We start from the raw sequence: 144,179 nt of genomic DNA, 5'->3' as shown, positions 1-144,179 counted from the left end.
GCGGGGGCATTAAGTTTTACCCTTGATTGTCAATTAGACCGTTGGTTTTCCCGTTTGAATGGTTTTACACTAGTAATTTTGGGGCCCTTTATAGCTTGTTGTTCGGTGTGAGCTAAGGCTCCGTGTTGAAGGCCGTACTTTAACCTATAATGGTTTACTTTTTAAATTGTTATTTGTATGGAGAGTTGTCTCATTGGCACTCACACCACATCTTCCTATATCTATATATGTCCCAAAGTTGGTTTCCATTCTCTAACTTTCCTTTGCCTCAAGTAAATGTTATGAAACATATACAGAATGCTTATGACCAGAAAATACAGATCAAGTTGGGTTTTTTTCGTGGCATCACTTTAACATGAGTTAGGCCCCTTTACAATGGATTTTTTGCTGACTTATTCATTTCCGTTCTCTTAAGTTTGCCTCAACCAAATGTTATGAAACTTATACACAATACTTATTACCACAATACTCAGATCAAGTACAAATTTGGATAGGTTCACTTTTACCGTCCTTCAGTTATGTCCCTTTATAACTATATGATTTATATGCAAGTGGGGTCATCATCTGTGTCCCATTGACACATTCCCCTTTATTTCATAATGTTGTAGTGTTTTCAGAGAATCTATATTGCTATTGACTTTCAGAATTACTAGATCCATATCAAACAAGATGACAAAAAACATTTTTATGTGATTTATTTTTATTAAGCATTATTTTTTTTTCTCATAAATGTGAAGATGTAAGAATAAAAAAACGAATTCTCCCAACCCTTATTTTGAAAATACTAGTTTTTCATATACAAAATGTACAAAGTTAACAAAGTGAAACAACAACAATAAAATAATAACAAAACAACATTATCTGTATTTTTACATATGAAAGACTTTTTATTATTCATTTTTGAATTGATGCAGGCTCTATTTCTTTAATGTTATCTGTGTTAAATATTCATAACTTTTTTAAGTAGAAAAAATGAAAATAATTGGTAGGACTTATTTTTTGGTCTGCAAGATGCATGGAAGACTCAATAAAGTGAATTCATGTGGCCTTATTGGTGATATTTAGTGTATCAATTTTGTGAACTTACTTAAATGACAAAGAAACAGAACACTATATTAGATATAGGAAGATGTGGTATGAGTGCCAATGAGACAACTCTCCATTATTTATATTAGTTGAGATTTATATTTTTGACTTGTAAACTTTATTTCATTAGAAAAAGTGAAAAACATGCAGATAGGAATGGACCACACTAAACAAGTTTAGAAATCAGAAATAAAGATGTTTACTATCACTACAGAAGAATAAATGAAAAAAACAAAGAAGAAATTAATATACAAACAAATAAAATGTTGGAACTTACTGATCATACATTTGTACATTAATAATATATTTCGTAACTATTGAAGAGTACAAAGTACACTCAATTTATGTCTTTTTTTTGTTCATTGAACCATGAAATCAATCGCACTTCTGTTTTCTTCTTATTGTGTCATGATTGCTAAATAAATCAGTGAACAGGTAATAAATAGATATATATATATATATATATATATATACAACTCGTCTAAACATCAACCCAACAATGTTAGATCTGTAAATTTGCTTTCGCAAATTTTTGGTTCTTCCCTCGCCGGGATTCGAACCCATGCTACTGTGATATCGTGACACCAAATCGCCTGCACTGCAGCCGTCCCGCTAGACCACACGACCACCTGGGCTCTCAATAAGTCCTATATATATATATATATACACGAGTCTAAATTGAAAACTACGTTCAAACCTATGATTGCGTTGGATAAAAACCGCAATTTTTATGTGTGTGCACGTAAAACAAATTTTGTTGTAGAAAGGTCTAAATACAGCACAAACAACATTTTCCAAAAGACCAAAAAAGTGAAAAAGTATATTTAAACAAAGCGCATTTGACTAACAGGTCGAACAACTGATGTTCTTAAACCCTGCTGACTGCCATTGGCGATTGACAAATAAAATTGATCACGAGATGTAACAAAATGGATCTTAATATAAAATTAATACTAAACAGAAAACGATAATTTTGTGACCAAGATGTCATGCCACAAACACAAGGTGTCAATATATATATATATATATATATATAGCCAATTTTACTCAGTATATCTTTCTATATTTACTGCTACTTATAAGAGATGACATGGTTCAGTGAACAGATAAGCAAACTATTATAATAAATACACTCAAAAATTAGCTGTAAAATAAATACACAAAGTCATATAAACATATTACAATGAGAGCAAAAACAAATGACCGATTAAGCAAACATATGATAACACATTTATTTATTATCATTTCTCAAATTCATAAAAAAAAATAAAAAACAACAAAATATCGTTAATATATTAACTTTGGTTAATGCTGTGGTTTTTAACGTGAGCAATTACACATATACTGATTACAACACATTTAATTGTTAAACAAGGTTTTATAATCTCATGACCTACGTTTGACCTTAATATCTTTAACACTGACCTTGAATTACAAGGTCATAACCTTTCTGATCTACTTCATAGGTATTCATAGCTATAGGTATCACATTATTAATTAACCGTTATTTTACATCATAAACCTTTATTCGTTAAACCAATTGACCTGAAAGTGGTCAAATATATTTAAAAAAGAATTCTATCAAATTAAATTGTCCCACAAATGAAGAAAGGACTTGTCTAAATTCTGGTTTTACAATTTTGATTTAACTGACAAAATGGAAACAATCATGCTTGTATAACAAATCTTAATCAAACTGACCACTTGTAACATTGATTGGTGTTTAACACCACTTTCAATACTATTGTGCTTTTTCATGGGGTCAGTTTTATTGGTGGAGGAAGCCAGAGTGCCCAGAGAAAACCATGACCTTCAGTAGGAAAATCACTTGTAAGAAAATTGATCACAATTTTGAATGTTTTACACTGTATTATATTTTCAATTTTAATGTAAGTGTTAATCAAAATTAAGGCATAATGAGTTCAATTCAATTATTAAATACAGATATATATTATGTACATTTTATACATATTTTGTGATTTACATGTATTGCAAATGAGTCTGTTTACATGAAGCCATGTGAACTGTAAAAGTCATAGCTCTTCTACTGTGAATATTTTTGATGCAAAGTAAAAATTGTTTTCACCTCTTCACTTTTGTAATAAACCCTATTCTAAAGAATCTTATTCTAAACAATATTAGTATAAAAATGAAAGTTTAAAAGAATATTATGAAACCAAGTCAAAATGGCACATTTTATTAATTCTACAACCAAATCAAAAAGAAAACCTATTGTCAGCTTTGTTTTATGTACAAAAAGTTAATCTACTTATTGAAAAAATGCACAAAAATATAAAATCTATTTCTCTTCCAAAAAATATGAATTTCTTGGACGGTGGATGATGTTGTTAGTTAGATCACAGACTAAGGTTTTCTTATATAATATCATAAATAGCCTTATATTTATTTACATGCAGCATATATATAGAAATTTGTGTATGTCTATTCTTTGTCATATTTAAAATACATATAAATTTGCTTTTTTTCTTCACTATAAATTAACCTGTTTCGACTAGACTTTACCTGTATTCATAAATAAAAGTAAAAATGTAAAAAAAAAATAAACATTATTTCATTCTGTTGCCCATACAATACCCTGGTGAACTTACAATTAATCTTATTGGATCATCTAAGTCCTCTTCACAATTCTTTTATTTTGTAATTGGCTTTATTTATGGTCATGCACATTTAAATTTTGAAATATTTCAGAGAAAATGGCAAAGTCATGATATTTTTAAATGAAATGAAATTTCTATTGAGTAGGATAATATCATAGATTTGTTAAGGATTTTACAATAACTTTATTCTAAAGATTTCTATGTTAATTAGTTGCTATGGAGAGGCAGCACAATAATGAAAGACTGAGAGTGAAATCACAGGTGATGTCCCTATCCTAGTCCCTTTACAATGTGTCTAGCAAGACAAGGTAGGAAAATTTGTAAATTTAACCAATTAAAATACCCTATTAAACCAACAATAAATCATTTTAAACTGAGAAGCAATTATTTATCTTCATATAAAATGCAAATCACTTTGTACAATTTCACCAAGTTTTCATGTTATGATTCAAAATTTCTCCAGATTTTTTCCTACACATATATAATAAAGGTGAAGTTTAATCATTAAAAAGCTAACAACATCTATTTTTTGTGAGACAGCAAATATGTATATAGGACAACAATGGATAAAAAAAATAGTTCTGCTTAATCATAACAATTTTCATCTTCAAATTTACCATTCCACATAAATGTAACAAGAAACCTATCAAATTATCCTGAGAAGATCAAGGCATGAGTCACACAATTATGGTCTAGTTTAAGGTGGTTCCCAACACTTTCACTAAAATTAATTCGACTTGTTTAAAAATTGTAGATACACCAATTTTGGATCAATTCCCTCTAATGTGAGAAAGTAGTTCTACGGAAAAAAAATACATTGTCACTACAGAAAACATGTAATACTAAAGATGTTACTGGTTTGCAAATTTTATTTGGTAAATTGGCATAAAATCTAAATAAGTTATAGTAAATTCTTGGAATTTGGTAAATACACAAGTAAAGACAGCTAGACAACTAAACAACTATCAGTAAAACTATGTCAGCAGAATTATTGCTTTGTAAGAAATATAAATCTATTCATTTTTAAACAAAACAAAAAAAATTATCTTTTAGAACAAGTATACTTATATAACCCTCAATAACTTTATGGTGTTTGAAACACTAAAGTTCTTCAATCGATATATAGAAGAACTTGTAATAACAATAATAAAATCAATAAAAACAAAACAGCTATATAAATGAATCTCTTAAGACAATATGGAAGCCTTATATATTCTGCATAGATCTTGTTTACAATACTGTAACTGTATCTATTCCCATTCAGTTATTTCATTTGCATAATTTCTTACAAATAAACATATATATATTGTGTAGTTTTGGCTATTTGTTGTACAAAATGTTTCAACAATGTACATTTATTTCTTTCAATGATATGTTGATCACCTCATGGATACAAACTTAGTCAATGAGATATTAAAAAAGTATCTCAGCTTGGCACAATACATATAATGGATACCTATCACACTAAAAAAAGAAATCTATGCAGCATCTTCTAAGAGGTCAATTTATGCATGCTTATTTTTCTTGTAAATCAAAAAAATATTTCAATACTGTCTGAAGTTTTAATATTGCCCTATTCATTCTTGAATAAGTGATGTTCAAATTAAGACATTGAATTTACAGTATTCAAATTAAAATTTATCGGCACAGCACTTTAAAAATAATCTGGAAATATATTTTCATAATTTCAAAATACAATTTGTACTTTAAAATCAAAGATAAATTAAAGCTGAAAATGTTTGCTAACAGAGCACGGCATAATTATGACTTGATATGCATATATATATCTTTAAAAATAGACAATAAAACCATTATGAAAATAAGTACAGTTACTTTAAGACAATCAATGCTGACCCTTTAATAAATTTTTATTATACAATTCATGAACATTTTCCTCGTCGGAGCTTTCATCATGGTATTCAAATCTTCCGTGAAGCAATTTGTTTTTGACAGGCTGGTCGAAGTCGTCATCCTCATCGTCATCATCATCATCAAATCTGATTTTACTGAACCCTTTGTGTTGTGGTGTATAACGACTTTTGACACACATCGCCATGGTTACCAGTATTACTATTACTAAAACTACAACAGCTGTTTGAAAAAAGAAATGATACATTTAAAAAATTATTAAAAGTGCTGCTTTACAAACGTTATTGTGTTTTATTTTTGACATTTGGTCTAGATTGGCAAATTGGGGAAGTTTGCGCACAAAGTTAAAATCAGTTTGACAATATCATATTTTGTGCTTGTACCAAGCTAGACTATATCTTGACCATAAGCTATTTGTTGGATCTTTGTTTTTAATAAAAAAAAATAGTTTTCCTGTATGGCCTAAAATCAACATAAAAATAATGTTTTTTTGTTTTTTCAGCTTGGTTTATGGTGTCTTCATATGTTTTCTGATGATAAGCTCTATATTTTTATGTATGTTGTTTTATTTTGTTCTTTTTTGTATAAATTGTAAAAGTATAGATCTCACACATATGTTTTTTTAAATTTTAAATGAAATGGAAAAACAATATTGAATACATTACCTCCTGTCTCAGACACTTTTGTTTTAATTAGCACTAAAACATAAACTGTTTGCTATTCCAGTAGTTAAATATGTACTCAGGTCATGTTTATGAATTTTGGCAGCTGTTTGGTTTTTTTTTAGTGTAAAATATTTTACCCCAATCACCCACTTTGCTTTTCATTGAAGATAAGAAGATAACTACCAAATTTTAAGGAGATTCTAGATTATCATTTGTAACAATATCAGACCTAAAACATAAAGTCTGAGTCAGTCTTTTCTCACCATTTATCAAATATGAAATTTAGCAGTAAAATCTTATGCAAGCATAGCTAGAATTATAATCACACAAACATACCCTAGTTTATAGTATATCTCTGAATTTCTCACTTAATTAAAGAACCTTAGTGAGCACGCTCACATACCCCACGTCTCCACATTGTCATTGGAGAAATTAAATAAGTATAAGAAAAAAAATTGTATAAGAAAAAATACTGAATAATAATTTCCTGTCAATATACACATCTACATAGTATGTCCTTATTATCTTCAAAATTTCATGAAATTCTGTTGTGTGTTTTCAGAGGAGTTGAGATGACAAACTGTTGCAGAAGTACATTGAAGCAAATAAGTTCAAAGGGGCATAACTCCTAGAAAAAAAATTGAATCATAATTTGCTGTTGATATGCACATCTACGTAGTATGTCCTTATTATCTGAAAAGGTTTCATGAAATTCTGTTGTGTGGTTTAAGAGGAGTTGCGATGACAAACTGTTGCAGTAGTACATTAAAGTAAATAAGTTCAAAGGGGCGTAACTCCTAGAAAAAAAATTTCCCGTCAATATGCACAACTACATAGTATGTCCTTATTATCTGAAAAGGTTTCGTGAAATTCTGTTGTGTGGTTTGAGAGGAGTTGCGATGACAAGAAACAGGACTGACGGACGGACTGAAGGACGGACGGACGGACGGACGGACGGACGGACGGACGAACGGACGGACGGACAGGTCAAAAACATTATACCCTCCGCAACTTCGTTGCGTGGGGTATAATAAATGACCCTGTAATAAAACACTTACCAATAACCATCATAACTTTTGCACGAGATAGTCCTAAAATATTTTCTTCTTTCTCTAAAAACACTATCTTGCTGGATGTTTTCTCTTCTCCAAAATTCTTTGATACTACGATTTTCTGAAAAAGTTAAATAAACATATGTTTTTAAATCCAATTTCCAAAACGATTTATAAATGATACTTTTTTTAAGAGAACAACTATAATCTTTCCACTTATTCTGATATAAATTATAAATATCACAGCATATTTTGATTGGCTACAGTGTTCTCCACAGGATTTTAGGATAGCACTGTGGTAAGAGCGTAACTTTCGACAATTCTCAGTAACTTTCTCGCGGCGCGCGGTTTGTTTGTAATTAATTTGTTATGTATTTTTCTTATAGTATGAAATTGATGTTTTCTATTGTATTAAATGATGTCCTCATCATGCTCATGGCAGTTACCACTTAAATATCACAAGTTAGTGATGACATTTAAGTGCATTAAAAATGATGCCCCATCATATCTTACTAACAAGTTCCATTATGTTTCAGACAGAAATCCATACCCCTTGAGAAATGCTGTTCAAGGAAACCTCATACTCCCTAAACCAAAAACAGAATTGTTCAAAAAATCTTTTATGTATTCTGGACCATTCTTGTGGAATAATTTGCCAATACCGTTAAGAAATATTACAAATGTTAATTCTTTCAAATACAAAATAACAGATCATTTATTGAAATCAACCTAGCTATATCAATAATATTAAAAACTGATCATGTCATCATGTTTACTTTTTTTCATCACATTTTATCAAGTTGTATTAAACATTATTATCATACTTGACTTTTTATACTAATGTATGCAATGTATATGTTTGCATTTTGTTTGATTTCTCATGATGAGGGCCTCAGGGAAGATTAGTTATATAGCTAACTGTGTAACCCTCTTAAAATAAAGTATTGTTGTTGTTGTTGTTGTTGTTTGTTAATGTTATTGTCTGAATATAGAAAAAGAGTCTTTTTTTCTCCATTGTAAATTTATATATAATCCTCATATTATCTGTGTAAAAAACCCCAAGGAGAAGACTTTTTCCATGATGGGTCTTTACCTGACTGCCTATGTGAAGATTTCTTAGCACTAACAGGTGACGTTGCAGAACATGTAGGACCAACAATAAAGTCATTATCAGCTTCTGTGTTTGGTTTTGTAACCCACTGTAGCAGGGTACTATTAACCTTACAACATTTGACAGGAATTGACATTTTTTTGCAAACTGATTTCTCATTTTTCTGACATTAACGTTTTATAATATTCAAATGGCTTCATCCAATCTGGACATCGAGAAAGTGAATTTCTCAAATCGTATCAGCTTGGTGTTTGTTTTTCTAATGTTTTCAAATGGTAAAATTCATTACTGCAGAATTGCCGACTAAACAATTATTAGTTCGAATAGGTGATAATTAAGACTTGCTCATTTTTTCGGGGTTCATATGGATAGTAAACTCGGCAATTTGTAACAAACCCCTGTGTTTGATCGTTTCGAAAACCATCGTTTGTTCAAAGTTCATAAAACAAGTTTGTGAGTGTCGTCGGGAAATGCGGTCAATTTATTTCATCTCATTTTATTCATAAATGCCTCTATTTATTCTTTTAATTAAAAAAATAGATGTCAATGTTGAATGTTAGTTTATTTTGATCTTCCTAAGTCGGCATTTAGTAAAATTTATTAGGCTGGTCCCGCAGATTTACTTAAAACAACGGAAATAATTCATTCAGAAATAGTAAACCAGTCGATCATGTGATCCGAAGTGAAAAATAAGCAGGAAATTTGAAAAAATTACGAAAAATTACGCTGCGGTCAGTGCAATAGATCAGCCGGAAATTGTGATAGCGCAGAAAAGCAGAGCGCTAAAACGGCCTTATCATGAGCTCACATCTTACAACAAATTTAGACAGCCCGGAGAGTTGATTTAAAATGGTATTATACCCAAGAAAGGTAGATTCATCTATTTCATACTAACTTGTGTAAAATCTTGATAACCATGGCAATGGAATACAAGGTCATAATGACCTGGAGGTAGATAGACATGGAAACGACCTTTAGCATCTACAGAGAAATTTCTTGAAGATCCCTTTATTGTGACAGTAGCATTTTCCATGGGTCTTTGTTCTTCTTTGTTTTGTACCACTCCTGTGAACCCTCGTCCTGCTTCGTTCAGAAGATGAAGAAGAGGCTGCCGATGCTGATGCCAAGACTGAAGTAATTGATGTCCATCAGGATAGTCACAACATCCTGTGTATATCTCCATGGCAACTGATCCAATATAATCAAAGGCATAGTCCTGTAAAAATTTCATTGAGAATAAAAAATTTGATCAATGAATAACTACCAGATGAAAAGAACAGATATACAGATATATGGTATATATGATAGGCAATATGGATTGAATGAATATGTTGACCTTTGTTTTAAGGTGAAACTTTTCATTCTTTGTGTCCTTAGGTTCCTGTCTTATTGACCTTATTTGGAAATGATCAATATATTGAATAAACTGTGCCTACAGGGATTGAAGTTAAAATATTGGTATGGTGGCCCAAAGTTTAAAATTTAGGTAGCTAATATATATAGTTCTATAATAGAAAAACAGAAATTTTAGAAGCACACACCAAATTAAGGGGCCATTTTTGAGTGGGCCTCTGCTAATTTCAAACCCTGCCTATATTACTATTCTTCATCTTGAAATTACAATTCATCAACAAATTTTAAAGCTTACACCGTACACCAAGGTCAACCCCATCAAACATCACCTTAAGCAGCACATCTTGATAAAATTCTTTACATCCTCAGCTGTCTAGTTTATTTCAAACAACTTATAACAGGAGTCATAAACTGACAAACAGAAAATTAATTTCTAGTTAAAGCATCAAGTACTTGTGAATTGAAAAATTTCTGAGCGCATCTATAACTGCTATTGTTTTTTCCAAGATTCATAAGTCTACGCTGAAATATCCCAAAATCATTGTTTATTCTTTTATCTTTTCACTTATAATTGTCAAAGATTTCTCTATAAATTACTCACAAGTAAGCTGCCATCATGAGCATGTAAGGCACTAGCTGGTACTATAGCTGCAGGGAAATGTTCAGCTACAAAGATAATATAATCAGGTCAAACTCTATATATACAATATACTTATAACACTTTTAAGAAATGGCTAAAATACATAAGACTGCACAGAATCCGATATTTGCAAAAAAAGAATATATCTGTTATTGTAATATTCTTGAAAAACAAACAAAAAAAAACATTTGTATATGTTCATGGTAAATTTATTGTGTATATGAATATCGGGAATAAGATTATCAGCAAGTTGGATAGAAATATTCATGATCTATCAAAACCATGTAGAACCCTATACCTTATTTTTTTTTATTTACAGGATATGAACTTGGAAGTTCCACTCTAATTTCAAAAGTTATGGGACTAAGCTATCAGTCAAAAGAAAAGCCTTTTCTTCATAAAAAAAATACCTATTTGCAAATAAAATTCTGTCTTTATTCATTATCTTTAATTATATTGTGCATTGAATGCCCTTTAAAACAGTTTCAGGGGTTTAAATTATGAGTATACAAAATCTGAAATTAAAAATGTACCTTGATCCTGATGGTTTATTATTACAATATAAATATAAATCAATTCTATAAGAAGAATTCAAACTTCTATAATTTTAGTCCTACCTGTATTGTTACACCCAAACAGTCCAGCTTTCAGGGCCTCATGATGTTTGATAAAAGCAGATCCCAATTGAACAGTGGCTGCATTATCTACATTACCAAACCTTTTGTCTGAAATAGATCAATTCTAGCAAATGTAAATTTCATATTCTTTTTTGTTGGTTTACTGGGATGCTGTCTTTTTTTAAATCATGAAAAAAGCAACATACCTACTAACAAAACATGGCTTATTTTACATGAAATGGAGAAAGAAAACTTCAGTGTAAAAGTCATCTAAATACCAATAGAAAACAGATACCATCACTGCTTTTGGGCATATATGATATTTCTTCAATTTTGAGAGCTGAGATATGTGCATGCAGCATTGGAGTTTAAAATTGTGAAATTGAAATGTTAGTAGTATAAAAATATCATATCTCAATGGATGAGCAGAAAAACATTCTTATACAATGTTGAGGTGAGGCTCATCTAGTATTACACTGAATTCATTTATTACAGATTTTTTTATTATCGTGGGTACCATTTTTCATGGATTGAGGGACGAATGTATATTTGACAATATTTGATTTTGTAGTTTTGTCCAAGTTAGCATATAATGCAATAGAAAGCTAAAAATTATTGATCATTTTAATTTTTTGTAAAGCATTGCCTATGAAATCCAAAAAATTAGTTTCCACAAAAATTAATAAAAGCGTGAATTTTGATAATCATTTACAGCTTTTACATTAATGCTAGCAAGACAAATCTTTGTTTGGCTTGCTTGCTTTGTTTGTATCAGTGTTTGCTCAAGCATGGTAATTAAGATAGGCGGGGCTTCAGCTTGTATACATCATACTTAGATTGTATTGGACGTTATGTCTGAGGTTAAGGACACATAATTTTAAAACATCACATGACAAATATTCTCACATGTTTTCTCACCTGTAAAAATAAAATAATTTGTCAATGAAAGAAAAATATAAACTTTTTTCTTGTATGAGGCTGAGAAACTGGCCTTCAACATGAATTGACCTAATATTGTTTTTATAACATACCAATCTATTAGTTCAGTCAGTTATTTCCATGTCTGTCCTTCGATTATGCAACTCAAGAAAATATTCCAAAATGGGAAACAATTGTATCGAAAAGAGAAAATCGAGTGCACCTTTTTTATGTTAGGGTGTGTTTGAGATGAATATTTTGTCTTGAAAATGTACGAAACAAGAGTATTTGATGCATCATCTCGCTATCATTTTATATAGCAAAGCTACAGGTTGACTTTATAACATAAAAAAAATCACAGTACTAAAAGATGAAATATAGGGTCAAGTGAAATACCTATCCAATGGATCACAAAATCAGAGTATGTGTTCGCATAGCTATTTTACTAAAAGTGCTTGACGACAGTCTTTAAGTTGGATCTCTGAAAAAAAATTGTCTTCCGTTTCTACGATTGTGAAAATGAACTGGTGTAATAGGAAGATAATTTAGACGAAGTAGAATCCTGTCTGTATTGTATATTTACAGGTAAGGAAACATGTGAGAATATGTATCATGTGATGTTTTAAAATTTAGTGTCCTTAACCTCCAACATAACGTCCAATAAAATTTAAGTATGATGTATACAAGCTGAAGCCCCGCCTATCTTAATTACCATGCTTGAGCAAACATTGATACAAACAACGCAAGCAAGCCAAACAAAGATTTGTCTTGCTAGCATTAATGTAAAAGCTGTAAAAATCGTTAAAAAAACAGCTATACCCATGAAATCAACAAAAGTTTGGTATCCTACTAATTAATAATTAATCCACTGTATTTCAAACTTGAGTTTATATCAAACAAATTAAATATAAATTCTCATTTATTATGAAACCTATATATAATAGTGGCACGAAGGTCGATTTGTTTGTGGAAGAGTTAAAATACCTGTCTGTCCTTTAGAGAAGTATGGATGTGTTATAATTTGAGATCCTCCATTGAGTATAATGATCACACTAGGATGGTGTTTATATGTGAGAGAGATTACTTACCTGTTTGCCCTTTAGAGTAGTATGGGTGTGTTATAATTTGAGATCCTCTGTTGAGTATAATGGTCACACTAGGATGGTGTTTCTATTTGAGAGAGATTACTAACCAGTTTGCCCTTTTGAGTAGTATGGGTGAGTTATAATTTGAGATCCTCTGTTGAGTATAATGGTCACACTAGGATGGTGTTTCTATTTGAGAGAGATAACTAACCAGTTTGCCCTTTAGAGTAGTATGGGTGAGTTATAATTTGAGATCCTCTGTTGAGTATAATGGTCACACTAGGATGGTGTTTGTTTGTGGTAGAGATTACTCACCTGATTGCCCTTTAGAGTAGTATGGGTGTGTTATAATTTGAGATCCTCTGTTGAGTATAATGGTGACACTAGGATGGTGTTTGTATGTGGAAGAGATAACTAACAAGTTTGCCCTTTAGAGTAGTATGGGTGAGTTATAATTTGAGATCCTCTGTTGAGTATAATGGTCACACTAGGATGGTGTTTATATGTGAGAGAGATTACTGACCTGTCTGCCCTTTAGAGCAGTATGGGTGTGTTATAATTTGAGATCCTCCATTGAGTATAATGGTCACACTAGGATGGTGTTTCTATTTGAGAGAGATTACTCACCAGTTTGCCATTTAGAGTAGTATGGGTGAGTTATAATTTGAGATCCTCCATTGAGTATAATGGTCACACTAGGATGGTGTTTATATGTGAGAGAGATAACTAACCAGTTTGCCCTTTAGAGTAGTATGGGTGTGTTATAATTTGAGATCCTCTATTTAGTATAATGGTCACACTAGGATGGTGTTTCTATTTGAGAGAGATAACTAACCAGTTTGCCCTTTAGAGAAGTATGGATGTGTTATAATTTGAGATCCTCTATTTAGTATAATGGTCACACTAGGATGGTGTTTCTATTTGAGAGAGATAACTAACCAGTTTGCCCTTTAGAGTAGTATGGGTGTGTTATTATTTGAGATCCTCTGTTAAGTATAATGGTCACACTAGGATGGTGTTTCTATTTGAGAGAGATAACTAACCAGTTTGCCCTTTAGAGTAGTATGGGTGTGTTATTATTTGAGATCCTCCATTGAGTATAATGGTCACACTAGGATGGTGTTTCTATTTGAGAGAGATAACTAACCAGTTTGCCCTTTAGAGTAGTATGGGTGTGTTATAATTTGAGATCCTCCATTGAGTATAATGGTCACACTAGGATGGTGTTTCTCCATCCAGGACATTAAAAGTTTGGTCTCTACAGCCCTCTGGCTCCCACTTGTAATGTTACTGTACATACCTAAAATATAAATAGAATTGAAATATTACTTGTGAATAAACAAATATATATTGATTAATTGGGGTTTAATGCTACTTTCAGCACTAATTGTTATTTCGTGGCAATCAAATTTTATTGGTGATAGAAACCGAGTGCCAAAAGAGAATCACCAACCTTTGGCAGGAAAATGGACAACCAGGTGACCTTCTGCTGTTGTCTGTTCTATGGTTGGGTTGTTGTCTCTTTGACACATTCCCCATTTTAATTCTCAATTCTAATCCTATTCAATTAAGATTGGTGTTGAGTGCACCTGCCATGTGCAGGATTCAAACTTACAACTACAGTGTTGACAAACTAGCGATTCAGTAGTTAAACTACTGAGACCATTCAGCCATGGATTCTTGCTTTAATTACAAATATAGACATAATTGCAATGTTTTTGGTAAAAGGATTGTAAGAGTTCATTTAGAATACTTACACTATTATAGGGCTAACAGGGGAAAATACAACCATTTAATGTATCAAATGATTTTAATATTTTCATTTCTCCTGACTAGATGTCTTCATATAAAGGTCAAATATTCCAAACCTTTCGAAAAACTGTTTTATTGAGTGAAATTGTCTTTCTACCAATTTAAATGAGTATTTTAATGATTTTCTATCCTAACTTTTAGGAATTTATGAAAAAAGGCAACTGGACTTTTTTCATCTTTTAATATATTTAGCTTAATGTTACATGATGAAACTATTTCAACCTGTGAGGTGTGAAGTTCTAAAGATAAGTCTGCTAATAAAGGTCAATTAAAATGAAATGGGAAATTGAACTCAATCTTTATTACTAAAATTTATTCACTTAGGGGAGGCACGACATTTCTTTAATGTCAAAAGTTCCACTTTAATATTTGAGGATTTTTTTTATTGAATTTACAAATTTATTAAGTCAAAATTTTTAGCCATGGTGACATTTATCAATAACATATACCAACAGTCACTTACTTGGAAAGTTTGTGTTAAGATCAATATTTTTGCCATTAGTGACCCCATGTTGTCCAGCACACTGTCCAGCAGTGGCTATCCTTGTGCCATCTGGGTTTAACATGGGCACAATGTGTAGCTCCATAGTATCAAACATCTGAAATTATAACAAATAATGACATGTTCATAACAAGAGTGCACACGCTGAAATGTCTTACCTTCTTTACTAATCATTGATATTATGTTGATAGTCCTAAATATAAAGCTTTATTACAACTGTCACATAAACTCAACATTAACCAAGAAAACTAAACCTTGATCAATGAACCATGAAAATGAGGCCAAGATCAGAGGAACCATGCCAGGCAGACATGTACAGCTAACAATTCTTTCATACAACAAATAAAGTTGACCTATTGCTTATAAATTAAGAAAAACAAAACTAAAACACAAATACTGAACACTTAGTAATGAACTGTGAAAATGAGGTCACAGTCATTTAAAACCTGTGCGACTGACATATGGATCATAAAATATTTCAATACACCAAATGTAGTTGACCTATTGCATATAGTATTAGAAAAATAGACCATAACTCAAAAACTTAACTTTGACCACTGAACCATGAAAATGAGGTATAGGTCAGATGACACATGTCAGCTAGACATGTACACCTTACAATCATTCCATACACAAAATATAGTAGACCTATTGCATTTTAGGATAAGAAAAACAGACCAAAACACAAAATATGCATGAAAATGAAGTCAAGGTCAGATGACAAGATGACCTTGCAAGGTACGCACATACCAAATATAGTTATCCTATAACTTAAAATAACAGAGAATTTAACATTACAAAAAATCTTTAACTTTTTTTTCAAGTAGTCACTGAACCATGAGGTCAAGGACATTGGACATGTGACTGACGGAAAGTTCGTAACATGAGGCATCTATATACAAAGTATGAAGCATATAGGTCTTCCACCTTTTAAAATATAAAGCTTTTAAGAAGTTAGCTAACGCCACCGCCATCGTAGCCAGATTACTATCCCTATATTGAGCTTTCTGCAATTAAAGTTGCAGGCTCAACAAAAAACTAAAGCTGTTTCTACATTTAATGTGTCATTTTTACAGAAATTTAAAAAAAAAAATCAATTTTCCTCAGGAATTGTCGCATTTAAATGCTTGCCAATTTATTTTACCCATGGTGTTTTGCTGATTTTTGTTTTGATTTCTTTTTTTGTTGGAACAATGAATAAAGATTTTCAATAATCGAACTAGTCTTATTATGAATAGATAGTTACTCATGCAATTGTAAATTGCAAAGATGGTAAAGGTTTTAAGTTCTGTATTCCTAACAACTATCTATGTTAAAATATTTAAGCACAATAAAAAAATAGTATAGCTCTACAAATGTAATTCTTAATTCATAAAAATATTATTGTTTGGCTCTGTGGTCAAGGTATTCCATAAATACAAACCTTAGAAATCATAAAATCTTTTCCATTATTTTCACAGATATCAATTGCAATCTGCAGCAAAAGTTCAGGCCCAACTGCTTCATTTCCATGGATACCAGCTATCATCAAAACATGTGATACAAATTTGTCTTTGTTATCTTGGTGACCTATGTTCAACATCATCACATCTCTCTTTTCTTGTGTTTTACCAAGGCTGCAAATAGAATTCATAACTTAGTTATTACCTTATCAAGATCAACAGTTCTCATCGATTTTAATATTTCTTCTGTTTTCATTGAGAACAATGAGAAACTATTGTGTCTGTCTGTTTTGTTCAAGCATCCGTGACAATATAATGGAATGTGATACGACTGTCATACAAGTGAGAGGTTTAGCTAGCTATAAAATCAGGTTCAATCCACCATTTTCTACATTTGAAAATGCCTGTACCAAGTCAGGAATATGACAGTTCTTGTCCATTCGTTTTTGATGCTTTTTGTTATTTGATTTTGCCATGTGATTATGGACTTTCCGAATTGATTTTCCTCTTAGTTCAGTATTTTTGTGATTTTACTTTTTAAACGGAAAGTATCTAACAGTTTAAAAGGTCAAGCGACCAGATGGGAGAAATCATGTGACCATATCACTACTCCCTAGTTAGCCTTATGGGTTGTATCAGTTGAATACTTAATACTTAATCTGGAAGACTATTGGTTATTTCATTTATGATAAAAACTATTCCTATTATTTTTACAACTTTTTCATCTTAACACAAAATAAAAGCAATGTTTATTTGAAACACATTTATTTTTATTGACATTTTTTACATATAATATTGCCAAGAGCTGCCACCAATTGTGATGTTGTTCTCAGTATCAGGACTCTATTTCACAATAGGTAGGAGGACGCAAAAGGACTCACCTAGCAAACTTCTAAAATTATAACTGGTAATAAGTCACATGACCAGTTATGAACACCTGACCAGACTCTTACCTCTCTAATGTCATGATAGAAGAACAGTTTTTGGTGACATTCCTGAGGGCTGACATCATCTCTAATGGTCTGTGGTAATCTATTTTCTCTACTTCTTTATTCAAATCAATCCTGATCTTTGATGTGTTGTATGGTTTAATTATAATCTGTTGTGTTTGTGGTTCATATCCTGTAATATTCACAAGACACCCATGCAGAACTCAGATTGTCAATAGAATGTGAATTTGCTTAATACAACTTTCAGCATTTAACATTTAAAGCTCACCTGGCCCGAAAGGGCCAAGTGAGCTTTTCCCATCACTTTGGGTCCGTCGTCGTCATCCGTCGTCGTTAACTTTTACAAAAATCTTCTCCTCTGAAACTACAGGGCCAAATTAAACCAAACTTGGCCACAAACATCATTGGGGTATCTAGTTTATAAAATGTGTCCAGTGACCCGGCCAACCAACCAAGATGGCCACCACGGCTAAAAAATAGAACATAGGGGTAAAATGCAGTTTTTGGCTGATAACTCAAAAACCAAAGCATTTAGAGCAAATCTGACATGGGGGGAAAATTGTTTATCAGGTCAAGATCTATCTGCCCTGAAATTTTCAGATGAATCGGACAACCCGTTGTTGGGTTGCTGCCCCTGAATCGGTAATTGTAAGGAAATTTTGCTGTTTTTGGTTATTATCTTGAATATTATTATAGATAGAGATAAACTGTAAACAGCAATAATGTTCAGCAAAGTAAGCTTTACAAATAAGTCAACATGACCGAAATGGTCAATTGACCTCCTAAGGAGTTATTGTCCTTTATAGTCAATTTTTAACAATTTTCATAAAATTTGTAAATTTTTATTAACATTTTCCCCTGAAACTACTGGGCCAAGTTCATTATAGATAGAGATAATTGTAAGCAACAAGACTGTTAAGTAAATTAAAGTACGATGCACAAACACATCATCATCACCAAAACACAATTTTGTCATGAATCCATATGCTTCCACTGTTTAATATTCACATAGACCAAGGTGAGCGACACAGGCTCTTTGGAGCCTCTAGTTATTTTTATTTACTCCCTATAAAATTTAAAGTTTGAAGCAGAAACATAAATAGATAAAAAGATATAATAATAACAAGAGGCTCTCAAGAGCCTGAATCGCTCACCTGAATTTTTTTGGTTTAATCTCTTATCAATGATTATTTTGGCTTTCCAATTTATTTAAATGTTCTTTGAATCGTCCTATTTTCTTCAAAAGCAAAAAAAAATCATTTTCTCCTATGTTCTATTTTAGCCATAGGAGCTATGTTTCTTGACATACAAGGAAATGAAATATAAAATTTATACTAGATACTCTGAAACTCTGAAACTCATTTAGCCTAAGTTTGGCTGAAATTGATACAGCAGTTTCATAAGAGAAGATTTTTTAAAGTAAGTCAACATGATGAACAAATTGTGAAAAAAGTCTTTAAAGGGCAATAACTCCTAAAGAGGTCAATTGACAATTTTGGTCAAATTGACTTATTTGTAGATCTTACTTTGCTGATCATATTTGCTGTTTACAGTTTATCTTTATCTATAATAATATTCAAGATAATGACCAAAAACTGCAAAATTTCCTTAAAATTACCAATTAAGTGGCAGCAACCCAACAATTGGATGTTTGATTCATCTGAAAATTTCAGGGCTGATAGATATTGACCTAATGAACATTTTTACTCCAGTCAGATTTGCTCTTAATGCTTTCGTTTTTGAGATATAAGCCAAAAACTGCATTTGACCCCTATGTTCTATTTTAAGTAACGGTGGCCATGTTTTTTGACGGATCAAAAATCAAAGCACACACTTTGTGCAGGATAATCTAAGGAACAACCATGCTAAGTTTTAACCAAATCCATTCAGTAGTTTGAGAGGAGAAGATTTTTTAAAGTTAGCAAATATGATGAACAAATTGTTAAAAATTGTCATTAAAGGACAATAACCCCTTGAGGGGTCAATTGACAATTTTGGTCATATTATCTTATTTGTAGATCTTACTTTGCTGATCTTTTTTGCTGTTTACAGTTTATCTTTATCTATAATAATATTCAAGATAATGACCAAAAACTGCAAAATTTCCTTAAAATTACCAATTAAGTGGCAGCAACCCAACAATGGTTTGTTTGATTCATCTGAAAATTTCAGGGCTGATAGATCTTGACCTAATGAACATTTTTACTCCATGTCAGATTTGCTCTAAATGCTTTCGTTTTTGAGATATAAGCCAAAAACTGCATTTGACCCCTATGTTCTATTTTAAGTAACGGTGGCCATGTTTTTTGACGGATCAAAAATCAAAGCACACACTTTGTGCAGGATAATCTAAGGAACAATCATGCTAAGTTTTAACCAAATCCATTCAGTAGTTTCAGAGGAGAAGATTTTTTAAAGTTAGCAAATATGATGAACAAATTGTGAAAAATTGTCATTAAAGGACAATAACCCCTTAAGGGGTCAATTGACAATTTTGGTCATATTAACTTATTTGTAGATCTTACTTTGCTGATCTTTTTTGCTGTTTACAGTTTATCTTTATCTATAATAATATTCAAGATAATGACCAAAAACTGCAAAATTTCCTTAAAATTACCAATTAAGTGGCAGTAACCCAACAATGGTTTGTTTGATTCATCTGAAAATTTCAGGGCTGATAGATCTTGACCTAATGAACATTTTTACCCCATGTCAGATTTGCTCTAAATGCTTTCGTTTTTGAGATATAAGCCAAAAACTGCATTTGACCCCTATGTTCTATTTTAAGTAACGGCGGCCATGTTTTTTGACGGATCAAAAATCGAAGCGCACATTTTGTGCAGGATATACTAAGGAACAATCATGTTAAGTTTCATTCAAATCCATTCAGTAGTTTCAGAGGAGAAGATGTTTGAAAAATTGTTAACGACGACGACGACGACGTCGACGACGACGACGACGACGACGACGACGACGGACGCCAAGTGATGAGAAAAGCTCACATGGCCTTTTAGGCCAGGTGAGCTAAAAATAAAGTAAGCTATGGATTCAATTAATTTTCCTGGGTATCAATTTTCGTGGAGAGAAGAAAACTTGCATTTTTGTGGATATGATTTGTGGTTTTGTCAATCTCTGCATACAAAGCCTATAGAAAATTTATAATTTGTTAAACATTTGAAATTGTGGTTCACATGTACCCACCAAACCCACGAAAATTGGTACCCAACAAATAATAATGAATCTTCAGTATATATTCAGCGTAAACTGGAATACAGTTAAAATATATATTACAGGTTCATCTAAAATTAGATCTGTTTGTATGAAAAATCTATATTTACTTTTCAAATGTCAAAAGAAAGTAACAAGAAACAAATAAATAAAATACAATTTGAAATATAAACTGGCTCAACAACGAGAAAGCAAAATTTGAAATACAAACAAAATAATCAATGAAAGTATGCACAAATGAAGAGATGTTCACTAAACAAATTCCATTTAGCTGATCAACATTTCAACTTTGGAATAAGACAAACAAAAAACAAAATATTTTTTCATAAACTTTTGAGTCATTTAAAACCAGACTACCTGCTGTTCTGATGCTATCTGGAAGTAAAAATTGCAGATGAGTACTACTATTTACCTAAAAGTTAGTCCAATATAATTCATTATACTCTTGTGACCCAATAAAAAGGTTTATAGGTTTCATAACGAGTGAGAAGGGGATATTAACTTGGTTTGTCTAATTTCAATACAATAATAAATGAGCCTTTGAAGAATTTATTATTACTATTTAAATTAAATAACAAAGAGTTGTTATTTCAATCAACTAAATCCAAATTTTTCGTATCCATTTTTTGTTTCACACTCTGTGCAGTGTGATACGAGAAATATTTATTCATGCAAGAAATATATAACAAGCATCCATAAGAGAATTTAATCTAACCAATACAAACAAAGACATTACTTCAGAAATGTATTAACCGTTTTGTGAAGTGAAACCAATTTTCACCTTACTTTATCACTAATTGATATCAAATACTCATTTATTAATATTTTCAAAATAAAAAAATCAAACTGACTAAGATTTTAAACCCTTGATTCTCTAATATATGGTTAAATTACTATATTTAAAATGTATATGCACATATGTAAAATTATTCATACAAACCTGGGGCTGCTACTTCAAGGTTATGTTTTCCTTCTGTCAGAATGGAATAAAACTCTCCCATTTCATTGGTTGATAAAGCAGCCTCTTTTTCATTTATCTTAACAGTAGCTCCACTAATTGGTTTACTTTTGTCATCATAGACAATCCCATATACACCTGAAATTATTGCTCAATATATATATATAAAAAGATAAGTCATAGGACACAAATGTCTCCGCTCAAACTTTGCAATTTTCAAGTTTAAAGGGGCATAACTCTAGAACAGTTAATGACTCACAATCCAAATTCAATCTATGTCTACATGGTGTATGAGCTTTATAAATTTGGGTTAGACAAACAAGTTAGAATACAGAATACAAAATTTGGTAATTTTCCAAGTGGCATAACTAAAGAACTTAATCACTACCCATTTTTCAAAATTTTGTGGTTTCTTAGGGTTCCCAAAGATACCTCATCATATATGCCAACTTCAACATGAAAAATAAAATTATTGCTTTCTGTGATATTTTTTCAAATGACACTTATCATTTAGCTTAAAAATCAAATTTATCATACCTGTATAATGAATGCTGAAATTATTCATATAATTGAAGTATAAGAATTTCATTATTTAAGTAAGACTATTTTTTTAGCTGAAATTTACCACATTTTGAATGAAAGAAAATTTATTGCGTGTTACTTTCACGGATTCTTACTCTGATTACATCAATAAGACATGGTTCATATGTGTGCCAAATATCTTTCGTTTAATCTTAATTGGTGTAAATAAAATGGTCATTTTGTGATAACTTTAAAGATTACAAAAATCACATTACCAGCTGATAATTGCTCATACTTATGGCATCAACGATTTCGTTTTAACTGTTGCATCCCATTTACTTCACAAATTTTCTTACTATTTTTCCTAAAATCGTTCAAGAGCAGTTAAGGGAAGGCATAAGTATGAAAATGAAATGATTTTAATGACTCAAAATTATCAATTTCTCAGACATCGCTAACGTTTCTTTTGATTTTGAAGACAAACTAATAACCGGATGTTTTGAACAATACTAATACGAGTAATTCCGGACTAGATGGCTATCTAAATGTGACTGTGCATTTTTCTGGAACTTTTGCTTTGACCTTTGACCCTGATGTTTTTTTAAACGTGACTACGGCAGACACAGAAAACAACGGTATTTTGAAGAGGCTTGTTCTCCTCTTTCCAATGATATAAAATATAGCCATGTGTGATTTCGTTAAGGCAAACCAATCAAATTCATAGATTGGGCACCCTACTATATGAATTTCATAAAATTTGAATGAGGCAAAGATTCATTTTGATTTCCATCATTCATTGTTTTTAACTAATCGTAAAATAAAAATGAAAACATTGACTTACCTTGTTTTGACCTGTGTATAAAGTTCATCATTGACTGTAAATTAGACATCCAAATATGACCTAGCTGGTTCCCTGCTGGTACTCTGCAACAACTTATATGTGCAGATACCTATTTGAAAATAAAGCATGAAATGCAAGTTTTATATGTGAGTAAATGAACAGACTTTTGTTGTTAAAATTATAAATTTGTATGGTATGAAAAAACTATTTAATAACATCCTTTGATATCATTAAATCATTGGCCTTTATGAAATCAGTATTAAGACATATATATTTGATCAAGAGCAATAAAAAAAATTTTTTAATAATATCAAGGTGAGTAAAAACAATGTGATAAAACGTTTTTCTTTATGGCATCAAAATTTTGCAAGGACATTTGTGATAGCCAGTAATGGAGGACAAATTGCAATAATGTGTATATATAATGAGAGTAAATTTCATACATTTCTAGCCTAATGTACTTGAAGTGACAGATCTTCTTGCTATGATAACCTGTGATGTAAATATTACAACATACCATATAACTGTGGTAATCCATGTACATTTTATCAAGAACTCCTGTTGATCCAGTTCCAAAATCAGCACCATGGAATATTCCATGTGATCTAGATGTTTTACAGACATTTGTTTTGTACATGTCTGGATAAGCTTCTGTGTAACCACGACTAAGTAACTGAAATATTTCATCATCTGGAGTCACTGCTACTCCATCTCTACTTTGTTGCCATGGTAATCTGAAAGGGTATACAATGATTCCATGCATATGAATTTTCCATTGTTGGTGTTACATACTTTATTTAGGAACACTGAATTCTAATTAACAGTCTTTTCAAGAATATTGATGCATTTTGCAATTTATAACAGCATCTAAATATGACTGTATAGCTATGAATACAAGATTTGGTTACATGACAATGAATTAACAACTCATTTACAAAATGTAACCAGATAGGCACCTAAAGGTACCTCAGGGAAGATTAACTTATAGTAACTAACTGAGGTTACCCTCTTTAAGGGAGCTCGCTTCTCAGTTTCAAAGTAATTAATTTTTCAAAACACTAGTTTATATTGATAAGGAATTAATAAAGGAATCCAATAAGCAAAAAAAAATATATAGGTCACCGTGCTTGTTTTCGAGATATGAGCCATTGAAATTTTGGCAGGAAAATATTCTCTCTTGACTTTTCATAGCTTTATCATTGACAAGTTAAAGTTCTCAAAAACTGTTAAAAAGTAATTAAAATTTTATAAGACTTTTACAGATGGCTTATCATTATACATGTTAAAGAATTTCAAAAAGAAAAATGGGGGTCATGGGCAAATTTTTTCAAGTCATTTAAATGGATAAAACCAGAGGATTCCGAAAATCTGACAAAAAATCCAAAACATGACAAGAAAAGAATTTATTATTATTATAGGTACACAAAAAATTACAATCGTGGATCTTCAACAATTGACAGATTGTTAATTTAATAAATACTTAGCAGTACAACATGCACATGTAACAAGTACTTACACCATAAAAAGTCCTCCACTGTCTAAACTCAAAACTGTACTAAATTTATGTTCTTTCATCTGGCTCAACAAGATATCTACAACATGACTCTGAAAAGAAAAACATGACACTTTAAACTCATTTCTTTTTAAAAGTGTTAACAAATTTTAAGAAATGATCAAGTAACTTTCCAAAATCAAAATTGTTCCTACCTTTTTGTCACACTACAGACAAAAGTGCCAATAATGAGAAAATGTCTTGATACCTTGATTTTACCAAAAGTATAGTTTACTATATATTACTTTTTTATATATAAATCAGACTGTTAGTTTTCAAGTTAGAATTGTTTGAAATATGTCAGTCTGTGACCATTCATAGCGAACTATGCGGTATGAGTTTTGTTCATTGTGACATATAATTGTTAACTTAAATATGTCGTTTGGTCTCTGGTGCAGATTGTCTCATTGGCAATCATACCACTTCTTATTTCTGTATGTACTAACCTATTATAGTAATAATAAGGATGATTGCTTGTCATGTTTTGAAATCTTTGTCATATTTTCGAAATCCTCTGGTTTTATCCATTGGAATGCCTTAAAAAAATTTGCCTATTGACCCCCATTTTTCTTTTTACATTTCTTTTACATATATAATGATAAGCCATCTGTAAAAGTCTTATAAAATTTTAATTACTTTTTAACAGTTTTTGAGAACTTAAACTTGTCAATGATAAAGCTATGAAAAGTCCAGAGAGAAAATTTTCCCGCCAAAATTTCAATGGCTAATATCTCGAAAACAAGCACATTGACCTATATATTTTTTTTTGCTCTTTTGATTTCTTTATTAATCCCTTATCAATATAACCTAGTGTTTTGAAAAGCTTATTATTTGAAAACGATAAGCGAACTCCCTTAAGACAATTACACATCCACTGATACTTACTGTCATGTTAACATGTTCCATTGTATCCAGACTGACATCAGTTTTACAATCTGGGTTTGTATCTACATTATCTACGTTAAGGTGAGGTATTATATGGATATGGAACTCATTAAACATTGACAGGGTTTCATCGTTTTTCTTATTGTATCCTAAAAAGTATTAAAAAAAAATCCCATTAAAATGTCATTCTAATTATGCAACAACGTTTGTAACGTTCATTTTGATTGGATAACGTTACTTTCTTACATAGCATCAATTAACAATTGATGCTATGGGACGTATGCGCAAGCGCAGACGACATATCCGCATATGACAGATTTTAAATACATGTTTTAATAAAATGTCAATAGTTGTGACTGTTTATATGCATATTAATAGCTGGTGTCAAAGCTTATTATCAAAAATTGCACAAAATGTTTCTTTTTCTTCTAAATTTGAATGTAAGTCATATAATAGTTATGTTGTCTTTTCTTTGTAAATTTATTCATTTTTTTATATTTGCAACTTTTTACAAAAAATAGTCAATTTCAGTTGTTTCTGCAAATTCTGACATTTCATGTATTCTGTACAAACCTTACTATAATAATGTTTAAATTTTTTTTATAAAGATTTATGGCTATGTAAAACTATACACACCTAAAATTTGTTAATTCATATATTAGATAACAAGAATGTGTCCCAAGTACACGAATGCCCCATCCCCACTATCATTTTCTATGTTCAGTGGACCGTGAAAATGGGATAAAATCTGTAATTTGGCATTAAAATTATGAAGATCATATCATAGGAAACATGTGTACTAAGTTTCAAGTTGATTGGACTTCAACTTCATCAAAAACTACCTTGACCAACAACTTTAACTTGGACCAAAAACTTTAACCTGAAGCGGGACAGACGAACGGATAGACGATGGACGAACATACTGACAAACAGACGCACAGACCAGAAAACATAATGCCCATAAATCATGTAAATGGGACATAAAAATATGGAGAATTTTTCAGACAGGTCTCTCCTCCAAACAGTCATTGGAAATACTAGTGCTGCAGGCAATAGGTTCAGGACTACATGTAAGTTAGTTCCATTCGTTTATATCTTGGAGAAAAAAAAACAGAAGTTGTAACTATTTATATCATACTATCAAAAACAAAAATGTTTGATGTGGTCCCTTATCAGATATGTTGAAACTGTCTATGAGTAGCATAACATTTACTTGAATGACCTGATGGCTTTAATAATAACAAACCTGTTATCTGATGTCTAACAAATCTCATCAATAACTCTGCACCAACAGTCTCATTACCATGGAGACCACCAATCAGAAGGACATGTGGTTTTCCAGATTCATGATTGGTCAGATTTGAAGAAAGATGAACCAACGGTATAGAGTTTCCTTTGGGAGTCTTCTCAATAATTTTATATTCCATAATTGCTTTATTTTCATTGGCTAATTTTTCGAGTTCAGTATCCATTTCTGTATGACTCAGATATTTAGTAGTTTCTATGTTTTCTTTGATGTCAAAGTCTTTTTCTTTGGACCATGAGATGATGGAATCTTTCTCCAAAGTAAAGTTCACATAAATAGCAGCATCAAATGTGACAACAACCTGTTGTGATTGTGATGAATATCTGAAATGACAAATTTAAATAGCTGAATTGTTTGAGGGATCTAAGGGGTGTGATTGGAAGGGATTTTATAGGAACACCTTAACATGGATTGTTGGAAGTTGCTCAAAAGAATTTCAAAATCGAGTTAAGTTCTCAATTCACTGTTTCAGTACAAGAAAATGAAAACAATTGTTGCAATTGGTTTGGAATCACTACTGAAGTATGTTAGTAACCACTCACAGTAGTTTTCTATAATCTCTTGAAAATATTATTAGAAAGCACATTATGAACGATCTTTTGCACCTCCATTTTTTTATTTGATATTTTGGTAAACAAATTTCCAATCTTCAATTTTTTCACATAATCAACTTAAATCTTATCTTTATATCTAAAGACTTTTGCTCAATTTTTATCTTCCATAACCATGATAACTTAGTCCTAAGTTGATGTGCTTTTCTTACGTGTTCGTGTTCGTTGTGAGAGTAATCTTAGGTAGTTAGGTATTTATGTTAACCTGTTCCTTTCACATTATAACTTACCCTTGAGATGAAGCTGTGATTTCATATGTTCCTGGGGACAGTAACCGCCAGTAGTCGCCATCTTTTGCTGATGTTATAGCATGATTAATACCAGTCACCATAATGGTAGCATTGGCTATTGGCTCTCCTGAATCTTTAGATTTGATGAACCCTCTCACCCCTTTATGTATCTACAAGATAAATGTCAACTTCAGATCATTGCGGGTAACTTAATATAAGTTATATGGTTCGCTACTGACCTCCTAGGGATCCATAGAGGGTTAGTAAAATCCATAGGGGGTGAGGCCAGTAGTTAACCGTATAACGAATATATCGCACGCTAGACTATTTCTGTTGTGTTTTGTTGAAAAATAAACAATGAAACACAACAACATTAATAGATGACGTCACCAATAACGGGTCATGAACCCCCTATGAAATTTACTAACCCCCTACGGTCTCATAGGGGGTCACCATGTGACGGCTTTAAACCAATCACAAGGTGATAATTTACCCACAGGACGATAATACACATGGTGTAATGCTAAGCTGGGTCTTCCATTAAAGATCCTGTGACAATTTTCAATTTTTTTTTTACACAGGATAGATTACTGTTGATTGTTTATTATTCGTTGGATATCAATTTTCACACATTTTGTGATTAGGTAAGAACCATGAATTCAAATGTTCAACCAATTAATCTTCTTTAGGATTGTTCGCAGACTTTGGCAATACTATAAAAAATCAAATATTCACAAAAATGCAAGTTTACCTCAATCCACAAAAATTGGCATCATTTTTATTCTATACCTATAGTTTGGCATTGCACAAGGTCATAGTTTTCTCTGACTGTTAATGACGTCTTTACACTTAATCAATTGGATGTTGAATGTGTTCTGATTTATATTTAAATCTTAAATACATGATTGGTTTTGGTATTAGTTGTTTTTGGTATGGGTTTTTCTCATGGTTGAAAGCGGTAGGGTTGCTTTTAATTGCTTACATCCACTTAATTGAACTTTGGTGGATAGGTTTCTCATTAGGCTGGCAATCATATCACATCTCCCTATTTTCATATAAACTGTTAGCTACTGTTATATATCCACTTACCTGCCCCATATATACTAGTAAGGCATATTTATTTGCAGTCCAATAAGACTTCAGATCTTTAGCCCAGGGATATTTATAGCAGCCAAGTTCTATTGTGATCTCAAAACAGTTTGTGTTGAGGTAATTCCAATCCTGCATGCCACCTATCAAGCAAAGGTTTTATTAGTAAATTTTAAAAATCTGCTTACTTTTCCAGAACACCTGGCCTCACGGTCATAAAACTTTCGAGCATGATTTTTGTACTCAGACTCGAAAATCAACCAATCAAATTGCTGGATTTCATGTTTCGAGCATGATTTTTGTGCTCCGAGCACTGAGCAAAGTTTTATGCCTTCAAGGCCAGAGATCACCTTCCAGTCTTTTGTTTTTTGTATGTTGTGTTTTGTGTTAGCCTTTTGATTGTTTTTCGTTTAATTGACTAATGAGTTAAATATCTCTTAGGTATCTTTCCACTGTCCTTTAAAAAATTTTGCAACTTTTTCATTGGTATACCGGTATATATATATATGTCTGTTAAACAAGTCGAAAAACACTTAAAGATGGTGCCTATTTAGTCATGAGAGAATGTCATGTATAAGTGTTTTCCCAAAAAATGAGAAACAGCATGTTTTTCCTCAATCAGTAAAATTTGATACCCAATATTTATATCAAAATGAATGAATTCACAGTAGTAGCAATTCATGAAATAACAGTAATTAATGTCACATAATCTTCTTTTTCAAAAATCTCACAATGAACGCAGGCAACATTTCTAAATTTACAATCTTTGAAAAATAAATCCTATTTTTACAGTAATTGAAGAAAAATTTATTGTCAGTCTGACAGAAAAACTGGGTTACTTAAGATTTAGCCTGAGTTCTAACCACAGTTTTATGATTGAAAGATATAATTTTTCGAAGTGATAAAGTAAGTAGGTTTATTCTTACCTGCTACATTATACCACTTGGCTCCATTAGTTATTCCATCTTTGAAGTACTCATTACTACTGGAAGGGCATGGATGGCCTGAATGCATTGTGGAATGGGCCTAAAAAACATAAATTTAAACATGCAACTTATATTCCTTATTCCTTAATAAACTATCCATATGTATTGAATTTTCAATAAACTGTTATTCGGTAAGGCAACTGCAAAACAAATCTATGCTTAAATCATAATAAAAAAAAAAAAGAATATGTAGTATAATTTCCGATGAGACAAATGTTCATCAGAAACCAAAGGAAGTAGAAGTTTATCACTATAACTTACTGAACAGCTTTCATGATACACAAAACTCATTTCATTGGAATGGTTTAACAACCAATTTAAAAGTTCAACAAAGTACAATTTAATATATAAACTTTATCAAAACAGAATGAAATATTCACAAATATTGGTATTCTCAAAAAATAAATAAACCTCCAGTAAATACTGTTTCATTGATAACTTACCAGTGAGTATGCCTCTGAAATTTGAATAAACGTGGCATCATCTGCTGATTTGCTGTATGTTGTTGTTCCTTCCTTTGTATCGTCAAAAGGAAAGTTAGCCACAAGAGAGCCACCATGTAAATTGGCAGATAAAACAAATGGTAAAGACTGAACCCAACTCATCACTGCCACAGTTTCTGGTTCTTGATGATCGTTAATGAATGTTTTTTCAAACTGGTCAGGAAAGTTACGGTTTAGATCTATATTATGGGCATTAGGTCTTCCAAGTACATTTCTCATGTCACCTAAAAATAAAGTAATGATGTGTTACGTAAACACCAGAGTCTGCACTGTTAGCCACTTGTCCAATGGCACAGACCAGGGAAATTTTAAAGACTTTAAAGCATTTGTAAAAAGATTAGTTTGGATACAAAAGAAAAATGTCAGATAATTGGTCTTTGCACTAGTAGTTGGAAAATATTTTGGTGTAGCTGTAAAGCTACCTAAAATGTGGCTGATGCTCAAATTGTCATATGTTCTAAACTGTGGAAAATGTTTGTGTAACATTGTTCGAAGAATAAAAATGCAAGAAAAATTACTGTGATTTATTTAAACAGATATATGTATCAAAATTCAGAATGCAAATCATTCTTATTGGAATACTCTACTTATCACATTATTTTCATAAATAAAAACTGTACGATGATTTCTAAAATTCCGGTATAAAACTTAAAAAAAAAAACATAAAATACAGCATGAAAATATTACCTTCCCGAGCTTTTTCATATCCGTCTGGATTCATCGTTGGCATTATGTGTATCCTCGTAAAGTTCACCATCAGGGACAGGAAGTGGTTATGTTGGTAATTCTCACATAGCAATTGAACCAAGTTCAGTAAAATCTCACGACCTACAACCTCATTTCCATGCATATTACCAATGTACTTAAATTCAGGTTCACCTAAAAAGAAAATTATTATATTTCAAATTAAAATTATAAAAATGAATTAGGTGCTATTACCTATATGGGTATTATAAGAATTCAATACATGGGTTGAAAATATTGATCAAAACTAAATAAGAATTAACTTCTCCAGGCAATGTAAATGTATTAAGATGAATTTGGCTATTCTTTAAAGGTCTGAGCTTCTCACATTCTGTCAACAGGGTTGGCAAAAACCCGGGTTTTATGAGTATTGCCCAGCCCAGTGGGAAATACTGGGAAAACCCGGGTTTTACTGGGTTTTAGTGGGTAATACTGGGCAATACTGGGTAATATAAAATACTGGTCTGAAATTTACATCTAGGATTCAGTGATCAAACACAAATTTTATACATTTGATATATATATAACCTTTTTTGTTTGTCTGGATTGGTAAAACTGTAAATAATAAAGCAAAAAACTTTTTTTAAATAAATATAACTCCTATTAAGAATTAACAATTACATGTATGAAAAATTATATTTAAATAATGTATATACATGTATGTAGTTATGTACTGTCACTAATTAGTAAGTAATTATTCAGATTAAAATGCAGATTTGTTTATGTAACAATAATCAGCCCTTTCAATTCTATAAGTGTTAATGGCATAACCCCTTAGGGTGTTTATTTAGCAATATGACAAATGTATGAATGTATAACATTTGAAATTAACAATTCTCTTAAACATTGCAATAATTTTTTTTTCAAAGTATGGATTATTGAAACAATGCTTGGTAATTAACAAGGTTTCCTTAAATGTGCAAATCTTGTATTCCGGCTACATAGAAGGGAATGAAATTGAATTTTTCATTCTTTTAGAAATGACTGTCAATGGTTATCTGTATAAAAAGTATATATTTAGCTGTAATGCTACGAAACTACACCAAGACTTCACTATTTTGTGTTAAAATAAGCTTAAAAAATCATATTGCCCAGTAATGCCCAGTATTCCCCATTTCTGGGAGTATTGCCCAGCCCGGGAAAACCCGGGTTTTCCCACCCGGGAATTCCCGGGCGGGTAATACTTTGCCAACCCTGTCTGTCAACCAACTTATTTCGTAAGCAATTTATATTTGTGACTTCCGCGAGTAGAAAAATAATGTGAATATAAATTGATGCAAAGGGCTGCGCACTAAACAAAATATCCAGGAAAATCTTTTGGTTTGAGCATTCCTGTTGATGGTACATGTAAGTAAATCAAGGAAAATATTTAGGGAACCATCAAGTTTATAAAATATAAAAACTAAGATTATTTTATTCACACTAATTTCTTTATCAATAAAACAAACATTTACCTGGCTCATGTTTTCCAGGATTATCTGTAACTTCAATTGTCCAAAGTTCTCTCCCTTGTACAGATTTCCCAACAGAATACAATCTTGTAATTTCTGGATATTTTTGAGAGATATTTTTTAAGAATTGTTCAAGATCGTTATAGTTATGATGTTTGAATTCTGTTGGTTCTATAAATGTTAGTTTCTCCCTGTGTGATGCATCCCTGAGCTTGTTAACATGACTGACTAGAACCTGTAGAGTGTCAGCTTCTTTAGGCATATTTGCTTCAGCTGCCGATTTGATTTCAGCTGCTTTCTGTGGTTCTGTGTCCCGCTTAATTTTTTTCAGGTTGAAGTCAATATCTACAGCTGGTCCATCTTTTACTTCAACAGATTTACTTTCTTTCTCATATCTATGGAATATAAGAAAATAGTTTATACATTTTTTAATCATATACTTCAGCTTAAGGTAGATTTGGCGCCTTCAAAAATAGTAGAAAATAATCTGTCGATATCTTTAGAGAAATATGCAAATTTGACCTGAGGAATATAATTCATTTGTAAGATTTTTTATATAAATGAAGAAAATTATGTTTTATTGTTATCTTTATAACAGTTTTCACAAAACACTCTTTTTTTCTCATGTAAGGTTAAATAACTCAGATTATATGTAACTTTTATAAAAGAATGTTTTTTTTTCAACTTTGCCATCTAAGATGACATAACTCAGAGTATGTGTAACTTTCTTAATAGAAGGTGGAGTGTATTGGTCTTTTTTGATGTGTAGCCAGAAATGAGTCCTGTGACACCAGTTTTAATTTTATTTTCTTTAAGCACATTAAATTAGCTATTATATTTTATAAATCTATGGTTTAGTTTTCTTTCTATAGTACAGAATTGAATTTTTATTTACAATCAATTTGTAATCTGACAACCTGTAGTTTGAAGAAAAATGACCCATACCTTCTAATATATTTTTAAGAGAAAAATAATCATCATATAAACTGCATTTTAGCAAATTATAAAAAATGCTATTGAGTTTTAAAAAGAACCCCCCTCTCCCCATCTAAAATCTTCAGAAGATGTAGTGTATAGGTTAGTTAGGTTAAAATATGTGAACTACGGTCTACTACCCTGCCTAAAAAATCTTGTCACTTTGCCCGAATCTAGAAATATATTACATGTAACTGATCCTTTTTCTACATCAATCTTTTTTTCATCTTTTGTTTTATTTGGTCCTTTTAGATTTCATGCTAATACCAAACCATGCCATAATAAGACACCACTGGTCCCCTGTACTTACCCTGGTGCTACAGCTGAGATTTCATATTTTCCAGGCACCAGAAGTCTCCAGTAATCACCATATCCTGCAGTTGTTATGTTGTGTTTGATATTTCCCACTATAATCACAGCCTCTGGTATACCAGCTTTAGTGGTATCATCACGAACAAATCCCTTTACACCCTTGTGTACCTGTAAAATCAAAATTACTATAGAATGAACAAAAGAAAGTTTTCAAGAAGAAATATATGAAATCAACAATGCTATATGATATATATTAACTAGGTTTTTATATTTATATTTCAAAAGTCAAAACTGAAATTGGTAACAGGTAGAAGCAACTCATAGAGTTCCTCAGATCAATACATGTATGTTCTAGATGAGTTTTTGTGCTAATGAAAACTGGCTTTAATCATTAAAATAAAATGAAGTTTCTTTATTTTTGATTAATTTATAGCAGAAAATTAAATTATACTTTCCCATTCCAGGGAGACACAAGTATTTCTACTTTTATATTGATATAGGGCCATACAAAAATATGTGACTCGTGACAGTCCCTTTCTCAGACCCTCCTATTGTTATCATGTTTTTCATTAAAGTTGTTTAATACCGTCTGAGAACAAAGAACAAAGAGCATCTTGAACATTAGATTAAAAATTCAAGTAAATTTTGAATAAAATTTATCAACTTCATGGATAGTTCATAATAAACAGTATTATGTAACAGTTGCTATGGTAACAGTCTTCACCATTAGCCACTAGTCCAATGCCCCAGACTAGTGAAATTTTCTATGGACTAGTAAGTTATTGCAGTTCTTTGTTTGGATCAATAAGAAAAATGTTGGAATATTGGTCTTCGGGCTAGTAGTTGAAAAAGTTTTTGGTGCAGACTGTGGTAATACTAACCTCTTCCATATAAGTCATTAAAGATTGTTTGTTGTTGTCCCATTCTATGGCTAACCTGCTAACAGCTGGATATTTACAGCATGACAATTCTATTGTTATCTCAAAACAGTTACTATGGAGATAGTTGTAATCCTCCATTCCTCCTGAAATACATAGTTTACAAAATTAAAGCATGTTCAAAAATACACTATCATCATCATGATCATGATTATGCACATATATAATGTGTTGTTTATTTATTATGTCTACAAATATGACAAAGCTTGTGAACACTTCTTCAAAATCATAGCTAGGGAGAAGGGCTATAATGTTTGGATTTTATAATGATACATCTTGCCATATGTATCTTATTATTTAAATCTTCTTTTAGTATTGTACATGTACAAAGTATATATCAAACAAAAGCTTTTGCCAAAGATGCAAAATGTGATTGTCACTTGCCATCATTTCATGAAAATTTTCATCCACGTTCAATTCTATGAGAAGATTTCATTTACATTTTAATCATGTTAAAGGACAAAGGTTAACATTGATACTTATTAAAACATTTAAACCCGCTACATGAGTTTGCGCCTGACCTAAGTCAGGAATCAGCTGGTATTCAGTGGTTGTCGTTTGTTGATCATGTTGATGTGGTTCATAAGTGTTTTTTCGTTTATCCTTTTTTTTAAGATTAGACTCTTGGTTTTCCTGTTTGAATGGTTTTATACCAATCCTTTTTAAACGGCCCTTTAAAGCTTGCTGTACAGTGTGAGCCAAGGCTCTGTGTATGTGTGTTGAAGACTGTACTTTGACCTATAATCATGATAGTGGTTTACTTTAAGGTTTATGACCCCTTCTGTAGCCATTTTTGTACGAATTTTTTTCAAACTTCAATTGTATCAAAACTATAGATGTAATGAATAATAGAGATAGGCCATTTTGTACATATACCAAGGGGAAACTTGATGCAAAGCATTATTACTTATTGTTTCATTGCATTCAATAGAAAAAGAGTACTTACAAATAAACCAAGATTTTTATAGAAAATCCACAGCCTTTATTACAGATTTTTGTTATAAAATTTGAAACATAGATTACTCACTTGCTTTTCTATGATGTGCTAGTGTTTATTTTTTACAAAAAGTTCTAAGCAACCTGTAAATTCCAAAATACCTCGTGCTGAGTCACTATTAAAGTCGAGCGCACCCTAAAAGGTGTACTTGATTTAGTCCATATTTTAATTTGTTTTAACCAATAGCTACATTAATAAACTCGTTTTAAGGATATCAATGCTAGCACTGCATGCAATAATCTTACAATGTATATCTATCAGCCATGAAATTGCCAAATATGAGGGTACAAGGATAAATGCTGTGGATTTTCTATATAATTTCCATATGTTTAGCTTTGAATCAACACAAGGGTACATAAATAATCCTTAACAAGTTGTGACTTGAATGGAGAGTTGTCTCATTGGCACTCATACGACATCTTCTTATATCTTATCAAACATATGCATATGTCATGTATGTAGTATTGTACAATTGTCATTATAAAAATGAACCATACATGTACATTCATAAGTACATAAGCAGTATCATATTTAACATGTTTATACCTGGTACATCATACCAATCTGCCCCATTTGTAATTCCTTCCTTAAAATTATCACCACATTGTCCAGGATTATGCATTGTTTTATGGTTACTTGAGTAAACTCTTGCTAGATGTTTGAACATGGCATCATCTTGCGCTGGACTATAAACATCTCTGTGTGCAGCTGTATCATCAAAAGGATAACTAGCTACGACACTCCCTCCATGGAGATTAGAAGATAAAACAAATTTGTTGTTCTCAATCCAATCAATCATTGCCTTTGTTTCTGGTTCAACTACAGGATTGCGTTTACGAAACTGATCTGGAAAATTCCTATTTAGATCTACCTTGCGATGGTTTGGTCTTCCAAGGACACCCGTACAATCACCCAAATGTGCTTCTTCAAAACCATCAGGGTTCATTGTAGGCATTATATAGATGTTAGTATTTTTTATTAGTTTAGTAACCCTGTCATCTTTTTCATAATTTTCTAATAAATACTGAATAAGATAAATAAGAATTTCTCTGCCAACAGCCTCATTTCCATGCATATTTCCAACATATTTAAACATTGGCTCGCCAGGTTCTACATCTGTGATATTGTCAGTTATCTGAAGAGCTAACAGGTCTCTCTTCAAAACACTTTTTCCTATTGAATGAAGTTTGGCAATATGTGGATATTTTTTTTCCATATCCTGTAGAAACTTCGTCAGTTCGTCATAATGGTGATAACTAGAAGTGTCCGGTTTAAAAGAAGAAAGGTGATCTTCTGCAAAAGTAATTAAAATGCACACAAGAAGAACAAAAGTGTAAAGTAAAGTTTGGTGGGACATTTTCCATCAGCAATTTGTTTACGTCAAAACCGGATGTAGATCAATTCCAAGAAAGTTGTGACTGCAGGACGTTTTGTATATACAGTACCTTGACAGTATCCTATTTAGATATAACAAAGTACCTTGGCATTATCCTATATTGAGATATGTTACAACGCACCCCATTTTTTTTATTAACGCCGGATACGAACAACTAATATTTATTTAGCAGTTCCAATGCTAAATATCGATAATTAGGATGAAAATGAAAGAGTTGCAGTAAGCTAATTAGCACAATCATAAACTATAGCTATGTAACTTTTTTTCAAATGTAGTACTAAAGACAACAATGATAACCTAAGCGGGCAGCATTTTCTTATTTCTTGATCATAATGAAAGTACTTTTTGACAAAAACTTTAAAATGACCTATGCAAACTGATAGATGTCATACAAACAGTCTTTTCAATTTCTGCAGGGGAATATGAACGATCAGTGACCCTGATTTTTTATGGCACCTCAGCAATTATTATCAGCAGGTCAGATTAATCTCACGATTATGCAATTTTCAAATTTTAGAACGATATAGTTTTTAGTTATTAAACCTTTAATGTCAATTGTTTGCACTTTTAAATCTTTTGTTTAACATATTGAATACTATATATGATATATGCAGGGAATCATGTTCTCAATCAACTTACAAATAAACAAGATCTACAAATAAATAAAAACGTTAACATGGACCTGAGACATCTATATTAAAGTCTCAGCATGGACGAAATCATCAATTGGTCCTTTAAATAAGAAGAATTGAACCTTGAAGATGATATTACAATTTTTGCAGACACAATTACACAGAGAAGCTAAGAACCAAAGTTGTTCAGCAAAGGAGTAGGTCCGGTAAGGGCCCGGATTTTGGCCTCAAATTTCAGGTTCATCAAACGAAAGTTTTTGGACACTTTTTAAACACTTAAGTGTCTATTACAATTGATACGATTAGTTTATGTGAAAGATTTTAACTGATTTAGTCATTAAAAACTCTCTGATTCAAGCTTAAATATGAAAAATCTATCAAATATGCCAAAAAACGTCACTTTTCAGATGGTTTATGTCAAAAATAAATGTGGCCGCATCCGTGTTCATCCTCAACCTTTATATATGTTTTGTATTATCATCAAATACAACTTACATTTCAATATTATGGATGAACACGAATGCGGCCACTTTCATTTTAGACGGAAACTGTCTAAAAATTGACCAAAATGCCGAAATTTTGAAGATTTCAGTAATTTAGCATGACTTAATGATGCTAGAATGCGATATTTGTGCATTGTATCGTCAAAAACAGCTCATATTTATGTAGCAGAAGCATTTTACTTTCCAAAATATAGGTTAAAGATTACATTTTCACAATTTTCTAAAACTGCTATATTTTGGGGCCAAAAAAGGGTCTTAGTGAACCTACTCCTTTTAGATCTACATGAAATCAACCTGGCTGAAATAGCCAATTGATCCCGAATAGGAGTAATTGTTATTAAAACCACAAAAAAAAACATGTAGCCTCCAGTTCCTATAATATCTATACAGAAATAACATTGTTCCGACTTGTGTCCGCCTTTAGACCCCATTTCTTTATTTTTCATATATAGAAAATGCACAAGCATACCCAGTTTCTTAAATGTTAACAAAGAAAAAAAGTTATGTCAACTTTAAGTCCATGTTTCTTTCAAATTTTTTTTACAGAAATGACGTTGTGTAAAGCTGTGATACCTGTAGCTGTAACAGTATATTCGTTTTAGTAGGAAAAATTGTCTTCCGCGGACTTTTTTTTCAGGTAATCAAGTTCATGGCCATAATTTTTCTAGGAATGTAAATCCCAGGATGAATTTTCCTTCGAAAAAAAAATTGATATGAAAAAAAAGACGATATGGTATCATGAATGCCAATGAGACAACTATGGCTAGCCACTATTTTCATAGGAAGTTTTGTCCTAGGACTCAGTTGCTTTTCAAATAAAATTATGATCAAGAACTTGGTTACCTATGAAAAAGCTGGGACAAATTTACATTTAGTTAGCAAAAGACAAAGAACACTGTTTACCTGATATTAAAGGTAGTGGAATAGATTGACTATGAGTAAATACAACTTATTACAAAGTATAATTTGATTTTTAGCTGAATATTTATTTTATCTTTAAAAGTCTGTGAAATCATTTTCCAAAGAAAAAATGTCTGTTGAATTATTATAAAAACACTCGTATTTTTATTTGAAAATTAGATAGTGACAACAGAGAAATATTATGCAGTAGTAAAATAATGTCTCTGGTGACAACTCGGTTAAACAATTTTAAAATCTTTCGTTACAAATATTCTTATTAAAATAAAGGGCATGAATGTTTTTGTCTAGGTATGATTAATGTCATGCACATTATGATTTTCTTAGAAAATTAGTCTGGTGGATATCAATTGCATCAGAAGATTATTGTACAACATGTAAAACATAACAATTCAAAATTCCGTTATATCAAGAAATGTATTTATCTCTTACACATATACGTGTTTATGTATCACAGGAGAAGAAATGCATGCGAACTATATTTTGCACCGAAAATAGGTCCTATCTTATATGAACATCTAGGTAGGTATTTATAGTCCGTTGTGATCATTGCCTTCAAATTATAGTTATGTGTAATTAGTCATCTTGCATATTTTACTACTGGTAAATAATCTTGCGATAACTTGTTAATTCAAGTGCACATAAGACCAAGACAAAATTATGTAAACAATATTGGCACGTGAAAATTGAAAATGGGAACAGAGGTTTTATTTTACGTGCCTAATTTAATAGGTGAAATGACACGCATTTATTTGACACGTTTCATAAAGAAAAAATAGTATATTTTCTTTCTTACTCAGAGAAAATAATATTATTAATACAAATAATTCAAGCATGTGCAGTGTTTCAAATCATTTTGCAAATGTTTTTTGGCAAATTTTAAATTTCCATTTGTTTAATATTTTTGCAGGTTACTTGAGATTAGCTTTACTATGTGCCAGTTTATGGTTCTACAATAGTCCTGTCTGGTTCCTTTCACTATATGGACTGTCAGCATTTTTAGATGGTAAGCAATTAAAATTACTGGAGCCTTAGCATGCTTAGGCTCTATATTTTGTTCTACCACAAACCATCTTAATGAACTCAATCTTAATTATTGAGAGCTTATTCTGCTACCCATGTTGACAAGGAAATATTTAAACAAACATAAAAATCAAATAAAAGAAAAACAATTAAGGTGGCTCGGGACTATTCGACTGCGCATAACTTCACGCATAAATTACAAAAGTATTTGTCGTAAATTCGAAATATTTTTTTTAAATATTTTGATTGATTAGAAATGTTAAATCATTGTAGTTATGTGACTTATAGAATATTTTCGTTATTATCCGTATTTGTTAAAAGGTCAAAATGACATTTCAGCCATTTTCACCATTTTCCCGCCAAAATTTGGGTTTTAAGGCAAAATGGTTTTTTTTCCTTATCGGTGACCTATGTTTTTTATTGGCTCATTCTTTGAAGCTATATTCCAGCTTTTCATATTACAGTTTTGGACCAATTGTCATAGAACGTTTTTTTAATATTCCGATAAAAATATGTCAACACCTCTATTTTCCCTATCATTTCATTGAAAAATTGTCCCTTTTACATACCTGTTTAAAAGTAAAATTTTGAGCTTTAATGGTCCGTGACGCCCTATTTTTTTTCGACCAATTTGATTCATTTTCTTTAAAGAATAAAATAACTAAAAATACGGCACTTCTGATAGAAACTTCGAATAGGCCCGAGCCACCTTAACAATTAATGTTACTATTGCTTTCATTGACTTCATGTGATGTACAATAAAGGTTTTTTTTTTGCATACATTCTTTAAATACATGTATGCATTGTTGAACAATGGGCAGACATACATTGTACTTGATTATTCTCAGACTGTCCTTTTAAAATCAGGAAAAGCTTCATCATGTCCATACAAATAATGCTATCAAATATTCCAGTTTATGTTTTTGGGTAACCTATTACATGTTCATGTATTATACATGTTATATCGCAATTTTTGCAATCATAAAAAAATCACAATAATCGCTGATTTTACAGCATTTAAATTTTTTACATGAAATTGAGTAGTTAAGAAGTAGTTGAAATATAAAAGAAAAAATATCTTCTGTTAACACAACATGGTTAAAACTGTATGTTAACCTGTTTAAGTAATTTTGTTTTTGGTCTGTAATTGTTTTATAAGGTTGCAGTTTCATGTCTTTCCTTTTAAAAGGAACCATGGCAAAATTTCTTACAGATTCTAGTCTGGCAGCTATGTTTTAAAATTATGAAAGATGGATATGTATGTTAAATTCAAATATGAAATTCTGTTTTCTTGTACCAGAAGATATATATTTTACAGGCTTTGATGGATATTTTGCCAGGAAATTGAACCAGACATCTGTATTTGGTGCATGGGTAGGTAAGAATTGGAAAAATATTCAGGGTTAGATATACATGATAAACTTTGAATTAATTAGCAAATGGAGGAAATGAGTAAAATTAAAAAAAAAAAGGTCATGTAAAAACATCTGTCTTCAAAGTCATGATTGTTAACCTTATTGCACAAGAATTGCCAATATTCGAGGTATACATCTTACAAATTATGTCCACTACGAAAAAAAATTGTTGAGGACAGTTCAATCATTATTGCAAAGAAGATTTTCTAGAAGTAGAATATTGAGACATTGGATAAATGCCTATGAGAACATCAACTGCTCTTTCAGGGTTAACAGAAATTACTGGTTTACATCCTTTGCCTTTCCTAGTTTGTACACCTTCTTCAATGCTAAACATATGTCAAACAATATGCCAAAATCCCAATTATTCATTTGTGGAATTTGAAGTCGTAAATTATTACACAGTACAGTCATTGTGACAGTACTGGGAGTATGATATTTTGCTTGAAACACCAAATTACTCATTTTGATTGGTTTATTTCTGAGTCTGATTATGCTAATAATAGTCAAAAGTTATTATGATCACATGGTGAAAAAAAAACAGAGATCACACATCAACACATATTTCCTGCATACATGTCAAGTGACATGATATTCGCGTGTAATACACGCTTTTTCAACGGTTTACAAGCGAGGATTTTGTCACATGGCGTGTACACGCTTTTCAACACTTTACACGCAATTACATGCATTTTCGTTCTTTTCACTTTGTGGTTGTTAGTGATATCGCTATTCTCAGTTTTTTTCGGCGATAACTAAACTTGAAACTGGCAGTTGTTTTGAATATGTGCCTAGTGGTGGTGCTTTAAAAACAACATAACAGACCACTGTTTAATACAATAAAAGTTCACAGTAGAATATATATTGTTTTTGAATATTAACAAATTCGTATGTGAAATCATGAACATTACCACATTCATATTAAAAAGTCCCCATCTACGTCACGCGTTTTCACACGCTTTTTGACATGTCATGTCATGTCATGACATGATTTCCCATTGTCAGAGGTTGACATGTATGATTTCCTGAAAGACAAAATAACATTAAGATAAAGCCACTGATGTTGTTCCTAACTTTAATTAGGCACACGCCCATTTGATACCATCCATTTTTACACTCATCCTCAATGTCTTGTTGGATTGCTGTCTCATTAATATTTACACTTTCTTGAGGGGGGATAGGACCTTTATCGGGACTCCGGGTTTGGGTGTTTTTAAGGTCGGGATTTCGGGATTGACCCTTTCGGTATCCGGGAATCCTTTTTTTCGGATTTCGGGACGTCAGGATTTACTTTATTTAAATTTGGGACCTCGGGATTTTGTTTTTTAAAGTTCGGGATTTCGGGATCAGGACCCCTCCTATCCCCCCTCTTTCTTAAATCCTTTTATGTATATATGAATACTTTTACATACTTATTTTATATTTACTTTTTTCTAATTTTAGTTTGATGTGGTTATAGACAACATCAGCAGAGGATTTCTATGGTGCTTACTTTACAAGGTAATAATTGGAGCTAAGTTGAAAATTGGCATCATGAAGTAAGCCTAGAATTCAACATTTGTATGGAGAAAAATAGAAGTACAGTTTTGGGAATTGTGTTGTTGTTAAAGTTATGGTTTAATTGGTTTTTCAATAGTTTTCTCACATTGACAGTGTGTTTCATGATTATTTGAATTCTTTTGTTTGTTGTCCCCCATATCTCACATTGCACAGGGCTCAGTGCACTGGGGACGTCTGTTTGATCCTTTTAGCATTCTTTCATGTACAATTCTTGTCAGATTTTTATTTACTTATATCATAGGTTTATATATAAGCATTGTCTCAGATATGTTAAAAAATCAGTGCCTATCAACATTTTTAAATTATGTCCTTTGAAAATAATGATTTTTTTATGGAAAATTGCATTGTTATGGCTCTCATGTGTACAATTCTTGCTAGATTTTTTATGAAACTTATTTATTGGTTTATTTAACCAATGTTATCAATCATTTTAGACAAAAAAAACTTCTATAGAATTATATTTTTTTTATTTAGATAAATTTTGTTTAGTACATATATTACAGTTTACTTATTTGCTTACTTTTTTGTTGTAGTGGGGTTATGGTGTTATTCTGATTGAATGGCTGACATTTGTGTGTACACATAAAAGGGGAGCTAACTGGAGGATACCAGATGAAAGTTTTCCATTGCTCTGTAAACTTGTTATGCAGAATTGTAAGAAGATACTGCTAAGTTTTTGTTTGATTTAAAGAATATTTATATACATTTAACCTCAAACATGTTATTGCTATTTTATCATATTAGATTTTTGCATTATTTGTTTTCTCCAGATAAAATTTGCAGGGAAATGTACATTATACATGTAAATAAAAAATGAGTGTATGGTAAATAAACATCATTTCTACAGATGGTGACCTCCTGTGGTGAAGTATGGACAAATAAATAATTTTTACTAATAATTTCAATTTATAATAATGATAATTGATGCATGCCTTTTTTCAAAGTTGATTATTAAAATAAATAGAAAAAGAGGATATGGTGTATCCATCCATGACATGATTTCAGTACATGCACACAGAGAAAAAAATAAAACAAAAAGCTAAGGTACAGCTCTTTCATTACTGTTCTTCATCTTAAAGTCACATTGAGGCCTTTAACATTAAGCAAAAAAACTCTCACCTCACTGCTACATGTAGTAAGAGACAGCTCGAGCACCGGCTTAAGGAGGTAGACCTAGGTTAAGGGAAATAACTCCTAAAATCATCAGTACGTTTGTGTCAACCATTTTCAAAAATATATTCTAAGCTTCTAGGTTACATAGATTATTTTTAATCTGTTTCAGGTAAATGCTTAAAAAACATTGATGAACTTGACTTTTACAAACGCTTAACTGATTTAAAGAGTTATCTCCCTGAACCAAGGTCTACCCCCTTAAACAGATTTTTTTACAAAAATTATTGGATAGACTAAGTAAGATGTAATAAGATGGATATCTATTATTGGATAGAAAAAGTAAGATGTAACAAAGGTACATTGGTATATTTTATTTTCAGGTTTTAAATCACCCCTAGGTATAATAGCTTTGACAGGGGTCCATTGTTTACCTGTTTGGTTGTATGCCTGTGATTCTAATTTTTTGACTGACCTTGGCCTTCACTTGGGGTTACAATACACAGGTTCGGCAGTATTGGTTGTAGGCAGGTTATTGGCCTTCAGGGTAGAGGTAGGTTTGAACCAACTTTTATGTCAAATGATAAATATGGTCAAGTTTACTATATTTGATTCCGGTTTCAAATTTAAAAGTAAAAGTGACACACAATTAACGAGAAGAATGATAAAAACATACCAAAGAAATTGTGCTTGAAACAAAACATTTTATAAATCGTTTTTAGGGTTGACATGAAATCTTTTTCGGCTCTTTAAAAGAAACTGTATGAGTATGATGAAAAGGAAATGTGGTGTACTGTGGATTCATTTATTTTCGTGGGATCCAATTTTCGTGGATTAAGGAAAACCTGCATGTTCGGGGATGTTTAATTTCGTGGTTTTGTCAAGGTCAGCATACAAGCCTTTAGAATTTTGTTTGTTTGTTGAACATTTATTTTCGTGGTTCCCCTTTACCCACGAAATCCACGAAAATTGGTATCCAACGAATAATAATGAATCCACAGTATTATATATAAGTCAATGAGACAACAACAAAACAACAAAGACTTTGCAAAAATTCTAGATAAACAATTGATAAATTATAGTTATCTTAAATATTGGAGGAAATATCTGTTACTGAAAGTAAATTGCAAGCAACAATCACTCACTCAAACTAATCATGTCATGTTGTTTTTGTTACAGATATTTTACATAATGACACATATTAGAACTATGCTTGATGAAACAGCCTCAACTTCAGATTAAATGTTACTGTGATGAGAATTTGTATTTTAGTCACAACGAAGCTAAAACTGTAAAAAATATGTTGCTGCCATATTGTGAAAAAGTTGTTTTTTACCTGTTTCCTATGCATTTATACCAAATTTTTAATTATACCATAAGAAAGGAATGTACTGCCTCTTTTATGTATTGATATTTTTTCAAGGGTACTGAAAATGATATTTGAAATTATTTTTTTCTTGCTATGCTTTTTTGGTACTTAATATATTTTTTTCTTGCTATGCTTTTTTGGTACTTAATATAATTTTTTTCTTGCTATGCTTTTTTGGTACTTAATTTTTTCTTGATGTGCTTATTTGGTACTTAAAATATTTTTTTCTTGATGTGATCGACAATTTTTTTTTTAAACTCTACCTCATAACTGAAAACCAAATCAATATGTTTACTGACATGAAAAAGGAATGGCATCCATTTTAATATCTTTCTTAATCTGTGTGCATTTAAAAGTATTTTTAAAGGTTTTCTGTCTTTCAATGATTTTATTGTGTATAGAAAACATGAAATATTTAATTATTTTATTTCATTTTTTTTCTAAAAGTCTGAATACAAGCCTTTAGAAAATGTGTATGTTGTTAAACATTCTAATGCAATTTGTATGTTACAATTTCTTTCATTGGATAAACTATACCATCAAATCCAAAATTGATAGGTTTTAAAAGCATGAAGTAAAATAGTGATGAAAAGTTATTTTTAAAAATGGCAAAATCATGTTTATCAGTCTATTGTTTTTTAAGTCTTGGTGAATAAATATTTGAAAACATTCCACTGGTATTTAGGGAGCTACCATTTGATTTTTATGGGGGGGGGGGGGGGGGGGCTAGGATTAAAAATTTTGTCCTGCATTTTTTTTTAGCTGTAATCTCTGTCCTGCCTTTTTATTTTTCACTCTGTTCGGTCCTGCCTTCTTTTTTTTTAGTTTATCCTTACTTTTTTTTACCTAAATTGTCGTCCTGACTTTTTTTTTTGGCAAGTGTCTCATCCTGCCTTTTTTTTTACTCAAAACTCCTGTCCTGCCTATTTTTTTCAAATTTCATCCTAGGCCCCCCCCATAAAAATCAAATGGTAGCTCCCTTATAAATGTCAGAAAATCTTGTAATATGAATAATGTTCCTAAACAATTATTATTCATTTTTATATTTCGTATGTTATATTTGCCTATTTTGTAGTAGATATTTTTATCATAGCTTTTTATGTTTTGGATTTTTTATATTATATATATAAATGATATGGCTTACATATTATTCTAACAATTATCATCTTTTAACTGTATTTTAAATTCCACAATTGTGATGCTTAAAAATGAGAAAAAGACTAAGATGTAGAGTTGTCTCATTGGCACTCATATCATATCTTCTAATTATAGATATTTGTTGTAGAAGCATGATAAAGCAATCCTTCATTTGGTTGTCAACATCAACATTTAGGTTGTCTGTTTTTTATAAGTTTTAATTGGCATCAATAGCTTTGTAAAACCTTTATGAGATTTTATGAAACTTGTACATTTTTTGTACTGAAGTTTATCTTTTTATCAAAGTTTATTTTTTCTTTAATCATTGTTAAACAGCTAACATTTAAATACAGTATTGGGTTTTTTTTGGGTGTTTTTTTTTCAGACATTAATAACTTTGTCAAACCATCATGAAATGTTATGAAACTTTGACAAAAGCTTCTGAAAGATCAAGAAATAGCATCTTAAGAACAAAGATTATTTTCTTCAATTATACTGATAAATGAAATTTTCGAGCTATAAATGGTGACCTATTTCAGTGGCACATAACTTTTTTGGGGGATTTTTTCCCCGACCTTATCTGTGTAACTCTTGACAAGTTTTTTTTATTTAAATGGGCAATTATGCTAAGGGGATCCATTATCTATTTAAAAAAATGATTTTGGTGCCAGACACCAAAGTTTTTTTGGCAGTTTATGTGCACTTCTCATACAGCAGCAATAACGGACAAGAATTGTGAGGCACAGGGCCCTGTGTAACTCTTGGCAAGTTCTTTTATTTAAGGGGCAATTATGCTTGGAGGACCCACTATCTATATACAAGGACGTGCCGCTGGAATAGGTCACCTTTTCTAGCTTGTAAAATATATGATTAGGTAGGGAAAACTATCAGAAATATATGATCAGGTCAATAAAGTTCCCATTACTTCTTCGTCTGTCATCTTTCTTGGTGTTACTGGCTGTTTTTATCAACCATTTTTTCTCTTGGCACTTTGATATTCCACTCTTACATTAAAGTCCACATGAAACCCAAACAATATTTGGAAAAGGTTACATTTTTACCTACGCAATATATGAAAAGGTACACATTTTAAAAATCTGTATTATATGAAAAGGGTGGGGTAACAGAACCCCAGTGTCACCCCCTATCAATAAAGTATTGAAGTAGCCCCCAAGCAACTATGAACAGGAGGCATACTATATGTAATTTGTCTTTCATGATATTGTGATATTTACATAAACGAACTTAAACATTTTAAAAATCAAAAGAGCATTTTTTCTTATGATTTTGAAAAAAAAAAATAAATAAAGGCAAAAGTAATAAAAGTATAGGTAATGAAAACAATTTTTTTTTGGTTTGTAGTAAATATATTTGTGTAAAAATGTCGTAACATTTTTTAGATAATTTTTTTTACACTATTGACAACAAATTTTCCTTTACAATATTATTTTTCATATTTGAATTTTATAAAATATACATAGCAAACCATCTTGGTATGTATTTTGTGGTGGAAGGGTATTTTAATACATAAGACATATTATTGATTTCTATATCTGTTGATTTATGACAATTTATATATTTATACTCATATTCATATGTTAACTATTTTTAACATGTTTAAAAGATTCCATAAATTTGATGTGATTTTAATCAGTTATTTACCATTGTTGCTTTAAAATGAAGAATTTTATTGAATAAAATAGAAAATGAATATTTTTGATAATTTAGCTATTTGTTTGTTATATTGTTTGCCAGTTTTATTGTTTACTGCTTTACATAACTTGCAAACTTGACATTGTACAAAATTAAACAAAATTGACTTTAAATATGAACTGTCTCTCTCAAAATTGACCTGTATATGGTGATAAAGCTGTGGACAAACATAGTTAAAATAATATTTTTATAACCCCATTTACAGATTTGTCCGTCCTTCGCCAACATGTCTGTTAATAACAAAATAACATTCTAACCAATTTGTATGAAACTTTGGTGAATTGTTCATTTCTATTGGTTTAATGTTGTTTTCGATTTTCTATCAATTTCAAATTTTAAGTTACCTAGTAATGGGAATCATTTCATAGAAAAAGGGGGGATTTTCCAGTTTTTGGACAATAATTTGAATTGCTTTGAGCAGTTTTCATGAAACTTTTGTGAATTGTTTATATAGATTGATGAAGACCCCTTTCAATTTTTATAAAGGAGTATGTTCGATAAGGTCCTAAAATGGCCCCCTTTTTTACCGTAAATTTCAAATTCGGATTTATTGACCAATATCACGATAAATTATAGCTAATGCATTGACTAGACAGGATATAAGCCATTTTGTTGAAAATTTTACGTTTCTGCGTTTCATTATGACGTCACAAGTTGTACTCGTATTGATTTTTCACGAAAAAATCAATGAAAATGGGTAAATTTCCAAAGATTATTTGACAGGAAACATAGAGCGCATACGTCGACAACAAAGATCTTTTAAAATAATGTTTGTGAAGACATTTAACATGTCTTATTTGAATATTAAGCTTGTCGACGCCTGCGCTTTATGTTTCCTGGTCCTTTATTTGGTTGAAATCCAGCTGATTTTGTCAATTTCACCAAAATCCCTTATCTTGACCTTTTTGGGATGTAAAAATCAACGTGTTAGAATTAAACTTTGACAAAAAAAAGCTCTGTTTAACTTTCTCACATGTCTTTAAGGCAACTTAAAATAATTATTGTCTTGTTACCATGAACTTTATAATTGGGGCCAAATATGGCACTTACCGAACTTACCCTTTTGACATTTTTAACCGGATTTTTGTGACAAAAATGTGGGTTATTGATTTGGGGATGTACGGCGGGGGGGGGGGCGGGCTGGCGGCAATCAAATGTTGTCCGTGCATTAACTCATGAACCGTTCAACCAAAGCTTTTAAAATTTTAATATGTTGTTACTGACAACTAAATGAAGGTCAAGTTCAATAATGGCGATTTTGACTTTTACCGTTCAGGAGTTATGGTTCTTGAAAGATTGAAAAATGGAGTTTCCAGTCGTGTCTGTGTATTTACGCATGAACTGTTCTACCAAAGCTTCCCAAATTTTAATATGTTGTTACTGATGACAAAATGGAGATCAAGTTCAATAATGGCGATTTTGACTTTTACCGTTCAGTAGTTATGGTTCTTGAAAGATTGAAAAATGGTGTTTCCAGTCGTGTCCGTGCATTTTCTCATGAACCATTCAACCAAAGCTTTTGAAATTTTTATATGTTGTTACTGATGACAAAATAGAGGTCAAGTTCAATAATGACGATTTTGACTTTTACCGTTCAGGAGTTATGGTTCTTGAAAGATCGTAAAATGGCGTTTCCATTCACTTTATTGCATTTACTCATGAACCATTCAATCTAAACTTTTCAAAATTAATATGTTGATACTGATGACAAAATGGAGGTCAAATTTGATATTGACGATTTTCACTTTCACCATTCATCAGTAATGGTTCTTGTGATATTGCCAAGACACAAATGAATGTTAATAAATCCGGTTTGCTGTCGTTGTGACAGCCTCTTGTTAGTTGCCGAGTAATGGGATTTTATTCTTGAAAAAAGGGGGATTTTCCCTTTTTCCAGTTTTTGGACAATAACTCAAACCTGATATCAGCAGTTTTCCTGAAACTCTTGTAACTGTTTTATTTCTATAAAAATAACCTCCCTTTGTTTTTTTTTAAATTTCCTGATATGACAATGAGGGGAGGGGTTATGGAATTTTATTACTTGAAAAAGAGATAGTGTATCATGAAATCATGGTGCAGCTCTTTATTAGAATCATCTGAGGGGTTTGCAGTCTTTATTGCAGAAGATACATTGTCTGTATTCAAAGAGATATATTATACCTTACAGTAATATACAATGTAAGGGAGAATAAACTCATTATTTTTGTCACCTGTGTTGTAAGTGACATGGTAATATAGGGGGTACGTCTGTGTGTCCAACCGCCAGTCTTTCCAGTCATTGCTTTATTGCAGATAGAATTTAGAGTCATACAGTTAAGTTTATTTTTCTAATTCACTGTAGTTGTTATTTGCTTGAAGCAATACAATACAAGAATGTATAAGTTGTGCCTTTCTGTTCTATTATGTAAATCAAAACATGGTTAATTAAGATTGGCATCTTCAACAACATCAATCCAATAAAATCTTCACCCTGTTTTTATTGAACATCATGATACTTGTCAATCATTCTTGTATCAGTACCTGTCTGGCATGGTTCATCTGACAATGACTTCATTTTTATGGGTCATTGGTCAATGTTTAGTTTTTTGGTTATGTCTGTTAGCTATAAGCAACTAGGTCAATTATATTTGGTGTATTGATTGTAAGGTGAACATATATTTCTCGTTTGGTTCATTTAACGTTGACCTCATTTTCTTGGATCATGTTAAGGTTATGTGATACTATGAGTGAAGCTTTATATCAACACAAAATCTATGGCTAGTAAAGAAGGCCAAACATTTCGGCGTGTGTACTCTTGTTATGATAAGCTACTGTATTACAATACTATAAGCAATAGATCAACGACATTTGGTGTGTAGAATGATTGTAAGGTGTAAGGTATACTTGTCTTACTGGCAGGTTTTATGTATTGCAGGATCTGCTTACCCTTCCGGAGCACCTGAGATCACCCCTAGTTTTTGGTGGGGTTCGTGTTTTTTATTCTTTAGTTTTCTATGTTGTGTCATGTGTTCTATTGTTTTTCTGTTTGTCTTTTTTTCATTTTTAGCCATGGCGTTGTCAGTTTGTTTTAGATTTATGAGTTTGACTGTCCCTTTGGTATCTTTCGTCCCTCTTTTATCTGACATTGACCTCATTTTCATTATCAATTGGACATTGTTAAGTTTTTGTGGTTTGGTCTGTCTATCATGAGGTACTCTAAGCAACTTATTAGCTGTGTTTGGTGAAATGAATTATCGTAAGGCGTACAAGCCTGTCTGTCCTGTTTCATCTGACCCTGACCTTTTTTTAAAGTTGCATTTGACAAGGTTCGGTTTCATGTTGATGTCTTCAATCTGAATCTAAGCAGCACTTCAACTATCCTTTGGGTAAGGAATTGATATGTTTGTCTGTTAGGGATCTTTTGACCATTACCTAATTTTCAAGTGTCATGAGTCGATGTTAAGGTTTTAGCTCAACTGGCCTGAAGGACCAAGTGAGCTTTTCTCATCACTTTGCGTCCGGCGTTGTCCTGCGTCGTTGTCCGTCGTCGTTAACTTTTACAAAAATCTTCTACTCTGACACTACTGGGCCAAATTTAACCAAACTTGGCCACAATCATCAGTGGGGTATCTAGTTTAAAAATTTGTCCGTTGACCCGGCCACCCAACCAAGATGGCCGCCATGGCTAAAAATAGAACATAGGGGGTAAAATGTAGATTTGGGCTTATATCTCTGAAACCAAAGCATTTAGAGCAAATCTGACATGGGGTCAAATTGTTTATCAGGTCAAGATCTATCTGTCCTGAAATTTTCAAATGAATCTGACAACCCATTGTTAGGTTGCTGCCCCAGAATTGGCAATTTTAAGCAAATACCAGATACAGTTTTTATCATTCAAATAATTTAAAGACTGATTACGGACTTAAACGTCCTTGATATAGTGTTCAGTAAACTGATACTCATTGATATTAACTCAGAAATTGTTATCAATTGAAATATCAATTTAGTCACTTGCAGTGTCTTTAGTGTTAGGGTTGAAGACTACAGAACAATTTTTATGTTGTTAGTTTGCTGTAGCATATACGCCCCACATCTCGTTTTATTGATGTTAAATAGCACATCAAATGGCATTTTGATAATTGTCAGTATATATATATATACACTCTTTAATTTCAGTAGTAGCATTTGTCATTCCAAGGCCATTTATAGTGATTATGTGGTTTGGGTTTTTCTCATTTTTGTTGAGGTGCTGTCTTTTTGATAAATATCCAACACCTTTGATTTCATATATTTGACTTTGGTTAAAATCTTCTTTTAAATACTGATACACACACCAACAACCACATGACTGAATAATTATTATTGAGTGATTCTTGTCTCTTTTGTTCCATTGCCCAAAGTGGAATTTCTCCTGAAGCATATTACACTATAATTACATTACATGTATGTTTTATAAAAATCTGTAATGTTAATTGGCTAACAACAACTACAAGGCACTCCTATATCATATTTTATTTCTGTACAAAATCCAACAGCTCTAGCTGACTACAAGTGCTATCCGCGACGATGTTTAAAAAAAATCATTGAAAAAGAAATTAACAAATTGATACAACTCATAATTTCATGGTTTTAACATTAAAGTGTAATTATAAGAATAATGAATGCATCTTTTTATATTTATCATATTGTACGAATATTTTGCATATGATTTTTTTCAAAATGCTCTTTTATATCCCGATAAAATTTAAAAACAGAAGAATTCAATTCCTAAATAAAAATTCTCTGAATATCTGTGAACTTCAAGGATCATTTCCCCTTTGCTATTTTGTAAATTTTCAGGTTTAATACAAAGATTTCATTACTTTAGAGAATATGTCTGATGTATTTTGATAGAAGCCTCAAATTAAGGTTAGTTTGACACAATGTATCTTAAACTTTTTAATTTTGTCTGTAATCATTCTAGTACAATTGATCCATAAAACTTCATTGTGATCATACTCAAGACTCCAAGGGAATTCTATTCCTAAGCTTTTCACATCCTTACGTACAATAACTTTTCCATCAGGATTTAATATATGAATGTCATGATTCACAGAATCCGAAACTAAAATCAAACTAGAAGAGGTTATTGCTACATCTCGAGGATAGAATTTAACCTGACCAGAATTGATAGTTTGACAACCATTGTAAGTCCAATGGAGTTAACCTCCATAATCTATCATTGCTACTCTACCCTATAATTCATTGTTTATGATACATTTAATATCTACAAATACTATCTTTTTCATCGAAGGTTTTGATTCTAAGAGCGTATGTTAGCATTTTCTGTCCCTCCCTATCATATTCAATAGTATGTTGTATTTCGCCATCCTGTCTCATAATCACAAGTCTTCTTATACTTTCTGTTGATACTACATGAAAAGATTCCATTAACCCTACTATTATTCTATTATCTTTAGTTACATGGACACATGAAGTGTTTAATTGAGAAAAGGACTTGGACTATTTTTAATTTGTTGTCTTTGGTATATAGTTTTATATCACTTTCTTCCGATGACACAAGTATTTCGCCATCTTGTGTCCAAGACATATCATTCACTTTTATTTTAATTTCTTGGTCTACTTTAATTTCAAGATTTTCAAACTTTATTTTCTGTAACTTTTCACTCAAACTGCTTCCTATAAATGCAGTATTGTCACTACAAGATAGTATTTTTGTTACACTCCTAATATTACTTTGAAAAGTGTCTATGAGTTCCAAATCTGGTACCATATAAAGATCCCCTAGCACTGACTGACTTTCTATTTTCACTTGTATATTCCAAGGTATAAATTTTGTCTTATTTGATTTATTATATTTAACAAAACACTTTGGCACTGCCTTGTTTCAGTTTTCATTTGTAGAGAAAATGTTTGCAGCTTGATGAGACTGCAGCGCTTGATGGAGATTGTTCGTCATGGTTTCAAACTCATCTTCATTCTTTTTAAGTCTGAAAGTTCTGTTTTTATCTTATCTTCTGACGCTTTCCATTTTGCATCTAGTTCTTGTAATAGTTCTTTAGCATGTTTTGAAATAGCCTCTTTCATGTCTTTCTCAGTTTGTAGAATGATAGTCCTTGTTTCTTGAATTTTTTTTTATCACCATCGGACAGAGCTTTCTGCAGTTTGTCTTTTCCATTTCTATAGACTTGACGATTTTCTTCAAATTTTCTTATTTCTTCCTTCATTTCAGAGATAATATTATTATACATTTCATCGAGGGCTTTATAATCACGTAGTTTATGAGTCTGGTTTAAACATTTTAAACAAGCAGGCACCCTACATATGTTACAGTATGCAAAACATTTTTGTTTACTATGCTTTGTACATACCATGTTTTCAAGGTCTACTTTACGCACTGAAGTAGCAAAATCCTCCATTCCAAAGTCTTTGATATTGATAATTTCATAATCACTGGATCCTTTAATTTTTCTATGTATCTTTGAATTGCACAGTTGACATAGAAACAGTTCACAGTTAACACATTTCCATTTAATTTCTGGGGATTCATCGCAAAACTGACACACAGTTAGAGTCTGTGCTTCACCTATAGACTGTGAAAAGGACATGCTTTGTATTATAAAAAGTAACATCACAAAAATACTGAACTCCGAGGAAAATCAAATCAAAAAGTCCCTAATCAAATGGCAAAATGTCAATACAACATTTCAATTGTCCAGTTTAAATCAGTTGCTTTTAAGTTTATGTATATTGTGTTATTTTGTTTATTTTTTATCATTGTAGGATAATTTTCACAGATAAAATCAAGTTTAGATCATATGATACATTTACAAACAAATACCAGATAAAGTGTTTATCATTCATGCAAACGATTAAAGGACTTGTGACAGTAAATAGGACGCAAACTTTTCGAAATGCCTGTTAGACGTAAATTTTGTTTTTATCTCAGGAATTATGACATACCGTATTTGGCACAACTTTTTGGAATTTTAGGTCCTCAATGCTCTTTAACTTTGTACTTGTTTGGTTTTATAACTATTTTGATGTGAGCGTCACTGATGAGTCTTCTGTAGACGAAACGCGCGTCTGGCGTACTAAATTATAATCCTGGTACCTTTGATAACTATATACACATGATACCCAAACGTATCCTTTATTAGGTATGGAACAAATCCTCTATATGGGTTTTATACCTGTACAGAGGGATATCACTTCTATAAAAAGATAAAATTAACCCTCTATAGATGGGTATTTTTGTTTAGACTGGATTTAAAGCAGGGAAATGGCAAACTTGGGTATATTTTATAGCATTATATACATGTATCAACTATTGCAATTTACAAAAAAATGGGATGTCCAGTTTTGTGCTAAAGGGACAGAACTTGCAATCTATTGTATACATATTCGAACACCTGATCAACAACAACAGGGACAGTTGACCTTTAATTTTTATGTTAAATCTAACAATAGAAATTCAGTACATTGAGGCATAACTGAGGGGAATTTACTTGATCATCACAGCTTTCAACTATGATGAACAATACATTGTATATATATATACAGTCAGTTTAACAGTAAACTGGGCATGTTCATATTAAAATAAGTACATCAATCAGGCATGAGGTAATGTAAATTTTTAATTGTAATGCATGGTTTTCATTTTTCCATGTAATTGCATGTAGCGTGTAATGCAGAAATTTTTGCATTACATGTAATTGTAATTTAATGCATAACTTGGGAAAAAAGTTGTGTAACTTCATGCATTTCATTGCATTACCTAGCATTACTTTTTTTTTACAAGACAACTTTAACAGATTGATGGAGATTCAGCTAAAGCAGAATTTTAGAAAGAAGGACATTACTGTAAAAGTGTTTTATGGTTGTCAAAACACCAACGAAAACCTTATGATTAAATAACCAAAAAAAACCTTGTCAAAAATAAAGGCAACAATAGAATACCGCTGTTCGAAAGTCCTAAATCGATTGAGAGAAAACAAATCCGTGTTACAAACTAAAACCGAGGGAAACACATCAACTATAAGAGGCAAACAACGAAACAACAGAAACATTGAAATGTAACATAATAAAAAAAAACGACAATGCAACACAAAGAAACGAACTATAAGATAACAACTGTATAAAACAATAATTAATTTGTTTTTGCAATCAATATTTCCACCATTTTGACACTTGGTCATAAATTAAGCTCTTTGTTTATTATTCAATTAGGAAAGAAATTCTCAGTTAATATTTTTGATTGGTATCAACAAAACAAATGTATATTTATAAAAGTAAAGTTAACATTAGTTAAAATAATATTGAACTTCATTTCGGTAGTTATTATTTTAGAGAAAACACAGAGATATATACCTTAAAACCCTAAAAAAGATGTTAATAATTTCATGTAATAGTTGTATTGAATAGACTTTTTACTTGATACTTAAATTCAATAGGTATACGGAACAGTTAATGCATTTACTAGAATCTTTAGTGACTTCATGTTATTTTTCAAAAGGTTTATAATTTTAATTCAATGCATTACTTTGATGAAAACATGTAAGTGTTATTGTAATTTAGTGCATGTTTTTGTCAAAGTAATTGTAATTTAATGCATTACATTGCAATGTAATTCGCCCCATGCCTGAAGTATCAATTGGTGCATCAACTGTTGTAGGTTACTGTCATAATAAGTAGAACATGCCGTTTTGCCCGTTCCCAACATTTTTATTGTTGAAGAATACTGGTTGACCTGGATGTCTTTTGATATCTTATGTTTTAGATGGCTGTGTCATAGACACTCCGCATCTCTTGTTTTACGTATTAATTACCTCAAAACAAATAACATTTACATCAAAATGCCTTCAGTGTGTAGGTACAGGTAACATCTTTGGCTTGCTTGTTTGTTAGCTGAACCGTGAAACCATTACAAGGTCAACTATACTACCCTCCTATCGGAGTGGTATAGTCCTATAGTCAGATCGATTAAACTACTCTTAAAGGAAGGTAGTAAACCTAACCTGATAATGTCTTCACTGTTCAATTAGCAAGCAAGCTGGCAAAAAGATATTGTCTTAACCTACACACTCAATGCATTTATCTGTTAATTGATTGCGAGTTAAAACTCATGAATGCAAGTATAAAGAAAAACAAAAAACTATATACTAGTCAACAAAAGAAACGATACACGACTTTGAAATAAAATTCATCAAAAAGTATTAAATATAAAACAAAATGAGATACCCAATTTTGAAAAGCTTTCATTTGCAATGTATGCACATGTGTTAATGAAAATCAAAACTTGTCTGAAAGTATCTAAATTCCGTGTGAACGATTATAGGGTGCAAATTAGTTTTGCAGAAAGTTGAAGAAAAATCGACACGTAATTAAAGTACTAAATAAAATTTCAAACTTTATTTAAAACTATTCAATATGCTAATCAAGTTGTATTTCATGTTGTAACTAATGGGTTAAAATATTTTTTTTTTCAAATTTTTGGGGAAAAAAGTTTTTTTTTGAAATCTCAAAAAATGCAAAAAAGAATTTTTATTTTTGTCTCAAATCAATGCTTTAGATATGAAAACAACACACAGTAAATTTGGAACCTTTCGGATTAGTTTTAAGATTGTGACTGCTTTTTGAATATCACTTTACACATACTGTCTATGGTAAATCAGTTGATAATGTATACATTTTAACGATTTCTCGTGGGGCCGAATTTTGCTTAACAAATAAACGAAGAAACTGTATGATTTTTAAAAAAAATTTGATGGCAAACATTGTCTTTACCTTTAAATGAGAGGTTGGCATCATTAGTTGGAACTTCTGTTTTTCAAATTGTCGTTTTATGTAAATTTTGTAAAAAAAAAAAAATCGCCAAAATACGTCACGAAAGCAAATACATATTTTTTTTAAACGGATTTATATTTCCATAATGATTAACTATTACTACCTTCAATATTGGTCCTATAAACGGAAAACTTTATCTTTAATTTGAAAAAAGTCTTGTATCGTTTCTTTTGTTGACTAGTATATATTTAGAGTTCACTTTGCTTCCAATTCTTTTAAAATTTCATTTGCTTCTTTAAAAATTAATTTTTATGCCAAATTAGGTATTTCCACCCATTTTCACGTTCCACTGAAGATAGACAATGATAATGCGGATGTGGCATCCGTGTACTGGGGACACATTCTTGTTTTTTTTTTTATATTTCACAAATAAACCGTATTGGAGTTCATGAATTCCTTTCAATTTTTAATCAAATATCTGACTGCATGATGTAAATTTATCGTACGAACGTGCTTACAAATCCAATGAATCAATAACAAATGAATATCAGTCTGAAACATATATTTTATACGTTTTAATGCACCAGGCAAAATATTTCAAAGATGGTTAGATGAGATTTCTGATACTAAAAACGCAAGACAAACGCTAGTTAAAAACGATTTGTACCTAGGTCGAATATGTTTTTCAACGCAATTTTAGCAATTAGTAGTATCGCAATTGTTGATTGTGTTTTGTTGTTGGGTATGCATGAAGCGTATGAAAATAAACTGTTTGATATAGGCTTTTAGTATGAAAGGATGAGAAATGATTTCCATGGCGGGAGATTATTTCATAACAAGAGACGCTTATCTGGCGTATATATTTAATTTCAATCCTGGTATCTATGATGAGTTTATTTACCCTGTTTTACATTTAGAGTCCCTCAGGTTTTGTTTGCTACCTTGGTTTGTCTCTTCCTTAATTGGAATTTTGTGCGACCATAATACAAGTGAAAGGTTTAGCTAGAAAACCAGGCAAAATGCATCATTTGTTACAAAAAAGAATGCCTGTACCAAGTAAGCATCGTTGACAATGTAATGGAATTTGATACGACTGTCATACAAATGAGAGGTTTAGCTAGCTATAAAACCAGGCAAAATGCACCATTTGTTGCATAAGAAAATGTCTGTACCAAGTCAGGAATATGACAGCTGTTATTCGTTTGATGTGTTTACGCCTTTGATTTTTCCATTTGCTTATGAACTTTCCGTTTAGAATTTTCCTCGGAGATTGCCATTTCACTTTTTCCTACTCGATTAACGAGATTCTAACATCGGTATACTACTGTCATTCTAACTTCTAAAATAATCAACACAAAACAAATAGTTTGTATGTGTTTAAATAATGAATAAGTTAATAAATAAATACAACACATGTTATGTGTGATCATATTCAACATTATTCGTGACTGACCAGTTAAATCTGACCAAAGCTTTTTTTTAATAGATGTTTTTAAATGGACATCTTAAAGAAATGTATTGATTAGTCAATATTATAGTTCTACAATTTTCCATTTATGGTTTATTGTCTACTCGTCTGGGCAAGGTGCCAGCCAACATGGTCGTCTTTCTTCATGAGTAAGTTCATAACATTCGTCCTCTTTTATGCACTGCTGCCTCCTTTCCGACCTACCGACACCACATGTTGTACTGCATGCACTCCATGGACCCCATGCGAAATTTTCTTGAAAAAAATAAAATCATACAAACATGTACAGGTAGCTTACATTCGAAATAGAAAAAATGCAGAATTGTACTATATTATAAAGAAGGGAGCAACCATCTAATTTATTTCTTATCATTTTTGAATCTGTAATGTCGAGCCGGATTGTGGTATTATCGCGCCATCTTGTTTACATTGGTTAAACATAGAAGTTTGTTCATATATAGTTGTCTATCGAAAAAAATAAACAACGTCAAGAACATTTACCATGAGTCCCCTCAACCAATCATATCAACGTATTCTCTAATATACAAATCATATCAGAATTATGAACAAATAATTCGGCTTCATTGTATGTCAAGGCAAAGGGGCGACTAAATGATTTTCAGGGGAGAATAGTTTTTAAAATGAATATACCATGGCCTGGCCAAGGATAAAAATAAATATTATACCATGAGACAAGATGCAATTCAAAATGCAGGAAACACTTAACAGTGAAAATAAAATACACTTTGATTCTTGCCCCGAATATCAAATGGTCGTTCCCTACGTCTTATATATTTTATTGGTACGGTAAGCTTCATCGAGAACCAAAATGAAATCTGAAGTACCAGTAATATCAAAAGTATTGTTTGTCAATTTTTCTGCAGATTGTTACTGTAAAATATCAATTTCTGGTCAAAATATGAAGCTTTTTTTCGAGTGAGCGCAGCCAAATAATGTGTTCAAATAGGCTTTATACTTTGACGGGCAACTTGAATATTACATTATGAGAATTTATTTCATATCGATTAAGAATAAGCTTCTCTTATTTGATAACTAAGGACAACATGACATTCTTTATTCTTCATTAATAATTTTCATTGATATTTAACAAATTAACACCCACAAAATACGGACCTGAAAACCGGTCGTTAATGAACTTTTACATGTTAATGACCGGTGGGGTGTGGTTCATCTTTTAAATAAACTATTTTCCTGTTTTCAATTTTTTATTGAAGTTATTGAATTGTTTATCATTAAAATTATATGTTTTTGCAAATTATGAAATTATAAAAACAGACTTTATTTTGTATTCATATATATCACAGGTATTTACTGAAATGTTTAGTAATTACGTGTAATTCCTAATTTCACCTATTTACTGTAACATATATACTAAAAAAAAATGCACTTAAATGAATTGCAGTGACTTATAGCTATCACTTTGACTGGTCTTCACTCTTTCCTTACAATACAAGAAAAAATAATTGTTAAGTGTAAGTCTTGTACCAATTTGTTAGAAAAATGTTGACAAGTTGGTCTTAAAATGAATATTGTCTTTGAAAACGAACATAAAGAATCACGACTCATTTTTATCATGTTTTTGCCTATAAAATACCTGATTTATTTGAAGTAAGCTGACTTACATCTTCAGTATTTCTGTCTTTGCCAATGGCTGTTGGTGATACTTCTAATTCTGATTGTTCCAATTCTATAATGAGTAACTTGGCTTTAATGTATTCTTCCTTCATTATGTAGTTTAATATTGAGTCAACCTTCTTCCTTAAAACTTTCGATAGGGGTCTAAGTCTCCTTTTTACTTTTTTTATTAAAGCGTTTGCCTTTTTTGTTTGCAAATTCTCTTCCAAAGCTATAATAGATGCTAAACTAGATGCTATCCTTTCATGCGAGTTTAATCCTACCGGTCTTTTCTCTTTTCCATTCGTTTGTGTATTTTTCTCTTTCAAAATTCTTCTCATCTTTGGTTTTCTTTTCAAATGTTTGTTATTTTTGGGAGAATTTTCCTTCCTAGAAGCCAATGCAATTGATTTTGATATCTTTGGTGCCTTTTTATTTTGAATTTCTGTTTTCTTTTCTAATTTTGACTTTTTGATTTTTTCTTTGGGTACTTTTAATTTTGATTTCTTTGAATCCTTTGCATGTTGACCTCCCGTTTCTTTTTTTAGTTCTGAAACTTTATTCTTGTGTTTTGTTGCTTCAGTTGACTTTGATGACTTTTTATTTTGGCTGCCCGTTTCATTTTCAATTTTTGCTTTTTTATTTTTATTTTTGGCCATCTTAACTAATCTCTTTGATGCTTTTTTATTTTTATTTTTCGCTACATTTTTCAATTTTGATTGATTATTTTTCTCTTTGAGCACGTTATTTGATTTTAATCTCTTTGAAGCCTTTTTATGTTGACCTCTGGGTCTTTTTTCTCGTTCTAAAATTTTAGTTTTATGTTCTGTTGCTCCAGTTGATTTCAAACTCTTTGAAATCTTTTTATTTTGACTTCTCGTTTCATTTTTTAATGTTTTAGTTTTATTTTTATCTTTGGACGTCGTTGTTGATTTTAGTTTTCTTGGTGCCTTTTTATCACTTCCTTTTTCATTTTTAATACCTGGAATTTTATTTTGTTCTTTGGTCACTTTGTTTGATTTTACTGTCTTTGAAGCCTTTCTATTTAAACTTCCTATTTCAGTTTTTAATTTCGCATTTTTGTTTTTCTCTTCGGTCTCTTTAGTTGATATCAATCTTCTTGGCGCTTTTTTGCTTTGAACTCCCGTTTCATTTTCCATTTTTGCTTTTTTATTTTGCCCTTTCATCTGTTTACGACTAGCCGTCTTTTTTCCATGTATACTTATGTTATCTAACGTGGCAAACTCTCGTTCAACCTGCAACTTCAAAATAAGATGTCTTGCTCGAAAGAAATTTTTCTCTTCAATGGCTTGAAAAACTGCACCAATTTTTCCTTGCAGATCTTTTGGATAAGTTTTAACTTTTTTTCTTTCTGCATTTATAGCTGTTTTTGCATTTTCATAGCTTTTACTTTCCTGCATCGAAGTTATAGAAGTAAGTTCCGAAATTGTTCGATCTATAGGATCAATACGCTCCTTAATTTGTGACTTCTGCAAATTTTGTGTACTAGATGACTGTTTAATTTTAGGATTTGTCATATTTTTTTCACTCCGTGATTTTGATAAATGTTTGTTGTCTTTTGTGTGTTTTCCTGTTCCCTCTTTGGTTTCAGTTGATGCTTTTTTATTTCGACTTCCGGTTTCATTTTCTATTTTCAAATCTTTATTATGCTTTTCCCTAGCTATCAATGCCCTGTATCTATTTGTCACATTTTTTCTATGTTCTTGACTTCCTGATTTTGAAAGATTTTGGTTGTCTTTTGTCTGTTTTCTCTTTCCGTCTTTGGTAAGTACGTCTTTAGTTGATACATTTTTTTTACGACTTCCTATTGCATGTTCTATTTTTGTATTTCTAATATGTTTTTCCTTGTCTATCAATGCTCTGTGTCTATTAGTCTCATATTTTCTATTTTCTTTACTCTGTTTGACTTCATCGATAGGAGTTTTTTCTTGTTTATGCTGCACGCTTTGCTTCCCTTGCAGTAATCTTCTATCGTGTCTGTTTGTTAATTCTAATTTATAGTTACCCGTAGAATTCTTTAGAGGGCTAAGTTTTTTCCCAGATAGAAAAATATTGAACTTTGGCCTGACTATAAGCGTTATGTTACCAGGGAGTTTCTGATACAATTCAAGGTTATTTCTGTTGTGGTTCGAGCTTGCTTCCAATTTGTATGGACTGTCGTGTTTTCTGTGGTATATTGATCCCAATTTCTTAGGTCTAGCAAACGTTTTATGTTGACTGTCATTCTTACTGTGGTGTGAGCTTGCTATCGACTTGTGTGGTATAGCAGAGGAATTACTTAGTTTCTCAATCTTCATGGTTCCATTGTGTTTTGTATTTAATGTATGATTAGCTGTCCTTGATTTAGAATAAACTCTTCCTTTCATAAGTTTTCCAGACTTCATACCTTGCTGCTTAAACCTATTTGGAAAATTGTCCAACAAATATGAAGCTTTTTTGACTTCGTCATTTACAATGTTTTTCAGAATTTTGAATACAACAAATCTATATTCCGGATCAGGATGATGTTTTGCGATTTTTACCTCAGACATTGTCAGCTTATCAGCAACACGGTTATGAAATTTATCACCCCTTGATTTAAGTTGCAATATTCGGCGAAGTCTTGATACAGTATCCGATTTCCGTCGCACAATCGATCTTCTTCTCCTGTTCTTATTATGATCTTCCTTTTTTTCAAATGATGGCAGTGTTTTAAGTTTTAACAGTTTAATTACACTCATCGCTTCTGTAATTTTTTTCTTTTTTAAAAGATCTAAAATAACTGAGATTGATTTGTGATTTTTAAATTTAGGATGTTTTTTCTGAAAATTTTCTAAATGATGGCTTGTTGCCGAAATGGATTTGTCCCTATCTAATCGACCAATCATGTCCTCTAGAAGTACTAAGCTATACATGGTATACATCCTGTCTTTTTCATTGATTGGCCCGTTAACTAAATTATGTAGACTTTTGTTCTTAATTCTGCTTTTTGCACCCTCTAGTTTCGTATATAGTATTTTAGTCGCTACAGCCGCTCTACTGCATTGCTTATTTTTTAATAATAACATTATATGTTCTACCATTTTTATATTATGGGTAAGAAAGCTGTCAGTGACAGTGTCATGTATTTTATTTTCAGTTTTGTTTATACTTGATTTGTTGATTATGTGCTTATGACTATTTTCCGGCACGGTGTTCAAAAGTTTTTCAAATAAAGCTGTTGTCATATCAATGGCTTTGTTTCTATTACTGAAGATAATCGTAAGAATATCGATTAACTCTTTTTTGTTTTTCAGATTTTTTGCAGTAATGTTCAGTATTTTATCATAATCACGTGAGACCATTTCTCTAACGCAGTTCCAAAAATGCCACATCTTGTAGTTTACATAATCTTTAAATCTTGCTAAAAACCATGCAGTCCACAAGTCGCTGTCCTTTGCAACTAAACTTTCAATTAACTGTTCCGCCTGTGTGGTTTTATTATTTTGAAGATGATCTAAAATATTTTTCATTTCTTTTTGGAATCGTGCATCTCCACTCGATTCGAACATTAATCTTTCATGTGTTATCAAGCGCGTAGCATTAAGAAATGATCGTTTTGCTCTTAGCTCTTGTATAATATGTTTAAGTCGACTAGGTGTGTTTAAGTAAGTTATTCTTTGAGTCAAACTTGTATGATGCGTTGAGCTCCCTGCACCTTGAATAGGCAAATTACTGTTTTTGGTTCTATTTTGGTTAACTTTCTTCACTATATTCCGATACAACAAACTAGTTAATGCAGTTGCATGACTACATTTGTTCTTTTCAAATAAGTAAATAATACTCTCAATCAATTTTCCGTAATCTGTTTTGTCATACCTTGTAAGAAAGTCGTCATTTACCCTGTTCTGGTTGTTTTCAGTCGGCATGTTCCTTGTATTCCCGTCATGTGGAACCGTATGATCATTTATCTTTTTCTGTATTTTTTTAGTCGGCATGTTCCTTGTATTCCCGTTATGTGGAACCGTATGATCATTTATCTTTTTCTGTATTTTTTTAGTCGGCATGTTCCTTGTATTCCAGTCATGTGGAACCCTATGATCATTTGTCTTTTTCTGTATTGTACCAGTCGACATATGCTTGTTCTGCCAGTCATGTGGAACCCTATGATCATTTATCTTTTTCTGTATTGTACCAGTCGACATGTGCTTGTTCTGCCAGTTATGTGGAACCCTATGATCATTTATCTTTTTCTGTATTGTACCAGTCGACATGTGCTTGTTCTGCCAGTTATGTGGAACCCTATGATCATTTATCTTTTTCTGTATTGTACCAGTCGACATATGCTTGTTCTGCCAGTCATGTGGAACCCTATGATCATTTATCTTTTTCTGTATTGTTCCAGTCGACATGTGCTTGTTCTGCCTTTCATGTGGATCATTTTGATTTGGCATTTTGTTATGTAAAGCAGTTGTAGCTTTTTGAGACCAGTTCATAGATCTCTTTATTCGCCGGTAATTTTTTCTCATTTTTCTAGGTTCCTTTGATTGAGATCTTTCATCCTTATATGTTATATTATGTTCTATTATGCTTTTACTTTTCTGGTTGCCTTGCAAATTATGTCCATCTCCTTGTCGTCGATTTGTTAAACCCTGGAAAACATAAAATGTTGAGAATTGGTCTCGAATATACGGCCAAATAAAAAATATATGTATGTTTCTTATTACCCTACCCTCCCTCTTTTTAAGCTAAACACTATCATTTTCCATGTTTAATGGACCGTGAAATTATGTAAAAAATTTAATTTGTCATTATAATTAGAAAGATCCTACCATAGGGAACATGTGTACTAAGTTTCAAGTTGATTGGACTTCAACTATATCAAAAACTAACTTGACCAAAACCTTTAACATGGAACTCGCACTTTCGTTTTCTATGTTTAGTGGACCGTGAAATTGGGGTCAAAAGTCTTATTTGGCTTTAAAATTAGAAAGATCATTTCATAGGGAACATGTGTTCTAAGTATCAAGTTGATTGGACTTTAGCTTCATCAAAAACTACCTTGACCAAAAACTTTAACCTGAAGCGGGACAGACGGACGAACAAACGAACGGACGCACAGACCAGAAAACATAACACTACAAATATGGCTATATAGCGAATTATTTGGTTAATACACTCACCACTAAAAATTAGAATCACAAAAATACTGAACTCAGAGGAAAATCCAATCGGAAAGTCCATATAAATCACATGGCAAAATCAAATGACAAAACACATCAAAAACGAATGGACAAGAACTGTCATATTCTTGACTTGGTACAGGCATTTTCAAATGTAGAAAAAAGATGGATTAAACCTGGTTTTAAAGCGCTAAACCTCTCACTTTGATGACAGTCTCATCTAATTCCGTTTTATTTACAACTAAACAGACATAATAAATAAAATAGTCAAAATATGGGTACAGCAGTCATCATCGTGTAACAATTTTAAAAGGAACAATTTAACAGAACACAAAAAACATCTATCTACAAACACATTCATTGATTCGCGATGTTAGCATACAGAGTTAAAAAATCAAAGTATGTAAGAATTAATTTCAGAAATAGACCGAGGTTTTAAAATAGTCCAAAAGTTATATAGAATTTATAAGAATCCACAAATAGGTCATTCCATTACGTCATTGAATAATTTTGACGTTTGTGGTTCAACGTATTTTCTAATTCATAATAGAAATATATCATAATGAAATATAATAGAACACTATCATATAATATTGACGGGATCTTTAAAAGTACAGAGTAACGTTATAAAAACCAAAGAAACAAAAAGTTGCATATACAAGATACCCTCTCCAAAAGCAAAAATTAAAAAAATAACAATATTCCGGAACGGAAACTACATTAAAGACTCACTTTAAGATATATTCGAAATTTGCATGTTTCATATTTCATTTATCAATCCTTTTGCATAGGCCTTAAAATATGTCCATTAAATAAAGTCTAGATATGATCAAAAGTTCTGTTAAATAGCACAATTATTTGTTATAGAAGAGGGACGAAAGATACCAATGGGACAGTCAAACTCATATATTTTATCGAAAAAAAACTGACAACGCCATGGCTAAAAATAAAAAAGACAAACAAACAAACAATAGTACACATGACACAACATAGAAAACTAAAGAATAAACAACAGGAACCCCACCGAAAAACTAGGGGTGATCTCGGGTGCTCCGGAAGGGTAAGCAGATCTTGCTCCATATGTGGCACCCGTCGTGTTGCTTATGTGATAACAACTCCGGTAAATAGTCTTATTCGGTAGGTCACATTTATGAAACGGAAGGGGATTGTAGTTACGACGTAAGGAACATATATTCGATATCATGTGTGAAACGGTTATTCCATAACGGTCAACCAAATCGTGATGGCGTCCGAAATTTTACGAAGGGATGATTTCAACTTCACCATTTGGAACTCTTTGTTTAATAGCTTCCTTGTGAGCAGCAACCCTCTATCAAGAAATTATGATAGAAAATGCAAGCACGGGAATATCGTATCAATTGGGAGATATATACCCCGTATGCAAGCTCATAGAACTTTTCTTATAAATACAAATGTTCATAGAAAGTTTTATCGTTATATGTTTTTGGAGATTTCGATATAATATTGAGAGTAAGCAGTCCACTGCAAATGAAAAAAGAAATGGAGATTCATAAGCCTCTTTTAACATAGAAAAGGAAAAATAAAGGCAACAGTAGTATACAGCTATATTACAAGTTTATATGAACCGGTTCTTAAAATGACGATTGGTACTTGATCTTCTTAATATTTAATCTTCAGAGACTACTAAGTAGTTCCAGACTTTTGATTTTGACTTTTAAATAAAGTAACTTGTGAAGTTAAAACAGCAAGTTCCTGTTTAACTTATATGTTCATGAGAGGAAAAACCCTTCAACTTTAGCACGCCGATTACCTTATAAAGCACAAACATCTGTAATTTGAAAAATGAAAAATTAGAAAAATCGATTCTAAATTACTACAAGAGTAATTTGATTAAAAAATAAAATATTGAAAAAGGAATAACTTTATCCCCCCAAAAATATTCAAATAGTCTCATCTCGCACTCAGCAGCGGACTTAACCTGACCTACAAATAGGTCGCAAATAAGACGAGATTTCCCACAAAAATGCATTAATAATTTTAAAGTATTAACACATGCTCTATTATTATATTTTATGAGAAAAAAAAGAACTAATTACGAAAACCAAGAAAACAATGCTAGTAGTTTAGACACATATCTACACCTAAATTGATATCCTGCTCTTAACTAATTTGTTTTTATTTTGGCAGCTCATTTTGAGTTTATTACTCTTTGATGATAAATTATGATTTTTTTTTTTTTTTGGTCTTGAACACTCATCTATAGATGCTATAGAAACATATGTGTTTTACAGTCTCGTTCACGTTTCTGTATATCAACTTTTTACGCTTAACAAAAGCTTAATTTTCATGTATAGATAACATGTTAAAAAATGTTTACATATCTCCAAAAGACTTTTCATTGACGCTCTAATAAAAAAAGGTCAAAGGTCAAATAAATTACAAAATTGAGAGCAATGAGGAACCGAAATTACAAAATGTTTTGCCAAACACAGCCAAAGCAAGCTTCTACTGGGGTAGAAAATCATTAAAATTTCGAAAATTTCAAGTATTGTAAACAGTTATCATGGTTATAGGGGGAGGGTTGAGATCTCAAAAAAACATGTTTAACCAAGCCCCATTTTTGGCCTTTGTTAGTCTTGAATGATTTTGAATTTTAGTTTCTTGTGTATATTTCGGAGTTTAGTATGACGTCCATACCACTGCACTAGTATACATTTTTATTTACGGGGCAGCTAAAGCAAACCTCCGGGTGCGGAGCTGCATTGAAGACCAATGGGTGGCCTTCGGTTGTTGTCTGCTCTTTGGTCGGGTTGTTGTCTCTTTGACACATTCCCCGTTTCAATTTTCAAATTTAGTTAATGACATGGATACTTATTATTATCTTATATACATTGTAGTAACCTTACTTACGTGTTCAGTCTCTCTGTCATTTCTGTTGTCTGTTGGTGATTCTTCTGGATGTTCCAATTCTATCACGAGTAATTTAGCTTGAATGTATTCTCCCTCCAGTATGTACTTTAAAATTGAGTCAATCTTCCTCCTGACAACCTTCGAAAATGTTTGCATTTTCCCTCTTACTGTTTTTATCAATTCGTTTGCTCTTTTGGTTTGCTTGTTCTCTTTTAAAGTTATAATAGATGATAATCTAGATACCATCATTTCTAGAGGGTTTTTTTCTTCCGTTCTTGGATTATTTTGTTTTCTTTTTTCTTTTCCAACCGTTAGCTTGCTTTTCCAACTTATTTGCATATTTGGTTTTCCTTTCAAATGTTTTTTTGTTGTTGGAATATTACCCACTCGAGAGGTCATTTCAATTGACTTTGATATCTTTGGTGCCTTATTATTTTTTGTCGGAACATTACCCACTCGAGAAGTCATTTTAAATGACTTTGATATCTTTGGTGACTTTTTATTTTTTGTCGGAACATTGCCAACTCGAGAAGTCATTTCAGTTGACTTTGATATCTTAGGTGCCTTTTTATTTTGACTTCCCGTTTTCGTTTCATTTTCTATTTCTGCGATTATATTTTTTTCTTCAGCCAATTTATTTGAATTTAATTTCCTTGGTGCTTTTTTATTTTGACTTCCCGTTTCATTTTCTATTTCTGAAATTGTTTGTTTCTCTTCAGCCTGTTTATTTGAATTTAATTTCCTTGGTGCTTTTTTATTTTGACTTTCAGTTTCATTTTCTATTACTGAAATTTTATCTTTCTCTTCAACCAATCTATTTGAATTTAATTTCCTAGGTGACTTTTTATTATGACGTTCAGTATCTTTTTCTATATTTTCAATTTTTTCATTATTTTTAGTCGATAATATACTTTTTCTTGTCGGTTTAAGATTAGAAGTCTCTTTACCTTTTCTAGAATAAAAGTTTTCTAACGTTTGCAACTCTCGTTCAACCTCTAATTGCAAAATAAGGTGTTTCGCTTTAAAGTAACTTTTCTCTTCAACTGCTTGAAGAATCGCACTAATTTTTCTTTGTAGATCTTTTTGTAAACTTTTAACTCTTTGTCTTTCTGCTTCTATAGCTACTTTTGCATTTTCATAGTGTTTACTTTCGTGCATCAGAGTTATTGGTGTGAGTTTAGAAATAGTTTGATCTATATCTATTTGAGTAGTTGTTGCTGACATTTTTTTCTTCTTATTTAGAAGCTGGTTTGTATTTACATATATTTCTCGACTTATCTCTTTGGTGTTTTTGGTTGGCTGTAATCTCTTAGGTATTTTCCTATTTTGACTTCCCTTTTCATTTTCTTTTTCTTCCATATCTGTCAATTTCCTGTAGCTATTTGTCAGGTATCTCCAATTGTCTTGCCACTGTTTGACTTCATTGGAATCAATTATTTCGTTTTTATTCGGCAATATCTGCCGTCCTTGCGATGGTTTGTTATCGTGTCTGTTTGTTAATTTCTTTGTATTACTGCCTCCTATATTTTTCGTGGATTTGTCTTTTTCTCCAAATAAATTGATATTGATATTCTGCTTGAATGTAAGAGTTATGTTACTTGGGAACGTACGATTTAATTCAAGATTATTGTTGTTGTGGTTCGAGCTTGATAGTGGCTGTTTTTCATTCGTTCCATTGCGTTGCTTGTTAAATGAATGATTATTTGTTCTTGATTTAGAATGTTTCGTAATTTTCATACCTTTTGGATTTAACCAATTTGAGAAATCGTCTAACAAATATGAAGCTTTTTTGTCTTCCTCATTTACAATATTTTTCAGAATTTTAAATACAACGTATCTATATTTTGGATCAGGATGAAGTTTCGTAATTCTTAATTCAGACTTTGTAAGCTTATCAGCTAAACGGTTTAATCTTTCCACACCAAATGATTTAAGCAACAATATGCGGCGGAGAATTGATACAGTATCCGATTGTGGTACCGTCGATCTTCTTCTCCTATTTATCTTAGGTCTCAGATTTTCAACGGACGGCAGTGTTTTTTGCCGCAACAGCTTTATTAACCCCAGCGCTTTTGTAACCAATCTCTCTTTTAAAAGATGTAAAATACCTCTAATAGCACCATGATTTCTAAACGTGTGATGTTTTTTCAGAAATTCTTCTAAATGATGACTTGATGACGATATTGATCGACCCCTTTCTAATCGATCAACCATATCCTCAAGATATATTAAGCTATACAAAGTCTTCTCCTTGTTATATGTTTGATAATTGTCTCCCGGTACATTATGTCCCTTTATTAGATTCTGTTTTGGCGAAGTGGGCATGTTATTAATTCTGCCTTTTGAATCCTTCAGTTTCGTATATAAAATTTTCATTTGTACAGTCGCTTTGTTGCACTCATTGTTTTTCAAAAGATTTATAATATTTATTAACTGTTCTATATTTTCAGCAAGAAAGCTGTCGGTATGTAGTGTATCCTTATGAGAATCATTAATTGTACTGTGCAATGCAAGTAGTTTAAATAGATCTGTTATCATGGCATGAGCTTTGGTTTCGTGGTCAATCACTTTAAGAATGTCTAATAACTCCTGTTTGTGATGCAGATTTTCCTCCTTGATGCTTTCTATTTGTTCATAATCCATCGATGCCAGTTTATCATAAAATGGGCCCATGTTCTTTTTCTTGTAACCTTTTACATATTCAATAAATTTTGATAAAAACCATGTCGTCCTTAAGTCACTGTAGTGCGAAAATAAACTTTCAATCTCTTTAATTGCCTTTCCAGTGTCTCGTAAGGTCTTTTTCTCTAGATCATTTAAAATAACTAACATGTGTTTTCTAAAAAACTCATCTTTCAAATGGTTCGTATAATTTCTTTCACGTTTAATCTGTTCATCAATATGAGTAACAGGCATAGGTTTTGTGTAGTAAATTTCTGATATAATATGTTGAAGTCGAAGAGGTGTGGTCAAGTAAACTGACTTTTCAGACAAACTAAACATATTTGTAAATCTTTTCATTCGTCGTTGATGTATTTGATTTGCTTGAAAATGGTTAAAGTTTTCATTTTCTAATTGCAATATTGTAGACCTTCTTTTCCTATATCTATTTTGTTTGGTCAGAATGGGATCTGCAAATTTTTTGTTCTTGGTTTTATTATTGTTCACTTTCTGAACTACTTTCTTATACAACAAATCAACCAATTTACTTGCTTTACTACATTTGTTATTTTCTAAGAAATAGATAATGCTTGTAATCAATTTTTCGCTACCATGTGTTTCATAAACCTTAAGAAAGCCGTTTCCTTCCTCTGTCTGTGCTGTTTTTATCCCCTGGAAAACATCAAATGAGAAGCATTTGTTATAATTCATTGATTTTCCTAAACAATTGCCAATGATTCAGATAGATATATAGATGAAGGCTGGACACTACTCTGTTTCACAATAACAAGCTCTTTAAAAATACTGTCAGAAAGTGATAGTATATTGATAAAGGAACTAAAAGGGCATAAAACATCATTTAACAGTCCGTGTGCTTGTTTTCGAGATATAAACCTTACAAAATTTGACTGGAAATGATTCTCTCTAGATCTTCCAAGACCAAGAAATAGCATGTAAAGAAAAATCTGTATTTTAGTGATCCATGGAATACTCCTCAGTTTTTTTCGATTTTCACTTCGGTTTTTTTTTATCAATGTGAACATTTCATAGTGTTCCTGGTGTCAGAATTCCCATTCAAAATGGCTTGATCCGCACCTAGGTTGAAAAGAATGAACAAGAAATTTATAAGCTGGACAGACATACCCATTTTAAAATCTCTACTTTCTTCTAAAACTTGTGGGACAACCAGTGGCAAACATGCACCCAAATAAAGTAAAAGATAATATTTAAGTTCTCCAGAAGGATAATCGATTTCAGTAACACAACTGTACTGACAACAGCCTACCATTAGTATAAGTGTCGTTTTATAAGAAGTTGCTTTATTTGCTAGCATTTTTAATCATTTCAGTGAAAAATATATCTTTGCAATTGTTAATGGAGAGTTTGAAAGTGAATCCACCTAAGGAAAGCTGTCCTATGGTGGCCATACCGCGTTGTCGCTTTTTTCGTCCTTCAAACTCCATAGGTCAAAAACGGTAAAACGCCAAGACGAAAACTAACTATCCACCTGATTCCTTCTTCGAAGATATATGATTACATTGTCTTACATAATGAATAGTTTATACCAATCTGGAAAGAAGAACCAGTGGTTTAATTCAATAACGTCTAAGCAATTTCGTGTTTTTGTGATTATATTATTGATTTATTGAGTCATGTTTAACTCAGTACTATTGTTCTTCTTCATGGCTATCTGTTTTTATTGGCGGATGAGGCCGAAGTGCCAGGAGAGAACCACCGACCTCAAGTCGAGGGGAATTCGAACTCAAAACATCGGTGTTGCTATTGATATAGTAGTTCGACTTCTTATACCACTCGGCCACTGAGGCCCCCACCAATATTGAAAGGAGAACCAAAGATTCAATTCAATCGCGTCTTTCCTATTTCGTATTCTAGTGATTACAATACTTACACCAAGTTCCCTTTTTCTCCTACATTTACCCGCGCCAATATGACATGTTGGGTGAGTGGCCTTGAGCTCGCTTTTATCGTGAAAAACTTTATCCCTTGGGTCGTCTACATCCCTCTCTATACCACTGGGATCATCTGGGCTGGGTTCATTGGCTGGAAGACTCGGTTCTGAAAGTAAAACAAAGTAAATTTATGATTTGTTAATTTAGGGGCATTAGCTCTGTTGTAAAATTCATGTTCACAGATTTGACTCAAATTCTCATAGTGTATGTATACCATACCAAAACTTATATATCCAAATTACAATCAGTCTGAACTTAACAGTTAAAAATTGATGAACTAAATAATGTATATCAGAATTTTGTGTGTCTGTTAGTCTAGACGCTATCTAATTAACTATCGAGATGACCTCCGAAGACTGTCGACGATCACATAACCCAATATAAACATAAAAATAAATATAAATAGATAGCCACTTCATGCAATAGTATTTATTCTTGGTCTGTTTTATTTCATGTTATAGTTTTAAAAAATAAGTGAAATATAGTTTTTAACTGTATACGAATGTGTTGTGGGTCGAATCAGTCAATGAAATGGATTACCTATAGTTTCATTTTCAATGTTGACATTCTTTACCTTTTAATGGATAAACACGACTTATTCATGTATAACCAATCTGTAGCTAATTAGTTAAATTGCAAATTCACATGAATACAGATTCGAGTACATATACATTTGATAGATGTTTTTCATATTCAACCTTAAATTCCTCATAGACCAATTCAGTTAAAATTTCGAACTTATAAAACTAAATTGAACCGAATCAAGTAGACACTTGAGTTTTTAAAAAAATGTCGAAAATCTTTTTTATAGATGCACTTCTAGTTTCAGGCCGAAATTAGCCCTATATACCGGACCCTCTCCTTCCCCATGAATAGTTGATTATGGTAGGTGCAAATAATATGGATCTTATTTTTGTGCATAAGGAAAAAAACCATTCCACAGTAGATAAAAAATTGGTCTTCAAGTACTAAAAAAAGTCCTTCCTATGTCCTCGATTGTGAAGTCACGGAATGCGATTTATCATCGGATTTTTGTTCTTGTCGTGAGTAAAATGACGGGTGAAGCTGAACTTTTTACTATCCTAGAGCACCAAAGTTAACCCCTAATTTAGTTTTAATTGGGTTCGTATAAATGTATTGCATAAAATTTTCTTTGGCTTTAAACAGTTTTATTTTCCATGTATGTCACGATTGTCTACGAAGTATAAAGGACATCATCATCTCAGAAGTCTGTGACTCTGTATTGACATGATTTATAACCTTTCTTAATATGTCTATGAACTATTAAATTATTAAAAAATTCAGAGTCCGACTCCTTCATGTCAAGTAAGCCTCACATTGATTCGGCTACTATTGTTAGGTTCTTTTTGGTTATAAAGCTCTTCACGTGCTTCGGTTCTTTTACCTTATTGGTTTTTAAATATTTAACACAGTTTGGACGTTCATACTTGTAGTCCGGCGGCTTTTTAAAAAATTGTGCACATTCTGTTACAAGCATGAAATTTGGCATAGACCTTCCTCAACTTTTACTCTTTTATTTCAGATAGGGAGGCATTTGAAAAAAATGTCTCACTTCCGGTAAAATCCAAAATGGCGGACGTTATACTTAAATCAGCCCAATATCTTAGACTGGCGTGTAAACATGTCCTATTATCATGCTACTATCATAATATTTGGTACAGACCTTTGTGTTTTACTACTTTTGGATAAATTAAATAGATTAGATGTCTTCAGAAACCCCACTTCCGGTTAAAATCCAATATGGCGGACATTGTACTTAAATAAGCTTATTTTTTAGGGAGGGTAATTGAAATGTGTTTTAACGTATTGCTACTATAATTGCATTGTGTATGAACCTTTCTTTGGTGCTTCTGATGGAGACAATGTATAAGACATATGTCTTAAAAACCCTTATTTCCGGAAGTATCCAAAATGGCGGACAGAGAAATATCAATTTTTTATTCAAATTTTCAACTTTCTTCAAAATGTAAAGAAAATGATTTTATTTTGTGCTGGTCATTAAACTTTTGGCTTTAAGTTATCCCCAAAACCACTTATTCTAGCATGTTGTAAATGCTAAGATATAAGTTGACACTTCCGGTAAAAATATGACGTAAATTTTAAAGATGAGTCCTCAATCTATTTCTTCGATGTAGAGTTTTGGATAGATTGATTTAAACAAAATAAAATCACTATAGTACTAAAAAATATTTAATAGATATAGGAAGATGTGGTGTGAGTGCCAATGAGACAACTCTCCATACAAATAACAATTTAAAAAGTAAACCATTATAGGTTAAAGTACTACTTCTATTTGGCCAAGAATACATGCTTATTCACAATCACCACCACATGCACACAAGGCAGTGCACGGGAGACCCGATTTTACACATTAAAAATAACCGCGGCATCCTTTCTTACATCCATTCTGAAAAAATGTTGAGGTCTCAGAAAGAGTTTTTTATTAAAGGGACCCTCTTTGTCCCTTCGCAATCCATTAGTGACAAGACTAGGTAGCATAAGAGTCAATCCAAAGCTCGTCTCACTAAACACCTGCATTAGTATATTACACGTTTTACATGCTTGAAAAGACTAGAACAAGTCGTGGGAATAGCTCACTTAAAATGAGATTTCCCTTTTGTGCAAAAATTGACTTTCTTGGTTCGTTAATCATGTTAGATCTGATAAGTTTGTACAGTACAACCCCGGTGATTTAGGCTGATCAATCATCATTCTTTATGTTAAAGTCACATCTTCAAATACCATTAATGTCTCCCACGCAGTCTTTTTTTTCCTTTTCAAGCAAAGAGAGAACAGTATCACAACCCGTCATAAGATATTGGTCAGAAATAAAAGTGTGTGATCACTCATTGCCTAGTGCATTTGAAAGGCCATTGATAGATATTAATCCAAAGATTTTTGCCTCCCCAAATACAATCAATAGTTCGTCTGCCCCTTTGTTACGGAATAGCGAAATACTGGTAGTTTTAAAGCTGCTAAAAGAAGCAAGGGCAACATTTAGGGGAAAGGGAATACACAGACGAACCCAGGATTAAAAACATCCTCAAAGATGGGAAAGTTTTCTGAGAGATGACGACAGTAAGAAAGAACTTTTAAGTTTTCATTCACAGGAGCTTGCTCAATACAATTTTGAGTACAAGGTAGTTGAAGCAACAAATGCTCAGGATGTTTAGTGTTATCCACCACTTGATGATGTTTCAAGTTTAGCACCATGTTTACACGAAGAGACTGACACTAGAATCAAGATAGATGTGTCTGATGCAGTGAAACATAGACTTAACTGAGTCATGACTCAAACAGTCGATACTGATGTCATTGCTGTTTCGCTATTCCGTGACATAGGGCAGACAAACTTTGGTTTGCATTTAGAAGGGGAAAAGTATAAGATATATATCAATCAATGACCTTTCAAATGCACTAGGCATTAAAAGATAACACGTTCGCTGGAAAAGGAACTGCGTTGGTGACATTAATGGAGTTTGAAGATGTGACTATAGCATTTAGAATGATGATTGACCAGCCAACATCACCATATGGATTTGATGTTTAATGTCATTGAAAACGATACGTGGTTTTGTTGGAAGATAAAAAACAAAAAGAAACAGATTAGGTTAACAAGGCAAAACAATATGTGTTTTTGCAGAATTTATTAAGATGTGAGAAACAATACCACAGTCTTTGTAAATGTTGGAAATCAGCTCTCCGATTGTGAATTGCGGCCTACTGAGTATGCTGATTGGGTATTATGTCCTTACCTAAATTAAATACCTTGAAACTGAAATACGAGTGGATGCAGTCTTGGATGTGTATGGTAGGTATAGCAACAAATGGTCAGGATATTCTATCTTATCCACCACGTAATGTATTTCAAGTTCAGCACCAAGTTCACATTTAGAGGCAGACACTAAAATCATGGTGCATGTGTCTGATGCAGTGAAACACGCACTTAAACGAGTCATGATTCGAACAGTCGTTAATGATGATGTTGTCAATACTGTTTCGCTATTCCGTGACATAGGGGTAGACGTTGTGTTTGGGAGGGCAAAAGACTTTGGATTAATATCTATCAATGGCCTTTCAAATGCACTAGGCAATGAGTGATCTGGGTGATCTGAAACACTTATTGTTATCCATGTCTTTACCTGTTGTGATATGGTTCTCTCTTTGCTTGAAAGGGGGGAAAAGATTATGTGGGAGACATTGATTGCATTTGAAGATGTGACTTTAACAAAAAGAATGATGATTAATCAGACTAAATCACCGGGGTTTTACTGTAAGATCGCACAAACTTAGCAGATGGGTATAACATGGTTAACGAAGCAAGAAAATAACTATTTGCGCAACAGGGACGGCTTTTCGAGGCTATTCCCTCAACTTGATCTAGTCTTTTCCAGCATGTAAATAATGCAATATACTTAGGCAGGTGTTTAGGGAGACGAGCTTGGGATTGGCTCTTATGCTACCCACTCCAGGCGGGGACAAAGAGGATAACTTTTGAAAAACTCCTTTTGAGGCCTCATCATTTTGTCAAAAGCTTATACATTGTGGATGTAAGAAAGGATTCCGCGGTCATTTTTAATGTGGAAAATCGGGTATCCCGTGCACTGCGATGTGTGCATGTCATGGTGACTGTGAATAAACATGTATTCTTGGCCAAATAGTAATAATTTTAAATAATTTTTAGTACTATAGTGATTTTATTTTGTTAAAATCAATCTTTCCAAAACTCTAAATCGAAGAAATAGATTGAGGACTCATCTTTGAAATTTACGTCATATTTTTAACCGGAAGTGTCAACTTTATATCTAAATATTTACAACATGCTAGAATAAGTGGTTTTGAGGATAACTTTAAGCCAAAAGTTTAATGACCAGCACAAAATAAAATCATTTCTTTACATATTGAAAAAAATGAAAATTTGAATAAAAAATTGATATTTCTCTGTCCGCCATTTTGGATATACCCGGAAGAAAGGGTTTTTAAGACATATGTCTTATGCATTGTATCCATCAGAAACACCAAAGAAAGGTTCATACACAATGTAATGATAGTAGCAATACGTTAAAACACATTTCAGTTACCCTCCCTAAAAAATAAGCTTATTTAAGTACAATGTCAGCCATATTGGATTTTAACCGAAAGTGGGGTTTCTGAAGACATCTAATCTATATAATTTATCCAAAAGTAGTAAAAAACAAAGGTCTGTACCAAATATTATGATAGTAGCATGATAATTACACATTTTTACACGCTAGCCTTCGATATTGGGCTGATTTAAGTATGACGTCCGCCATTTTGGATTTTACCGGAAGTGAGACATTTTTTTCAAATGCCTCCCTATCTGAAATAAAAGAGTAATAGTTGAGGAAGGTCTATGCCAAATTTCATGCTTGTAACAGAATGTGCACAATTCGTCTGAAATATGCTTGTAGCCGCCGGACTATTGGGGTGATTTCAGAAAAAACGTTTTAAAAGAGCAGATGTATTGGATTAACAATAAAATGCTATTTTCTATATATCATCTCGTCCTCACAAAGAGGCTTAAAACGTCTTTGAAACTCGTCGAAATAATGAAAGAATAAACAAGTAGTTGTATTGATATTTTACTTTTTATTGTATTTGAATTTCTATGTAGTGATGTTACACTATTATATCAGATTAGGCCTAAGGTTGGCACCTGTTAAAACGTCTGTCTGTACCTTGCCTAATTCAGGAACCTGTAATTCAGTGGTTGTCTTTTGTTGATGTGATTAATAAGTGTTTTCCATTTTTTATATATAAATAAGAACGGTTTGAACGGTTTTACACTATTTTTTTGGAGCCCATTATAGTTTGTTGTTCGGTTTGAGCCAAGGCTCTGTATTGAAGGTCATACTTAGACCTATAATGGCACTCATACCACATCTTCTTATATATCAATTAATACTTTGTATTGATACTTTGTGGCATCTTACCTTCTGCTGATTTTGAAGTTTCCTTTTTTCCTTTGGCTGTTGGTGAACTTTCCTTTTCTTCGTTTGCTGGTGGTGCACTTTCTTTTCCTACTTTTGCTGCTGGTGGACTTTCCTTTCCTACTTTTGCTGCTGGTGGACTTTCCTTTCCTACTTTTGCTGCTGGTGGACTTTCCTTTTCTTCTTTTGCTGATGAACCTGTGCTATCCTTTTTTGGTTTTGCTGCCTGTAATTGAAGTGCAAGAAATTAAAAACTAAGTTATATTTAGATATTTGCTGACAGCAAAATTTGTAAGAAAATATAATTTGATAATTTAATGCACATTCAAGAAGAATTTGAGAACGCAATGATTAAGCATGGGTTACCAACTCTAAAGATATTCTACATTTTATTTGCATCCATGCATCAATTGATTGATTGAATAGTATTGACATTTTGATTATCGTTAATCGTGGACATGATTTTTTTTTTAATCCGATGTTAAATATCGCCCACCATGCAAGGTGCAAGGTGAAGGAACAATAAAAGAGCCATACACATGGAACATTTTGCATACAAATTTGCTCATTTTTCTCATTGAACTTTTACTGAAAATAGAATAAAAAGATAAGTTTTACTGTATATTCTCCCTGGATATCAGTTATAATTGTATGTAACAGGGATACTTGATGGAATGCTGTACATTAAGTAATTTGTTAAAACAGCAATGAGTGCAATAAAGAATTTATGAATGTTAAAAAAAAAAAAATAGAAAAAAAAAATGCATTTATCTCTTTTATTTTCGAAATATGTTTGATTAAATTCTCTTAAAATAGATGTCTAAGATGATTGTTTGTATAGAAAGCACATTAAATTACATAAATCGGCGGAAAACGTTCATAATTTGTCTTAAACACATCAAATATCCTAGTTCAAGTCAATACATCTTTGTTAAAACATATATGTTGATGATAAATACTGGAGTACACGAATTAAGGAAAAGTAAAATTACAAATATATAATCAAAGTGCAAAATCAAAAGCTCAAACAGTAAAGGCCCAACCTGGGAACAGTATATCTAACAGTTAAAATATATGTTTCTGGCCCAACACAGTTTTAATTAATATTTCAAATTTGCACATAATGCTTGGAATATACAAGTTTAAAAAATGAAATATAAATATTGATAAATAATTTTCAGTTTTCTTTCATTGGATCAAATATCTTTTTTCAAAATTTTACCAAAATCTGACCCATAGCCAATTTAGTTTAACTTGTTCATTATCCAGCCGACTTTTACTCGACCTTAACACCAGTTTTCCGAGTACGAATTCATTTCCAAAATATAATATTCGTCACGTGGTAATTGATTTATAGATTACCGAATGCTGATATCACTGAAATCAATTTGTTTATGCCGATTATTTATTATTTGGAAATATGTTTTACTTACTTGTCCTGGTATAAACAGACTCCATATGAACAAGCAAATCAAAACTCTCCTCACAAACTGTAAAAAAAAATCTTTTATTCGAAAACTCCATCAATTATTTATATACATTGACGAAAATTAAATTTTGAATAAGTGGATCTGGCACCTCATTTTGGACTAGATACAGTCTTCCAGACATACGACAAGTAAAGGCACAGACCAATGAAAACCTTGTCTGGCTATTCACATTCTTCTAATAAATTCTGTTTGAGTTATATCCTAAAGGAAGATCCCAAAACCTAAAAGACAAATGACATTAAGAATAAAAAGAAAGACGCCAGTTCAGAAACTACTGCACTGCAATCTAACATATCGAAATAATAAAACAGTTTATGTAACAAACCAACAAGTACTTGAATAGACTGGACAAATATGTCTGTAAAGGAGTGACAAATACTATTTACGCATTATAGAACAAATAACACATAACTAAAACATACAGACTTATTTATCGCGTTAAAAGATACAAGAATTAGTGGGGCGGCTTAGTACTGAAATTTGACAAAATCATGCAAATTGTGATACAAGCAAGAGATTTGGCATAGACGTTCATTAGGAAGTACTTTATCATATTAGAGGGGTAGCCAACATGTTTTCGATTTTTTTCACGGCGGCCATCTTAAATTCAAAATTGACATAATTTTGCTCAATCGTGGAGATTGAAAAACTGTCCTAACCATTTCTTACGTTATATATGTCTTGAAAACTATTGGAAATACAATAAAATGATATGAAAATATGTCAAACACACAACAATTGTAAAAAAAAACCCACCACTTCCGGTTTGAGTCGAGAAAGTTCGTACACTCGAGTGAAATAATAGTGGTATAGATATATACGATAAAAATGTCCGTTATTTTATATTTGATATATCGGTAATTATGTAAGACATGCTGGAAGATTGATCAGTGTAATAATCTACGATATTTTCCGATTCAACCGTTTTAACAGCTACATGAACACAATGTTGTACAGGTCAAGCCAGCTTTGTAACACCAGAGACATATATACACGATTCACCGTCGCAAAGCGGCGGGATCGTAAGTCAGCTCTACAGCATAACCAACCATCACCTTTAACAATGGCGATATTCCGTTCATGAGCCTGGTCTTTCGCCATGTTTGAGAAAACACGACGCGATTTTTTTACAGTGAATTGCCCTTTAATAAATTCTCTGTAAATATCTGGGTTTTTTGTTTCTAATGAAGCCATATATCGCGAAGATAAATAGGAAGCCATCTAGCATAGTTGATATGATCTAGTCCAAAAAAGTATGGGATCAAGGAAGACAACGTTTGTTTGTAAAGCTCAAAATCCGCTTCTCTTAATGATCGAATGTAAGAAAAAACTAACAGCTGAATTTCAAGAACCGAATACCAATACTCAAATGAGGTCTACCTACTTTTCTTTCTTCACACCATTGTATACATTTGTCAAATTCTATTGATTCATCAGGATCTTCGTTATTAGTAGATTCATAAGCAGACATTAGTAAATCAAACAATACACATGCGGTTACTTGATGTGCTAGTCTAGTTTAAGGAGTATTAGAACTTGACAACAACGTTTCTGCAGTCCCAGAGGATGCAACATCTGCTTCTGATAAAGTCTCTATCCATCGCTTTCCCGCAATAGGAATTGTATAACGTTCAAGATTAATTTCTTATTATGTTATTGATGTATTAACAACATTATTATTATAGAATTGTGTTAGTAATAGGGATAGAATTCCTTCAAATCAATATCCGATCAGGATTGCAAATAAAACTTCGAAACTAAAAATGTGAACGGTGGATAGACAAGTACCGAGCCATGTCTTATATCAATGCGAACACACACTCTCTAAAAGGTTAACTAGAATAAAATTGCGCCCTCTCATGGCCTATAACCTATCGAACCTAATGTAGCAATCGAAGATTAGTCGAAGATTTGTGGAATATAACGACTGACATTATTCGGGTTATAAAACAGTCATATTCGGGATATTCATAAAACCAGGAGTGGGTTATCAACCGATATTTGACCGAAAGTGATACTTTATCTTATATAACAATGATTTACTCCATTTTGTAACATTTTTGGATACAATACAAGCAAAATGGGCCATACATATGGTGTCTTTTCCCTGTGAAGACGTCATTTCGAAAATCCAAGATGGCCGCCATGATCGGATATTTTTTTGTCGTGGCTATCCCTCTGATATGATTACAAATACATAAAGGCATGTTCTTACAAAGTTTCATGCTTGTATCACCATTTGCACGAATTGTGTGGTAAGCTGCTTAACTAAATACCATGTAACACAGATCGATCAAAACCGCGGTCAATCACGTGTGTTGCGGGAGAGTAACGAGGCAGTAGCCAGTACTGGTTGCTCATGACAAGTTCAAAAACAGTGATAAGTCGTAATTGACGGTGCCATACACGAATGAAAAGAACGGTGCTGTGCACGAGTCACGTATAACATATCCATTGACATTGTTAGCTTTGACAATAAAGGATGTCACCCGTAAAACTTTCGAAGTGTTCAAGTGATGATTTTAACCTTACCACCACAAAGTTTAATATTTTCATTCTAAGCTAGGCTATACACTAGTACAAGTGCTTTGGAGCCCTTTAAACTTGCTTTTCGTTTTTAGCCAATTAAGGCTCCGTGTTTAAGGCCGTACTTTGACCTAATATGGTTTATTTTTTACAAATTTGACTAGATGGAGAGTTGTCTCATTGACACTCATATACTACATCTTCTTATATGTATTAGCTGCAACTAATCTCCCTATTCTGTATGCAGTATGCAGGTACACTTAGCATGTTCGGAGCTTCATAGGAATTGAAGTCCCCCAAAAAAACAACTTTATGTAGTTTGGTTCTCTGCCAACAGTTATTTACTGTCACTGTTAATTTTGAGTAAACTGATTGATTTTACCGCCTGAGTTACGAAACATGTACAACAGTTCAGATTCCAAATAAAACATGAAAATTTATATAGGACATCCTAAATCGCGAATTATAAACGACGCGAAATTAGATTCTGGTGGTTTTCAAAATCACGGGAAAAAAATCCGATAAAATTACAATATGACGTAGTTCTATTTGTGGTATCCTTCGTTTAATGCTCAATAGAATAAAGGTGCGATCAACACATTCGCCAAACTTTGATTTATTCAATGAGAAATCATCATCTTTATATAGAGCAATGTGAAGTTGAAAGATAATCATAGCTTCATTGCATTCGATATGGGAAGCTTCTTTATGAAATCTGCCTCATACGAACAAAGACAAAAAGTGTCGAGAAAAATACCAGTTTGTTCCTTTAGAATGCCGACTTTCCGTTTAAAAAAACAACTGAGGAAACGTAACACAGTTGTCAATTTTTGAAAATATAAAGTTTATCATTGTTCAGGATTTTGACGTGATTAAGTGTTGTTTGGGTCTAATTAGGTTTTAATTTGATATGATTATATGTTATTGTATTTATTTATTTGTCAATCCGTTGAAATTATGTGACTTACACACGAAAACTACATTGTTATGCCTCATTTATGGGCATTATGTTTTCTAGTCTGTGCGTCCGTTCGTTCGTCCGTCTGCCCCGCTTCAGGTTAAAGTTTTTGGTCAAGGTAGTTTTTGATAAAGTTGAAGTCAAATCAACATGAAACTTAGTAAACATATTCCCTATGATATGAACTTTCTAATTTTATTGCCAAATTAGAGATGTTATCCCATTTTCACGGTCCACTGAACATAGAAAATAATAGTGCTGATGGAGCATCCGTGTACTTGGAACATATTCTTGTTTGAGGCTGTGTCTGCTATGCACGCTTTGTATCAAAAGGTCTCGGAGTATTGACGTGCTTCAAAAGGACAGACGGACGGACACAATTTGTCACAAGGAATGCCGGACAGAGGGATACAACAAATAATATATATTCCCTATTGCGCGAACTTCAGATATAAAATGATTGTGCTACTATTATGAGTAATTATGAATACCATAGGACACAAGGCCACCGAAAACTTTATTTTTAGTTCAGTTTAGGTGGGCGAGTGGACCAGGACGCTGGAAAATGTGAACAATTTTGGAAATTGGAATTCTACCCTGAAAGTACAGCGTCCTGACTCCTCACAGTCTCAAACTGTGACAAAAAAAGACAGACCCTATCAAATGAAACAAGAGTGCACACACTGAAATGTCTCGCCTTCTTTACTAATCATTGATATTATGTTGATAGTCCTAAGTATAAAGCTTTATTACAACTGTCACATAAACTTAACATTAACCAAGATAGATAAACAAAGACCAATGAACCATGAAAATGAGGTCAAGGTCAGATGAACCATGCCAGGCAAACATGTACAGCTAACAAAGCTTCCATACAACAAATATAGTTGACCTATTACTTATAGTTTAAGAAATATAGACCAGAACACAAAAACTTAACACTGTGCAATGAACCGTGCAATTGAGGTTATGGTCAAATAAAACCTGCGGGACTGACTGACATATAGATCATAATATATTTCCATACACCAAATATAGTTGACCTTTGGCATATAATATTAGATAAAAAGACCAAAACTTAAAAACTTAACTTTGACCACTGATCATGAACCATGAAAATGAGGTCAAGGTCAGATGACATCTGCCCGCTAGACATGTACACCTTACAATCATTCCATACAACAAATATAGTAGACCTATTGCATAAAGTATGAGAAAAACAGACCAAAACACAAAAACTTAACTATAACCACTGAACCATGCAAATGAGGTCAAGGTCAGATGACACCTGCCAGTTGGACATGTACACCTTTCAGTCCTTCCATACACCAAATATACTAGCCCTATTGCTTATAGTATCTGAGATATGGACTTGACCACCAAAACTTAACCTTGTTCACTGATCCATGAAATGAGGTCGAGGTCAAGTGAAAACTGTCTGACGGGCATGAGGACCTTGTAAGGTACGCACATACCAAATATAGTTATCATTTTACTTATAATAAGAGAGAATTCAACATTACAAAAATTCTGAACTTTTTTTTTCAAGTGGTCAGTGAACCATGAAAATGAGGTCAAGGACATTGGACATGTGACTGACGGAAACTTCGTAGCATGAGGCATCTATATACAAAGTATGAAGCATCCAGGTCTTTCACCTTCTAAAATATAAACCTTTTAAGAAGTTAGCTAACGCCGCCGCCGCCGGATCACTATCCATATGTCGAGCTTTCAGGCTCGACAATTACAAAAATCACAGTCACGCTTTCCATGAGTAACTAAATACCTTGGCTGATCATACCATGGCTAGTGATTTAGATTAAGGGGAGAACACATAAACAGTACCACAGTCCAAGCATTGATTTTGTGCCAACTCGGATCAAAATCCTCTATTGAAAACATGAATGTTTATAATCTGACATTAATAAGACCAACAATGACTGATTTCAAGACAATACTAAACAAAACTAAACTAATTAGATAAACTCGAAGAGATAAAAAGGCAAGTAGAAGACAGAAAGAGATCGGATGTAAGCAACATGTGACCAACATCAGTTACTAGACATATTATCATCATACGTATTGTTTTTATTGGTTTTTTAAATAATGCTCATTATGTCCGATAGGTAGTATATATATATATATATGGAAAAAGAATAGAGGTGTACACACTCTATAATAAGGAGCCAAAGCAACGCCACTATCAAGGAAATGGAAAATAACATAACAACTGGAAGGAAATGAAACAGTTGGTAAAGTCCATAGATTCTAGAAACACACATCTTAGTTTATAAAGCTTTGAGTTAATGACACTCAAGCTTATAAATGAATAACAAGCGGCAGTCTGATTACATTAACTCTTTCGTTTTTGTAGCTCTTAAACGTTTAGATTAAGTTTCGGATTTTAAAATATTATTGTCTCGACCATCTCTGAAGAGAATTACTTGTCAAATTGTACATCTAGTCCAGCAAAATTTGTTGTTTTGTAACTGTGTTCTAGACGTTTTTACTGTCATTCATTTGCATGTATTTTTGATTAGTGAAATGAAGCAACAGGCAGAATATCAAACGTCACAGTGCCACTAAGTGTTACAAACGAACTAAACAAGAATGTGTCCCCAGTACACGGATGCCCCATCCGCACTATCATTTTCTATGTTCAGTGGACCATGAAAATGGGGTTAAATCTCTAATTTGGAATTAAAATTAGAAAGATCATATTATACAGAACATATATACTAAGTTTCAAGTTGATTAGACTTCAACTTCATCAAAAACTACCTCGACCAAAAACTTTAACCTGAAGCGGGACAGACGGACGAACGAACGAACAGACGGACGGACGCACAGACCAGAAAACATAATGCCCATAAATGGGGCATAAAAACAGGCAGGTACTTAGAGTCTTACATATTAACATTTAAGCTAAAATTAACATATATACTGGATAATATACCCTGTATAGACTGATTTACCATTTTACCCATGTCGTTCTGTAAAGCCAAGTAGACGAAGATCCTATGCATACATATGTATAGATCTATATAAGAAGATGTATTATGAGTGCCTATGAGGCAACTCTCTAAGTCACAATTTGTAAAAGTAAACCATTATCTATATATAGGTTAAAGTATGGTCTTCAACACGGAGCCTTATAATTTATGTATACATAAGATGCATGTGGTATTATTGCCAACTCTCCACTAGAGACCAAAATGACATAAAAGTTAACATCTTCAATTCGCAATGAGCAAACCTCAAACCACAGCATGCACATTGTAAGCCATAAAAGGCCCGAAATTACAAATGCAAAATAATTCAAACAGTAGTGGTCACATTTATGTACAAAATAGTATAAAATAAAACTATTATAGCAGCAGTCTACATAAATTTCATAGATATCAGATTATTTGTAAGGAATGGCCTGGACAAAGGATTTGTATAGTTTTACAAAATTTTCCTAGGGGGTCCACCCATACCGTTTTTATATACCAGGCTTGTGTTGTTACCAGTAGCAGCGCCGGCGCCGCAGTGGGCCAGTTTGTCACAAGTGAACTAGACGGTCAGTCTGCAGATGAGCCGACGGACTAAAAAAAATCTATGTTTTGCTGACTCCAGCTGAGGTTGGTCATCTGGATATAAAAAAAAAAAAAAAACACAAACTACAGAAAGTTTTTGGTGGGGTTCGTGTTGCTTATTTTCTTTGATGTTTCATGTGTGCTATTATTTGTCTGTTTGTCTTTTTCATTTTAGTCCGATGATAGCTAGCGTTGTCAGTTTATTTTCGATCTATGAGTTTGACTGTCCCTCTGGTATCTTTTACAAAGTACATTCGAAAAGCGTCAAAACTCAAGTTATTAATCACAGGACGGCAGCTATACAAATGACATTGCCTCAGAAAAGATACTATAGCAAATTGGTATCCGGTACAATACCAGAAGGACGCCATGAACACTGCAATGAACTATCTTACTCCTCCCATCACCGTGGTGTAACTATTGTTCAAGATACTTTAGCTTTTTTTACAAGCATCCAGCTGTTCTTCTGCTATTAAAAAGAAATACAGCGTACGATAATCTGTTGACTGACGCATTTCCCTTATTTGCATATGCCTGAATCCAAAGCTGCATGATTTATCCGCTTCTTCAATGCTCAGAGATTTGCAAAATATTTCTTAGAAAAGTAGATTTAGCCTTCATTTACCATTTTATCTGTTCTTTCTTTCAACGTTCATCCGTGCGACCTTGTATGCCGTGAAATAACCGTGACGTCACAATTTTATGATAAAGAAAAGTACCAAAAAAGAACGTCAAACGATACAGCGAACAAAAGACCCAAAACTATCAGCCACCAGTATGCTTTAAAATTTAAATTGTATTTCATTTCAATAAGAATATGTTAAAAATAGCTTCAAGAGTTGTATTCCCTTTTTAATGAGCGAGTTTTCTTTATATTGCATTCATTGACTGTAAATAATGTAAACATAAATATTAATCCGCGAAAGAGCAAAAGTTGAAAGAAATAATTCCAAATCAACATTTAATTTGACAGTTTATACATGCCATATTTAATCTTTTAAAGATTTATTATTAAACAAGTAATTTTCTCAAGGCGAATTCGTCGAAAAATCGAATTCTTCATGCAGGACAGTTATTCTACACAGTTTCATTTTACCGGAACTATTTTTGTGTATTGAATGATCGGATGCTACAGGTCGTATTTGATGTGTATCAAAATTCGATGATATCTGTTGGATTTTGTTGTTTGTCTTGAGTGTTAAAATGTAGGAATAACCCAAAATAATATTCCAGAATGTCTTGGAAAAGAAAAACAATCTATCTAATCGCGTGGACCGTGGTGATAGGTGAGTGTAAAATGTGATGCAGTAACTGATGGCTGACAGGTGCTCTCGGAAAAAAAGGGGGGTGCGATAGAAAGCCTAAACCATTTTTTTACGCCGTTATAGTAGATGTTTATTTATGTTTGTAATTTTCTGTTTAAAAGATTAACCCTCAGAAATAACAGATGAGGAATGTATACCTTATCTTATCCAATACACAACTTATTTTACATTTTATTCAGACAATGTGTTTATTTTTGCTGGTGTATTGCTTTCATTTGAGATGAAGTAGGGGCATTTTACAAGATTATGTGTGAGGCTATTTAAAATTAAATGTACATGCAGTGATGTACATGTACAAGTAAGTCTTTAAAAAGATAACCTTAAAAAATAAATACATTTTCGCAGTTGGATCCTTAATTGTGCATTCATGTTTACTTGTCGTAGGGGGTATCCCTAACTCCTGTAAAAATAAACACTGAATCCCAAAATTGCCAACAAAAATGGAGCTTTCTTTTTAAAGTCCTGAAAAAAATTGATCACATATTCCTGAGATCTCTTTAGTCTTCATGCAGGTTGAACCTTGAATTTCCTCAAAAATTGAGACTCTGAATCATGACATCAAGAACAAGGTCCTTCAACCACTCCCTTGTATTACATTTTTTTTTTGTATATATATATGAATGAAATAAGGAGTTGTGGTATACATGTATGTAAAGCTTTTATCAATTTAAACAACTATCCACTTAAGGATGAAGATGTTGGCAACTACATGTATAGGCCACTGGTAAAATTTATATTAGCAAAACCCATTCTGTATAGTAAGGTATTAAAGGCCCCAACATAAGAAACTGTAAATCATATGTTTACATAATGAACATGAACAATGTGGGAATGTGCAATGTTCATGTAAAATTGAGAAAGGAAATGGTGAATATACATGTACCTGTTATTTTTTTTTTAATTTTAATAAGATTTAATTTAGAATAGATCTAAAATTCTTTTGTATTGTTTTTTGAATATAGAAAAATTGATTTATGTTTATATACAAACTGTAGAAATTGAACTTCTGGAGATTCATGCATTATGATATTAATTAAAATTTTAAATGATATTAAGGTGCTCTCCATTTTATATTAGTTTGTCTCTCATTCTTCAAGTTATTCTTAAAACATGTAGAATAGCTATGGTCTCGTATATTTGGTCAATCAAAATGTGTGTGTAAACAACTGATTCCTATTCATAATAATCAAATAATAGCTACATTATAAGTAAGAAAGGATAAATACAGGGTCTGTATAACATATTCCAGGGGTATAAATGTGCATTTCATAAATAAATAAATTATTGTGAAGTTGACTACATGTATGTGATACAATATTAATGTACATCATTTTACATGTACATGTAAAATGTAGATTTTGTAATTTTCCATTTTTCAAGTTTTAGTTTTACTTGCCTATAAATTTGAGTACACTTTTGACTGATAATGACTCGCTCGTTCTGGGCAAAAATAAATACAACCTTTCATGGCATATACATTCTGTACCCTGATCAAGCAGACATCAGTCACTTAGGTATTCCAAAAGAATGCCCCACATACAATGTACAAAAAATGTACAAATGTACAATGTATTTGATCATTATAAATACAATGTAACATTCTTCTGATTATTTTTAGGACTCTCATATGGTGTTGACATAACTATTAATAACCAAGAAAATGGATTTTTTCTGAAACCAATTTATGATAAACATAAACCATGGGATCCTGCAGTTGAGGAAGAAAATTTCGTTATTACACAAAAATCAGATAAATTAACTTTCCATGCATTTAATGGTCCTTTTGATGATTATAAAACTGTTACCGGCAGTGATGCTGAAGACATGGCATCGTACTTACAACGAGCAGGTAACAATAACAACAATTTTGTATATGAAAACATGGATATAAGTGCTCATATTGTAAGTCAAAAAGTCTCACCGAAATGGCCAAAATTACAAATTATGATTCACGCTAGTCCCCGATTTAATGTAAACAGTAAGCATCGACAGCAATCAAATGTTTATTCTCGGACGTTATGTGGTCACATCTTTGTTCGTAACACTGAAGCAGAGTTATCTTCCATTTGTGTCATCGGAAGTCACGAAGAGGCCTGTGTTGCCACTATCAGTCTACCAAATGCATGGTGGCATTCAAATAGTTCAGTGGATGTATATTATGCTGTGTCTTCGTCTAATCAAAACCAGGAATGTGCTAGTGCATCCAATTCTATTAAAGCTCTTACGGAACCTGAAAAGGAGGAAGAGACCAGTCCAAGGAAATTAATTTTAAGTGTTATTTTGTCAAATCCAGGAAATACATTTGAAGTTCGACAAGATGAACAAATTCGTATTTATGTTCCAACAGAAGTATTTGAACCAAAAACGATATTTGAAATTCCAGTAAAATTAGAGACAAACTCAACAATACAAGTGTTTGTGATGAGGTAAGATCCTACATGTATTTGTACTCACAATTAGATCTTGAATATACATTTTGTATACATGGGGCTAGTCATGATCACTATTTAATTTTAAAAAAGGACTACTGGGTTGATTCGTCTCAACAATTTGTAAAATTAATAAAAATTCTTGTAGTTGTTTCAGATAGACACCTTGCCAGACAGACAGAAATTCTAAATGTGAGACCTACATAAATGGTTAATGTACATGTATGTCTCTTAAATAAAACTTCTTAAACCAAACTATGTAACTGTCAATGTATAACATTAAACACACATACATGTACACATGTCCCATGTGCAACCCTGATTAAGCCGAATTTTTCATTTTTAAGTGCTAGGCTTCCTATTTCAATATTTACTTTTTGAGGTTGGTAAAGTCTACCGGTATCAATTTAAAGAGCAGAACATGATCTTTGTTTGACCAAGCTCACTCAAGTTGATTAAATAATTTTTTTGCTTTTTTTGTATCTTTTAAACCTTTGAAATGTTTGAATAGATTTTGAACAGGGAAAAGATCAAAGCATATTAACCACAACATAGAAACATTTAAAGCTAGTCAAATTTGTTTGATGTTTGGGTTATTCACTGGATCAGAGAAAAGAAAGAACTCCACAATTTCAAATTACGTAATTTACACCTTTTTTGTACACTGCACTATTTTGTAATTAAAACATTCTACAGAAATTTATTGGGAAAAGTTTGAAATGACATGCCTGAATTAGTAAAAATTGTCTGATGTCATTTAAATTAGGTGTAACATTCAGGTGAAATATTGATGTATTATCATTTATGAAGAACGTGCAAACCATTCTTTTATAATTATAAATAAAGAAAGAGAAAGTTGGAGAAAAACTGAGAGATGGAATTGCTTAGTTTATGTGAATAATTAGTCATCAAGTATTATATAAATAAATGAATTTGGCAAAAACTCCCACAATCTTGACAGTTTTTTAAGTAGTACAAAATGAAGTACTTTCAGTAGGGATGATTGATTAACAGTTTAAATCAACATTAATTTAAATAAAAATGTATTTACATCAAACATATTATCCAGCTTTATACATTGTGCGACAATAAAAAAAAACCAAATATTCAATCTTCCTGATTTATTTTCCTATTTATATATCATGTGTATTATGTCATGTTTGTGCAGAGATCATACTCAATGTCAATTAGAGTAAAAGTAGACATTGGAATCATCAATGAGACAGTAGTTTAAACATATTTATTTATAGTGGATTGGGAAACAAGTTTTGCAACTTATATTAATCCCTTTCCACTTTGCGGTTGCGAGTGCTGCCTTGTAGCGGCATTAGCCTGCTCTTTTTCAAAATCTACAAGGGTGTCTTTAACGTGCAAGAGATATGGCTCTCTCTTAACACGGGTCAGCCAGTTATCCTCCCCTTCCGACGGACTATCATGCATCGTTTCCTCGAGACCATACTCGCAAATGGTGTCAAGGGAGAGCCGAAAATTCAGTTCCTGAAATTTTCATCCCAGACGGGAATCGAACCATGAACCTTTGTGTAAGTAGTCCGATGCAGTAACCACTACACCACGGCTCTCAATGAGACAGTAAGACCACAATTAAAAATATTTTGGTTTGCCCAAACCCTACCCAAAGGTTGAGACAGTGGGTAGGTTATAGGTAGGCATTTTGAAGTATTTAAAGAATTGAAGTATCAGGTGTTTATTAGTCTTCATGCCTATCTGATTAAAAAAAAAACTTCTTGAAATCAGGACAATAAAAGAATTTGAGTAGGCAGCGTTTTTCTGAGTAGGTAGGGTTTGGACAAACAAACCTATTCTTTTTTATGGCCTAAATAAAGGAAACAGTAGCTATATATTTAGTAAAACCACTATTCAAGTCATAAATCAATTGACATGATTGAGAGAAAACAAATCAGGGTTACAATATAAAACCAAGAAAACCTGACATCAGTTAACCTTAAATGACCTCATCCCAAACCATAAGGCATTGATAGTTTTCTTGTTACAATATTCATATATATACATGTATACATGTAACTTGCTAGTGAAATTTTCAGACAAAAATACTTAAGGACGTTTAGTAACAAATTCATTATTTTAGACCGAAGCATTTCAAAGCTTACCGGAAAAGCAATATAAATACGCAATGTACAGAAACATGCAGTTAGCCTTTAGACTTGCATATCCATATATGCATTGTCCTCAAGATTTAAACTATACATGTACATATTTAATACCACTCGCAGATTAAGACCTTGACTATTCACTCACTGTCCATCTTGAAGTCTTTAGCAGAAAATTTTGCAATACTAGCTTGTCAATTAAAATTAGAATGGAACACAATAATGAGCAAAAAATGAAACATCACACATTCAATATAATACATATGTATATACTGAACCCTAGTTTTTATAAGTGATGTGTATACAGCTACTTTGTAGAATGTACCGTCATGACTGTATTTTAAAACTGTACATTTATACATTACATGTAACTAAGAAATTGTATTGTAGATGTCGTGTTCGTGATGGACTTATTATCACAGGAGCCATTGCCAAGGCTGATGGACCGTGGCAGATACATGTAGATATTAACGAAAGACAGAAAATTGGCAGTGTGACTGCATTTGTCCGAGATACATCATCCTACAAAGTTTCTACGAGGTAAGCTTGAATGTTGGTGTTCATATGCAGTCAGTAATAATTTCACAAGACATGTACATGTACAATGTACACACATTGGGATTTTGTTCAAGATCATTTTTGCTGGTGTTGTTGAGTGATACAATGTGTCTTCCAACAGGGTGATTACTGGTGAATGAAAGTGATAACACTCCAGGCGAGGATCCAGCCATTTTAAAAAGGGGGGTTCCCCATTCAAATGCATTGATGGGCCAAAAAAAAGGGGGGTTCCAACCCCAGACCACCCCCCCTGGATCCGCCACTGCACTCTGATTTAATATCAAAAATGATAATTTTGATAAAAAGGAAATTTCAGAGTGAATGGTGTTTTTCTGTTGCTACAAATAAAGGCTAGCCATATAATATTGCTGGTGTCAACTATGCATATCATCTCATATCTTTTTATATTAAACTCCATTTTGTTGTTAGTACATCATTTTGTATTGTAAATTAATTTTTCAGATTTAAAATAAATTAAAAACTGTCTCAGACATGCCTTAAAAATGTAGATTTGGCCTAATCAGCAATTTTTGAAACCATTAAACATTTGATCCAGATGTTTAATTATATTTGTACATGTACAATGTATCTCTTCAATATTAATGTCTGTTGTAAGTTTTGGATGTTTTAAGTTTTTCATTCACTAAAACATGAATGTACAGTAAAATGAATGTTGACATAACATTTTATTTACACATGTATATGATGTATACAATATAATGTTAACAATAATTATTTTGTAATTTTTAAATCAATCATTTTTTGTCAATACTTAGATATATTTAAAGGAGATTTTGACTGATGCAAGAAAATTTCTCAAAAATATTTGAATATGGCCTTGGTGAACTTTTATAGATCTATGCATTAAGAGACATGTTATGAAGACTGTACATAGTAAAACAATTTATTAATGGTGTTTATCAGTGGTAATAAATGTGGGAGGATGCAATGTTTGGTACAAATTTAGCAATTTGTTACACATTCTACATATTTTTCCCTGTATCATTGTTTATCAGTAACAGATCTACAGATATTTTTACTTGTTTCACCTGGCCTAGCACTCAAGTTATTTTCTGGGCCATGAACAGTGATATTTTGTGATCATTACACTATATGACCTAGTTTGTACTAATTTGCAATTCAAATTCCTCTATACTTTTCTAATAAAACTGTCCACAGAGATGAATTTTGTGACAAAAACTTGTTTATATCTCATTATGTTTGTGTAAAAATATTTGTCATTTTAACACAATATATATACCTTTTGTGCCATTAGTTCACCGAACACAATCCTTTCTATTTATCAGGTTATAAAGTGTATTCCTTGACTTTTGTACCTAGCATATGGAACATCTTATTCCATTAGCAGTTTTATATGCTGAATCAAATTATGGATTTTGTTTTCTTCTATTAATTGTTTAACATTTTTCATTTCTGTCATATCGAGGCCCTTAATACATGTAATAGCTTACTATGTAGTGGCGATTTTCTCTCTGATGAAGGCCATATCGTGACCTATAGTCTTTCACTTCTACATCTTTTGATCTCTGATATGTTTGGGGAAAAGTTGTTTCACCTGGTCAGTAAATGTACATACAATGTACATGTATGTATTGAATTCACACTAAGAGGTTGTTAAATGAAAATAGATACCCTGTTTTTATCATGCTTTACAATAACATATGATCAAAACACTGTAAGACCCCCACCCTCAGCCCCAACCCCCTCCTTAACTATTTAAAAGTATCATTCTGCATTGACAATAATATCTTGGTTAAAATTAAATACACTCATTCAGGATAACACCCTAAAGAATTATCTAATACTTGTTGATGGCTGATATGTCCCCATTTAACCCAGACTTTTTGTTTGAATCCAAGACTATCAGTTTTACTGTTTCTTCTAAATTCTGAGTCCTCCGAAGAAAAATTTCAAGTCAACCTCCTTGTTCTTGGTATGATTAAGCTGGGCATTGAACTCATGAACTGTTGAATTCTAAGCAAGAATGCTATCATTTATGACTACTGACATGACTGATGCATCCAATGGGAATGATTAGTACAAGTGATTGATTAATTAACAACAAAAACATATTGTTATGAAAGAAAGCAACATTATAAAACAGGAATTAGATCTTTACAGACTTTTGAAAGAAACACTGATCCTGGCGATTAAAGTTCTACATAGACTTTGTTCAGTCTTCAGAATGTGAATGCACAAATTATCCAAAAAATAGTGCAGAAACATGGAATAGCTCATGACTATGGGGTATGGGTTTTGCTCATTGTTGAAGGCTGTGCAGTCAACTTTAGTTGATAACTTATACATGTATGTCGTTTGGTCTCTGGTGGAGAGTTGTATCATTGTCAATCATAACACGTCTTATTATTTTTTTTATAGATACACTCTTTAAAAAAATATATTAAACCATAATCGTCATTTGAACTCTGATGGATAGATGTCTCATTGGCAATCATACCACATCTCCTTATTTTTATAATGATAACAGTTTTAAGAACTAATCTTTTAGAAGATGATGTTTTAATGATAATATTTAGAAGACAAAGCTGATTCCCTGACAGCAAGTGGAATAAACAGTTATGTTAAGAGCATATATTGAACAAATTATTACCGATAAATATTCTGCCGTAAGCTTGCTATAGAATATCTAATCCGTATAATGTATTTTAATTAGGGAGAAATCAATAAGAATGTTTTTCTGTTGTTTCATAAGGTAATTAGTTGACAAGTTTTAATGCGAAAAAAATGGAGAGAAAAAAATTATCGAGTTTCTGTAAATCGACAGCGAATATATCTAAATGTCATCATAGCAAAAAGATTCCTAATCGATCTATTGACAGGTCTAATGATATTTTATTGCGATGTAGTATACCAGTTTTCTGAGAAAATTTATACAAATGAAAATCCAATATACTCGCAACAAGGAAAATGGTTTCCGGGTCCTTCAACTTGTACGGAAGATTTCATTATGATTATTGTTGGTTTCAAAAAACTGTCAAATAATTATAATGAGTCATTTATTGATGCTTGTAAATAATTTCTTTTCAATTTTAAAGTTTATTCAGGACTTTTTTAAGGTTGATGTGGTTGACTTTTATTGTTCTGAAGTCTTGTTTGCATTCTGTTTTTTGTTCTGAATCAGCTTGAGGATTAATCTCTGTAACAATCTACAGGTTGAATCAATAATAATGCCATGAATGTTGAGAACATAAATTGTATTACTGATTTTTTTATTTTATGCCATTCTTCTTTTTTTCTAAGGTATTTTGATAGGTTTCATTTCAAAACAAATAAAATTGTTAATGGTGTTATCTCTTTGGAATTATTTCAAAGCTGAATTCAGCAGTATTGGGTTAAGTATTTGAATACAAGTGTCAGGAGAATAACTTCGGCAAAACAAATTTGGGGCTGGAATTTTTATGAAATGTAATTTTAGACTATATCATAACCATGATTACATGTATCTGTCATGTCTTTTGAGAGGAGGTTTGTTCATCTGGAAAGTCCTGATTCCATAGTCGCTTATTTTCTTTTAGTAAATCTTTATACATGTCTAGAATATAAATGTACAATGTAGGACAAACTTTAGATACATTCAAAAAGTAAACAGCTATTAGGAAACTGCATATACATGTACATTTAACTGATTGTTTTGTAGAAAGACTTCTTATACTCTCATGTATGGCAAGAATTTGCTTATGTTTATAATTTCAATTATACACCTTCTTAAATACAATTATAAATGAAAGAGTAACAAAGTATTCTGTTGTTAGATGAAGTAGAAAATTGTTTTTTCTTTATGATGTTTCATCTTCAGCTTTACTTCACCAATCTCTATTGATCTTTTAATTTGTCTCGGAATACCTCTGTGATGTAGCTTAATACCAAACACACAGAAGATACAGCCGGGGAATGTTTGATGACCTGCCAACTCTATTTCATTGATTTTGTTGAGGGGTTCTTTAATGCTCTCAAAATTAGATCAGAACGTTGTTTTGTCATTTCTGGTATTTCTATTTTCCAAGTCTTGACATTCTAATTCCATACTGTAATTGTATGTAAATATAGATATTAGGTAAACATGTTCATGCAAATCTGTACTGTGAGGTCAGTTATAAGACAAGAAGTATTGACCACTAGACTGATTAATTATATGACCTGTCATTAGTTATTTACACTGGTCTTAAGTCTGTCAGTCAATGTAATATTGCCTATAGGAGCGAAAAGAAAAACATTTTCAGTTGTTTTCATTTGGTTGTTATCTATGCAACATACATAATTCCAAGGATAATAATACCAGGAGGGGTGGTTTTACAATTTTGACGACCTGATGGGGTCATATCCAGAAATCAACGCCACTTTGCTTATTCGGATACGGGTCAAGGAAATACCATTAAAATGATAGGGAATTTTGAAAAAATGTTTGTTTTAATTTTAATTTAAGTGATAGACAGGTTGCCGGGGCGGAAAAAGAATATACACAACAATATACACCATTTAAACGAAACATAATGACTGTTGTTGCAAAAATGCAGGTTCCTGAGCTATTTTAAAAATCGAAGCGAGCGGCTTTTAACATTGCATTGTAAAATACAGGTTAAAATGGCTGAAACGTCAAATTTGCAAACTTCGTGTTGAAAATTGGCTTACAAGGTCATTACAAAAACAGGTTGCCGGGGTGAAATATGAAACTTGAATTTCCGAAGAACAAGCAAGTCCAAACCTTGTATGTGTAGTCGTTAAACTCTAGGTTCCCACGTAAAATTAAAATGTCACTATTTCAAGAAGAATAAACTCACGAAGGCACGAAAAATTCACTAAATTCGCGTTCATTGTTTTGATTTTGACCGCCTGACAACTTTACGGAAATATCAAAGTGATTGTAAATAAGGACTCTGTGACGGGCAACTTATAATATCCGTGTTTTAAAGATTTTAATGATATCAAGCCTATCAAGCCAGTCCAGTTCAAAGTACTATCACGTGGTACAATTCTCATTTACATATTATGAATATTAATGAGCAAAACCACTACTAATTTCTGGCTATGTTATGATCTACGGGCAATATCATGGACTAAGTATGTTTACTTATTTGATTGATTGCTGCCTTTTAAGCTTTCAACATTTAAGGTTAAGTTTGAAAATATGAACAATGATATTTGACCACAGACTAAACAATATTGACCAGAGTAGACATTGTAGACAGATTAATTAGATGAGTCTCAATGACCTGCAATTAATTATTTATGTTTGCCTTGGTCTGCCAGTCAAAGTTATACATTGTTATATGGCCAGTAGGGAGAAAAAGAAACTCTTTTATCAGTTGCATTTAGTCCTTTTCTAGGCTATTCATCAGCTGGTATCTACTAACAAACATGAGCTACGGAGAGGAGTGAAGGTTTATGATCAGAATTTAACTACCCATGGAGTTGTGCACTGTATGCAAAAAAACAAACATTTATCAATTTATCTTTATTTCTTCTATTGATTTCTCCTGTGCAATATTTGCAGCATACATTTAGTGCCATGTCGCAGACATGATATTGATATTTGACATGAAAATATGAATTATGAATTATGAATTTTTATAGCTGAGCATTAATTGAAATTTAGAGAATTCATTGGTGCCTTTACATGTTTGTTTGGAAAGTGTTCAGTGTCAAATATATTGTTTATACATATATATTCAGAATGAAATCAAATTAAAAAATAAATCATTGATGTATACATGCTGGCAAAAAAGGTATGAACCGTTGTAAAACTCGATTAAAAGGGGGATTGTCATTATGGTTATGGATTTTAAGTACCGGTAGCCGTTTCACAACAATCATTCTTTTTCTCCATTTCAACAGGCTGAACATTATCATCATTAACACAATCACTTTGACAAATTTGAATCCCTACCTAAATTGTAGGATCATGAAAACTCTCTCATTAATTTACATCAAGACTGAAAAAAAATGAATTAACTATTCTACAAGACAAGACAAGAAAAAGTATCTTGAGATTTATTTGATTTCTGGTTTAAACAGGTAGCTGCTATATCTGTAATTACCTCAGGATGATTAGTGAATCTTGTCAGAGTTAATTAGAAGCATGATCATTGTTAGATTAATGTTTTTTAACACACCTCCAAATAACACAGATGTAATTATAACAAATGTAAGGTTAACTTCAACAAAAGCCCATGGGACCACATTTGGAGTTGATGTGTATTTTAATTGATGGATAAATGTAGCTTGAGCAACAGGAATTAAAGTTTATGGTGTTATTATGGGAAGTCAAATAGGAATGGAAGTACATTTGACAGAACTTCTCCTTCTTTCTATTGATTATCCAGACTCAAGTACATTTTGAACATGTTCAATTTAGCTGTCTTAAATCCTTTTTCATTTCTATATATCACTGCTCATGGGTACAATATACTGTTCTACTATCATTGAACGATAAAGTATTGCTGGGTAAACATATGTGAACTAAATAAAACAATAAAACAGTTTATACCTTAAAAAAAACAATATTTCGTATATAGACTTCATTATTTATCAAGTATGTTCAGGGTATCTGTCTTTCAATGCTTTCGAAAAACCCTTACAAATATATATTTTTTTGGTCTTATTATTCTCAAATCTGTTGCTGGATAACTTCTGAATTTCATTTTTGTCTTGCCTTTGCTAAACATGGTAGAAGCAAGACTTTGTGCTATTTCCGACAACATTAATGTCAACAAATGTTCAACAAGTTGTGTGATTAGCTTACACAGGCACTTCATGATCATATTCCAGGGGCGGATCCAGCCATTTGAAAAAGAGGGGGTTCCCAACCCAGAGTAAAAAGGGGGTTGGGGGGGGGGGTGTTCCAACTATACGCTCCCATTCAAATGCATTGATCGGCCCAAAAAAAAGGGGGGTTCCAACCCCTGGATCCGCCAATGTATTCCTATGTTAATATAACAGTTTACGAAAAAAACAAATATCCAGAAAACTTTTACATTTTGTGTAGTTAGGTTGCTGTCTTATTGATTTTTACCATTAGTTGCTTCAGTCAATCCAAGCTAGATCACTTACTTTCATAGTGCATCATCGATTTTATAACATATTACCCATTAGGCAAAGGTTGAGTTTATCAGTTGATGGGATAAACATCTTTTTTATCTTTTTATTACCCCATTAACAGAGTAACAGCTGATTCATAACAACAGCACCTGATCTGGTGAAGGAGAAAAACCTTCTATTTTAGAACACATCATTTCAAAGATCATCATCAGTTATACTTTGAAGGTTAATGCCAGCAGTAGAAAAGTCAATGCCAAAGAAAAAAGTTTTATTTAAGTTATGCTTTATGTTTTTTTAAGTTTTGCAGTTTTATTGTGTTTTTAAGTACATGTATACTTTTTGCACCTGTGTTTATGTTATAGAATTTTACACGGTGAGTGTGAAATGTGAAAATGTGAAAATCGTTATACACCTCAAGGTTTTGATGACCCTAATTTGTCAGGTACAACCTTAACTATTGTCTATATGTGTTCAGTCCTGCAACTGAAAAATCTTAGGGCTAAAAATGCTCTAAAGTCATGACCATTTCAGTAACTTAGGATAACTTTTCGTCATAAGAATTTTTGTAAAAAAACAACCCCTGAATCATGAAGCTTTTTAGCTTATTTACTGCAATGAGTAATATTTTGTGAATTTTAGTGCTTTGTCATCTTTTTTTCAGTACTGTTAATATATAAGAGTACAGAGACCTAGCTGCTTTAAAAATATGTTGGCTTTAAAGGTTAATCAGTTTAAAATTCCTATCAATACAGCCACATTGTAAAAGACTGATTGTCAAATTTCATTGAATTTTTTTCTAATTTCCTGTGGTACAATAAGAAGGGTTGACTATAAATTACTGGTCACTTGGCTTAGAGGGTGACCATTGAAAGAAGAAGTAATTTATCAGTGGTGATTTATTGTTGTTGTATTGATGTGGACATTGGTCAAGATTTAAAGTGTCCTATGGGAGGTTTATCTGTTTACGGTCTTTATAAAGGTTGTTTTTCATTAAAGTTTTAGGTCCCCAAGTTATCAGTTTGGTTCAATGGGTTTATTATACATTAGGTGTCCGATGGATTAGGTTAGGAAGACCATTGATGGATTCTTTAGAAATTCTAACTTGCAAAAAGATTTAAAGATTAGATGTATCCATGGAGATTGTAGTTAAAATGTTGTTTATTTTTCAAAATTTAATGTTTTGATTTGTTCGGTTTTAATGAAGTTCAGTTGCTATGGCCCCAATGGGATTAAGTTTTGTGAGAGATGGCTTAGAGCTATTAAGTTACGTTTTATATGTTAACAGTTTGGGTAAATTCACTAAAACTGATCAAAACTCAGGTTAACCTTCAAAACATTTCAAAATTTTATTTTACAAAATCATTCAAAAGAATATGCTACTAAATATTTATAAATACATATTGACTAAAGAAAAAAAAAATTGTATGTGTTTTGATTTGTTGTGGGATATAAGGGTTGAATGAACTACCAGATTTGTTTAAAAAACCATAAATATTTTCCCCAAACAAAAATAACTTAAAAATCAGTTGGATATCTTAAATAAACTGAATATATTAAATCAAATGATGTATTAAAATTGCTAAAAAGTATAGTATTTAAGATGAATAGAAATTTGCTTAGTTCAAAATGTAGGCTTCAGATATGATTGATATAAAAAGAGTATAGTCGTGGTACAAATAAATGTAGCTCTAGAACTTGGTAAAACTTTAAACATAAAGTAGGCTCATATTGAACAGCAAAGAGCTCTTACTATACAATTCAAGCCAATTTCTAGCTTAAATCTGCAAAATTTTAATTCTGACTGATGACAGAAGTTTAATAAAATATATTTCTCTACAAAACAAAAATATGAGGAAAAATTTAATAAATCCTACAGCTATGTTTTACAACCTTCCTGCTAGACAGAATTATTTTAAAAAGAATATATGGGATGTATACACTTTCAGCTCTAGAACACAGCAGAGTTATTTTGATGTTCCCTTTTCTTGCATATATATATGTGAAAAATTTGGTTCATGTTTTACTGTACATGGTGTAAACTTATAATTTGATAGCATTGAAGTAAACTGTTGTAGGATTTATCCATTTAAAGAAGAGAATAATTGCTTGACCAGTTAACACTTATTTCATTTCTCTCTTGTAATACTAGATCTTTAAAGTATCCTACTTTGAAATTGGCTTTTGTACAGCGGAAATATATAAAGACACCAAAAAAAACCACTTATCTTGGTAATCCGTTTAGACTTTGTGTAACTGAAGCAGCCCTCATATCACTGGATTTAAACCATATCATGCATACATTATTACTTAAATCGCTGTCGGAATGTTAAATTGCCATCACGCTGACAATAAACTAGTGAATATTAACATTATAATCTTCATTTTCTGGAGTGTATTGCCTTGTATTAAATACTTTTAGTATGAGAAGGTAAACCACATCAATGTCGCTAGTTCTCTACTTGAAGATATCAATGGCTCTGCATGTTATTTAGCCAATACAGGATAAAAGAAAGGATATGGTAGGGAGGGGTAAAGTGCAGCAGAAATTGTTAAAATATGCGAACATAATATGCAGCTGGCCTCTTCTTGCTTACTTAAGGGCAAATAAGTTTCATCAATTTCTTACTAAGTTGAGATATTTATAGTTCTGGTTTTATTTGTCAATTCAATCTGTCAACTTTGGGAGTGATAAAAAAATTCTAATGGTACTACCTGTTTCCATCGTAAGGACCAGGGAGTTCAATACTATTTATTGTCTTTGGTTGAAACACTTGCACCAATATTTATAGGTTTTAAAATGGACAAATTTTTCTATTTTATAGTTTTAAATGTATGTGCAAGCTAAATCTGTCCATGGTGGGAAGGTAGAGATAGTTCGTTCATAATTATTTCAGTTGTAGGCAGTTTATAGCTTCAGACATATAGACACATTGGTCTTTTGTATTGGCGGATCCAGGGGGGGGGGGGGGCCTTTTTTTTGGACGATCAATGCATTTTAATGGGAGCATATAGTTGGAACCCCACCTTTACTCTGGGTTGGGAAACCCCCCCCCCCCCCTCCCCTTTTTTTTAAATGGCTGGATCCGCCCCTGTATTGCTACCTCTAAAGGTCTTCCAAAGTTTTCTGATACTTCTGTGTTTGCCTCATTAATTCATACTCCATATTTTGTTTCATTCACAAAGATTGTTTCACAGGTATGAACAGTAACAGTACACCCAAGCTTATTAAGTATAAAAACATCTTGGTTTTGATTTTGCAATGTGGAATCTGGCAAACCTCAGTGAATCACTTGCACCAATCCTTATACCCGGTAATTTCGATTTTGCATAACACTAACAGGTTCTTCTTTTGAAACAAGCCCATGACCATATTCCTTTAAAGTGAGAAAAATTTACATCAAATGAATCAGTATCATGTTTTGTTCTTAAGGTGTATTTTCCATGTGATTTAATAATTTACCCTTAATTCATAGACCATTGAAGCCAAACAGAATTGTAGAATGTGTTTGTCAGATATGGGACATGTATTGATTGTACAAGTTATTCCAGACTCCCCACAGACATAATTTACCTTCATACCTGTAAAAATCTCATTAAAGATCAATAGCCTCTTGTCTTTGATGTCAGTTATTACCTGGGAGTCTGTCAACATATAATCTTTATGGTAAAAATTCATTGGTGAAAGTTGATAACCAGTATTATAAATTTTAAATTTTATAAGTAGATCATATTGGAAGAATTGAAAACTTATCAATTCTGACACACTAAATTTTTGATAAAAAGAAAACCTGTCTTGAATTACCTACTGTGTATAGAAAGTTTACTTAACGCATATAATGGAATAAAATGGTTCTAATTTATAGTTTAGATTAAATCAGGGCTATAGTTTAAGGCAGTAAAAATATAGCTTTGCATGCATAAAGTCTGTTAAATTTGGAGAACATGCTAGGGTCAAGTAGTGCTTGTAGCAATACCAATATAAAAAGACAGAAGAAGAAAGAATCTTCCTGAAAAATATCCTTAGATTAAGATAAAAATCAAATGTTAGTTTTTATGTTTGAGATGTTTATCCTGATACATCTTATGAGGGGCGTAAAGGGGGGGGGGGGGTATCTGCACGGAAGAACGCAAAATAAAATTGCCATTTCACGATGAACGAACAATTAAAAATGTCTTGCACGTTGATCTTTTTACTGATTTCACGAAACACGGTGAATAACGAACCTTTTTCACGGCTGCACGTGAAATAAAAATGGCAAAACACGTTGCACGAAAATAACCCTTTACCACCCTCATCTTATGTATACATCACATGTCATTATTATAAACCTTCCATTAATTTCTTAATTTATATTACTAGCTAAAGGTAATTTGATGTAACCTTGGTAATATACAATGTGCAATTTTACAAAAAGATCAGTTTCAACTTATCAATCAAATCAAATAAAACATGCATTTAGAAGTTTATTTAGAAGTTTATTTAGAAGTTTATTTATAAGGTTGATCTTTATGTTTAATATTTTGTTATATATATAAGAGAACTTTAATGTGTTCTTAAACAGGTGTCAATTCAGGACTTTGAAAAAGGGTGGCCTGCTAGTTAGCTGAAACATTTGGACTGATGCTTGTATAAAGTATATCTATTTATCATATGTATAGCTCCATAAAAAGGGGAGGGGGGCCTGGAACCACCCTAAACCACCTCTATTTTATATTCGCTCAGTTAAATTTTCTCAGACTATTTTATGAATATACTCTGATATATATGCCGATGGTTATTTTAAGATAAATGATATTTTTATTCCAGGATTCAGGATATATTTAAATGGCAGTTGGAGGTTGAAGATGATAGATCTAAGATTGACACTGGTCGTATTGTCTGGAGTGTGGAGTATGAGAGGACATCCAAACAAGAACTGTATGTGTCTCAGGAGTCAAGGATTGTTTCTCACATCAACATCAGATCACAGAAACAAGATCATCTGGTACCTGTTGTTAAGGTAAATATCTTATGTAACAGTCACATCAACATCAGATCACAGAAACAAGATCATCTGGTACCTGTTGTTAAGGTAAATATCTTAGGTAACAGTCTGGTTTGTTTCTCATATCAACATCAGATCACAGAAACAAGATCATCTGGTACCTGTTGTTAAGGTAAATATCTTAGGTAACAGTCACATCAACATCAGATCACAGAAACAAGATCATCTGGTACCTGTTGTTAAGGTAAATATCTTAGGTAACAGTCACATCAACATCAGATCACAGAAACAAGATCATCTGGTACCTGTTGTTAAGGTAAATATCTTAGGTAACAGTCACATCAACATCAGATCACAGAAACAAGATCATCTGGTACCTGTTGTTAAGGTAAATATCTTAGGTAACAGTCACATCAACATCAGATCACAGAAACAAGATCATTTGGTACCTGTTGTTAAGGTAAATATCTTAGGTAACAGTCTGGTTTGTTTCTCATATCAACATCAGATCACAGAAACAAGATCATCTGGTACCTGTTAAATATCTTAGGTAACAGTCTGGTTTGTTTCTCATATCAACATCAGATCACAGAAACAAGATCATCTGGTACCTGTTGTTAAGGTAAATATCTTAGGTAACAGTCACATCAACATCAGATCACAGAAACAAGATCATCTGGTACCTGTTGTTAAGGTAAATATCTTAGGTAACAGTCACATCAACATCAGATCACAGAAACAAGATCATCTGGTACCTGTTGTTAAGGTAAATATCTTAGGTAACAGTCTGGTTTGTTTCTCATATCAACATCAGATCACAGAAACAAGATCATCTGGTACCTGTTGTTAAGGTAAATATCTTAGGTAACAGTCACATCAACATCAGATCACAGAAACAAGATCATCTGGTACCTGTTGTTAAGGTAAATATCTTAGGTAACAGTCACATCAACATCAGATCACAGAAACAAGATCATCTGGTACCTGTTGTTAAGGTATATATCTTAGGTAACAGTCACATCAACATCAGATCACAGAAACAAGATCATCTGGTACCTGTTGTTAAGGTAAATATCTTAGGTAACAGTCACATCAACATCAGATCACAGAAACAAGATCATCTGGTACCTGTTGTTAAGGTAAATATCTTAGGTAACAGTCACATCAACATCAGATCACAGAAACAAGATCATCTGGTACCTGTTGTTAAGGTAAATATCTTAGGTAACAGTCTGGTTTGTTTCTCATATCAACATCAGATCACAGAAACAAGATCATCTGGTACCTGTTGTTAAGGTAAATATCTTAGGTAACAGTCACATCAACATCAGATCACAGAAACAAGATCATCTGGTACCTGTTGTTAACATTCACATTGTCTGTCTATTCTGATACATTTATTAGGAAAAAAGATGGTTTGGTATCTGATGTTGAGGGCAAGATATCTGTCGTGATTTGCTATTTGAAACCAGATATATACTAAATCCCAGGATGGCAATTAATGTTTTTTGTAATAAAAAGGACCAAATATAAATCAACACTAAGTATTTGATAAAGAATCCATTTCATTAGTAGACATTGAAACATTAAGACTAAATGTTTAAAACAGTTTTTGTCTGACAAGTGATTCAATCAATATGTGTAAATTTTCTTATAAAGAATTGAGAATAACTTTATTGGAATTTTGATTATTGATGAGGTGTATTTTCTGAAAAGTGGTTTATTTTTTATGGAGATTAAATTTCCTGATTTTTAGGATCAAGGCGAGTTTAAGGTGTTGACTTTCCTGTCTTGGTCCTAGGTTTTAATTTGTTTAAATATCAAACTAACTGGTTCATGTCTGTCATATTTGCAAAATTTTGCCTTATTTTTGAATACTGAAAATAATCTGTCACAAAACTTTTTCACATTAAAATATATATATAAGAAACTCTTTTTACCAACTCAAGTTGATATCAGACTTGACTTACTTATTTACATAATTACAGATGTATATTTTGATGATAAGATATTAGAGACCTGTCTCTAATGCTGTTATCAGTGAAAAAAGAAATAAACGTTTTTTCAACATGCTTATATAATGATATAAACACATATGAAGAGAGCATGTTTACAAATGTTAAGAGGAATATGCTTATTTCAGTAGGTTTCAATTTGACTTTATGAAAAGATCAAAGGCAGTTTTTATAACAATTTGTGTATTGCCGCAATAAAAACTGCACCTAATACGCAGGATGTAATTATAGTTTTTACATTGGTATTATACATTAATGGTGTATACATCTTACGATATTCTCTGATCTTTTCTGTTTAAGTACTTAATTGTACAAAATGTATATCACTCTGTCATAAAACCTGTTATTTAAAAAATCATTAACTGTAACAGCATGTGATGTATAGAGAAAAAATTGGACTCCCAGCCGAAACCTCAAGTAAACCTCAAGTCATTCGGAAGTGAGAGGTCAATATGGTCATTTAATACATCACTTTTTAAAAAGTTTTCTTTTAAACTATATTAAACTTTCCCTTGTTGCATTTTCCCTTAAAATTGAGATCAATACGAGACATCAATGCTCAATTTTCCCCTTCTTGAACTTCAGTGTATTTTTATGCTAGAAACATGTTTAATACGCCACATTCTGTATGTGCCAAGTCAGGAGCCTGTAATACAGAGGTTGTCAATTGTTGCTGTATATCATGTTTGTGTTTATCATTTATTGTGTTGTACATAAATCAGATTGGAAGTTTTTTGTTTGAATTGTTTTACATTTATCATTTCGGAGCCCTTTAATAGCTGAATTCACAGTTTGTGTTTTGCTCATTGCTGAAGGCTGCAGTAACATATAGTTGTGAACTTCTATGTAATTTGGTCTCTGGTCAGGAGAGTTGTCTCATTTGCAATCGGTACCACATCTTCATATTTTTATAAGGACCTTTCGCATACATTTGTACCTAGCAACTATATTATTACTACCCCTATGCATTGGCATATTTATCTCACTTGTGTAAAAACTTCTGAAGATGTTGTGTTGTAAGCACGACTTGCAGCAAAAATAGATATAAAGGAATTAATCTGTTTACAGATGATATAATATTTAATCTACAGCTCTTATTCCAAACAATATAATGTTTGTATGGTTTTGATTATGGAATTAAACCTAATGCACAATGTCTGTAGCTTTGATCCTGTAGATTTAATGACCAGGTGTAGTGTTTAATGTTAATATTTACAGAAGTTGTTAGATCAGAAGGATTAGTTCATTACACATGCTGCAATCTCACATGCTTATTGAATCATCAAGGAACTGGGATAGAATATATTACATAAAGGAATCGATAGATCTTGACCAGAATACCTGCTAGTTTTGAAATTTCATAGATTTGTTGGAAATATCAAAGCTACATTGACAATGGAATATAATGATTTTGTTTTAATCTGCTATACTTGACACATTTAAGGTGGTACCTAACACTTTAACTAAAATTAATTTGGCTCATTTAATTTTCTTAAAATTTTGACAAAGTATTTACTTTGACCCTTTGACAAAAATATAAAAAAAATCGAACCAACCGTTTAATAAGAAAAATAACACTGGTTATATAGCAGTTTGACAAACACTCATTTTGATCATTGAGAAGCTTAATATCCCCTTAACAACACAATGTAATTAAAACCTTTAGCAGATTTTACAGAGTTATCTCCCTGTAGTATTAGGTAACACCTTAAAATATTGAAAACAATGTGTTGTTGGTAGGACATATATGACAAAAAAAAGGAGATGTGATATGAGTACCAATGAGACAACATACAACCAAAGTACAAATGAAGTTGTTTAAGAAATTATATGCCACCAAAACTGCCTTCAACAATGAGATAAACCTGTACAATATTGTCTACTATTAAAGGCCCAGACATGTTCAAACCAAAAACTTTACGTTCTAATTTATAACAAAACAGTTTACAAAAAACAAATATGAACCAAGGAAAACTTTAACTGAACTGCAGGCTCCTGACTTGCAACAGACATAGTTACACCATCCCAGGAACAAGTATAGTATATAAAAATATCAAGAGACTTACTATAGAATAATCATAGGCAGATCCAGGGAGACTCCCCTTTCGTTGGAAAAATTTGGTTGATTATATAGGGAATCATTGAAGCATGACTGGAGCCCCCCCCCCCCCCCCTTTTGGAAAAGTTCTTGATCGGCCACTGATAATATTGAATCATAAATCAAGTTGCCCCTAGGCTAGAGAAGTTATGAGAAGGGGCATTTCTGCAGTATGAAGGCAGAATGACTCCTATCTATTTTTATGCAGTTAAGTTGCATTATGCGAGCACCCTAGATTTGTGTTCTTCCCAATAAATGCTGAAATACTTGCCATTGTTATTATCTAGCTCGCTACTATGTTATATATAACTAATTGAACAATTTTTTAATACTTTTTATTCTGGATTACAAAAAACATGATCAGAAAAACCTTAAATGATCGTCGATTTATCCAAAAGTTTTAAAGTTACACATAGGAAGTAGTGCTTATTAAGAACCCTTGTGTAGTTCATTATGACTTGTACTTTCGGCCAAGATGTCAAAGAACAATTGTATGAAATATTTAATCGCCGAAAATCTCTTAAGACAAGTAGTTTAGATTTCCCAAATGGCAAAAGTCGTAGGAATATTGTTTGTCATCAATACGTAGTACAACTACGTCAGTAGTCTATTATATAATAAGTTCAACTGTTCATGCTGTTGGCGGCAATTTCAAATTAGAAAAAGAAATGTTCGTATCTTTTCAATTTGGAGGCAGGTGTGCAAATTAGCAGTGGTCCGAGATCCGCGACCTTCCACTTTTGCAAGCGGAATTTCGCCTAGGATAGTTGGTTTCTAGCTACGCCCGACGTAGTCACCTTCCACTTGAAAGAAAATAAGAGTTAACTTGGCAAACCATTACCTTTTCACCATGTTCACCAAACTCTCCCAATTAAACGAGATAAAAACTTATTTTTATCATTATTATTCATGACAGCGATGTTCGTTTTGTTCAATCGCTAGCTTTATACAGAAAATAGCCGACACATATTGTATAAATTCGAGTAAAATCGTATCTGATTGACAAAAACAACATTGTAAAAACATAACAATGGCGGCCGTGAAGACAAAATTTTACAATATCGGATCCGATCCCGGAAGCGGATAAGGGTAATTCCGGGTTTGGCGATCAATTACGCAGGTGAAAAAAATACATCTATGCATGGTAAATGAATATAAACACTAGAATTGTAAATCAAAAGATATATATAAAAGAAAGAAAAAGCAAAAAAATATTTTATGCAGAAACTCAAAATTCTTTTTGACAAATTTTAATTTAAAAATCCAATACAACGTGACAGCTGGGAACAGTATATCTAACAATATACATGTTCATGGTCACAGTCTAAATTTTCTTTATCAGTGATAAATGATGATAATGCATGTGAGATGCTTTTAAAGTGTAAACATAGTACTGCAATTTCAAAGGATTATTTTTTTTATCTCAGTTTTGAAGGGTCAATTAAAGTAGCTGAAAGTTTCTTTATTTTCACAAATAATGCAACTATATTATATATACCTGAATGTAAGTAAATCATATGATATATAGGTGGCATTCTTTGGGCCACTCCACCCCCTCCTGTTTAATAACTTGGAAACGGTCGAGCTCCCACCCCTAAACCATATGAGGAGCAGATCCAGGATTTTAGGTTAGGAGGGGTGCTAACTTAAATTTTCTCCGAGCAGAGCGAGGCTAAAAAAATATTGAGGTAAAATTATCGGAATATTCTTTAAGCTAAGAACAACCCATGCTTTGCAAATTTATGGGGGGTGCACGCCCCCCCGACTGAATCTGCCCCTGCATATATTCAAGTATAGGACAATATAATGAAATATAGGGGGAGTCCATAGAGTTACCCCACCCTCCTGTTTGAGAACTTGGAAACGGTCGAGATCCACACCCTTAAACCTTATATATTCATGTTTGTGACAATATGAAAAATCAAATGAAATATAGGAAGAGTCGCTGGGGGTCACCCCAACCCTCCTGTTTTAGAATTTAAAAATGGTCGAGATCCCCAACCTTAAACCATATATATTCATGTATGGGACAATATAACAAATCAGATTAAATATAGAGGGAGTCCCTTGGGTCACCCCACCCCTCCTGTTTGAGAATTTGAAACCCGTTGAGATCCCCAACCATTAACCATATATATTCATGTACGGGACAATATAACAGTTCAAATGAAAGATAGGGGGCGTCCCTGGGGTCACTGTACACCCTCCTGTTTGAGAACTTGGAAATGGTCAAGATCCTCACCCCTAAACCATATATACTCATGTATGGGACAATATAACAAATCAAATGAAATATAGGGGAAGTCCCTGTGGTCACCCCAACCCTCCTGTTTAAGAACTTGGAAACGGTCAAGATCCCCACCCCGATACAATATATATTCATGTATGGGCCAATATAACTAATTAAATGAAATATAGGGGGAGTCCCTGGGGTCACCCTACCCCTCCTGTTTGAGAACTTAGAAACCAATGAGATCCCCCCCTAAACCATATATATTCATGTATGGGACAATATAACAAATAAAATGAAATGTAGGGGAAGTCCCTAGGGTCACCCTACCCCCAGTAGCGGATCCAGAAATTTTCATAAGTGGGGGCCCACTGACCATCCTAAGAGGGGACCCGCTCCAGTCACGCTTCAGTGATTCCCTATATAAGCAACTAATTTTTTTTCCCAAAAGGGGGGGGGGGGGGGCACCCCCCTAAATCCTCTGCCTACCCCTACATGTTTGAGAACTTGGTTTTTGGTTAACTGCCCTCAGCGCTTACAGCGCTTTGATTTATGTTGGAATTGAAGTCCTCACGTATTATAAAAAGAGAGACGAAAGATACCAAAGGGACAGTCAAACTCATAAACCTAAAACAAACTGACAACGCCATGGCTAAAAATGAAAAAGACAAACAAACAACAGCACACACGACACAACATAGAAAACTAAAGAATAAACAACACGAACCCCACCAAAAAACTAGGGGTGATCTCAGGTGCTCCAAAAGGGTAAGCAGATCCTGCTCCACATGCGGCACCCGTCGTGTTGCTTATGTGATAACAAATCCGGTAAATTAAGTCTAATTCGGTAGGTCACATTCATGAAAGGGAAGGGGATTGTAGTTACGACGTAAGGAACATATCCGATATCATTTGTGAAACGGTTATTCAGTAACGGTCAACCAACTCGTGATGGCGTCCGTAAAATTTACGAAGGGATGATTTTAACTTCACCATTTGGAACTCTTGGTTTAACAGCTTCCTTGTGAGCAGCAACCCTCTATAAAGAAAATCATGATAGGAAATGCAAGCACGGGAATATCGTAACAAGTGGGAGATATATACCCTGTATGCAGGTGCTGCTGGAATGTTGCTACTTAGAAATGGAAAGTTCACAATTGGAAAGCTGAAATTATCTCTTTTGTCGTAAAGTTTTGTTTTCAACCGACCCTCGTTGTCAATTTCTAGATGTAAGTCAAGATATGAGGCCGACTTAACTGTATCTGTAGTATCCTTTATCTCTAGCTTGATTGGATAGATGCGTTCCACATAGTCATTAAATTTTGAATTATTTAGTGAAAGAACATCTATATAGCAAAAAGTAGAGTTAAAGGATATTGCTAACTTCTTATCTTTCTTCCTAAGAAGTTCCTGCATGAAGTCAGCCTCATAATAATAAAGAAACAAGTCGGCAAGTAGAGGGGCACAGTTTGTTCCCATTGGAATGCCGACAGTCTGTTGAAAAACACGTCCTCCGAACGTAACAAATATGTTGTCAATCAAGAAATCAAGCATCTTGATAATATCAGTTTCAGAGAATTTTTTGTTCGAATCAGAGTGATCCTTTACAAAGTAGGATTTATCCCTCCCTAAGACAAGGTACTTATATCTACGTTGGCCATTCTTTTTTACGAAGCAAAGCAATACCAACTCTTTCAATTTGTCTTTTAGTTTGGAATGTGGAATACTAGTGTACAGAGTAGAAAAGTCAAATGTTTTAATACTGTTACAAGATAAAAGAGAGTTAGATTGTATGTACTCTAAAAGATCTTTGGAATTTTTAAGTATCCACATCTGATTCACGCCCCCTCTAGAATAGGCAGTTTCACAATAACTTTGAAGCCCGTCATTGATTGCTGATAAAATAGATGTGAATAATTTAGAAAGAGGTTTCGTGGAGCACTTGGAAGACCCAGCAATATACCGATGTTTGTAAGGACTGATACAAAACTATTTTAAATCCAGATAGATCAAACAGAATAAATGCCACTAAGCAAAGTTTAAATCAAATTCTAAAAGAATTTTGAAAAAAGTTAATTTCCATGTACAAAAAACGGGTACACTACACCTACTTATCAGATAAGTCCCTGTACTATTGATGTAGCTCTGGATATTTATATAACTAAGGTTTTCTCTTTGAATTAAACTGTTTATATTTTAAGTCTTTTATCTGAGGGGAAGATTTATATGGGTGATATTTCAGTTAGAGGCTAAGAGAGTCAATATTGACAGGGATTAAAGGGATTACTATAAAAGATAGATGCTGGGTTCAAGTAGGTGGGTCTTTCATACATTTTCCTGTATCAAAAGCTAGATTGCTTAAGTTTATATTATGACCAGAAGTGAGTCATAAACCTAACGTTTTAGTGTAATTAATTGATTTTTCAAACTTTTTGAAGTCAGTTCTCTTAAAGTATTTTTTACAAGATTATACCAAGTAAGCTACATGTATAATGTATTAGAAAAGTGTTATCGTTGAAAAAGAATTTGCATGAAATTTCTAGTTGCTAATGCTTTAAAAACTAGTAACTTTGTTTTTCATGACTGTCAGATATTTAAATCTTATTTGATATCCAAATTTTTTATCATTGTAAATTATGACTTGAAACTTTATTTGTTTGCTCCAAAAATAAAATATAAAACAAATCCTACTGATTTTGGATGACCATTGTGTTTCGACAAGAAGAAACATTTGGACAAAAAAATGTGATTGAAAAACAAAATGTAAAAGTGTCAAGTCAGATGGCTGGTCAGTGGGTGTGGTGTCTTTATCACATTATCTTAACGTTGTTGTCATTTAGGGAATTTGCTCTGATGAAGTATCCTTGAAAGTCTATGTTAAATTTGTACAACTACTCTAGACATTTGGTGATTTGCAGCCCGACAAATTATGTATTGAGACATGGACCTGTCTATCATTTTTAGGGCTGTTGATCTACAAACCTCCTTCTGATTTTCTTTTGTCATTGTGATTTTGTATCATTGAACTGTACTCTACATGCTAGAACAAAAAAATGGGCATGTTTCTAGTTTATGAGAGTATGGGATAAAAGTGCAAATAGGACAAACATGGTTGCTGTACTAAATGTATCACAGAAGTTAATTTAAAGCGGTGGTATCTCCTGTTAAAACACAGGATTTAAACACGGAGTAACTTAATGCAGGTGAAAACCTAAACATCCTGATATCTGCAAACATTGGTAAAATCATTAGTCAGAACTTGAAAGATCTGTAACTTTACTTAGGTGATTAGTTAAATCTTTGATAAAGAACTGTATCAACAAACATAAGTTTACAGTAAAACAATTTGGGTAACTAGATATATTTAATATTTACTAGGTTTCAATACAATTAAGATAATTCTGTATTTACTTATTGATTAGACGTAATAACAAGATGGTCGATGAGAAAGATAATTTTTCTGTCGGAAATAGCTTGAGGATAGGTTTTCGTTTTAATTGAGGTTGTCAGGCTAATGTTTTTTCAGTCCTAACGGAAATTCTTGACAACATATGAATGATCTGAAAAGTGCATTGGAAGGATTAATTTCAAAATGTCTTCTTTAGTTCTGATTGGTTGATATTTGATTCAATTAAAAGTCAACATTTGAATTTGATTGGTTGCTTTTGAAATTATAACAATTTTATGATGGAGCTTTTTAAACATTCATCTTAGGAAAAATATTTTGGGAACAGTAATACCCCAAATATATTTAAACAACCAATTCATTTATAGATTACTGGTTTAATTGCTGTTATTCATCTACATACTTATATGATCTTATACTGATTCTTCAAAAATGAATGCTCACCCAAATTATGTTTTTAAATATTTATTAAAGACAATGTTGAATCTCAATTTGATTTGACAAAAATGTAAAATTTTATGGATTTGTATTTTTGTCCTTTTCTTTCCTTTGTTTTGTTTTGTTCTGTTTTGTTTTGTTTTATTATTTTATTTCTTTTAAATCAAATCCTAATGATGTGAATAGTTTTGGCATGATTTTAAAAATGTCTTATAATTTGACAATCATTGGCGTTGTTTGTCATGGCGGGTTATATTGACAATAGTCTAATTTTTTGGTCCAAATTTTAACAAAAATAATGTTTACGATATATCAAAACATTAAACAACCGTTTTGTCAAAACCTAAATTTCTCAAGGTTTTAAATTGAAATGTTAATTGTCAGTTACAGGATACTTGAACCACTCAAAACATTAAAGCGACAGTAACTTAAAACTTTTTTTAGATATTTCCTTTTTGTTATGGATATAATTGGCGATATCGGAAGTGATCTTTAAGGATGTCTGATGTTACAAGTGCCCTCTAATTATACCACTAGACAAATACAATTACAGCTAAAGTTGCATTGTTATTTAGAGATCTTATTTAATGTCTGCTGCACAAAACCTCTAGACTTATGATAAAGCCTTGTGCAAATTGATTCAAGATTGTATGCATGTAATATGTTGTAGTTTGGATAATATTTTTGTACTCTTTTAACTTGACAGAAATGAAGTTAGGGCTTCAGGTGGAGGCTCATATAATGTCTCTAAAGGGGGTTATTTAGGGTCATTAAGATCTGAGTTTAATAGTCCAACACAAATCTGAATCTTTACTTCAATAGTATTAAATAATATTTTTTGTTTTTTGAGATGCATGTTTGTCTGGGTATGATGTTTTCCGAAAGGTTTGAATTTTGTTATTTTCACCTTGGAAAAAATGCAAAAATACTGCAATTGGAAAATTGCAAATTTGGTTATTTTTATATTTAAGAATTAAAATGGAATGGTGCCAGGGATCATGTAGAAGATTTGTTGAATTCCTCCATGGGGTAGTGAAAATGAGAAAAAAAAAATTATAGCTGTAGTGTATATTCATGTATGAACATAAACAAACTCATATGTTTTGAAAACAGAATAAGAATTTGAAGTAAAAATAGATGTGATCCCTATCATTACCCACAAAGATAGAAAAAAAAATGTATTTTGTAGATGCTATCTATAGGCTTAGTAAAAATCTTTGATAAGAATTGGGTTTTAGAATATTTGTTTAAGATTTGCTCTTTTCTTTTCAGGTAAATGAGGTATTAAACTTGGCCATGTTGACTGGTATCAAACAAATCTATCCCCTGGGAATATATCTTGTGTCTGAAGATGGAGGTGCCAGAGATGTCACTTATAACACAGCTTGTCATTCTGTAGAGGAAGATATAATGAAGGTTTGTATTCCAATTGTACCACACTCTTCCCTCAAAATTGTAAGACATTTTAACTATGCCATGCTCATTATTTTAAGTTACAATGGAATGTAAGTCTTAGGATTGAGGATTTAGAAAGAAAGAGAGAGAAAATACAAAGAGGCTATCCGATAAAAACAGACAATACCATGGCTATGAATTAAAATGACAAAAAGACACCAAAAACATAAAAAAAAAAAAGTCTGAGCAACCATAGATACCAATCATATTGATATTGTTATCAAGATAGTCTTTATTATCAGACCCTTTTTTTTCTTGCATAAAACAAAATCTCCATGTTAACATATTCTGTAAATATTTTTCAGGTTGCCTCTAACTGTTCCTACATCTATTTGGATGGAACTGAAAGGCGTGGATCACACAACGTCACAATCATCACAAAGTCAGGACATCACACAGCATTTATCCACCTGACAGTGTGGATTCCCATGACTCCACTGGATATCAGTCTGTCGGACAACAAACTTAGTCTGATTAGAGGCTGGAAAGTAGCATCTACAAGAGGGAAGAATAGTAAGAAAAGGTAAGTTAAGAGAAGTATTGAAATTAGATGAAAAATTGGAACCAGTAATATGACTGTGAAACTTCATAATTCCTCTTCTGGTTGAATAATAAGGACGCCTTAATACATTATAGCATTATTTTGGTGATATTACTTTAAGTTGTAGTTAAGTGTTAATATCATGAAGATAATGGTTTTGTAGATGGAAAAGAAAACGTAATTGTTGCTTGATAAAGCAACTTCATTGTTCTCCAGCTCGATACTTTCAAGTAACTTAAAATATCTCCTTGAAATTCTACGTCGACATTCTCATTGTCTTACAAAAATTATGAAATATGTGTGATTAGAAAGATTATCCAAAACACAAGAACTGCAACATTTGTCTTAATGGGAATGTTGAATCAGCAGTTTCCTGCCATTGTACAAATTTATCTGTGTCTACCAAGAAAATATATCATTCAAGAATCAATAGCTCTTGTGTCTGTATTTAATTTCATCAAATCATTTTGTTATTTGCAGATCAAGAAATAAACGTTTAGTAGACCTTGGTATGCTGACTCATCCAAGTGTTTATCTAAGAGATGGTGGAAAGAAATACAAAGGCTGCCATCTGAGATACCAACAAGCTGAGCTAGACATCTATGGGGTGTTTTATATCGCCACATCGTCTGGAATTGATTATTTTAAAGGGAAGAAAGTAGCACTGAAGCTGACTGATCTCCTACAGAACAGACTGAGGGTGTCAGACCCTAGGATAGCTCAACTGAAGAATGGCGTTATACAAGGTGTTGGACCAGGTGTCACAGAGATCCAGGTAAGATTTGAGGAAAACTTTATGAGGTGTTATAACCTTAAAATTTACAATCACTTAAAATATGTGCATTAACAGTCTGTTTGATATAAAAAGAAAGAAGATGTGTATGATTGTCAATGAGACAACTCTCTACCATCCAACAAACTACTTACAAGATGGTAACTGTATATAGGTAACTATGCAGTCTTCAACCATGTGCAAAACTCTTGTTGTAAAGCAATCTATAAAAGGCGGTGAAAGGACAAGTGTTGACAATAAAAACAAGAAATCTAATATTTATGGACAAGACTATAAACGAATATCAAATATGATCCCGAAATCTCCGGCTTAAAAACCTGAAAAACATGAGGTCCAGAATTTGAAGAAATTTAAATCCCAACATCCTGAAATTCAAAAAAAGAAATCCTGAGCTTAAAACACCCGATACCAGAGTCTTAACAAGTGAAATTCATGTGGAAAAGGTTCATGCTGATCTCAGCTAATGTGTGATTCATATGAAAATTTTCACGTGAGTTTCATGTATAAGCTTGTTTGAGGTGAATCTTACGTGAGATTTTTCACATAAAATGTGAGCAAGTTTGCCTGTGTATTACACACTATAGTTGTTTAACTAGGATAAAGTTTATCAGGGTCTCTCATGAATTCTCTGTGAATTCATTTCATCATGAATATTAAAGATTAGAACTATAGAATACTAAATAATTCATACATTGTTTTTTCAGGTTTTATCTCCTAATGGCCACAGTATAGCAATATCAGAAGTGCGTGTTGGTAGTGACAAAGTTTCCTTGACCAGACTGGTTATAAATGTTATCACTGGGGTAACTGTAGATGTACTGGGTTCCAGTGAAGTACCAGGAGCACTTCTTATAAAGGCTCATATAGATAGCCAGTTTAGAACAGAGTACCAGGTACAGTGATTAAAAATGGAAAACATATTAATCTGATGATTAATTTTTCACCCCAATATTTTGTGTAATACTTGAGATGCTTAAAAAGAAATCAAAGTGTTCGGTCAAAACAAAAGACCAAAACAAAAGATCAAACCAAAACTGGACTCCTCAGAAAAAAGGCATAAAAAGACATGAGACAACTCTACACCAGATACCAAATGACATTCAAGTTAAGAAATATAGGTCGCTGTACAATGTCAACAATGAGCAAAAGAAACACCACAAAGCTATAAAAAGCCACAAAATGGCAAATGTATAACAATTCATATAAGACAATAAACAATAACCACAAATTTACAGGATCTTTGAATTTTATATAAAAAAGAGATATTTGATATAAAATAACTATTAAAATAACATTATCTGTTTAACAGGAAGGAATCATCAATATAGCACTGCAGTTTTCTGATGAAACGAGGATACCCCTGAAACATGTCAACGCTGACGACTATCACCTGGCTGTATCTACATCCTACCGCCATCTTGTAGGTGTGGTTAAAGATAGTAAACCTTATCAACCGAGAATTGTGGCTATCAAGGAAGGACGTGGAGAGCTGTTCAAAATAGAATTCAAATTAGGAAAGAAATGTCACAAAAAGAAGACCCTCCCGTTGCAGACCGATATCGTTATTATTAATGCTGATTTCTCACTTCCAAATACAATACAGACTGACCAGACATTAAATGATTGGCCTGATCATGGAAACCAGCCAAGTGAGAGACGGGAAAGTAAGCGACTAGACAAACCAATTTACAGCTTTAAGTCCTCACAGAAAGACGAAGCACATGACACAAAAGATAAGGGTAAATACAGCAAAAAGAGTTCACCAGATTCACAAGTGTATGGCATTGGCATTGATCTGAATGAAAACTTAAAACAAATGGCTCGATCCTCCAAAAATATGGCTCAAAATTTACAAAATGAACCTGAAAAGAAGCGGGCTGAAAATCCAGGGCTTTCTCCATTGGAAGTTGGAATGTATGTTTTGTTAGCCGTGTTTGGTGTTGTGTTTACTGTATTCTTTAGCATTGTACTAATGTACAGACATAAAAAGAAGCATGCCACAAATAAAAATAAAGGTGGTACTGTGGCACAAGCTAATGACTGGGTATGGATAGGACGTGCCACTTTAGAACGTAATGCCATCAATACACAGTGTTCACAGGCACTCATGCCTGATAATGATTTCAATGGAAATCGACCTGTACCAGTGGACAGTGGCATCCATTCAGGCATCCACTCGGGCGTCCACTCAGCACAGAGTAGCAATCGTAACAGCTTTGTGTCTACTATAAAAGGATCAGAATGTAGTATACGCATCACTGCCAATCCACTGCCTGAAGAGCTACCAACAAACAATAACAATGCCAACAGGGAACCAGAGTGGGATTACGAAGCTATGGGTATGAACTATGACCAACTGGCAGACTATTTTGATAACCTTAAAGAATCTACTGCTTAAAATGAAATAATTTGACCTTGACCTTGTCCAGCAGATCATCAAGTTGAGTTGTGAACTTATTTTTATTGAGAAACTAGCAGTTCAGATATTATTTTGAACTGGGTTAGTTAAGTTATAAGAATATTGTTTATCAGAATTGTTATAATTATATTTCATGTATATATAGACATCAAAGAAATCCGCAATGTTATTTGTCATCCACAGATTTTCACGTTTTGATTCGAAAAACATTTAACAGTATCTCCTTTACCAGAAAGTCATTGACAAAGGGAGATAATATATTATTCTCTTGTTTTACACTTTTTGATATAAAACATTATCTACTTACCTCCCTTTCCCCAGGTTGACAGCTTGAAATGTCATGGACAAAGGGAGACAATTTATTAATCTCTTGGATAACATGATACTCGCCTAATGTTTTTCAAAAAAATATTTTCATAAACAAAATTTTAGTCATCAAACCTGTGTTTTATATAAGAAAAAACATGTCAACTTTCAACTGTTTAGTCAACTTTTTATCCAAATTAAAGAAAAGGATTCTTCAGTTGATCAATAAGCTCATCGTAGATAAAAGGAATGAAATTTTGTATCTTGTAATTAAAACTATGATACTAATGAAATCAACCTTTGTGTCATCAATTCAGAAATTTCTTTCATGACAATATTTGATTAATTATCAGGTGTAAATCAAAAGTAATATATTTTTTTAAGGTATAATAAATTATTTCAAATTCACTTAAAATACTGGTATTAAACTAGTACCTGAGCAACAGGCAACTAAAGTTCAAATAATTCCTTACCATGTCTTCAAATCAAAGAGCTAAATCAGGGCACTTGTTAATTTCCAATTTTGCATGCAGCTTAATAACTGTAGTAAATGCAATAGACCTTAAAATATTAAACCAGTTATCATCATGTTAATAAAACCAGAGTGCAGACCTTTGTTTTGTTCACCAATAATGAATGCTTATAATTATAACTGTACATGCAATATGTTTGCAACGCAGTATAAATACGTAATAAACAAAAGAACATTTCTGTATTTAATTTTTGTCAAGTTTAGTAATGGATTTGGTCCAGATTAAAACAAGATTTTGTTCACAATTAAATTTGCTTGAAAGTTCACTTTTTTAGACAAGCTTAGTTCTATGAATTGAGGTTAACTCAAGATGAAAAGAATAGTTTTTGTATGATCTTGTTCTTCTTAATTCTATACTTCTTCCATTTGTTACTCATGCTTGCCATTTTTATAGATTTTTTGTTAGTTATGCATTTACATAGATTTTTAGGTGCAATGAACCATGTTATTTATCTTTAATGGGCTATATTTGTAAGCTTTACGTAATTTCGTACTGTATTGATTATTGGTATTATTGTGAAATAAGTTATTTTATTCATATTGATGTCGGGTAATTTTTATGCCCCACCTACGATAGTAGAGGGGCATTATGTTTTCTGGTCTGTGCGTCCGTCTGTCCCGCTTCAGGTTAAAGTTTTTGGTCAAGGTAGTTTTTGATGAAGTTGAAGTCCAATCAACTTGAAACTTAGTACAAATGTTCCCTATGATATGATCTTTTTAATTTTAATGCCTAATTATATTTTTTACCCATTTTCACGGTCCATTGAACATGGAAAATGATAGTGCGAGTGGGGCATCCGTGTACTTTGGACACATTCTTGTTTTATTTTAATAATTGTTAGTAATTAAAAAGGATTAAAAAATGTTAATAAAAAGATATTCCCAAATATGGTCAACTTCTGAAAATTTCACTACTTTTGTTTTGAGATATGAATTATCTGCTGGAAAATGAATTTTTAGATCTGATTTTCATGAACTTATTTTGATATTAAGTGTGCCATACAATTTTGCGGTATATATATAAGTTTTACAATAAATAATACATTGATAAGTTATATATCTGGGAGAATTGTTAATAAAGTGATTGTTTTTTTTCTTTGTATACAGATTATGAAGAGTGTCCAAAGACATTTTACTGCTTGAAAATGTTTTTTTAAATGTTTATTGATAAAAACTACTTTATGCTGTAAACTGAATTCATTTTCACTAAGTAACAATGCAACACAAACATGACAAAAAGACCTTCTGTACGAATAGAAAGGCCAGTAATTAAGAACCTGTTGTCTGATTGTCCAAATTTTTTTTTAGTCCAATGTCATAATCTTTGACCAATATTTATTTGACTTAGGTCATTTCAATAACATTCAAAAACAGACTTACAAACAATCCATGAGGTTCTGTAGTAGTAGCTTAAATTGATAATCAAAACTATTGGTTCTTCCCATACATAAGGTAAACCAAAAACATACTTGCTAAATATCACTATTGATTAGCTAGCTTGGTCACATTCATTAAAGATAGATTGAGAAATTAAACTTTGACTTATCTGTTTTGAATTGTTCATGCTTCTAGTTTTATTTCAGTAATCGTTATTTAGTGGAACCTTCCCTTAATTTGTGCCAAAATAATACAATTTTCCTATTCCTAAAACCTTGGGTCAATATGTGTTGAAAGCAATAAGTTAGTTGGCAATGACTAATTAAGTAAATTGATTGGTAGAATCATTTAATCTTTGAAAATAATGAAATTCTAAGAAATTCTGATCAAGAAAATATTTTTGAACAGTATACACTTCAATAATATCTTTTCAACATTTTCTGTGACAAAGAAAAAACAATCTGTAAAAGATTACCAGACAAAGACTTTTTTGCTAATATTTGTTGTTTTATAAGTAGTGTTGTTATTATTTATTAGTTGTTAAATACTCAGTTGTACATAGCTTATTATTTTTCTGCTGTACATTGTTGCTGTATTGTAAATAAATATGTACAAATATTGTAAAAGATAAGATTATCTCCCCTTGTATATGTATATATAAAAACTGTTTATTATGTGTATGTTCTGTGTAGGGTAAAATCTCATAAAGTCTTCATGTAGTCTTGGATGGTTCTATTTATATTGAATAAAATATATGAAATATAAATGTTACAATTAAAAAATGCCGGTCGTTTTTAAAGTTTACTGAATAAATTGCTGAAATGTTATTTAGGGCTAACAGTATCATCATTCAATTAATTCTTCAATTGAGACTTTTGGTTAAAATGAATTTTTGAAATGTGCTTTATTTTTATAATTGATGAATAATTATGAAAGATTTAGTTGTAAAAAATATTTTATTCTCTGACCCAGAAAAGTACTTTATTGATATTTTGAGCCAATGAAATCCTTTTTATCAAAGAGGTCACATGACATGAGACTTTTTTTGAATGCCTTTCATCTTAGTAGAGTGGATAGAATTTTAAGCTTGGGTATCTAATGAATATTTTATTTGATAATATTTATGCCTAAAGTGAATTAAGTTATGCTAGTTTAAGAAAAGTACTTACCTGAAATCAATTGCCATGGAGATACCCACCATTTATATATTGATTGTTTAAATCCCACAAATAGTTTATAACCATGGTGATATTTACCCACCAATTATTATTATATATATAATTCCATAACTGCAGTGCTAGCTTTTCTGCAAATGGTGATGTGCCCACCAATAATTGTTGTAAGATCATTAGTTTTACATGTATTTATAATGTGCTATTGTTTATTTAGGTATTTCATGAATACCACATTAAATTGTTATTTTATAAAATGTATTGTTGTTTCTTTATACTTAATATTACACAATCAAATCATTTTAAAAATATTAAAAGAGAGGCTAAAGAAATCAAAGGGACAATTTCAAGGCAGATAACGGAAATTGACTTAAAAGGGAAAAAACTAACAGTTTTCAAAACACAACATAAAAAACTAAGCAACAATAACTCCAACAAAAACATGATTGATCTCTGTTGCCTTAGAAGAAAATGTAGTACCTGCTTTAAATGTGACACCCTGGCATTGTATTATAGAGTGTTTATGATGCACCTAGTTTCATGACCAAATGTTCAGAATCTCCCCCTAGCTTTCATAAGACCAGTACACCCTTCAAACAAAGCTTAAAATAATACTCAAAACTTCAGCCCTAGTCATTCATTAAAGAAACCACTTTGTTCTTCTGTCAGAGCAAGTTGCATCAAAGTCTCAACCCAAGTTCAAGTTAACTTGCTAAAGTAAAACCTTTGTATGGATAAACCTTTGTCAAATTTTCGAAAGCAAGCTAATATATGGGTAGTAAAACTATTTAACTTGAGAATAAATTGTTGTGGATATCTTATTTTGACAGGTTCATACAAATGATAAGTAATCTACAATTATATTATGTAACACCACTAATTCGGGTCCGGCTAGAAAGCACATATCAGAAAGTAGTACATATTTAACACAAAATAGTTCCTACGTATATAGTGTAGCCTTGACATGCAATGATTGTAATTTAAAACAAAAGAGCTGTGCCTATTTGAAATTGAGGAATTTAACATAGAAAGCAATGGGGCTATGAATTAGGGGTGTACTTCCTATAGATTATAGGTTGAAAATTAAATTAAGGTCCATCAAGCGACTTGGTGAAAAAAATCGAACATATGTGTATTATAGATGTAAGTGTCTTGTATCTCGAAAACTAAAATGAAATAAAAACAGAGACAACTGGTCCAAAAAATGAAAATATGGATATGAAGTTAAGTTCACGTTCAGTGATGACTCATTTTGGCAATCTCAAAAGAGTTGAAAAGAAGAAAAGAAAGCTAGTGGTTACTACAATTGGAGCATATACATGGTCACCTGGAACACAGATATTCCATAAAGTCAACCAACTCGTGATGACGTCCGTGAAAATTTCGGAAAGATCTCAACTTACCATTTGAAACCCTTGGTTCAATAGCTTTCATGGAAGCTATAAATCACTATCAAGGAAAGCAGCATAGTACACTGGATCGCACAGATTAGATAAAAAGTTCAAGACTTGTGAAACATCTCGAAATACGTTTCTGAAATACAAGTGTCAAATACTTATCACAATAGCTGATACTCCTCCCATATTATATAGTAAGACGTATACCGGTGTTTCTTTCAACTTTATTTAATACAGACAGAATATTTGCCTTTAAAAACTAAGAGTAATTGTACTAGCTATAGAATCAGAGTAAAACAGTCTATCATACTAGGATCATCCACTTCGACATATTCCTGAATATATGTTTATGAACTGAGCTCCTAAAAAGATCATTTAATTTATTTGTAGAATAAGATATTTTTTTTATGTGAACGAATTGGCCAAGAGAGGAGCAGATACTTTTTCTTTACATAGCACTATTTGAACTATACTATTCGCGATTGTGACTTCAACACATCTTAACTACACGTACAATCTAATTAGGATGAATAGTATCAGACAAAATATTTATTACTTAGTAAATAAATCCCAACAATAAAAAGCATGATTTTTTTCTTTTCAAAATTAACGTTGCAGGAAGGTGTTAGTTTAGCGTCGAAGCTTTAAGCAAAGCTATTCTGGTGTCATTAAATTATCAAAAATAATTATGACAATGCTAAATGAAATTTACTGCAAATAAATGAACGTATGTGTATTTTTGTATTTTATTTACTCAAAAAATTGAATACTTGCAAAACCTGATCTTTATTTATATTTGAAGACATTAGGAAAAAAAATTAAAAAAAAAATCCTACTGCATCTAGATATACATTATATAGGTTATCTATTACAGTGGTGAAGTTATTTTTGTATGTAAATTCACAAAATTAACAAATCCAATATCACTGAATTTTCATCGTTACCTTATGACTTTTAAACAGCGGCATACTACTGTTGCCTTTATTTAAATGTAGCAGCTAATTAAGCATATTATGTTGCGATTGTTCCTGAATCCGAAAGAAGAAAAGCCAAATAGATGTATTTGATAAATAAAAAGGGTTTTTGGCTAAAATTTAGACTAGAATTTAAAAACAAAAAAAACATAAGCTCGACATAGTAATTACGCGCTATTTAAACAGAACGAAGTACAGAGATCGCTGTTAAATTGACGCTGAATTCGAATATTAAAAATGTTAGTTATCATAATATTTTTTGTTAACAATGTTAACCCGCACATTAACAGTACATGGAATATGAAATACACTCATCTTTGGTTTCATTTATTATACGTCTGGCATACATTGAGTTATAGCTGTTCTATATTTAATTATTTCATGTAAGATTAATTATTGAATGATGAATTTGATATCCTTGTATCCCTGACCTAGCTTTTCCCCATATCAACTGATTTAAATGTCATCGACTTGTTGACTACTTCTTAACTAATTATTAGAATTTGCTTGATTTTTTTTTCATTTTTTGAGTGGACATAATATAACTTTCAGATGTACGTCTGATATTGCTATAATAACGTCTTTGATAAAGAGAATCCCTGCATAGGTGCACACACTAACAAACACTTGTTTGTACTTACTTACTCACACACACTTGTTTGTACATACATACTCACCCACACTTGTTTGTACGTACATACTCACACACACACACTTGTTTGTACTTACATACTCACACACACACTTGTCTATACTTATACATCCTGTCATTGTGTTATTTTTCTGTCATTTTTGTATTCTTGTCTTTCGTTTTTGTTGATGTGCTGTATCTATATGCCGTGTTGTGTGTTTTGTTACATATGACGTGGCTCTGTACTTTTACATCCCGTCTTTTTGTTGTTGTGCTATTGTAGATTTTGTATTCTTGTTTTTCATTCTTGCCAATATGCTTTGCTTATATGCCTTTTTGTGCGTCTTAGATACATATTTGTTTGATTAAGATTATATCACAATGTTGACAGATATCCCACGTTGCGACATTTTTGCCTCTTATGTCTGTTTGATTTGTTCATACATCGTTGTCAGTATATATGAATTTGATGCGACTGCCATACAAGTGAACGGTTTGGCTTTAAAACCAGATTTTACCTCCACTTTTTACATAGGAAAATATCTGTATCAAGACGGAAATATGACTGTTGTAATCCATTCGTTTGAATGTGTTTAAGCTTTTGATTATGCCATTTGATTATGGGACATTCCGTTTGTATTTTCCTCGGATATCAGTATTTAAAGGTTGTGAACAAGATCGTTTAAATCATTTAACAAACACACAATCACATTGTATTCTACGTCTGTATTTTTTGCTAAACGATGTCTTTCTGTTCTCATCATTTAACTGAAAAAGCATGTCAAACAACGCGTTTTAAAATCTAGAAATTCAACTGAACCAGTTTTGACCTAATGAGTTCATATATAGCCTACCATACGTGTTTCTACTTACATAATCGTGATTTAACGTATACATGAAATATGAAATACACCCCTCTTTGGTTTCATTTGATATACTTTTGACACTGAACTATACTAATACGAATGATGATAAAATTTATCGAATATTAGCTTTTATCATTTCGTGTGGTTATAATTATTTCATAAAGGATTAAATAACCGTTTACCCATGAAAACCGGATATCGCTGTTTACCAGTAAACAAAGACTTATTAACGGTGCGTGTAGAATTACTCCAAGTATTCTGATTAGATATATATTTATAAGTGGCTGCTGCTTAATGTTCAGTGGTTTTCATTACATGTGTAATAATAAAAATATATTTCTTAGCCAACAATCGTTTACCGATGTTCAAGAAAACTCTTAAACATTTCTTAAACAATTTTGAATGCTAAATAATACAAATTTCCCGAGTGAGTCACATTAACTGAGAACTGAGAGAGTCCATTGGTTTAGCGTCTCCGGCTATATATAAATAAGGAGATGTTGAATGCTTGTCACGCGACAACTATCCACCAGAGTTCAAATGACGAAGAGACAGGTAATTATTGATTAACGTACGGCCTGTAGCAATGAGAAAAACTCATACCATAAAGTCAGCAATTAAATGAAAAGACAATAAAATTTGAAACAATTCAAACGAGAAAAATATAAGTGTCCTTATGCAGTACAATTTCCGAAACACAAATATGACAATTTAAGAAGGTAGACCTAGGTTAAGGGAAATAACTCTTAAAATCATCAGTACGTTTGTGTCAGCACTTTTCATAAATATGTTCTAAGCTTTTTGGATACATAGATTATTTCAAATCTGTTTCAGGTAGATGCTTTTAAAAATTCATTGACGAAACTTGACTTTTACAAACGCATAACTGAGTTAAAGAGTTATCTCCCTAAACCAAGGTCTACCCCTTAAGTTTCATAAAATATGTGGCAATACTTAAAATGTTTGTTGGTGCTGAACATTTCCCCTAACACGAGACATTGGTGTTACAGTACAGTTAACATAAGAACAAACTGTAAAAATAATATAGTATAAATGTATCCGCCGTCAAGGGGCGCTCATTTATTCAACATGTTACGATAGGAAAGATACTCAATTTGTTAGTTGTCAGATCAGGCGGCCATTCTGGTGTTCACCACAAACTATATCTTATTTAATTAAGACAAGCTTAAGACAGGCACGCAGTATTGGTCAACCTATTTGTAATGATGACCGTAAAAACCGGATACCTGGACATATTGAACTTTTCTCAATATTTACGTGTGTTTTTACCGGCCAATCAACATTCCTATAGGAATAAAATGTTTGGTTGTTTCTTAAATTTTTGTCGACATGTATCTTTATTCATATGAATAAAACAGAAGCGTCTGAAGAGGCTTGAAAATAAACAAGTATTATCCACTATATAATTGATGTTCTCTCACTAAATTATTCATTCTGTTATGTAACTATAAGATTTCATTTCAGGCCTATGTAATATAAATTGAAATAGCGATAACACAAATACCGTTAAGTTTGCTTTGTCTTTATCTAGTGATAAATAATGACTGTCAGTTAACAATAGAACTTGACGACACAAACTATGATTTCAGCTTTCCCAATTTGAAATTCATATCTGGTGTAGTTACATTCCAGAAGCGCCTACGTATAGAGTATACATCTGAAGTTGGAAGGTGAAGAAAAAGAAGTTGTTCGTGTAATTTAACTTATTATTGATGTTATGCAATAATGGTACCATCTGCTTCATTTGTTTTAAGCAATGTAACTACATGTACCTTAATTTTCATTTACCAGTAAGTGACTAACAATCAACGTTCATGGTCTAATATTCCATTATCGAGATGTTCACCTTAATCTTGTGTGAAACGAAACAATCGCTGTGAAGTGATACGTGGACTTAATTTAAATAGAAGTATATCACAATCAAGGCATGTAGTTATCGTTTGTTGCTGTGTTACCTATTTGTTTTTCGTTCATTTTTTGTAAATTAATTAGGCCGTTAGTTTTCTCGTTCGAATTGTTTTACATTCCGGTGCTTTCTAAAGCTGACTAAAAGGTATGGGCTTTGCTGATTGTTGGAGCCGTACGTTGACATATAGCTGTTAATTTCTGTGTCATTTTATCTCTTGTGGAGAGTTGTTTGATTGGTAAGCATACCAAATCTTTTTTTTATATATATTCAAGCATATTACTATTGCATATTAGCGTAAGCACCTGGTTATGTTGTATCTGCATGTTTCTTAAATGATGTCAAAGCTATCAGTATATTCTTTTTAAAACCATATAAAGGATTTATATATACTATGAGTTACTAATTTTAGGTAAATCATCTTCGACATCAATAATACGAATTATCTATTTTCAGAAGTAGTTTTTTCAATATAAAAATTAGATGCAGGATGCCAATGCGACAACTTTTAATCAGAGACAAAACAACGCAGAGGATAACAACTATAAACGTCGTTGAAAATATTTTGATACACAAGTAACCATTGACCTTTTCCTATTTCAATCTAAAAAAACTACTTTTTTTTTTTAAATTGAAATTGAATAGAGTATTACTCTCAAAGGATGAGATAAAATATGAGAGTGCACTTTCAGTATTCGTTTAATTTGCATGAAACAAAAATCGGATACTTGATAAAACAGGTTTGAATATATCTGTAAAATTAAAATATTATTCAAGGCTTCGTCGCAGTTTAAGATTCGTTAAACAATGTTGAAAAATTAACAGCATATACTGTTTAAGATTTTGTATCGATTAAAACCAGAAATATTGTAGATTATATAAAAGATGATGCATTGACACTTCCAGTTTAAAGTCAATATCGGTCTCAAATATGAGAGTTAACATATAATGTTTTGGAAGAGAAGAAGATAAGCGGAAGAGTCTAAATAATCGAACCGACAATATCATGTAAAAAACAAAAATACCAAAATACCAAAAAATAAACATGACACAACAAAGAAAAAAAGACTAAACAAATAGATACCCCCCCTCCCCCTCAAAAAAAGAAAAATAATATAATAAAAAACGGGTTTTTTTTCAGGCACTTTGGAAGGAAAAGCAAATTCTTCTCACATTGTGACACTCTTTGTATGGTAAGTCAAATGTTACTTGTTCCATAAATCCCTGTATACATATTTATCTTACCTCCTATTTCTAGGAATATGATTGGTTAAAAGTGTCCGCGTGGACACCGTGTATATTTCATTTTAGGTAAGTAGGGAGGCGGAGCATATCATACACGGTAAGTAGGGGTGTGACGTCCCTGTATATTTAATATTAAGTTAGAGGTGAGGCGGGGCTTATTTCATAAACGGTTAGTAGTGGTGTAACGTCCATTTATATATATATATACACATGGAAAAAAGTATTGCAACACCAAATTGAAATTAAAAAAACGCTTTTTATTTTTTTGTCATATAATTTGTTGAAATAGAACTAGTTCAACATTATTAAAATATCACCTGAGTTTAATCAATAAATATTGACTCGATAAGTTCTTATCTGCACATGCAGCTACTGTACCCGTAAACAGCAAAACAGGTGTTTTTATCTTCATTGTTTTCAATATTTAAAATAACCAAGTTTATAAAGTTATGTGATTGACACCTTGTAATGGGTCCTCCAAAAGTCTTAGCTGCAGAAATAAGGCAAATAATCAGCATAAGAAAAGTAGGAATGTCGCTGTGACAACCGCACGTATTGTTGGTCATCACCATCACACTATAAGTCGTTTGAGAATAAAAATCAGACAATAAACGGTGTTAAAGACCTTCAAAGATCAAGAATTCCCCCTATACCATCTGCTAGGGAAAATCAAGCATAATGAAGGTTGGTCAAAAGAAAAGCCATTGCATACAATACAATCCTAAGAAGAGAGTGGTGGGCATACATAAGCTTTAAACAAGAACTGTTCAAGATCTACTCATCGTTACTGGTTATCGTGCGAGCAGACCATTTCGGGAATCATTGCTTACGAACAGACACACAGTTGTCCGTATCCAATGTAGTGCGGAGCTCGCCAAAATTGGAAATTAGCATCGTGGAGGAAGATCCATTGTTCCAATTGAATTCGGTTCATCTTTCTTGGCCCGTTCGAAGCCCGGATTTGAACCATATCGAGCATATATTGGACACTATTGGGCGTAAAGTGCGCGGAAGGACACCCCAGTTCAAACACGTCATGAAATAAACAATGTCCTTCATTAGAAATGGTTACTGCTACCTTAGCAACAAATAAGTCGATAATGGCAGAAATCAGAAGACGTCAAGAGGCGGTTATTCTTTGGCGTATAACGACCAACCATGATGTGAACAATCATCTTAAGATTTATTTTGAAATGTCTGACATTGTAAAGTTCGACTACAGTAAAAGTTGTAAAATGCATTATTTTGTACAAAAAACACTTCATTTTGTTATTAAAATTGTGATTAGATAAATCATTTTTTTCAAACATTTTTTGTTCTTTTAAATGCCAATGTTTTCATAAACTAGGTTACATATTATTTTACGAATATTTTATCATATTTCATCCAAAATAAGAGGCTGATTTTTCAAGTTTTAAAAAATCAAGGTGTTGCAATACTTTTTTCCATGTGTATATATATATAAAAATGGTACTGAGAAAAAATCTTAAAGGTTTCAACAGACGAAGAAATTGATAATTAAGATTGAAATAAATTCACAAAACACATTTAAACCTATCAAGTTGTTATTCATGTTATTGTTGGCATCTGTTTTTGTAGGATCAATGGCAGAAGTTTCTTAATGCTAACAAAAGACTTACTCATTTTGATAGGTCACTAGTCTAAATTTCACACGTTAAGATAGTCGGTAAAATAAATTCGTTACAAAGTGAGCTAGTGACGTAATACAGTATATTCGCTCTTACCCCAAATGGATTTTAATGACCTCATATTCTACCGTATTAGGTCACTAGCACACTATGTAACTAATATTATCAAAGTTACCAGGCTTATAATTTTAAACGCCATAAGATATCAGATAAGAAAAAAATTATGGTGCACATACTTTATATCAATTCTAAAGTGTTGTATTACAAACATTAAAAACAATTTCTTCCTCAGTTTGAACAAACAATTCGAAAACAAGAGAGTAATATAATAAAATTAAGTGTTATTGGGCTTAACTTAACTTTAAAGAAAAAAAAGACAATCTTGAAAAATAACAAAATAATAACTGGAATATTTAACCGAGGAAATTGCAAAGATACTGGCTACAGTTTCTAGAAAAGGCAACTATATCAGCATGAGCTATCATTGATTTAAAATGCTTTAATCACAAAATAAAAAATACATTCAGTCATAGAAAATGTCACATCACAAATAAAAAAATATAAAAAGATCAAACGAATCTAAAACAACCGTCATATTCCTGACTTGGAACAGGCATTTCCTTTTGTAGAACAGAATATAAGAAACCTCGGAACTCAGATTTTTGTTATTTTTATTTTACTTTTCATGGCTAGTTGAACCTCTCGATTGTATGACAGTTGCGAAGAGATTTTATTATATTGACAACAGCGTGCGAGCAAAATAAACAGACATAATTAGTAAAATTGTCAAAAAGTTTGGATAGCTGCAAACATTGTATGTGTTATCATCTTAATCACTATAAAATAAACAAATATGTCAACAAAGAAATACAAAATGGCATTTATCACTGAACTAGTATATGTTTGCTTAGGGGCCAGCTGAAGGACGCCTCCGGGTGCGGGAATGTCTCGCTACATTGAAGACCTATTAGTGACCTTCTGCTGTTGTTTTGTCTATGGTCGGGTTGTTGTCTCTTTGACACATTCCCCATTTCCATTCTCAATTTTATTTAGAACCTCTATAGAAATAGCACATATGCAAATAAATTGAAAGACAAGAATACAAAAGTATGACCAAAGCACAATTACACAATGGCATGATGTTTAAACATTCAGCCACGACGGAGGGACTTTATCAGAATTGTTCAATGCGTTCTAGTTACTATTATATGTGGCTTCAGGTTACTCTAACATTGACATATACACTCATGTCTCGTAATTTTTATTTTCATTTGTCACTGTAAAAGCAAAAGAAGTTTCAAATTTGCTACAGTTTCATAAACATTTGTTTTAATTTAAAATTATGGCTTCCGATTGTATCAGTATCTTTTAGAACATGGGTAAAAATAATTGTTAAAAATGTAAATTTCAAAGCTGAACAAGTCTTGCAGAGAATTTGTAGATCTTACATTGGTATCTTAAAACACATTCAGAATCCACGTTTTCCATATCTTGAAGTATTTGCGCTTCTTTTTAAGCGCATCTGACGGGTTCGACGGCGGAATCCAAAGACTCTCCTTGAGACATCAACAACTATAGGCCTTGCGCACGTACATCCGACCGGAACATCGATATAGGTCTTTACATACTGCATTGTGTCACCGACACAACGCTTTTCAAACACAGGGATTCTATATGAGATTGGTCGACATTCATAGTCTCCTAATGGCGATAAACAATGTGAACAGCGACATTTAGCAAAGTTAAGAACTTGGGGATATCGGTTTTCATCGATATCTTCTATCATATCCCAAGGACACACCGAGTGTTCGTTTAAAAATATCGGCGATACAACTGGAAAGGCAGTACATTGGGAGTCATCAACAATCGTATTTTGTAATTGAGTAGGAAAACGGACATTGCTCGGAAGATAGTGCAAATGATAAAGCTGTCTCTCAAATGAAATGGTTTCTTGCGAAATTCGACATTGGTTTTCTATAAGTTGGGATCTGTTTCCTCTAATCAAGGCCAGTGTGAAAAGAAGCAGTATTCTCTGAAATGATAAATAACATTAAATGAGAATTAATGCAGATTGTCTTTGCTTAAAGCGAAGCAAGTTTTAATAAATAAATGTCAATTGTTTAATTCTCAAATTATTCAACATTGGTGTTCTGATTCCTTGATAGAAAGTGACTACTACCAAGGAATCTGTTGAATCACAATTTGTTAATGTTAAAATTGATACTATGTTTTTCAATGTTTCAATGATTTCAATATCTTTGTCACAGATCATATGTCCACAGCTATGTCTTACTTTCGATTCCGTATTTGTCATCATTCATAGCATCGCCACATTAGACTTATCAATGAATACATACCCAAAATGATAAACCCGACGGGTGTCACTAGTGGAGCAGAAATCCGCGTTCATTCATAGCTTTAAATGGTGTCTATACCTGAAGAGTTGTTGGATTCAAGATGTGTTTTTTGTTGGTTACTGACTAACAATGTCTTATCTTGTGTATTACAATTTTGAGACACGTTCTACGATTGATAAATTATAAATAGCAGGTAATTCATTCGAAATGAAATCAAAACTGTTTTTTCTTAATCTAAATAATGAAATCATAACATGCTATACAACTTATTGATTTTCTTTAAACCTACTTAAACAAAATTAATTTTTATTTCACTGCACACTTTTCTACAGTTACGGTAAATTATTATTTGTTTAAAATTATCTTTAAAATTAATTGTTTTAGCTTATATGCTTTTTGATATATGTGTATGATATCACGAATCAGGAGTAAAACTCAACCTACTTTTTAAAATCAATGGGAGAAAACACTTTTTATATTTATTACATTAAAGATTGATACTGCAGTATTTAACTTAAATACAGGTGTGTAGATCACATATCTTAGGCAAAAATTAAAAACTCGTAAAAAATATCAATCAAATTTCAAAGGGTGAAAACAATATTCCATTTTGAGATTTTTGCTTACCCTGTCGACTCGCACAATATTTTGTTTTGTTTTATTTTGTTTTGTAAATAATCATTGAAAAATTCCAAATGGATTTAACATAAGCAAACAAGTATTGTTTCTTACGCAGCAATAAACACCAAGACATCTGAAAAATAATTTATGATTTAGATGTCCAGTTTGAAATTGTTGTATTTGTGAATTATGATAAGATTACTCAAAATTGTGCAATATATGATTTATTACTTCTGATATGAATCAACAAAACCGTTATTAATTATATGGTTTATCACTATTTGTCTTAAAGTTTTGTTTGTTTCTCATTTTATATACTAATTTTGTAGAATAAAGTTATTTGCCAGAACCGATTTTTATTTAATTATGTTTTTTGTATCTCAAAATTCTCTAAAATATTCCGCTAGATTAAGACGGATTTCAATTCAAATGCAATTGCTTAGTCTTACATGTATGTAGGATGTTGACTGAGACGGAATCGAGGGAACTGATTTATTGGCATCCTTGGTGAGGTTTTGTAGCTCCTCTGTTCGAGATTTATAGGACCAGGGTTAACCTTCTGATTAACATCTTAATATGTCTATGTGCATGTCATAAAGTTCGAGACCTCTACAATGGTTGTCCCATGTCATTAAAACTGAAATACCCAAACGTTTTAGTTTTTTTGGTGTTTGTTTTTTTAGATAATTTGCTGATTGTAGATCCTTGTTAGCCCTCTTATTATTTCAAATAATGGTTGATTTGTTTTACATTAAACTACTGAAAAACTTTGAATTATTGAAATAGTAAGGCTTTTCTACCTCAAGAATAGATAATCTTAGACAATGTTAGATGTATTTGGCAAAACTTTTAGGAATATTTGTTTCTCAATGCTCTTCAACTTCGTACTTTATTTTCCCTTTGGCCTTTTAACATTTTTTTATTCGAGCGACACTAATGAGTCATTGAAGACTAAACGCGCGCCTGGCGGAAATACAAATTTTTAATCCTGGTATCTATAGTGAATTAATTTTCACCTATACATGCTTTCAAAATTTTAAGCATGGTTTCAATGATTAGTTAATTGACATGAATGATTTTCTTTGTTATCATATTATTTTTAAATCTTTAATATGCAATTTGAAAAAATATTCATTGATTTATAATTTATGTTTTCTATTTTTACAGCAATAAGTCGATAAATCTGCTGATCATGGACTATCAATCACAAAGCTATCATGAGCTGATAAATTATAACAAACAATCTAAAACTGTCCGTTTACAAATTTTAAAGGTATATAGAAATTAAGATTTCAATTTCCTATAATATATAGTTCTTAAACGCTTTCAGTCCTTATATTTCCTTGTCTTACACATATTCCCGATAAAGGAAAATAAAAACGCTTCGGACGCATAAAATTTATAATGTGTTGTGAAATTTTTACAATGGATCCTTGGTCGACTGTATGCTTTTTATGGGTATATTTAACCGCACACCCGTTTACTAGTATATCATTTTGATTTTGCTGTTGGGATTTTTATTAAGACTCCTAAATGCTAAAACGCATAACAAATATAATCCTAAACGATTAAATACTGTATCGCAAGTCATAAAAAGGAAGAGATTATTTATATGGTTTTGTTGATTTTTTGTTGTCAACTTTGGGTTGACAGTTTTGTGATCTTCAGTGTTAAATACAAATAATGCATTTTTTTTCCAGACAATTATATTTTTAAAAATAATAAAGGCCGTCTGAATATTCAATTTTTCAAAACCGTAAAACAACTATTTACTAAATTTGTAAAAGAGAAGAAAAAATGTTATTTGTAAAAGAGGGACGAAAGATACCAGAGGGACAAACTCATAAATCGAAAATAAACTGACAACGCCATGGCTAAAAACGAAAAGGACAAACAGACAAACAGTAGTACACATAACACAACATAGAAAACTAAAAAATAAACAACACGAACCCCACCAAAAACTAGGGGTGATATCAGGTGCTCCGGAAGGGTAAGCAGATCCTGCTCCACATGTAGCACCCGTCGTGTTGTTTATGAGATTAATTAAAAGTACATAGTATATTGCATGAACTTCCAAGTTAAGTATAGAAAATATAATCGGAATAAAATAAACTAGACCAATTAAAGCTTTATTCAGCCGGAACTAGATACAACCTTAATTTTAGAACAATTGCAAAAGTTTTATTCATAATAAATGTCAGAATAATGTCTTACTATTACCGTAGCAGTGGTACGTCCAGATGCTTATAATCAACTAAAAAAAATATGTTCTAGCGATAATACAACAATCTGATTTGTTATCCCACAGTAAACATGGTGAAGTAAATGAATATATTTCGATTGTGTTTTTTTTAACATTTTTATTTATTAATCTAAAAATGCTTTGTGATAGCAATTGAAGCCCTTGTGATTATCCGTTCATATGGTTGTGTCGATTAGAATTAGAAAACAAATTCGAAAATACAATAATTTATTCATTCAAGAATGCTTTATTGCATGGACCTATCATAACCAACATGTATGGTAATTGTAGTTCATAGATTTTAGAATTTGGTCATCAATCATCTATTGATTTAGTTGAACAAATAAAGATGCATAAACACCTGCTGGAAACAATTCAACAATATATTTGAGCAAAATCATCTAAAGAAAAGCAATTTTATGGCATAACTAATGTTGGAAGTAAGGCTTGCCAGTCATTCACAATGGACATTTCCTCAAGCAATTTATATCCGAGGGGCTTCAGTGGTATTTATTCAGAGTGTAATATAAAAGTACTTTAAATACACAGCTTTGGTCCGTTAAAGGAAAATAAAACAAAAGTACAGAAAATCATAGTTCACACCAAGTTTGAATTTTAATCACAACCATGAATAGAATTTGTTTCATATATCTCTGTTCAAAGCATTAAAGTTCAAATATAAAATTTGATCAAGACTGTCAGTTAGGCTTTCTTTTTTACAATGCTTTCATGCTAGTAAAGTATGTGGCTTTGAAAACTAAATATCGATCTGTAGTTGTATCGATGATTCGTGTAACAGATCTACCAGTATACTCGATCCGGAATGTTAAAGTTAGGAATCCGTGTGTGTCGTTCTGTTAACCATGTACTCTCTACATTTTTCTAATGCCATATAAAACATACTGTCTCGTTCTTCTCAACATTATACGACGTCTAAAAAGGTCCAAAACTCTCTTAGTTACAGACACGACTCTTGGTTGTGAACAAGTGCAACCAACTGGAACATCTGTGTAAGTTTTAATATACTCAAGTTTATTGCCAACACAACGTTTTTCAAAAACAGGTATCCTGTATGACACTGGACGACATTCAAAATTACCGTATTGTGACAAACATTTAGAGCATCGACATCTAGCAAAATTTAAAACTTGAGGATACCGGTTTTCATTGACGTCTTCTATCATGTCCCAAGGACATATTGATCTTTCGTTTAAAAATACTGGTGATATACTTGGAACCATATTACATCTTGTGTCATCAACATTTGCATTTTGTGTGTGATTTGGAAATCTCACGTCATTTGGTAAATAGTGCAAGTGTTGTAGCTGTCGCTCAAAAAGTGTCGTATTAACTGTTGCATGGCACATACTTCCGGTTGTCATATTGATGACCTTAAGAAAGGTCAATGAATACAGAAGTAAATGTTTCTGAAATAAAAAAAATGAAATATATATTTAGACATCAGATGAATACATCAATACATACAAAATATATTGATACTTTCTTTTTAAATTTTATTTGGAGTTTGGTAATTTTCTTGATTGACATTTTACAAAAAAGTAGTTTCAGACACGTACTAAAATAACGAATTATTTATTATGAAATACAAGTTATTGATCTTGAGATTATAGATTGTGACTTAGAACATAAAAAATACAACAATTAATGTATAATGTCTTTGAGTTCAAAGCTATATAATTGTAAAAATGTAGCATTTTTTGGTTTAAAAATGAGGCGGAAGATATTTATTCGAAACAAATGAGTCGGAAAAAAACCCGGACAACGCAATGACAAAAAACAAGTGAACGAAACACTACATGTAAACTAAAAATTCAGCATTTGAACGTCATCGTAAGCCGTGGATGAGCACACGAGCTCCTTTAATTTTCGGATTACGTATTCGAATTTCATTATTTATGAACTTTTAGAGCTAGACATATCGCATTTCAATAGACGAAAACCGTGCTTTCATGACTGTGTTAAAACTCGATTGTTGCCTCATTGTCGTATACACCACATTTCTTAATATTTTGAGATAACAGTTACATTTTGTCTTTACAAGATACAGATTTGTTGAATTTTGTAAATATATTTGTATATAGATCTTCCTAAACATTTAACACGAAAAGACAATAAGTATGGTTGATTGCTGTCATTTATATATCTTTAAAGTACTACTACCCTAACACATTTCGATAACAACAGTTTATATAATGTATCAAAGGATTTTAAATGTCAATGAAAGATATAATCTTTTTTATTTCTGAAAAATATAGTAAGTTCTGTGAACATATAAAAGCAAACATATTATCTATGGTTTGGCTAATTTGTATGTATAGATTCATATAAACATATAAGTAGTAAGAAAGGCTTAATTCCAAATAGATGAAATAAGCTTTATTCCATTCGTTAACATAAACAGTATATAAATATTTTTGCATCTGATTCGTATCTCGGCTAAAACAATGTGTCTTCAGTGATGCTCTCAGTCATAACATTTTAAAATTAAAAAAACGTATTTACAAGACGAAGAGCTCATTAGCCAAACGAACAGTAAAGAAGTAAAGTCAATGTCGGGCAAGGAATCATAGTTTTGCATGAAGGAGATGTATTCTTCGAATCTTATTATTAAAATTCCAAATTTTAAACAGAAAATTTATGTAACTTAATCTGTATTTTCAGGCCTTACTTTGTAGAATAAAGGTTTTAAATGTTTTATGATCATACCTTTTCACGGGTGAAATAGTCCATACCAAAAACGAAAACATTTATCGTGCGTTTTTCCTCATTTGAACAAATGTGAAATATTTTCAGTTGTCGACACAAAAGGTTACATATTAGACATGTTGTAATATAAATCTATTTTAGAAATTTATTTATATTTCTTAAACCACTTCTTTTTGTATGTTAGGTTTTCAAAATATAATTCATGAAATAGTAGGAGTTACAATAAAATATTAAAATTACTTCATTCAATAAGGAAGCAATACAGAAATTATCAGTTAGGTAAAATTTCATTCATAGAAAATATTCTATTGCTTCTTCATGACATTCATCGGAACTCCACAGGGTGTTTATTAATTTTTTTGTTTTTTTCTCATAAACGTCAAAGTTTGATGAGATAGATAAGGGTAAGAAGATATGGTATGATTGCCAGTTAAAAAAAAATGCATCAGAGACCACATCACGTAGAGGTTAGCAACCAAACATCACAGTACGGCTTTCGACAATGTAACAGTAACCGGATTTTTCTCTCTGCATATTTGACAACTTTAAACAATAATCAATGTCTTTTTACTGATCCATTACATACGAAGATAAAACTGCATCATAATGGTCTGGAATAAGCTTTATAATGTAATGTGTATGTTTAAATCGTTACCAATGCTACTGTTAACAGGGAAATTTTAGCGACAGTTTTATTTTCGATATTTTTGCACTTAGAGTGGAAACGCGAAAATAAAACGACCACGAATATTTCAAGTATATTGAATCATTATAAATTGTACAGCACTTTTATTTGGTTACACCTACCTAACTTAAAGATATATTTATTTCAAATTGATACGCTACTATTTCTCTGCATATCACGTTATAGTTAAATATTAAAAATCTATCGAAACAGTTATTTTACTTCAGCCATAACATATGAGATAATTCATTCACATTGTTACAACAATACCACAAATAAGTTAAATCAAAACTATATTTTGCAGTCAGTGTTTCATGTTGGTCAAATACATATTTTGAATTGATACGATGAGATATCCATATGAGGTCATAAGTACGTTTGTTTATATTACTAGTAACTCCATCATGTTTGTTCAATAATTTTGCAAGACCAACAATAAACAAAACATTACTCAACCCCTTCCCGAAAAACCCACAACGAAGAGACAAACAACAGGGAACGATAAAGCACCCAAAAAGGAGGATGCACGCAATGTGCTACGGACAGGTAAACTTGCTGCTATATTGAATTGTTGATAGAAAAAAATATAAACAGGTCAAGATTACAACCTTCGTTTAATTACAATTATAATATCATTAAGAGCTCACACACAAAATAAATCATTTCATTTATACACTTCTAGTAAAATGTAAAATCACAAAAATACTGAACCCCGAGGAAAATTCAAAATGGGTAGTCCCTAATCAAACGGCAAAATCAAAAACTCAATCACATCAAACGAATGTATATTTTTGGCGAATTGTTTCCCGGTGAGTGATAGTTGACCAGCTTGTGTAACCATTCATTGGTAATGAAAAACCATATAGTAC

The 144,179-nt window shown here is 32.1% G+C and overlaps 5 protein-coding genes across 6 annotated transcripts; 2 read left to right on the top strand and 3 right to left on the bottom strand.

Moving 5' to 3' along the window:
* Positions 1-682: 682 nt before the first annotated feature.
* Positions 683-37,268, bottom strand: LOC139527712 (carboxypeptidase D-like). Its single transcript, XM_071323337.1, has 25 exons — positions 36,395-37,268; positions 34,795-34,937; positions 33,912-34,081; positions 32,630-33,021; positions 31,119-31,310; positions 30,372-30,655; positions 29,869-29,968; positions 28,943-29,085; positions 27,854-28,023; positions 26,953-27,335; positions 25,707-25,855; positions 24,786-24,874; positions 23,787-24,003; positions 23,270-23,378; positions 21,889-22,044; positions 17,724-17,892; positions 16,752-16,944; positions 15,290-15,425; positions 14,162-14,314; positions 11,012-11,119; positions 10,356-10,420; positions 9,297-9,617; positions 7,297-7,411; positions 2,089-5,795; positions 683-1,567 (listed from the first exon to the last, which is right to left on the bottom strand). The coding sequence occupies exons 1-24, from the start codon at positions 37,203-37,205 to the stop codon at positions 5,548-5,550; spliced, it is 5,016 nt and encodes a 1,671-aa protein (XP_071179438.1). The 5' UTR covers positions 37,206-37,268; the 3' UTR covers positions 683-1,567; positions 2,089-5,547.
* A 2,680-nt stretch (positions 37,269-39,948) lies between these two features.
* LOC139527710 (uncharacterized) lies at positions 39,949-48,638 on the top strand. Its single transcript, XM_071323335.1, has 7 exons — positions 39,949-40,029; positions 40,208-40,303; positions 41,639-41,694; positions 43,179-43,235; positions 43,829-43,949; positions 44,789-44,958; positions 45,585-48,638. Exons 1-7 carry the CDS (start codon positions 39,990-39,992, stop codon positions 45,645-45,647), a joined length of 603 nt encoding a protein of 200 aa, XP_071179436.1. The 5' UTR covers positions 39,949-39,989; the 3' UTR covers positions 45,648-48,638.
* A 6,048-nt stretch (positions 48,639-54,686) lies between these two features.
* Positions 54,687-55,211, bottom strand: LOC139526406 (uncharacterized). Its single transcript, XM_071321551.1, has one exon. The coding sequence runs from the start codon at positions 55,209-55,211 to the stop codon at positions 54,687-54,689; it is 525 nt and encodes a 174-aa protein (XP_071177652.1).
* Positions 55,212-59,750: 4,539 nt separating this feature from the next.
* Positions 59,751-89,403, bottom strand: LOC139527709 (uncharacterized protein PF3D7_1120600-like). Of its 2 annotated transcripts, none has more exons than XM_071323332.1 (7): positions 89,327-89,403; positions 81,583-81,639; positions 80,153-80,375; positions 74,117-74,283; positions 69,547-72,879; positions 61,473-66,123; positions 59,751-60,112 (listed from the first exon to the last, which is right to left on the bottom strand). In XM_071323332.1, the coding sequence occupies exons 1-7, from the start codon at positions 89,327-89,329 to the stop codon at positions 59,958-59,960; spliced, it is 8,589 nt and encodes a 2,862-aa protein (XP_071179433.1). In that variant the 5' UTR covers positions 89,330-89,403; the 3' UTR covers positions 59,751-59,957. The 2 variants fall into 2 exon arrangements, with proteins under 2 accessions (XP_071179433.1, XP_071179435.1); XM_071323334.1 differs by having other exon boundaries at positions 61,501-66,123.
* A 393-nt stretch (positions 89,404-89,796) lies between these two features.
* Positions 89,797-126,243, top strand: LOC139527708 (transmembrane protein 132C-like). The gene is made up of 9 exons (XM_071323331.1): positions 89,797-89,987; positions 91,645-92,452; positions 94,975-95,124; positions 107,027-107,219; positions 118,664-118,807; positions 119,152-119,369; positions 119,868-120,162; positions 120,885-121,073; positions 121,490-126,243. Exons 1-9 carry the CDS (start codon positions 89,936-89,938, stop codon positions 122,576-122,578), a joined length of 3,138 nt encoding a protein of 1,045 aa, XP_071179432.1. The 5' UTR covers positions 89,797-89,935; the 3' UTR covers positions 122,579-126,243.
* The last annotated feature ends 17,936 nt before the right edge of the window (positions 126,244-144,179 follow it).

This window comes from Mytilus edulis, chromosome 6, assembly GCF_963676685.1.
Source record: "Mytilus edulis chromosome 6, xbMytEdul2.2, whole genome shotgun sequence".
NCBI lineage: Eukaryota > Metazoa > Mollusca > Bivalvia > Mytilida > Mytilidae > Mytilus > Mytilus edulis.
Note: the sequence above shows the minus strand (reverse complement) of the source record. Positions and strands in the feature narration are given on the sequence as shown.

Bases quoted from the DNA above. Each gene is read 5' to 3' on its own strand.
- LOC139527712 (XM_071323337.1), bottom strand. From the start codon at position 37,205: ATGTCCCACCAAACTTTACTTTACACTTTTGTTCTTCTTGTGTGCATT. The intron at 9,618-10,355 runs GTGAGTAATTTA...AAATTTTTACAG, and splicing joins CTCATGATGGCAGCTTACTT to GACTATGCCTTTGATTATAT. The intron at 7,412-9,296 runs GTTAGTATGAAA...TAACTTTTTCAG, and splicing joins GTTATCAAGATTTTACACAA to AAAATCGTAGTATCAAAGAA.
- LOC139527710 (XM_071323335.1), top strand. From the start codon at position 39,990: ATGGGAACAGAGGTTTTATTTTACGTGCCTAATTTAATAG. The intron at 40,030-40,207 runs GTGAAATGACAC...ATATTTTTGCAG, and splicing joins TTACGTGCCTAATTTAATAG to GTTACTTGAGATTAGCTTTA. The intron at 43,950-44,788 runs GTAAGAAGATAC...TTTTATTTTCAG, and splicing joins TAAACTTGTTATGCAGAATT to GTTTTAAATCACCCCTAGGT.
- LOC139526406 (XM_071321551.1), bottom strand. From the start codon at position 55,211: ATGTCCTTTTCACAGTCTATAGGTGAAGCACAGACTCTAACTGTGTGT.
- LOC139527708 (XM_071323331.1), top strand. From the start codon at position 89,936: ATGTCTTGGAAAAGAAAAACAATCTATCTAATCGCGTGGACCGTGGTG. The intron at 95,125-107,026 runs GTAAGCTTGAAT...TTTTTATTCCAG, and splicing joins TCCTACAAAGTTTCTACGAG to GATTCAGGATATATTTAAAT. The intron at 120,163-120,884 runs GTAAGATTTGAG...TTGTTTTTTCAG, and splicing joins CAGGTGTCACAGAGATCCAG to GTTTTATCTCCTAATGGCCA.
- LOC139527709 (XM_071323332.1), bottom strand. The intron at 74,284-80,152 runs GTAAGATGCCAC...TTTTACTTTCAG, and splicing joins AACTTCAAAATCAGCAGAAG to AACCGAGTCTTCCAGCCAAT. The intron at 66,124-69,546 runs GTAAGTAAGGTT...TATGTTTTCCAG, and splicing joins ATGACAGAGAGACTGAACAC to GGTTTAACAAATCGACGACA.